Below are 108,224 nucleotides of genomic sequence, written 5' to 3'. Positions count from 1 at the left end.
CCAAGGTTGATTGTCATCCAGGTGAGACAGCTCTTCTGAGTTCCTTTTTCCAGCAATCAAGAGCAGCATGATAGGATAAGACCCTGTGACTTCACAGCTCTGCTACTTGGCTCCTGACCCTCCTTCCCTTCCACACCATCTTCAAGGATTCAAGTTCTCGCTGACTTGCTTCTGTTCAGGGTGGAGGCAAACCTAGGGTTAGCACCTCCTCCTCCCTGATGATAATGATGCAGGAGGATGCTGCAGAGCAGATGCAGGAGGTCTATTAAGGCAGCCTGTCAAAGGTAGCTGGACCTCCCATGACCCACAAGGGGAAAGGAGGCCTACAGAAGGGAAGGGACCTGCACAGACTCGCCCAGATGGAGGACAGAAAATTCCAGATCTCTCAGCTTCACCACCACTTCCCTCAGCTGCCTCCTGCCCTACTCAGCATTTCAAATGGCAATCACTCATTTCACCTGGCACCCGATGACCCATGCTGTAGGTTCTTTCATGTACCCATAGACAGCTGCAGAGACTGGGGCTCAGAATACTCAGCCTTCAGGGGCAGAGCCTGGCCTACATTAAATTCCAAACTACTGGCTCAAACACTAAACATGCCCAAGTCACTTCAGAATAACATACTCAAACAAGGCTATTCTCAGCAAGGTGCTATTAAATATTAACCTTTGAAAAGTAACTAGTATATTGCTCTGTCACCATGCTATCCACAGGGTGAGCAGAAGCAGGGTTTGGTATGTCTAGGAGACAGGATATAAAGTACCTATGGGCCCCACCATTCCTCAGTGCTGGCTCTCCAGTGGGGGTGTTCCTCTGGCTGAACTAGCTATGCAGCTAACAGTAGGAAAATATCTCTTCACCATTTTCAGATCTGAACACCACTCTGCCACCACAGATTGAGAAGCTGCTCATGTGTGCGGATGTGGATCTGGCTGGTGTGCTTGGCACAGTGTTAGACACAGTGGCCAACTTGGACGTGCTGTCTCTGTTAGACCTCTCTTCCGCCCTCAACATCCTTGGCGACAGTGGTCTTGGTAGTGTCCTGGGCAAGGGGAGCAACAGCAAGTCCTCAAAGTCACCACTGTCTTCGCTCTCAAAAGCCACTGATGCAGTCAGCAACCTGCTACCCTTGGCCCAAGGGGCCCTGGGCGGCCTACTACCCAACACTGTGGAGAAGGATCCTGCAAAAAAAGCTGACCAGGACTCTTCTCTTCTCTCAAATCTCCCCCTGCCCCTGGGTGGTGTGCTCAACACAGTGGGCGAGCTCACAGAATCCACCGATGGCGTACTCAAGAGTGTGGTGCCAAGTGGCATCAGTGATACACTCTCAGGCGTGCTGGGAAATATTAACGTGAAAGACCTCTTGATAGGGTAAGTGCTTCCTTGACCCTAAGGTATGGCACAAGAGAAAAGTGATGTTTGGGGATTCTGAAGCTCAACCTCCTACAAACCCATGGAGACAGCCATATCTTCCCAAAGCAATATTCCAGCTCTGTGTTTTGGGGGGTGGAGGTATGGGGAGGGAATATGAACAAGATTTCTTGAGCTTAAGGAACTGGGTGGCTAACAGGACTGGGCCATCCGGAGGATGGGTGGGTTGGTAGGTTGTTAGTTGGCAGCTTCAAAGGCATTTCTCCTGCTGCTCAGGCTGATTCCTTGTCAGGACTGACCCTGGATGCTGATGTTTTGCAGGTTAGAGGTTCAAAAAGCAACTGTGGAGAGCATGATGTTGACCATGGCTGATGATGAGATCCTTGTTCAAGCTGCGACTACCGCCTTCATAGGTGGAAAAGGGTGAGCCTGTCTCCAAATCAGTCAACTATACAAACCTGCAACCCTATGCCTGCTTTTGTTCTTAATGCAGATTTTGGTTACAAAGGTGTTTGCTCTGTAATATCTTCTGAGTTGCCCTGGACCAGACCCTTAATATCCAATGTCCAAGAGCTGGGCAGGGACAACACAGAGGAAGGCAGGATGTCTGAGGGTGGGGCAAATTAGGCAGCAAATTAGCCCCTCTCCTCCAGCCCAGAGGGCCAAGCTGGGATAATGACCCCATGGAACCCCATCTTCAAAGAGTGTAAACAAAGCCGGAAATCCAAATTCCTTGTAAAACATGCACATTTATACAGATGGCCAATGTAAAGAGAAACCACAGAGGGCACCTCTTACTGACCGCACTGGGTTCATGAGAAGTGTAGCTTCCAAACCATCTGCACTCTCCAGAGAGAAGCAGCCCACTCTCACAAACACTGTCCTAGGCAGTTGGGGGAGACAGAGATGGTTGATTGCTTCTCCAGAAGCTAACAATGGAAACATGCATGCATGCTCAAGTCCATTCATCCACCTAACATGCAGTACTCTGTACCAGACCTCATGCTGGGCACAGAGGGAGCAACTAAAAGTGGGCCCTGTCCTCGGGGAGAGTCCACATGTGGGAGAGGAACACGGTCACAGGACAGGCCCAGGGCACACAGAAAGGCAGGAGAAGGGCAGGAACCCCCCGGGAGAAGAGGACTCTTGGACTAACCCTCGGCACTGATACTTCTCACTGACCGAGCTCCATCCAGGCACCTAACTGAGGCACTCTCAACTTCCAAAGCCTCTTGACAACCTCATCAAGAAAGCAGCCCTGTCTCAAGACTGGGAAACCAGCTGAGACCCACAAACTGGTTATGAACCTTGCTCAGTGCCACACAGCTGAAATGTGGCAGTAACAACACTTAAATCCTGGCATTCTGCCCCCACAGCCCATGTCTGTGACCAACACAATGCGCAGTGGTAGGAAGAGCCATTCACCTTCTTCAGAGCATGTGACGGTAATAAGAGCAGGTGTGGCAAATGGTGGGTTTTTCTTACGCTGTCACTCACACCACAGACAGCTGGGGTGCTGGGCACAAAAGTGAACCTGTAATGAGCATCCAGTTACAAGTAGCCTTAGTGCCTCCAGAAAGAAAAAAAGAAAAAAAGACTTCCTGATGTTTGGTCAGGAGAGGGATTTTCCAATGACTACGGAATGCCAGCCTCTGAGTCCTTTCTACAGGGGATGTTCAACCATGGGTCATGCTCATTAGAAAGCACCAAACTTTTCCTGTCTCCAATAACCTGGACAAATTCATGAGGCTGACTCCCAAAATGACTATCACTTCGGCTAAGCAACCTCTTGCCGCCAGGTCTGGTTTCATCTCTATCTTGTTCTCCACAGCCTGTTAGGACCTGTAATCAGCATACTGGGATTTCAAATAAGTGGCGATGTGACTCTGAAAATTGGTGTTTCCACAAACAACACCCAATGTGTCAGCTTCCAAGTCCAGGACAAGGTCATCAAGGCTACGAAAGTGTGCCTTCAGTTGGTGAGGACGTACGTGAGACCATTTTCATCATTTTTTGGATCAATAGGCCTGTGTGCCAGAATGTTTTTTATGTTAAATCTACCTAGAGCTTCATTATGGGGATGCACTATAATTTATTTAACCAGTTCCTTATCAAATAATGGGGTTTTTTTTAATTATTAACTTTTATACCCAATACTATTATAATTAGTAAAGTCCCAGAAAAACCTACTCATCAAAGTGCACAGTATCTGATGGATAATTTCTCCTTTTATTCAATACTTTTTAAAAAAAATTATTCAGAGCCATAGCCGGTTTGACTCAGTGATAGAGCGTCGGTCTGCGGACTGAAGGGTCCCAGGTTCGATTCCGGTCGAGGGCATGTACATTGGTTGCGGGCACGTCCCTGGAAGGGGGTGTGCAGGAGGCAGCTGATCAGTGGCTCTCTCTCATTGATGTTTCTAACTCTCTATCTCTCTCCCTTCCTCTCTGTAAAAAATCAATAAAATATATATATATTTTTTAATTATTCAGAGAGGTAGGGAAAGGAAAAGAGAGAGAGAAACATCAGTGATGAGAGAGAATCATTGACCATCTGCCTCCTGCAGGCCCCACACTGGGGATGAAGCCCACCACCGGGGCATGTACCCTGACCAGGAATCAAACTGTGACCTCCTGGTTCATAGGTGGACACTCAATTATTGACCCATGCTGGCAAACTGAAGGGTAATTTCATCCATGTGAAACACTGGGTCAAATGTCCAGCTTTGATGATTTTCCCAGCTATCCTCACTTCTCCCTTCATGACTATAACTGAAAGTGAGAGGGCTCAGGTAGTTGCAAATTGTAAGCAGCAGGACATCACTGCAGCTGTATCATCAATAGATGAGTTCTCTCCAATGTCGGACAAAATCCAGAAATGCAAACTCACACAGCTCTCCCCATGTCTCTTCCCAGGGTCACAGATATTGTGCCTCTCCCTCTTCCTCTGCCCTTGGATGATGTCATTTCTCAACTGCTGACAGTTGCCTTGAAGGAGAAGGTGAGTCACAGGAAAGGGGCGGGCACCACCACAAAGGTCTGTGTCATGTGTGGGGAGACAGGAAGAAGCCTTTCCTCAGACATGGCCTGCTGCCGGGAGAGACGTGGGAAGGACACATCGGCCTTCAGGAGTCCAGGGGCTAGGAGATGCAACATTCCCTCTGACCCCAGCAGCAGGATAGGACAATGCCTCAAGCTGGTGGGATAGGGGGAGAGGATGGGTTCTGCCAAAAAGAAGGCCAGGAAACAGAAGAGGGAGAAGGGAAGTAGAAGAGGAAAGAGGAGAAGAGGAGCTGGGTGTGGAGGTGGGTGGGACTGCTGCATGTCCTCGCAAAGCTAACTGGTGGTTAATTCACAGACCAAAGAATCAACATCATGTGACATTGATCTCAGTGATTTCAGCGAATGCAACAACTGTGAGTACAAACACCTAACTTCCGGGGGGCTGCCCAGGTCAATGCAGGAAGATGGCCAAGCCCCATAGGAATCCCATTGGGTGACAGACAGGAGATGGGGCTGTGAGCTGCAACACTGGGTACCTCCAAGCACCCAACCAACTCCTCAGCACGCTCAGGGCACACAATGTGGCAGCGTACCTGCTTCTCCAAATTACTGAGTCTCGTTATCAGGCCATAAAGAACAAAAAGCCCCCTTGAGGCTGGGTGGTAGCTCCCAAGCCTAGATTGTTTTTGCAAAGTGCACATATGCATGAAGTCTGAACAAGCAGCAGTCCTAGGCCCTCACACCAGGGAGGCTGAGAGGCAGAAATTCCTCTTAATATCCCTTTACATATCTAAGGTATGGGATAATGGGACTTTGTCAGGCAGCTGCCATCAAGACAGCCAATGTAGGAAATTGGTGATACTTGTCATGTCGCGAGGTAGACAAAGCATGGGACCTGGGCAGCAAGCCTTTTCCTCCCCCCAGAGGTTTCAGCACAGCAGGGGCAGGGCTGGGTCCTCATGTCACCTTCCTCCCTGCAGCTTCCTCCTAGACTCATGAGAAGAAGCCAGACTGGCACCAGCTTTCTCTGTGGGACTGAAGGGAAGGATGGTGTCACCCTGGTCTCCCATCTGGAGGGCAGAGCCAGGCAGAGAACCCAGGGCCCCACACCCGTTAGGGGTCTGTCGGGTCCCTCTAGGTTCTCTCTTCTCTCCTGCAGCTACCGGCTTGTTCGAGTACCAAGTTAAAAGTTTCCAGCTATCTGAAGAAGGTCTTTCAACCCTCTACTGTGTAAGTGCTGTTTGCTCTTAAGATAAATTCTGCAAGAAAGCTGGAAACATCCTTGATCTCACAAATACACTCCAATAACATGACAAGCCAGCCTTCACCCCCTCTCAGATCCCAGACCTTGACCATGGGGTGAATCTCCAGGCTTCCACCACAACACCTGAGCATCTGCCATGGGGGTCAGCCATGTTGCCCTTCCATTTAAGTCCAATGTACAATGCCTGACAGGCATTCCACCTATGCAACCATTTGTTGACCAGTAGGATGTGGCAAGCACAGGTCCAGACACTCAATAGAAAATATGCAAGAAAAGAAAAAGGGCCAACTCACCCCATCCACCCATCTCAACCACCTGGGAACACAAAACAGGTCACACAGAGTACTGAAGGAGGGCAGGTTTTGTGACCCACTTAGCTCCACTTCTGGGAATTCATCTGTACAAGCACCCTAAGTGCATATATATTTAAGGACAAATAAATATAAATATTAACGATGAAAAAAAAGGATAAAAAACTAGAAAGGAACAAAAAGAAAGTAATTGAGCCTAATATGAGATCATTTGAAATTTTTAATGATTCACAGAAATACTTAAGAAACTGTTAATTTTTTAAGTAAAATGAAAATGATATTAAGTATGCCAACAACAGAATCTCTTTTCCCTTCTTCATACTTCTCTGAACTTTTCAAATTTCCTGCCATGTGGAATTTGAATTTTATAAGCAGAGGGGGAAATGCATATGAAATGTAACTATTCAATGGAGGCCAGAATATCTATTAAAAGGTTTTATAAACAAGATGGGCCTTGAGCTTAAGAAGGAGCCATTCCAAGCTGGGAGAACATGTAAAAAAAAAAAAAAAGGTAGGAACTATCAACACTTAGATGGGGGAATTTATCTGAAAAAAGGGGGACTTGTGGCTTCTGTTGAAAAGTCAGAGGTCTGGGGGCCTGAGCCACACGGTATGAGGGATAATCAGCTGAAGAAAAGCAATGGTTCCTTGTTTCAAAGGAGGTCCTGTCTCCAGTCTCCACAAACCCCACAGCTCCCAGGTCCCACAGCACAGGCTGGGAGGTCTGCTGCTCTTTGTCCTCATGCTCATCCATTGCAGTGCTCACATGGGGCCACCTCACTCCTCAACATCCCAGCTGGGCCTCCAAAGGCAGAGAAATTGATGTTAGCCTCACATGATGGCATGGTGATTTTCTGTTGTTTTCTCTCTAGGCCTCCTTCAACAGTGAAGTCCTTCTGCCTGGAAGCCCCCTTTCTCCAAATCCTAAAAATGCCAACATTTCCATAACCATGTCTAACACAATGCTCAGGGAAATCGTCACCCTCAGTGCCAAGCAGAGCCCCACCCAGGTAAGCGTCATCCACACGGCCCCTGGCACCACTCTCCTCTTTGCTTAAGCCTAGTCTATCAACCTCTAAGCCTGAGAAGATAGAAATGGCTTCTGGGACATTCTTTGAGAGACAAATATGAGGAAATGGAAATACACATTTTCCTTTTGGATCGTCTAAGTGGATCCGATTTACATCAAGGAAAGCAGGGAGCAAGGGCACTGGAGGACAAATGCTTTCTGAGTACATTCTATGTGCCAGGTACACTGCCAGTTGTCTTTACATAATTAATGACACTTCATCCTCACAACACATCTGGGAAATAGTGATCCTTATTCTCATTTAGCAGATGACCAGAGTGAGTGAAGTAACTTACCAACAGTTACAGCATGAGCAAGGGAGTGGGTTTATCCCCTCCTGTGAGGTATTCAATTGCTCTCAGTGGTAGAAGGAATAGTAGTAGTCATTAGTTAAAACAAAACCTAGAGGCCTGTGCATGGATTCATGCAACAGTGGGGTCCCTCGGCAGGGCCTGCGGGGATCCGGCCCAAACCTACAGTCCAATGCAACCGGCTGCTCCTGCCTGCCACTCCCACTCATCCCGACCCTGACGCAGTCAGTCCTGATCAGGAGAGGCTTGCACCACCACAGCAGTGCTCAGCAGTTGTGAGCCCTGTGTCTGGTGCCCATCAGTCAGCTGAGAGGCGCTGACTGTGGGAGTGCATTGACCAACAGGGGGCAGCTATTGCATTGAGGGTCTGCCCCCTGGTGGTCAGTGCGCATCATAACGACCAGTTGACTGGTTGTTCAGTTGTTAGGTTGCTTAGGCTTTTTTTTTTTAATATATTTTATTGATTTTTTTTGCCCCCCTCCCTCCCTCCCACACATCCCCTCAATCCCCAGAGTTTTGTGTCCATTGGTTGTACTTATATGCATGTATAAAAGTCCTTCGGTTGATCTATTATCTCCCCCAGATCTTCCTCCCCTCCCCGCTGAAATTTGACAGTCTACTTGTTGATACACTGTCTCTATATCTATCTTTTGGTTCATCAGTTTATAATGTTCTTTATCATCCACAAATGAGTGAGGTCATGTGGTGTTTCTCTTTCATTGATTGGCTTATTTCACTCAGCATGATGTTCTCCAATTCCATCCAGGTTGCTGCAAATGATGAGAATTCCTTCTTTTTTATGGCAGCATAGTATTCCATTGTGTAGATCACATGTGTCAAACACAAGGCCCGCGGGCCAAATCCGTCCCGCCAGGCCTTGCAATGTGGCCCACACCGCGCTGTCATCACTGCACTCCGCTGCGTTTCCATCACAATGACAGTTTATGACTGTTCAGTAAACCATTCGGACTGCGATTTAGGCTGGATTTTAGATTTTGGCCCCTTCTCTGATTGAGTTCGACACCCCTAGTGTAGATGTACCAAAGTTTTTGGATCCAATCATCTGCTGACGGGCACCTAGGCTGTTTCCAAATTCTGGCTATTGTAGATTGTGCTGCTATGAACATAGTGGTGCATATATCCTTTCTGATTGGTGTTTCTAGTTTCTTGGGATATATTCCTAGAAGTGGGATTACTGGGTCAAATGGGAGTTCCATTTTAAGTTTTTTGAGGAAACTCCACACTGTTCTCCACAGTGGTTGCACCAGTCTGCATTCCCACCAGCAGTGCACGAGGGTTCCTTTTTCTCCGCAACCTCGCCAACACTTGTTGTTTGTTGACTTGTTGATGTTGGAGGCTTTTATATATATAGATAATAATCACTGAGTACTGTCTATGTGCTTTAGGCTCTGTTTCAAGCAATGTACAATGTATCCTTAACAAAGCCTCCCGAAATAATCAAATACAGAGTTATCTGCCACTAGAGCATAGAAATAAACAGGCTTTAGCCCTTGCCAGTATGCTCAGTGGACAGAGCATCAGCCTGTGAACTAAAGGATCCCAGGTTCGATTCCTGGTCAGGGCTATGCCTGGTTTGCGGGCTCATTCAAGAGGTAGCCCATCAATAATTCTCTCTCATCATTGATGTTTCTCTCTTTCCCTCTCCCTTCCTCTCTGGAATCAATAAAAACATTTTTTTAAAGGAAAAAAACATGCTTTAAATTGAATGAGAAGTAATAGAAAAGTAAAATTTTATCTGTTATATGCACCACTGTGCTTCTGAGAAAGAAAAAGAGATAAATGGCAAGGTCTGAAATTAGGCCCTGTCCTGTGGTTAGATCAGCCATGCCAGCACCTGGCTAGGTGACTAACTCATATTACAGGATCAATAAATATTTGAATAAAGGAACTGAATGAAGCATGGGTGTTTCATAATGCAACATTCTGCGGTCCTTCTTCTTCTCTCCACACTCTAAATGATGACTTCTTTACAACAGATGAATAACCTGAATGCATACATCACCAAAATAATCTATAGCAGCCTGCCAGACAACCAAGTCCGAGCCATCTACTGGGTCGATGTGGATAAGGATGGTGAGAGCTTTGCCCAAGGGCAAACGGTGAGTGCTGAGTAGTAACAAATCAGGATCCCACCACAAAGAGTGTTTGATGGGGGGTGGGGGGGGAACACACGGTTACCACCATAACCCTGAGGGCCTGGGTGACCCTAAGACAAGGGGCATCAACCAGGGTGGTGGGCTCAGCCACCAGGGGAGGATAAACAGGTTGTCTCCACTCTAGTTCTGACCTGTGGCCTTGTTGGTCATATTTTCTAAGTATCCTGGTCAAGGCATTATTTTTAACTCGTTTGTTTTATATTAATGCAGAAGATACTCATCTCCTATAAGTGCAAGATTTTAAATGGAAAATTGGTATCAGACATCAAGATTGTAAGGTACTGTCTATTACTGAAAACTCCTCTTGACACTTGTCAGTATAGGAAGCTGTTCAGAACTCTATTCAGATCACATGAGAAGAATAATGGACAAGGTCCTTGGTAAATACTTGGATCATTACAGAGAACTCAGAACAAAGTCTTACCTACATGCTGTATTCACCTTAAATTTGATCTTTCTGTGTTTGAAACTTTGTAAGTTACTTTAATAAGGGACTGATCTAATACTTAAACTCTGTGTTAGAATTAGTTAATATTTTTTATTTGAAAATAATTTTTCCTTGTACTTTGTTTCCTGACAGACTTGAACACAGCACGAACCCCCCTGAGGCTGTAAGTTGATTAGATTTTCAAAATATTTATCTAAGATGCGTGAGAAATTGTTTTAAACCCAGACACTTAGTGACACAGGGACTCTGGAAAGGGAACGGTCACACAGACCAGGTCACAGACGCAGTGTGGAATATGGCTGCGAGCTCCAGCCCAGGCCCTCCCTGGGGAACTCCTAAAGTCAGTCCTAAATCCATTGCCACAGCGCCACATCAGTCAGTCACCCTAGTGAAAACCCAAAATCCGTGCTTTGTTAGTGGGATGGGTCATTCTGTCTTGGGATTGGTCCACTGGAAGAATGAAAAGATTATCTAGATTCTAATCTTTCTTCAGCTCATGGGAATTTCTTAAAAAACATGCCCACCCTCCCACGGCCTCACCTTTCCCATCAGAAGTTTTTCACCATGTCCTCCTGAGCAAGCGCATGGATCACCAGAGGAGAGCTTGGAGGATAGGGAAGTGGGAAGAGTGAGGGTAGCGCCCAGTGACGAGGCTCCAAGCACAGGGGCGGAAACTCACGAACAATTCACCAACCAACCCCATTCTTAACACATTTGACCTTGCACATGTTCATACACAGATTCGTCCAACAAACATTTAGTGAGCGCCACTATGAGCCCAGCTCTAAAAATGCAACTCCCTAACCCCAGGAGTGACCCTCTCATTGAAGTGGAAAGACAGAGACAGATTACGAGAATAAATAAGCCAAATCATTAAGGGACTGATAACCACACATTGGGTGGAAGCACACAATGGGCACTGAGGTGAACAACCTTGTCACTATGTGTGAACTGTCTGTGTCCTATATGTCAGTCCTGAGATAATGGGGGTTGAAGGGTCTGTCAAGAGGCAAACTCTGGGAGTCACAATGCAAAACCCAGAGTTCTTTCATCTCATTGTTAGTGGGGAGGCATGTGCTATGCCAGGCTGTGTGAAGTGAAAGGAACACAGAAGGCCTGGTCTTTGGCCTCATGTAACCACCTACCTGACAGGGACATTTATGCAAATAGCTGAGCATGAAGAATACGGTGGAAGAGAACCAACTGGGAGGCAGACAGTGGGTTCACTGAAAAAATGATGCCTGAACTCAGCTTTGAAGGAGGAGCAGGAGTTTGACACAGACTAAAAGTGTGTGCCAGGTAGAGGAAACAGAATGTAGAAAGGGTAGGCAGCAGGAGCTCATAGGCATGAGGAGGAAGGGAACACAAGGAAGGAAGGTACATGGAGCATCAGCAGGGAGGACCAGGTCAGGGAGGGACTTGGTTAGGACACAAAAGAGGAAGCATTCAGCAGCAACCAATCCTCCCCAGTCCGGACCTCAGTGTTTGTCCTGAGGGCACACAGTTGTACAGCTATGCCTCCCGCAGTGCCTGGAACATAACGAGAGTCCAATACACATTTATTGGGAATTACCTCAGACGTTAAAACCTACCGAAGGGTCTCTGAAAATACCCAAAGAATTAGAGGCCTGAGAGATAGAATGAAACCCATCTCCCTACATAACCTCCCCCAGTAACAGACTTCTTCCACTAGAAAAAAACAAACCACATACACAGAGGCACCCGAGACTGCTTTCCCTGATGTGAGGACTAGCCGGGGGACTGGCAGATTGACTGACAAAAATGTTCCTCCCATCTCTTCCAGATAGACGAGCTAAAAGATGTGATGTCTGCAGTTACGAAGAAATTCATATCTACCATTATGGGTATGTGGAGTTAATAACATGAACACCTAGAAGAGTCAGTGTCACAAGCAATGTACAGGGTGTGAAGCCACATCGTAGAATGTGTTGTGGCAGTGAGCACAGAATCGTCTTATCACCATCTGGATCAAAGAGGACTTCTTTGTTTTTATTTTTATTTATGTTTTATTTCTTTTATCCTCATCCAAGGATATTTATTCTATTTGTTTAAATATATTTTTATTGATTTCAGAGAGGAAGGGACAGGGAAAGAGAGATAAAAATGTCAATGATGAGAGAGAATCATTGATCAGCTGCCTCCTGCACACCCCACACTGGGGATCAAGCCTACAACCCGGGCATGTGCCCTGAGTCGAACCGCGACCTCCTGGTTCATAGGTCGATGCTCAACCACTGAGCCATGCCAACTGGGCTGGGCTTCTTTGTTTTTAGATAGGGACTCCAGCATCTTCAGATGGCAAAACATAAAACCCAAATCAAAATATCTCTTCTACAAGTCCAAATGAAACCCAGCCCACTCGGTGTCTTCTGAAAAACAGCATCATGCCCCTTAGAGGCAAAATGGACCCAGGTCACTAGTCACACAGATACTAGGGCTTAGGAAATTCAAGAGCCTGCAGTCATAACCCTATGAATATGCCACCTACACATATTTATGATGAACTCTAAGGGTGTTCATCATATGCAACTCAAATGGCACCAAAACAGCAGGGCCTAAATCTTCTGGTTTCTTAAGATAGTGAGGGCAGACACACCAGCATATCTCTTGGTATCAATTCTTTGCGCATAGAATGCTCACCAGGTTTCCAGTTACTTCTAGGCTTCTCTGGTCCTTGTGAACTCACCCACACACACAAAAGACTGAGAGACACAATATCTTATTTGAATGACGCTGCTGAATGGGCAGGGGGTGATTTATCCTAGAGCCATACATGGCCCAGAGATCCCTCCAGTTGGCTGTGGATAGGACACAAAGAGGAAGCACTTGTCCTTATTTTTGTCAACTCATGTCATAAAATGCTCCTTCTTCATTTTAGACATTTCCAGTCAATGGAATATTCCGCCAGGAATAGCCTCAAATCTGCTGGACAATGCCAAGGCTGAACTGCTTAAATTGGTAAGAGAGCACAAAATACAAATGTTTTCTTTTGCACTAAAGCCCACTCTATGCTTCAGTCTTCAGAGGCATCACAGGCAGCTCCAAGCTGCCTTAACAGCTCCACCCCACTGCCCATCTGTTTCCCAGGCAGATCCACTACCTACTGCCCCTTTCTTCACCATATAAGCCCTACCATTGAGACACTCCTGTTCCTATAATCAAATATTCTGTCCACTGTTCTCATGCAGACTCATACTTCATTGAATATGCCTCAATCACCTCTTTGGAAACATGTCCACTACATATGCCTGACTCTCAGTCACCTTGTGTCTGCTGGAGCCTCTCATTCTCTGCCACCCTGACACAAATACCCCCCTTTTTCTCACCTATCCTCCCCACACCAGAGGAAATTTAAAGGAAAACTTGCTTCCTAAAAAAAAACAAAAAAAAAAAAAAAAACTGTTAAAAGAATGAGATTTTTATTTAAATTTAACATCAGAAAAATGATGAGGATGGAACAAGGGAAGATATATGAGGGAGTAAAGAAATGTAAAATATCACATCCCCCCCCCAAAAAAAGAACCAAAATAAATAAATAAATTTCCTACCACCCTTATATATTCCATTCTTAATAAACGTGCTTCATGAGTGTAATATCTGACAAAAAAAATAATAATAATAACTTCTTTTATGTTGGCTCAAACCTCAAAGTTGTGCATTCCCACATTTATTTCACCCCCAAAGTCCTATATCTGTGGCCAAATCAATTACTAGCATGGAGAGGGTGGTGAAATCAGCATTTGCCTCAGTGCTGGTGTCCTTTCTCCTGCTCCTACACCCCATTCCTCTGGGCGGCCTGGGACACATCCCTTAGCCTCCCTAAGTCAGCTTTGAGTCAAGGGATTGGATCAGAGATGAGTGCCAGCTGTATTTCAGCTACAAGTGGCAGAAAGCACCACACAAACTGGTGTAACAATAAAATCATCAGTCCTGAACATTCAGAGATGGTACTAGCGTCAGCAGTGGCTCGATTCCGGGCCCAAACGATGACACCAGAATCCATGTCTTGGTTCCACCAGGTCTGGGTGGTCCCCCACCTACCAGGAGCTTCACCATCCAATTCTTTCTGGAACAGCTCAGATGACAATCACCGAGAAATAACCTCCGGGGCTCCCACTGGCCTGACTTGCTCCCTATCCCCATCCTTAGGGCAAGTGCTGTGGTCAGGGAGATGGAGGGCACAGCTGGCACCTGTGCCTGCAGCCAGCTTATATTAACAGTTATAATTAGTTCTTTTATCTCCCCACAGAGAGACCTTCAGGCAGCAAACTAAACCCAGCACGTGGGCTACCAAAGCATTTCCGAAAATGAAAGCACTGTGAAGCTTCTCTTATGGAGTCAAGGACATCCTTGTGATTAAGGAGCCAAGCTGAATAGTGTTCTGAATATGTCAACTACTCTTTGGAACCAGTGTCACCTTAAATTAACACGTGCAAGAAAATCAAGAACAGGGTTTGGGGTATTTTGTAATCATCTCTTTAATAATTATCCTGTTTTCATGCAGAAAATGACTCATTTGTCTTTAATTCTTACAAATAGGAGTTTTATAGTGTGTTCATGATAAGTAAAAGCACTATACATACTAAGGACATAAAGTCAATAATGTGAATGATGAGGCAGCAATGGCCAGGATTAATTTACCTAGGGCACTAAAAGACAATCTTGACCATGATGAAAACTCTTTTTCCCATACCTCTGCCCTCCCCTTTCCAACTCCAAGTGCTTTCTTTTGCCCACTGGCCCACCATGAAAATCACACAGGGGCTGGGATCCAATGTCCCATCATCACATGTTACGCAGAGAAAAGCACAGACCAGATGCTAAACGCTGGATAGAAAGAGCAGGTAACCCTCTGGTGATACCATAAAAACTGTGCTCAGTGTCTTGAGATTAAACTCAGTGAACAAAGCCAGACACAAAAGATCACATATTGTACAGTTTATTTTATAGAGGCCTGGTGCATGAAAATTCGTGCACTCAGGGGGATCCCTCAGCCCAGCATGTGCCTTCTCACAGTCCAGGACTCCTTGGGGGATGTCCACCTGCTGGCTTAGGCCAGCTCTTGAGGAGATTGGGCCTAAGCTGTCAGTCAGACATCCCTCTGGCAGCCCAGGAGGCCTCAGGGGATGTCTGACTAATGAGTTGGGCCTGCTCCCCTGTGCTGCTGCAGAGGCAGGAGAGGCTTCTGCCACCACAGCTGCACTGGCTAGCCATGAGCCAGCTTCTGGCTGAGCGGCACCCCTCCCTGCTTTGGAAGCACACTGAACACCAAGGAGCAGCTCCTGCATTGAGTGTCTGCCCCTGGTGGTCAGTGCAAGTCATAGCAACTGGCCATTCCGGGTCTTTCCGCTGTTAGGGTCAATTTGATTATTACCCTTTTATTATATAGGATATTCAGACCAACTAAATGTACAGAAACAGAATACAAAGTTGTGAATGCCAGAAGAACAGAGATTAGGTAAGGCAGAATAAGGGTTTTATTTAGGAGTAATGGAAATGTTTTGGAACTAGAGGTAGTGGTTCCACAACATTCTCAATCTACTAAATGCCACTAAGTTGTTCCCTTGACAATGGTTACTTTTATGTTGTGTGAATTTCACTTCCATTTTAAAACAAAACACCTTCCCACCTAAATTAGCACACAAAAAAAGTAGACCTAGCACCCATATTGGTTTGTGATATCATTCTTCATAAAAGTAATCAGGGCCAAAACAGATTTGGCTCAATGGATAGAGCGTCAGCCTGTGGACTGAAAGATACATGCCCTTGACCTCGATTACGGTCAAGGGCATGTACCTTGGTTGCAGGCACATTTCAGTAGGGGGTGTGCAAGAGGTAGCTGATTGATGTTTCTCTCTCATTGATGTTTCTAACTCTATTCCTCTCTCTTTCTCTCTGTAAAAATTCAATAAAATATAAAATAAAATAAAATGTAATCAGGGCTCTTGGGGAAAATGCTAATTCTAGGATTGGAGAGGAAATAGGAAGATGGCCCTACAGCTTCTTCTACTCACAGAAAGTAGCTGGTTCTGCTTTGCTAAGGATTTTTTCCCTGATACTGCCTGTTTCCTCTGGCCCCTCAAAGAATATTCTGAATTCAGGGCTCAATGTTTCAGAGAAGGAAGGGTTCCTCAGAAAATGGACCAAAAGCCTGAGTTTTCCAAGTCCAGGCCCTGAGAGGATAAGGTATAGAAAGACACACAGAAAATCTACACGCACAGGAGAGATTCCCTAATTGAGAGAGGGAGGAAACAGGGAAGAGAAGTTTTGGATTTCCTAAGAAAATAAAGGACTACAAAGCCCAGAGATATTTGAGGCCTTGAGTACAGAGGAAATGGGCAAAGGAAAGCAGCCAGACCACCAAGAAAAAAGCTGGGTCCAGGTGGGTGACTTTGAGAAGCTGCACCTCACAGCTGCAACTCAGAGGTTCCTTGGCCCTACAAAGTGTGGCAGGCAGCAGTGCCACCAAGGGAGAGCCTGAAGCTTCCCTCCCACCAACATTCCAGTCCCATGTGCCTGCGCAGGCAGGGCAGTGAGCAGAGAAGGGCAGGGAACCAGAGAGCTTTGCATTCTGATGAAAACAGCTCCGTAATTGCCAAGCGTGAGGACAGAATGTGGAAAGGTTCTAAGATAGGAACAAGGTAGGTGTAAGGAAAATACTAAAAAGAGAGCCAGTGCAACTACTAGTACAGAAATTAGCAAGAAGGGTTGAGGAAGAAGGACACAGAGGAAGGCAGGAGTCATACCACACAGAGCCTCCGTAGCCAGGGCTAAAGATAAATGTGTTATTACTGTGGATCACTGACAAGTGTAAGCAAGAGAGTGATATGATCTCAATTCTGTCATGCATTTTAGGAGAGAAGAGATTGAGCCAGAGCTACAAAGCAACAAACCCTCACGGGGGAGGGTGGGCAGGCGGATAACAATGTCTGTTTCAACATGAGAATTCAGGGGATCCATCCCTGAGGTGTCCAAACGGATCACCCACAGGAGCCCATATCCCCACCCAATCCTACATAATAAAAGAGTAATACGTAAATTAGCCATGACTCCGCGACAAAAAATGGCGGCACCCATAGCAGATGCTGGCGGCATTGCCCAGGCAACGGGAGCCCAGTGTCTGCTCCTTGGCCGCGGAGGGAGGAGAGGGGTCTCTGGCCAGAGGACTGGGAGCAGGACATGAGCTCGCATCGAGAGCTCAGCGTCCAAGCCACAGCTGTGCTGCGGGAGAGAAAGAGCCTGTGGGGCCACGAGCGCAGCGTCTGCACCGCAGCCAGCCATGCAGCAGGAGGGAAGAGGCCTGTGGGGCCACGAGCGCAGCGTCTGCACCGCAGCCAGCCATGCAGCAGGAGGGAAGGAGCCTGTGGGGCCACGAGCCCAGTGTGCAGGCCTCAGCTGTGCGGCCAGAGGGAAGGAGTCTGTGTGGCCGTGGGCCCAGAGTCCATGCCCCAGCTTGCCATGCAGCAGGAGGGAAGAGGCCTGTGGGGCTGCCAAGCTCAGCATCCCAGTGGCAGGGGAGGAACCAGAAAGAGGGATCTTTCCAGTTCCTGATGCTGACAGAGCCCTATGGGTGCCAAGGTCCTCCACCTGCAGCTCAGCAGCCCCAGTCGCAGTCTGGAAGCCCCCTGCCAGCAGTCCAGACAGGACCAGTGTGGTGCCGCAGTGGGGTGGGAGGGTGTCCGGCAGGCACACTACAGACATCAAATCACTACTGCCGAGGCCACCCCTACACACACACACACACTCACAAGTACTATGGTCCAAGGGAGCGACTCCTGAGGCAAGGCTCCCATGGCAGCTGATGCGTAGCTGGGCAAGGAAGCCGGACCTGAAAGCCCAAGCCTCTGAGTACCCAAGCTGCAGGGCGTCGTGGGCCGGGGCCCTGAGGAGGCCCCAGGACAAGCATCTTCCCAGAGGCTGTGTGGAAGGAGGGGAGGAACCTCTGGCTAGAGGCCAGGTGAGGGATGCTGGCGTCTTTGCAGGCCAAGACCAGGCTGAGGGACACCTCCCCCACCCACCCTGCCCCCGCACCCCCATGCATGAATTTTATGCATCGGGCCTCTAGTGCATTCTGAAAAGGGGTGGAGGCAGGAGGAAGGAGGCCTGAAACTCCCTGACTCAGGTATGACTGTCACTTTGCATACTCAGAGCTGCTGTCTTACCTGATTCTCATAAACCCCATGTAGAAGAAGCAAGCAAGTGACACACAGAGAAACTGAGGCTCGGAGAAGTAGGCCCATTCATTAGTTCATTCATTCACTTGTTCAACATTTACTGCACTCTGGGTGGACACAGGATAGACACACCCCAGCCCTTGAGAATCTCTTGGACAAGAAAGAAGAAGACAACTGGCATGTCCTAGACCAAGGTTCTGGTTTCAGGCACATCTGGACTAGAACACCCAGCTCTGTCACTTTTGCAGGTGAGCAGCTTAAGTGCTCTCAGCCATAGTCTCTTCATCCCTAAAAGGAAATATGGGTGATTGCGTGAGGCTATTTATGCTACTGACCATGATGATGGGTTTTGTAAGAGTGAAAAGCGTTTTCTGGGGGCTCATTAATAGGGGTTTGGTAGTTGTAACCACAACATTAAGACTCAGGTTTCATGGGGTGGCGGGGGTGGGGAGGTGGGGGGCGAACAATGGTAGGATATATACACATATAATACCTTAATTTAAAAAATAGGGGGGGGGAGGAAGACTCAGGTTTCAGTGTGGCTTCCATGACATGACCTTTCTCTGCATCTCAGGCAAAGCAGTTTCTCCTCCAGGTGAAACTCAAGGTGCCTGATTCAATAGGCAAATGCCACTAAGGTGCCACCTGCAGTCATATATGGAGCCAACTTGTTGCATTTGCAGAAAACGATGCCAACTAGCAGCAATGTGTAGCCAGTGAATGGCAAACCGACAGGAGGTGCTCAGAGAAAAAGCAGCAAAAAGCAAGTTCCCACCAGCCACATCCACCTCTGGGAATGAATGAAAAGCACCTGTTGGCCCACACATACTCCACTTGGACTTCCAAAGCAGAATCCACGGACCCAACACTGAATGTGGACATCAGTGGGGAATTTGGGTAAAAAAGGAACAAAGCCTAAACACAGGCATCTGCAAACATGTCTTAAAGTAAATTCTTGGCCTTTCCAAACCTCTTAAACATTTATGACATACACAGGTGTAGTAGAATGTATCAAACTCTATCCCCAACTGAAAATATAAACTTCAGAGTGAGGTTAAAATGGCTCTATACTGCCCTAGCTGATTTGGCTCAGTGGATAGAGAGTCGGCCTGCAGACTGAAGGGTCCCGGGTTCAATTCTGGTCAAGGAAACATAGCTGGGTTGTGGGCTCAATCCCCAGTGGGGTGAGTGCAGGAGGCAGCCAATCAATGATTCTCTTTCATCATTTCATCATGTTTCTATCTCTCTCTCCCTCTCTCTTTCTCTCTGAAATTAATTTTTTTTAAATGTCTCTTTACCTGCCTTCATCCTGATAAAAGCTTTGGAACAGATCCATTTGGGGAGTAAAGAAACATAAACAAACTACCTGTGTTTTCTTATTGTAAACAAGGTGTAATAGTTGCCAAAACTTGGGTACATCATATTGATAGAGAAATTATATAAATTCTGAGAGAAAGGTGGAAAACAATTGAAAATACCTGATCCAATGGTAAGTAATGAAAATGATGATGACAGTAAATTATGGAATACTCACATATGCCAAACATTATGCTAATTGCCTAACATAATCGTCATGACAGCTCTATGATAGGTACAATATTATCTATACTTTATGGATGACTAAGCCAGAGAAAATTATTAGATAATGTCCCAAGGCCGAACACTAAGCCAAGATTCACACACATGTCTGTCTGGCCCCAAACCCTGTGCACAGAAACTCTGCCTTCCCCAAAACACCATTTCATCACCTTTAATTAAACACAAGGCTCATTAAAAATCTCATGAGAGCCCTAGCTGGTTTGGCTCAGTAGCCTGCAGACTGAAGGGTCCCGGGTACGATTTCAGTCAAGGGCACATGCCTGGGTTGCAGGCTCGGTCCTCAATAGTGGGGGGGAGGCGTGCAAGAGGCAGTCGATCAACGACTCTCTCATCATTTATGTTTCCGGCTCTCTCTCCCTCTCCCTTCCTTTCTGAAATCAATAAAAATATATATTTTTTAAATCTCAAGAGATATATGTACCCTTAGAAATAAAAATTAACCCAACTTTTACACAAAACTCCAGAAAATTTGGGAACACAGATTTATTTGCTGCTAGAAGCCCTGTGAACTCCCAAAACCAACAAAGATCTGAGATTGATTACACCAGAGAAGGAAACCAAGGCAGGAGTGCTGGAAAGACTGCTGAGGGACCTAGAGAGTCACAGACAAGCATATGCACAAACTAAGTACATATGTGTATACACATGTGTGCATTTCACTAAAAACACTCAAGGAAAGGTCAAAACTCTGATGCCTCTGTCACAGGACACCCCTGGCTCAGCTGGGCCTATGGTGGCACCTTCAGCCAGAGGCAATTAAGAACTGGTATCTGCATTATCACCAGCAGCTGTGATCCAGCCAAGCCTGGGCCAGCCTCGAAAGGACCCTCCCTTTCAAGAGTCAGCAGGTCAAATCACTTAGCACTTAGGGTTTGACAGCAAGGGAGCCCTAGTACTCAGCCTGCTAAGCCACCTTCAGAGCAGCCGCTCAGGTGGGACCCACCTGAGCGGCTGCTCTGAAGGTGGCTCCTGGATTAGCAGAAGTCAAGGGCTGCCCCACCTCCTGGGCTGAGGAGAGAGAAAGACAAAGAACCAGGAAGCCCCAAGGGGCCTTCAAAGGCTGCATCCCGGATGTGTCCCTCCCCATGTCTGGAGAAGGGTTCATTCCTTGGGTCCAGAGAAACCATTAGCAAAACCAACGGCCACACCCACTAGTGGGTGTCACGAATTTCAACTAAAGGATCACTCACTTTCTCTCAAATGTCCAAGAAAAATAAGATCCAGGACAGTTGGGTTTTATCCTCCTTATCATCATGTGTAAAACCCATGGTCTTAGTCTCTGGGAAAAGGTCAACTATTGTTTGTTCTATGCATCTGACATTTCAGCAAATCCCAAAATGGGGCCTTTGGCAACCAGAACTGCACTTGAGGTCCACAGTTTGAGAACCGCAGTGGGGTTGGCAAGGGCCAGGCAACAAGCTGAGCCTGCTTGAAGGCAGGAACCCAAACCAATGCCCCCACTGCAAGTGAGCAGAAGCAGACATTAGCCACACTCTCTGTCAAAATCATCTCCCTCTCCCACAGCAAGACGGTGGCAGGATGCACAAAATCCTAGGGGCAGGAACTGAGCAGATGGCTGAGAAAAACCTCTGAAATAGAGGAAAGCCTGAGGCCCAGAGAAGGGGCTCTAGAATTTGGGGAGCCATTAAATAAGGAACAGGTGAGAGGAGGCCTCATGTGGAGATTGAGATTTCTAAAATAGCAATGAAAGGACAGCAGACATCTGAAAACATTTCACTCTCATTCCAGAGGCACTCTGGGAAAGGAACGGGGGCTGAGCCATTTATGTAACAGCCATGCTTACAATCCCCAGGCCTGCATTCAGGCCATCGCCCACTTCAGACACTGTGTACTTTCCAATCCGCCTGCATCCATCACTTTATTTCCAAATCTGTGCATGTTTGAATACTTCCTGTCACACGCACCTGATATAAAATAATACTTAACAGGGAGATACCCTGTCCAAAGGGACCCCATGGCCTTTCTCACAGGTCCTCACCCTAGAATTGGCCTCTCAATGCTGAGTGCCTACCATGGACAGGGCACAGCACTGGCACCTTTAGTAAAGGGCCTCAATGAGTTGGCACCTGTTTGTAACCTTACAGACTGCTCTACTCTGCCATTCAACCAGCACCAAATCAGAGATAACAGGCCTTTGAAGATTTAAAATGGGACAGTACTTGGACAGACAAGCCTTCTGAAAAAGATCTAAGCACCATGAACATCTCTGAGAAAGGTACTGACAAATGTCACGACCATTACCAGGTGCTGATCTTGGAAATCAGCCTGTATCACGCCTCCCTTATCAGCACACTTGAATGGCGTCCCTTCATGTCTGATCACTCGCCCTGGAGACGTAGGTCTATAAATGTGGGGTACACCTTTCCGTCTGACAGTCCCAGCAATAGCAGGAGGACAGGCAGCTTCCGGAACAGATCTCCCGCCAACACGGACTCATCGACACTGGGCAAGGTAAGAACTCTAAATCAAGTTCACAAAAGAACGGGTCGAATTTCAGAGGCAGAAACAAACTAGGGCAGTTCATCAGAGGACGATAAACGAGGGGTCTGCATTTAGAATCTCTTCAGCCCCCTCCCTACTGAACCACACAGCACTCTGCTGAGCACAGTAGGTGTCACAATTTCCGGTTATGTAACTGCTTTTAGAAAAGGGGGATTTGTTCTGGGACTCTCCAAGGGCCCCACTAAAGACGATGTCTAACAATATTGCCATCAACTCGGTCACAGGCACAGAATTTTATTACTTTTTCCTCACAGGACACTAATATGTCACCTGAGACAGTAAAGGCTAATTTCACCCAGGTGAGGGTAAAATCAGAAAAATAATGAAAATGTGATGATATTTTTTTCATAACACTAATGTGTTCAATGTGAAGGATTGGCATTGGCTTCTGATTATGTCCTTCCCAATGTTTCTGCAATAGCGATTCTGCTGCTGATGCTGGTAAATGGCAGGCAGATTGAGGTGGACAATGCCCACCTACCCATGGCAAGAACAAAGGTCCCTGAGCCTGATTTTTTAAACTTGTCTGGAGAAAAAAATCCAAACAGAGAGAAACTCCAAAGTCTACTTGCTTCACAGAGGGAAAACGCCCTAAGACACAAGCCTCCATTTTACCCATGATTCTCAGTGACAGCCAGACTTTGAGAATCATGGTAAGGGAGGAATCTGACAACCAGGAAAGGAAGTAATCCCACTGAGGGAGCAGCTGAGCTCAGAGTCAAGGGGGGCTTTCCTGTCTGGGAGGGAACTCAGCTCTCTGCCTCCAGCTGGAAACAGCAGTAATAATATCTGGTGCCTGGACTTGCCGGGAGGATTGCATGAGATGTTGCAGATGTTAGCACAGTCACAAGTACAAACACTGACCAGCACTCAATAAGGATATATGTACAGACACATCCCAACCAGCAGAGGTAGAGTTGAGACTTACGCACTTATACAATCACATCAGCTATGGATGCTCAACCCCAGCAAGAGGAAGAGGCCATGTGACCTGTGGCCAATAGGATCACCCATTGCCCTGCACACAGAAGAGGCCACAGAAGGTGGATTCCCGGGTTGACTCCATCATTCACTCACACAGGGAGCCCGATTTGTGCTGAGTACTAATGCAATAGCATGAACTGGCTCATGCCACCATCAAACCAGACCAGTGCTCTCCTGAAACAGAACAGGCCTCGAAAGACAGAGTAGCCCTTAGATGGTCTCACTCCCAAGGGGATGGCTCTGGCCTCTGCAAACTGAATTAAATTGCCAAGGCAGCCCAAATACCAGAAGGGTGAAGAATGCCAAGCCTGGGAATGGTTGATGGGGTGGCTGAATGATCCTGACTATGATAATTACCAGGGGGCTGGACAATGGGCCTCTTTGGCACCTATACATAGTGGCACCTGTATGCACAGGCCTTCCTTCTCGGGGGTGTGCAGAGGGTTTAAAGCAGCTCATATCATATCATTTATACTCCAAAAAGAGATGGGCACTTGGTGAGCTCACACCAACAAAGACACTGCTATACATTACCTGACCAGAAGCAGGGAGAGAACCTGACCACCACTGGAGAGATAATATTGGTAGCTGAAGCATTCAAAACTCTCCAGTTACCCAGAAGTTGACTCAGACCACTCCAAGGATGTTTGAGTCAAGAGGACTGGCAGGAGGATGTGAGACTGTCCAGGTAAGGCCTTCAGTAAAAGGGCATGGCCTGTACTCAAAGGATGCCGCCAGCCCATAGATAGATTTACGCAAAGGTGATGGAAGTGAGAAAATGTCCTTATCAGGATATTGACTGTCATGTGATAAAACAGTGTTCCTTGAACACACTATGCAGGCCAGAGTACCTGCAATGTGAATGACACTCCCTACATGAGGTAGGATCTTGTGTGTACTTCCAATACAAACCTACTGGCAGCCCTATGGTCCACTGGGAATGTGGTGTCTGAAGAAGCCCTCCTTTGCAGATATCAGCCGCCAAGATGCTCACCCTCCTGGCCCTGGCCATCACACTGGCTGTCCAGGCACAAGCGCTTGACCTGCTGGCCCCACCTCCAGTGCTGGGAGAACTTCCTGTCAAAAGGCTCCTTCCAGTTACCGGACAGTTCCGCAGATCTCTTCCAACTCCAAGTGGTTCTCCCCCTTCAAGACGCCTAGTGGACACTCCCCCTACAAGACGTCTAGCTGACACTCCCCCTACCAGACGCCTAGGGGACACTCCCCCTGAGGTCAAGGACGGCATGTCTAGCAGCAAACTCTATGACTGTAAGTAAAAACTATTTCATCTATACACTTTGATGTTCACATCCCTCACACGTTTCTCATTTCCAAGCACAAAGACTATTCATTCCTTCTTCATAGTGATTCTCAAAGAGGAAGTGGTAGAATCAACTCAGGAGCTTGTCAACAAAACAGCTGCTTGAGCCCTGATTTGTGGCTCATGTGGTTGAAGTGTTGACCCATACACCAAAAGGCTGCGGGTTCGATTCCTGGTCGGGGCGCATACCTAGGTTGCAGGTTCAATCGCCAGTTGGGGCAAGTACAGGAGGCAACCTATCAATCTTTCTCTCTCACTTAGATGTTTCTCCCTCACACTTCCTCTCTCCCTTCTTCACTCTGTAAAAAATCATGGTAGTGTTTTTATTTGTTTGTTTTTTGGTATTTTGTTTGTTTGTTTGTTTTGTGTGTGTGTGTGTGTGTGTGTGTTTAAAAGGAAAAAAAAAAGCATATCCTCAAGTGAGATCCCTCGTTGGGCTCGGGCTGCCTGTCACTGTGTCCAATAACAAAGGCAGGGTTGAATCATATTAGGTGTTTATTAAGAAGGCCAACCAACCAAAAAGACAGGGTGCTTACATCAAACCCTGTCTCCAGCAAGGTGTAGGGGACAGGATTATAAAGGGGAGGGTGCTAGGATGAGGAATGCAGCTACGTGCAGGCCTGGGGGTCTGCAGATGTCAGCTCCTGTAATTAGTCATCAGGAATGAGATGATGTTTTGACTCCTGGTGGGTTGGTCTGACCGTGCTTATTTGTTCTGCTTGCTGGATCCACAGCTGAGTCACCTCCTTAGCTGTTTCACACAGACCTTGACAAGGAAACTTTAAAACGTAACCCATATTCATATATTAAAAAAATGTAACCCCCTATTCACATAAGTATATGCGTTCTAAGATTTAAAATTTCAGAGAGGAAGGGAAAGGGAGGGAGAGAAAGAAATATCAATGATGAGAGAGAATCATTGATCTGCTGCCTCCTGCACACCCCACACTGGGACAGAGCCTACAACCCAAGGCATGTGCCCTGACTGGGAATCGAACCATGACCTTCTGGTCCATAGGTCCAAGCTGAACTACTGAGCCACACCAGCCTGGCTTTTTATAAACTTTTATTTATTGATTTGAGAGAGAGAGATTTGTTGTTCCACTTATTTATATATTCATTGGTTGATTCTTGTATGTACCCTGACACTGAATTGACCCATAACCTGAGGGATCTTCTAACTGAGCTAGCCAATCAGTGCACTACTGGTTTTATAATAAGATCAAAATGATGCTGAGGCTCTTATCTGTAGTCCACACATTGGTTAGGATATGTCAAAGCAAGTTTAGAGAAGGGAGCTCCTGGGTCCAGCAACTTCTCCATTTACCTGTCTTTTATATGACTCCTAACGACACCTGAACATTTCCAGGAAATCTCACAGTTTCTCAACGCTGGGCCCAGAGCTCAGCCCAGACACCTATAGGTGCTTAAAGCATCATCCTGCTTGACAGGAGCCAGAAAATAAGAAACCCAGGCCCACGTCCAAATCCCTTGACCAGATTCGTGCACTGCAAGCTCCCTTCTCAGATGTGGACTTCTGTCTCCCAGCAATTTCCCAGGCCCTGAGGGCAAAGAAAGTCAGGAATTGCAAAACGTGGCAAAGAACTTAGTCCATTTGGGGAATAAGAAGGGAAGAGGGCTCATCGTCAAACAAAGGCCACAGGAAAGTCCTCATGGCTACCCTTAATGGCCCTACAGTCACGGTCACGGTCAACCTTCCAGAATGACAAGACAGGGTGACAGAGAGAAACTCGGCAACTGCCTACTGGCCAGAGCTCACCCATCACTGCTTTCCTCTAAGAACATGTGCCCCACTCTTCTGACCATCCTGCCTTATTATGCAATACTTCACATACACAGAAAAGTTCACACAGTGGTATAAAGGACAGCAATTTACCCATCAAGCAGTATTCAGTGGTGTGATAGTGAATTTCATTGTCAAGCATACAAAAACAGAAAAGATATACACAGCAAATAACTGTAATCAAAATCTACATTCAGAATAAAACCAGACATTGGACTGAAGGCCCCATGACACTTACTGGGCTGCATACTCTTCCAGCCTCCCCTCTTTCCCAACCACAGGAAGCTTCTAGCCTGATGTTTTTCCCTTGTCATTTCTTTATTGTTATGTCAAGTGGCTACTCATTCTGAATCTAAAATTTGCACTACATGTCATAAAGTTTCTCAAAAGGTGGCCTGCTTGCACTGTCTCTCATATGTACGTTTGTGACATGACTTATCTATGAGGAACTTTTGTCCATTTTCCCTGAGACATTCTTCCTGATAAATTCTCCAGGATATATACACCAACTGTGTTTTTGTTCAATTGTGTTCAACTCTAAACAATGCAAATCAGAACACTCTTGTGCGGGTCTTGAAGCTCATACATGCGAAAGATGGAGGTGTGTCCACATCACCCACACTGGCAAAAGCCCTCCAGACTGCAGAGCCCTGGGTATGGGAAGCAGCAGCAAGGCCCCAAAAGCCATGGCCTTGGAGCTTCACAGGGGCAGGTCCTAACAGACTTCTTCCTTCTGCTACTCTATGGGGACAAGAATCTTGTCCCTCAGTCCAATTCACTTTCGTGCTAGGCAGCCAAGGTTGATTGTCATCCAGGTGAGACAGCTCTTCTGAGTTCCTTTCTCCAGCCATCAAGGGCACCACGATAGGATAGGACCCTGTGACTTCACAGCTCTGCTACGTGGCTCTTGACCCTCCTTCCCGTCCACACCGTCTTCTAGGATTTGAGTTCTCTCTGACTTGCTTCTCTCCAGTGTGGAGGCAGATCTGTGGTTAGTGCCTCCTCCACCCCAATGACATTGCTGCAGGTGCTTGCTCTCCATTTGGGAAGGTTCCTTTGACTGAAACAGTTGTGCAGTTAACAGTAGGAATGTGTCTCTTCAACATTTTCAGATCTGAACACCACCCTGCCACCACAGATTGAGAAGCTGCTCATGTGTGCGGATGTGGATCTGGCTGGTGTGCTTGGCACAGTGTTAGAGACAGTGGCCAACCTGGACGTGCTGTCTCTGTTAGACCTCTCTTCCGCCCTCAACATCCTTGGCGACAGTGGTCTTGGTAGTGTCCTGGGCAAGGGGAGCAACAGCAAGTCCTCAAAGTCACCACTGTCTTCGCTCTCAAAAGCCACTGATGCAGTCAGCAACCTGCTACCCTTGGCCCAAGGGGCCCTGGGCGGCCTACTACCCAACACTGTGGAGAAGGATCCTGCAAAAAAAGCTGACCAGGACTCTTCTCTTCTCTCAAATCTCCCCCTGCCCCTGGGTGGTGTGCTCAACACAGTGGGCGAGCTCACAGAATCCACCGATGGCGTACTCAAGAGTGTGGTGCCAAGTGGCATCAGTGATACACTCTCAGGCGTGCTGGGAAATATTAACGTGAAAGACCTCTTGATAGGGTAAGTGCTTCCTTGACCCTAAGGTATGGCACAAGAGAAAAGTGATGTTTGGGGATTCTGAAGCTCAACCTCCTACAAACCCATGGAGACAGCCATATCTTCCCAAAGCAATATTCCAGCTCTGTGTCTTTGGGGGTGGAGGGGTGCGGAGGGAATATGAACAAGATTTCTTGAGCTTAAGGAACTGGGTGGCTAACAGGACTGGGCCATCCGGAGGATGGGTGGGTTGGTAGGTTGTTAGTTGGCAGCTTCAAAGGCATTTCTCCTGCTGCTCAGGCTGATTCCTTGTCAGGACTGACGCTGGATGCTGATGTTTTGCAGGTTAGAGGTTCAAAAAGCAACTGTGGAGAGCATGATGTTGACCATGGCTGATGATGAGATCCTCGCTCAAGCTGCGACTACCACCTTCATAGGTGGAAAAGGGTGAGTCTGTCTCCAAATCAGTCAACTGAGTTGCCCTGGACCAGGCCTTTAATATATAATGTCCAAAGGGCCAGGCAGGGGCAACACAGGAAGGCAGGATGTCTGAGGGTGGGGCAAATTAGGCAGCAAATTAGCCCCTCTCCTCCAGCCCAGAGGGCCAAGCTGGGATAGTGACCCCATGGAACCCCATCTTCAACGAGTGTAAACAAAGCCAGAAATCCAAATTCCTTGTAAAACATGCACATTTATACAGATGGCCAATGTAGAGAGAAACTACTGACCGCACTGGGTTCATGGGAAGTGTAGCTTCCAAACCATCTGCACTCTCCAGAGAGAAGCAGCCCACTCTCACAAACGCTGTCCTAGGCAGTTGGGGGAGACAGAGATGGTTGATTGCTTCTCCAGAAGCTAACAATGGAAACATGCATGCATGCTCAAGTCCATTTATCCACCTAACATGCAGTACTCTGTACCAGACCTCATGCTGGGCACAGAGGGAGCAACTAAAAGTGGGCCCTGTCCTCGGGGAGAGTCCACATGTGGGAGAGTCCACGGTCACAGGACAGGCCCAGGGCACACAGAAAGGCAGGAGAAGGGCAGGAACCCCCCAGGAGAAGAGGACTCTTGGACTAACCCTCGGCACTGATACTTCTCACTGACCAGCACCTAACTGAGGCACTCTCAACTTCCAAAGCCTCTTTACAACCTCATCAAGAAAGCAGCCCTGTCTCAAGATTGGGAAACCAGCTGAGACCCACAAACTGGTTATGAACCTTGCTCAATGCCACACAGCTGAAATGTGGCAGTAACAACACTTAAATCCTGGCATTCTGCCCCCACAGCCCATGTCTGTGACCAACACAATGCGCAGTGGTAGGAAGAGCCATTCACCTTCTTCAGAGCACGTGACGGTAATAAGAGCAGGTGTGGCAAATGGTGGGTTTTTCTTATGCTGTCACTCACACAACAGACAGCTGGGGTGCTGGGCACAAAAGTGAACCTAGTCCTAGAGTGAGCATCCAGTTACAAGTAGCCTTAGTGCCTCCAGAAAGAAAGAAAAAAGACTTCCTGAAGTTTGGTCAGGAGAGGGATTTTCCAATGATTATGGAAAGCCTGCCATGAACCAGATTCTGAGTCCTGTGTACAAGGGATCGTCAACTTTGGGGCATGCTCATTGGAAATCACCAGAATTTTCACTCTCTCCAATAATCTGGACAAATTCATGAGGCTGACTCCCAAAATGCCTATCACTTCGGCTAAGCAACCTCTTGCAGCCAGGTCTCGTTTCACCTGTATCTTTTTTTTTTTTTTTTTATTGTTGAAAGTTATTACAACAATACTTTCCCCTATTAACCTCTTCCAGCCTGCTCCCAACCACCTCCCCACTCTAGCCTCAGGCCCTCGCGCGCGCTACCCCCCCCCCCCAATGTCTGTATCCACAGGTTATGCATATGTGCGGATAAGTTCATTGGTTGATCTCTTCCTACCCACCCCTCACCTGCATCTTGTTCTCCACAGCCTGTTAGGACCTGTAATCAGCATACTGGGATTTCAGATGCATGGGGATGTGACTCTGAAGATTGGTGTTTCCACAAACGCCACCCAATGTGTCAGCCTGCAAGTCCAGGACACGGTCATCAAGACTACAAAAGTGGACCTTCAGTTGGTGGAGATGTACGTGAGACCAACAAGCCTATATGTCAGAATGTCCCCCTGGTACACAGGAGGTTACCCTCATAGATTAGCTCAGCCAGCCCAATGCTTTCAATGAGCAGTAAAAGAGGCCCAGAGAAGAGTCTCTGCTTAAGAACAGACCACTATGTTGAGGAAAGCCATCCCACACTTGGCCTACCTTCTACCTACTAAGCACACATTGTATTTTGTCCCAGTTTTGTTGCATAGCAATGGATTTACCTGGATCAAAATTCAAAAGATACAAAAAGCTATACAGTGAAGTCTCTGCCCACCCATACACACCAGCTGGCTAATGGTACTCCCTGGAAACAACCAATGAATCCAGTCCTTTTTGTTGGCTTTCAGAGATAGTTGCATTGGCAACAAATATGCATGAACATACACACACACTGAAATGGGCAATTATAGATACCTGTCTGCACTCCAATTGTTTCACATAAAGTTTTCTTTTTCATGGAATTAGTTGCATCAGTAAATAGCTTCTTCTTATGTTAAATCTACCATTTATGAATATGCACTATAATTTATTTAACAGTCCCTTATGAAATAGTGGATTTTCTTCCAATTATTACCTTTCTGCCCAACTCTAATTACTAAGGTGCCACACATATCTGCTCATTAAAGTGCACGGTATCTGAAGGATAAATTTCTCCATGTGAAACACTGGGTCAGATGTCTGACTTTGATGATTTCCCCAGGTATCCTCACTTCTCCCTTCATGGCTGTAACTGAAGGTGAAAGGTTTCAGGTGGTTGCAAATTGTAAGCAGCAGGACATCACTGCAGCTGTATCATCAATAGATGAGTTCTCTCCAATGTTGGACAAAATCCAGAAATGCAAACTCACACAGCTCTCCCCGTGTCTCTTCCCAGGGTCACAGATATTGTGCCTCTCCCTCTTCCTCTGCCCTTGGATGATGTCATTTCTCAACTGCTGACAGTTGCCTTGAAGGAGAAGGTGAGTCACAGGAAAGGGGCGGGCACCATCACAAAGGTCTGGGTCATGTGTGGGGAGACAGGAAGAAGCCTTTCCTCAGACATGGCCTGCTGCCGGGAGAGACGTGGGAAAGACACATCGGCCTTCAGGAGTCCAGGGACTAGGGGATGCAACATTCCCTCTGACGCCAACAGCGGGATAGGACAATGCCTCAAGCTGGCGGGATAGGGGGAGAGGATGGGTTCTGCCAAAAAGAAGGCCAGGAAACAGAAGAGGGAGAAGGGAAGTAAAGAGGGAAGATGGAGAAGAGGAGCTGGGTGTGGAGGTGGGTGGGACTGCTGCTTGTTCTCACAAAGCTAACTGGTGGTTAATTCACAGACCAAAGAATCAACATCATGTGACATTGATCTCAGTGATTTCAGCGAATGCAACAACTGTGAGTACAAACACCTAACTTCCGGGGGGCTGCCCAGGTCAATACAGGGAGATAGCCAAGCCCCATAGGAATCCCATTGGGTGACAGACAGGAGATGAGGCTGTGAGCTGCAACACTGGGTACCTCCAAGCACCCAACCAACTCCTCAGCACGCTCAGGGAGATGGAGGGCACAGCTGGCACCGCCTGTGCCTGCAGCCAGCTTATATATTAAAAGTTATAATTAGTTATTTTATCTCCCCACAGAGAGACCTTCAGGCAGCAAACTAAACCCAGCACGTGGGCTACCAAAGCATTTCCGAAAATGAAAGCACTCTGGAGTATCTCTGAAGAAACATGGAGTAAGGGCATCCTTGTGATTAAGGAGCCAAGCTGAACAGTGTTCTGAACATGTCAGCTACTCTTTGGAACTTCACCAGTGCTACCTCGAAGCAACAAGTGCAAGAAAATCAAGAAGATGGTTTTGGGCATTTTATAATCATATCTTTAATAATTATCCTGTTTTCATGCAGAAAATGACTCACTTGTCTTCAATTCCTACAAAAAGGAGTTTTGTAATGTGTTCATGATAAGTAAAAGTACTACACACACTAAAATCAATAATGAGCCCAGCCAGTGTGGCTTAGTGGTCAAGCTAAGATGTTGCCTTTTCAATTCCCACTCTGGGCACATGCCTAGGTTGTAAGCTTATTCACCATTACAGAGTGTGTAAGAGACAGCTGATTGATGTTTTTCTCTCTCTCTCCCCCTCTTCTTTCCTCTCTCTCTCTAAAAAAATAACAACATATTTTTCATCAATAATGTGAATGATGAGGCAGCAAAGGCCAGGATTAATTTATCTAGGGCACTAAGAGACAATCTTGACCAGGATTAATACTTTTCTACCCACACCTGTGCCCTCCCCTCCCCAACTCCAAGTGCTTTCTTTTGCCCATTGGCCCAACATGAAAATCACACAGGGGATTTTCATGTTTCACACAACATGAAAATCCCCCTCATCATATGTTACACAGGAAAAGGCAGAGACTAGATGCTAAAAGATATATGGAACAGAGCAAGTAAGAAGAGCCTAATACCATGAGCAAGGCAGCAAAGGATCTAGGTCCCAGCTCAGCAGCTACAGGCCATACCAAGTGGCTGTTAGAGGAAGACAAGCCAAATAGGAAACCTGTAAATAAAGAAAACTCCAGACAAGTTTACAAGAAAGGTGCTGAGAAACACAACTGTGATCTCTATACCAGGCAGAGACCCTCCGTCCTGCATCCAGTGTCTGCATTAACAATCTGCTCTGGAAACAAAAGAGCAAAAGACACCAAGACTAGAGATGCCAAGCAGGACCAACCACTGAGCTTTCCCCACAAAAAAAAGTCCAAATCACACTATTCCATTCAGCTCTATCTAAACCTTAGGACTTGATTTCTCGCCAGGTCACTACCTCACACAGTCAGTCCTACCTTGGTAAATGGCAGTACAATCCACCCAGCTTTCTTAGCCAGCCACTTGAGAACTGTTCTCCATTCCTCCTCTCCCAAGAACAGATCCTGTCCTGTCAAGCACACCTTTCCCCGTTTTTATTTCTTTCCATCACCATCCTAGTCCAAGTCACCAACATCATTTAGTAGGGCTACTGACCTCCCTGCCCTTGTCACCTACAATCTATCCTCCACCTGGCAGTCAGAGTGCTCTTTATAAAAATGCACATTCCCTACTTGAAAACCTTCCACCAGTGCTCATGAGTCTATGAAAAAATCAGAACCCTCATGCATTGCTGGTGGGAACGTAAAAATGGTTCATCCTCTGTGGAAAACAGAAAAGGTAGAACATGGAGGAATTTTAGGGCAATGAAACTATTCTGTATAATAAAAAAGGACTTTATTACTTTAGAGCAGTTTTAAATTTACAGCAAAATGATTGGAAAGCACAGAGAATCCCCATATACCTCCTGCCCCCACACATGTCCTACATCAGAGTGTACATTTGATGAACCTACCTTGACTCACATTTATCACCCAAAGTCCATAGTTTATGTGAGGGTTCTCTCTTGATATACACTCTGGGTTTTGACAAATGTATAATGACTTACAAGTCATTCTGTATGCTTTCCAGTCTATTTTGCTGTAAACTTAAAACTGCTCTAAAATAATAAAGACCTTTTTTAAAAAGACAAAGGAAAAAGAAGAACTCGAATAAATAAACTACCTTCTACCCTAAGGACTAGAGAAAGAAGAAACAATTAAACCCAAAGCAAGCAGAAGAAATGAAATGTACAGATCAGAGCAGAGACTAATGAATTAGAGAATAGAAAATCAAAAGAATTGATGGAAACAAAAGTTGGTTCCTTGAAACAATCAACAAAATTCACAAAATTTTAGCTAGACTGACAAAGAAGAAGAGAAAACTCAATTTACTAAATCAGAAATTAAAGAGGGGATGTTACTACCAATCTTAGAGAAATACAGGGATTATAAGAGAATACTATGACCAACTGTATGCCAACAAATTAGATGACCTGATTGAAATGAACAAAGTCCTTGAAGCACACAAACTACCAAATCTGACTCAAGAAGAAATGGGAAATATAAGTAGATCTAGAACTAGTAAGGAGATTGAACTAATAATCAATACATTCTATTAACATGGTGTATTACATTGATTGACATTATGCAGCCATTAAAAAATAAGGAATGAGCCAAAATCGGTTTGGCTCAATGGATAGAGCATCGGCTTGGGGACTGAAAGGTCCCGGTTTTGATTCCAGTCAAGGGCATGTACCTTGGTTGCAGGCATATCCCCAGAAGGGAGTGTGCAAGAGGCAGCTGATTGATGACTCTCTCTCTCATCGATGTTTCTCTCTATCTCTCTCCCTTCCTCTCTGTACAAAATCAATAAAATATATTTTTAAAAAATAAATAAAAATTTTAAAAACAATAAGGAATGAGCCCAGCTGGTGTCGCTCAATGGTTAAGCATCAACCTGTGAAGTAGGAGGTCATGGTTCGATTCCCAGTCAGGGACATGCCCAGGTTCGATCCCCAGTGTGGGGTGTGCAGGAAGCAGCTGATCAATGATTCTCCCTCATTATTGATGTTTCTGTCTCTCTCTCTCCCTCAATCCCTCTCTGAAATTGATAAAAATATTTTTTTAAAGGAATGAAATACTGACACATTATGCAACATGGATGAACCTTAAAAGTATTATGCTTAGTGAAAGAAGCCAAACATAGGCCACATATTATATTATTAAATTTATACAAAATGTCCACAATAGGCAAATCCAGAGACAGAAGATATAGTAATGTTTGCCAATGAGGGATGGAAAAATGAAGAGTGACCACTAATATGTATGGGATTTCTTTTGGAGATGAAAAGGTTAAAGAATTAGATAGTGGTGACAGTTGCACAACCTTGTGAATATACTAAAAACCAGTGAATTGTACACTTTAAAATGGTGAAATCAATGCTATGTAAATTGTAATCTCAATAAAAAGGGAGGGAAGGAGTCAGCCAAAGTGGTTATAGTAATATTAGACAATGTAGATTTCAAAGCAAAAGATATTACTAGGGCTGAAACAGGTTTGGCTCAGTGGATGGAGCATCGATCTGCAGACTGAAGGGTCCTAGGTTCGATTCCAGTCAAGGGAATGTACATTGGTTGCAGGTATATCCCAAGGGGGGCGGGGGGGGGTGTGCAGGAGGCAGCTGGTTGATGTTTCTCTCTCATCAACGTTTCTAACTCTCTATCCCTCTCCCTTCCTCTCTGTGGAAAATCAATAAAATATATATTTTTTAAAAAGATATTACTAGGGTTAAAGAGGTCATTTTATAATGACAAAGGAATCAATTAATCAAGGGAACATAAAAATTCTAAATATATTCACCTATTATCAGAGCTTCAGAATACATGATACTCAGAGAATGGCATAACCTTAGTAATAAATGGGCTAAGAATGAGTATCCAAAGCCTACTAATAGGTATTGATGTCTTCCAAAACTCCAAGTGCTGTCAGACCTGAAAGCAAGGAATGAACTGACAGGCTAAAAATGAGGTCCAGAGAGAAATCCTCAGGTAAAATATGAGAATAAAATGAGGAAGTAGCAGGTGAGTCAATGTCATCAAACCAAAATGTTAGAAAGACCTAAAGCAGTTTTCCCATGAAAATGATTCTCTCCACCTTGGCCTCTCCTTCAGTCTCTAATTCCTAGGATTCAGGGGAGAAAACCAGAGGGGTTAGCAGTATCCACAGAGGAAACCGGGATGGGAATCATTTAACACCGGACATTCTAGAGAAAATCCCAGAAACACTTACCAATGAAGAAACGACAATCATGTAGAGAGACAGAGGGACCACTTTAGTTTAGATAAATTTAATGATTATAACGGCTGTTCAGATAGCAGCAAAGGGATGCATTTCTCCATTTGGCATAAAGTTGCTTCACCACTTGCAGCTTGTTTTCAATGCTTCATTACTTCTTTCATTAGTGACCAGTCATATCTCCCTTCCTGGTGGCAAGGACCGCACACATATCACTCAGGTGAGCAATGGGCTGAGGAGTCCTTCAGAGTGGTCCTGCAGAGCACATGTCCTCTCAGTGTCTGAGAGCTGGCGGAGGTAATCTGAAAGAAAATCAGTCAGGAGAAGCAAGGTAACCAAGACTGCAGCACAGGTGTATGATGTGGAGCCTCCGGAAGAGAGACCACCACAAAGGGCCTGATGGAGACGCCAGGCCAGCAGAGACTGTGTGGTTCTCGTATGCCCCCAATCCAGGGAGGAAGAGGTGTTTGATGCAATAGTAATGCATATTACCATTAGTCAGTACCAAACAGCCATTCCTTTTCTTTTGGGAGAAGGCTCCTCCCCAACATCAACCAAGGCTCAGCTATGAGCTGCCCATCACAGACCCTGCCCTCCTAACTCCCAGGATAAACTGTAATCCAAGCTGGACCAGTTAAATCCTTCCTTAGGATATTTAAGGCCAAAATTTGGTGAGAAAGGCTCTTTCATCTCTAATTAAGAGCTAAAAGCACGTGACCCTAAAGGTACCAGTGGTCTCATTTCTCACCATGAGAACAAGTCGGTCCATTAGTAAATATTTATTGAGCATTTAATATGTTCCAGGAATAGTCCTAGGTGCTAGAAATAGTAAGGTGAACAAAAGAGATGTTTTCCCTGACCTCAAAGGAGCTTTGGGGAGGGGGTGGGGGGGAGACGGGGGACGACGACACAGAGAATAATATGTAACAAAACAAACGAGGATGAAACAAACGAGGATGATTTCAGGCTCTGAGACAAGCTATGAAGATAAAATGGACTAATGTAGTCAACAGTGACAAGAGCAAGGCGGAAGGAAAGTTGCTCTAGCACGACAGTGGCCAGAGAAGGCCTCTCAAGGAAATGATGTTTGAGAGAGAATCTGCAAATTTTAGAAAATGAAGCCAGGCAAAGATCAAGGGCCTCCCAAGCAACACAGCATGTACCAAGTCCCTGACGGTAACCTAGGTTGGGAGACAAAAGGGAGGCTACCAAGGCTGGAGGAGAGGGACTAAGAAGAGTGGAGGAATGAGAGGCTGCAAAGGAAGCTAGGACACATCTATACATAAGGCCTTGGACACCTTGCATTTCATGCTGGCTCCAATGAGAAGCCACTGGAGGGCTTAAGCAGAGGAGTAAGCAATCTGATCTAGAAAGATCACACTGCCTTCTGTGCAGCAGACAGACCGGAGGAGGACAAGAATGGAAGCAGGAAATAGGAAGCCTCTGGAATTTTCATGCACGGTTGGTGGAAGTGTAAGACGGTACAGTCATGCCCTGGCTGGTTTAGCTCAGTTGACAGAGCATTGGCCTGTGGACTGAAGGGTCCCAGATTGGATTCCATTCCAGGGCATGTACCTCAGTTGCAGGCTCTTCCCAGGCCCAGGCCCTGGTTGGGGCTTGTGCAGGAGGCAACCAATTAATGTGTTTCTCTCACATCATTATTTCTCTCTGTCTTTCCCTCTTTCCCACTCTCTCTGAAAATCAATGGGAAAATATCCTCAAGTGAATATTTTTTAAAAATGGTAGTCACTTTGGCTGTTTTTTATTATTATTATTATTATTGTTTAAAGTACTACAGATGTCCTCTATTCCCCCTCCATCCCCTCCTTCCACCAGCTCCCACCCCACCCCAGGCCTTCACCACACTATTGTCTTTGTCCAAGGGTTATGCATATATGCATATAAATTCTTTGGTTAATCTCTTCCTGTCTCTCCCTCTCCCCTTGGCTATTTCTATTATACAAGCCCTATAACCCAGCAATTCCAAGCCATATACCCAACAGAAATGAAAATGTCTGTGCACTAAAACATGTGTATAGGAACATCATAGCAATCTACACTAATAAAAGAGAAACATGCAAATTGACCATACTTCTGCAACTCCAATCAGGAGTATGCAAATTTACCCACCGAAGTTGGCAGGTTAATTTGCATACAGGTGCAGAGCAGCCCAGCAGGGCGGGACACCTGCTATAAGGGGGGGACTGTGGGGCAGAGGGAGCTACTGGAGTGGGTAAGTCTTCACTCCCAGCCGCCTGGGAGTAAGACTGTAGGCTCCCGGGCAGCCAGGAGCAAAGACTTGTAGGCTCCCGGGAGGCCGGGAGCGAAGCAAGGGGAAAGAAGGCCTATTCTTGCACAATCTTCATGCAGCGGGCCTCTAGTTCTACTCATAACAGCTCCAAACTGGAAACAACCAAACTGGCCAGCAACAGTATAATGTAGGGGTGTCGAACTCAATCAGAGAAGGGGCCAAAATCTAAAGTCCAGCCTAAATCGCGGGCCGAATGGTTTACTGAACAGTCATAAACTGTCATTGTGATGGAAACGCAGCGGAGTGCAGTGATGACAGCGCGGTGCTGGCCACATTGCAAGGCCTGGCGGGACGGATTTGGCCCGCGGGCCTTGTGTTTGACACATGTGGTATAATGCATAAATAATTTGTGGTATATTTATATAATATGGATAAATACAGGGGTAGGCAAAATTAGGCTTATAGTTGTGAGCACCTAAAACACAGAGTTAATAATGTGGACTCAGGATCTGAGCTGCCTCGGTTTAAATCTCTACATTACCACGTGCTGGTGTGTGACTCTGAGCAAGCTACTTAAATTCTTGGTGCTTCAGAGAACGATCAACCCACTAAAAATCACTTATACTTCCTGGCCTCTCTGCACCCAGAAACTATATGCTACCATGTACTCCAACCTCACCAAATTCCCAGAAAGAGAAGAAAAACAAGAAGGCATTAGAAAGAGTCTAAAATTTAATTCAAGGTGCTCTTCCATTGTTGAGATTGAGAAGAAATTTTTATTTTACTAAAGAATTTCTCCAAAAAAAAAAATTCATTCCCCTGTAATTACCCAACTCAACACCCCATTCACAGGGCAAGCCAAAAGCCCAAAAGGACACCTTACCTTCACCAGCACATAGTCCCCAGGCTGAGCTCTGACTCTGAGCCCTGAGTCAGTGGCATCCTCCATCTCTACATCAGGGAATATCACCTTAAGGTTTCCATCATTCCGGCCGCACAGCTCAGTGGCAGAGCGTTTACTGACCTGCAGAGAGAACAGAGGAGAATGTATGAACCTGTCATAGTCATCAGTTCTTGGAAGGCAGAGAGTACAACTTCTATGTCTCAGACCCCCCAAGGGTTTTACTCAGAGAACATTCCTAAACCAAGGAATCTCTGAAGACTAAGTGTTTACTACTGCCCCACCAACAAGGGCAATACGTGACACATAACAGAAATTCAATAAAGTTTTGCTGACACTATCTTAGTAAGTGATTCAATCAATGAGTCTGATTACAGAACTCATTTCAGCAGGAATGGACCTCAAATGGCCCTGAAACCAAAAATGTATGGGTGATGCTCTTCGCAAACCAACTTTTACTTTACCCACCAGTTTCATAGTAATCACTCAGAATGATCAGGGGTTGTTTGGGCCAGGTTACATGCCCCCAACGAACAGGTAGACTTGAAACCAGTGGAGATCACACATGTAGAAAACAAGGCCAGGAGAATAAACAACCCAGAATGATGGAATCAACTTCTAGACTATACACAAATCTTGTTCTTACAGCCATGAAGAAGTAACAAAAACCAAATTTATCCTCAAGCCTTGAGTAATCAGAAAACTGGACAAAAGATATGAAATAACTTTTTTCAGATTTTGAACAGAGATCACATCAGACTGTGATCCCCAAGAGGAGGAAAGCAAATGAGATGAGCCCTCCAATCACCTCTGTGTTTTGCCAGAAGGCACATGCGATACGCAGTATGCAAAGCCAGGAGGGAGATCTCAAGACAGAGCATGGGGATTTTCTCTGGACTGAAGGATTGGAGTACAGGAAGCCTGCTAACTAGAAACTGTGGGACAAGTTCTAGACAGGAGGGAGATAAGCAGGAAAAAAGCTATGGAAGTGTGCAAAGGGATCCCTCGAGTCTTTGCTGAATATTAACTACTACATGCTCCTCTACAGAGGGAAACTCCATGAAGTCAAGCAAAAGAAAGTTATTGAGAACTCCCAGAGCTCACATGGGCCTGGGAATCATTTGATCTACCTCTAAAGAGTCCTCACTGATTTCTTGGGACATGTAGTACTGACTCCAGAAGAGCCAAAACTTAGTAATGAGGCTGAACCATCCCAATAACAAAAAGGCTTTTCTAACAAAGCTTAAAAACAAGCCTTGAAAGGATCAATGGAATTGTAAGTAACACCACTGCCTATCAGAACAAAGCCAGATGCAAAATCCAGACACTCATAAGTGAACACTGCAATGTCCAACATCTAATCAAAACTCACTAAATATGCACAGGAGCAGAAAAGTGTGACCTACAATCAGCAGAAAAATCACTCAATAGAAGCAGAATGGAGTTCTGGTCAAGATGACAGGGTATATAAACACTGTGCTCGCCTCCTCCCACAACCACATCAAAATTACAGAAAATCATAAAACCACCACCCTTGAGATGAGCTGAATTCCTATAACTAAAGATACAAAGAAGCCACATCAAAACTGGTAAGAGGAGTGGAGATGCAAAACAGACTAGTCCCACACTCGTGTGGCAGTTAAGATTCAGGAGAAAACTATGCTGTACACTAAAAAGTAATATAATATTGAATGTAAATATAATTTTTTTTAAAAAAATTTTTTTGAAGATTCAGGAGGTATGTCTCAGCTGTGGAGGTTCCCCTGAGGAGCAAAGGGCCCAGTCCAACATGGGCTCCCCAGCCCAGAGCACCAGAGCCAGGACAGATCCCTACAACATCAGGCTGTAAAAAGTCAGCAGGGTCTCGACTGGGTGAGACAGAGAACTGCTGCAGACCCAGACATCCTCTTAAAGAGCCCACGCAGAGCCGTTCTCACTCATACTTACCCTAAGCTCCAGGGAAGAGACAGCAGCTCAAAAAGCACCAGGGACATACAGGGAGGAACTGAGTTGTCTAGCTTCAGAGCCAGGACGGAAGGGAAAGCACTCTCCCGGACAGAAGTGCTGGCAGGTACCATGATTCCTTTGTTGAGCCTTCCCCACACACAGCCCACAGGCACAGGCAGAGGAGGGTGCCACGTCTGAGCCTCCATCAAACTGCCTACCCTGGTGATTCATCCCCTGAGACCCCACCCCAACCAACATGTGCTGGAGCAGAATCTCTTTTAGTGGCAGTCCTACACAAGTGGCCCGCTTCAGCCAGTGCTGAGGGCTTTCCTAAAATCTCTCAAAGATCCACAAACTCCAAACAATGGCTGGTCTTGGCATATACACTTTACCTCTTGTTAAGCGGACCCAAGCCTGGCACTAGTGGCAGCCGACCTCAGCTCACAGCTAGCCTCACCCAGGCATTCTTAGACCCAGGGCAGGCAGCTACCAACTGCGTATCACTTTGTAGCTCCTCTGAGGTGGACCCAGGCCAGGCACAGGCAGCAAATGACCTGGGAGGCCTAGACTGAGAGCCCCTCCCAAGAAACCCAGAAACAAAACACATGAGGAGCTAATTGTGTGCTGGCTTCAGACCAGAGCAGCACACAATTAGCTCCACAAACAACACACACAAAGGGTGAACTCAGGAGGCACCAGAGCCCTGCTAATTCCACTCCATGGGGTCAACCCCCTCACTACAGCTCATCTGCTGTGGTCACAGCCAGTCAGACCCACTGATGTGCCGACAGCAATCAAGGCTCAGCTAAAACAGGAGAACATACACAACCCACACAAAAGATACCTCTGGAGCTCCAACCTCCCAGCCAAGGACATCTACACCATTGGACCTCACTGGACACCCACTACATAAGGCCACACTGCCACAATGGAGAGACATAGCCGATGTAACTAACATATAGAAAATCACAGGGAGGGAGCCAACATGAGGACACAAAGGAACATGCCCTAAATGAAAAAAGAGGACAAAACCATGGAAAGAGAACTAAACAAAATGGAAGCAAGCAATCTATTAGATACAGAGTTCAAAACACTGGTTATAAAGATGTTTGATGAACTTAGGGGAAGAATATATGAAATCAGTAAGAACTTGCAAAAATAGATAGAAACCATAAAAAAGAACCAGTCAGAAAAGAAAAAGACAAAAACTGAAATGAGACCCTAGCCAGACAGCTCTGTGTAGTGTTTCCCAAACTTTTGACATATGTGTACCCCTTCTATAATTTTCGTAACACTGAGTACCCTCGTACTCATGAGAACGTAGAATTAGGCGCAGCTAAGCACGGTGCAGTGCATATCCCCACCAAACTCCGGTGCAACACGTACCCCCACCAAACTCTTTCCATACCCCTGTGGGTACGCATACCACAGAATCGGTCGTGGTGGACATTTTGGCCGTAGGAGTGTGGCTATTAACATGGTGACAGAAGACAAGAGGACTCTTCGAGACATTGAGACCTTCTACAACACCTCCATTGAGGAGATGCCCCTCAATGTTGCTGACCTCATCTTAGAGGGGCTGGCCTGCTACCTCATCCCAGCCAGGGTTCTCAGTCCTTGGCAGGCTGAGGAGGAGCAGGAGGGGGGAGGGGAGGGAGCCAAGGGATGGACATCTTGTCAATTTTTTTCTTTTTTCCCCCCTTTGAATAAATGTCACTTTTTGAGGCAAAGAAGGGGGGGAAAAAGAAAGAAAATATATTTTAAAAAGTAGATGAAAAAACATTTTCTCAGACCAATAAAGTATGAGAGGATTCATTACTAAAAGATCTTCAGTACAAGAAATGTTAAAGGAAGTTTTTCAAGACAAAGGAAATGATAGCAAATGCAAACGTGGATGTACACAAGGGATTAAGAAAAGGGGGGTACATATAAAAAAAAATTCTCATTTAAAAAATTTCTTTAGAAAATAATTGTTCAAACAATATAAATATATTTTGGAATATAAAGTAAAAATATATGACAGCAAGAGCACAAAAGATATGGGGAAAGGACAAAAATACATTACTGTAAGGGTCTTATATTATACAGGTTGAGTGATGCCTTGACTGGGGTTAAAACAACTGGTCAAAAATCCAGCCCAGCTGGAATGGCTCAGTGATTGAGCATCAACCCATGTACCAAGAGGGTGCTGGTTCAATTCCCAGTCAGCGTACATGCCTGGGTTTCGGGATCAATCCCTGGTGAGGGGTATGCAAGAGGCAGCCAATAGATGTTCTTTCTCATCAATATTTCTATCTCTCTCTCCCTTTCCCTTCCTCTTTCAAAAAAAAAAAAATCAATAAAAATGTTTAAAATAATCCAAAGAGCACATAATCTGCCCTTAGAAAATCAAGCTCTGACTTCATGTATCCTTAAATATGACTACTAGTACATGTATTCTTACGTGAACAAAGACACAAGAAGGAGTCCGGTTGGTGTGGCTCAGTGTTTCAGCATCAACCTATGAACCAGAAGATGACGGTTCCTTTCCCAGTCAGGGCACATGCCAAGGTTGTGGGCTCAATCTCCAGTGTGGGGAGTGCAGGAGGCAGCTGATCATAATTATTCTATTTCTTCGAGTATAAAAGGAGGTTAATAACAGCACTACCTCCAACGACTGTAGTGAGACTCCATGTGTTGATGACCATTAAGTGTATATTTCATGTAAGTGCAGATGTAAGTGCTCATGGCAAACACCTTTCGAAGTATTAACCATCTCAGTAGCACCATTCATCAGCCACAGCTGGACCGAATCACTGGAAAATCCCTAACCTAAGCCAAATCGATCAGGTTCCCACTCCTAGAAATTTGAATTGGGGCTGAGACAAAACTTTAGTCTGTGAATAGCTAATAACATGAAAATGCAAGAATTACATGCCAAAACCGGTTTGGCTCAGTGGATAGAGCGTCGGTCTGCGGACTGAAAGGTCCCGGGTTCGATTCTGGTCAAGGGCATGTACAGTGGTTGTGGGTACATCCCCAGTGGGGGTTGTGCAAAAGGCAGTTGGTTGATGTTTCTCTCATCATCGATGTTTCTAACTCTCTATCCCTCTCTCTTTCTCTCTGTAAAAAATCAATAAAATATTTTTTTTAAAAGAATTACAGGACTGCTCTATTCTGCCACACAAAAAGAAGCAGGAAAAGCAGATCTAAGGAGAAAAGAAAGTCTGAGCCTCAAGAGCTTCCCAGGCTAGATAGAGTCCCTTCCAGACACATGACAGTATTCCTGCCCTTGGTCTCCATAAAGTTTTGTACAAAAACAAAAACAAAAAAACCTCTTTTTAGCTTAGCCTGAATGACTTGAACAAATTTCTCACTGTTACTCACTACCAGAGTCCTAACAAACACAAACACCAGGCATTGGTGGCCTTGATGCTGCCATATCCTGAGGGTTGGAGCAGGAGTCTCCTTTCCCAAAGCAGAACTCAGAAAAGGTCACGGAAAGGGCCCTCTCTCTTTTCCCTCCTCTCCACTGGCTGCAGCATGCAGCTTCACAAATGGTCAGGTTCCCAAACTCACCCCTTATCCCATCTGTTTAGTGCTCTCCCTAAATGATGGCAAGGTCCCCAAGCTTGACCACAGAAGCCTACAGAAACCACAAACTTCCTGACATTCAGTACATTTTTAAGAAAGGATTAAAGACAGACAGTAATTTTGATTCTAAAAATACACATATGATACAGCTTCCAGAAAGATGGAGCACACATACTTTTCTCTAATGCTTTCACTTAGTACAAAACCATCCTTCAGAAATGGAGAGATCAAGACATTCTAAGATAAATGAAAACACAGGGAATTGGCTGCCTGAGTGTCTGAAGGAAATTCTCTAAGCCAGAGGTCACCAACCTTTTGGACCTCACAGGACACCAGTGGCCCGAGGACCATCAGTTGGTGACTGCTACATACAGAAAGGAAACAATAAAAGAGATTATTAACTTACTTAATCCTCAAAACAACTTGAGTTGGTACTAATGTTATCCCCATTTCACAAATGAAGAAACCAAGGACCTTTCCCAAGGTCACATAGTTATTAAATGAGAGAAGAGTAACTTAAGTGCTTGCTCTCTTCTTTAGGCTGTTGATTAAGTCTCTATAACCTAAACCCTAACCCAGGAATCAGATCCCAAAGTGTACACTCATATTCACACAAGGAGTCTCACCTGGTACATCAGGAAGGAAAAAAGAACATCTAATTGAGGGGTGGGGATAGTAAGATATGTACACAGATAATAATTTAATAATTTAAAAATTAAAAAAAAGAAATTTGGGAAATTAAAAAAAAAAAAGAACATCTACACAGAAAACTACCGAAAAACACCTAGGCCTATTAAATGAATTCAGCAAGGTCATAGGACACAGATAAACATACAAAACTCAATTATGTCTATATTATAGCAATGAACATACGGACACCTGAAATTAAAAACAACAGCCAATTACAATACCTTAAAAAAACAAAACAGGGAATATGTAGATGTACATCTAACAAAACATATACAGGATCTGTATACTTGACAACTATAAAAACTGTTAAAAGGAATCAAAGAAAATCTAAACAAAAGGGAGTCATACTGATACTGGATACAAAAAACAAAAGGTATGTAGATACATATGGTCTCACCCCCTCCACCAGCACCAGCTGGGTACAACCCACAGAGGTCTTGTTGGCTTTCGTGGCTTCTTCTCGGAAGACAGTGATAAGTTCCTCCAAACGCCTTAATTTTACCTCTTCCAGGACATCATCCTTCAGCCTGTGATATGCCCGGGTCTTCTATGAAAACAATTTTAAAGTGCAAGGTCACCAAGGAGCTATAGAATCCACAGCGGGAGACCATGTTCATTCCACCTGCAAGTTACAGACATGTATACAGGAAACCCAGGCCATGGCCTGAGGGTTCTCTAGTTCTGAGAGCCTTCTAAGAGAAAAAGGTAGTTATGCAGTGGAATCACTGTTTTTGTAAGGCCTACATTTTAAATTTAGCACATAAAAATTACAGACTCAAAACTATTTTCAACATTTTTATAGAATGTCCTAAGAATAAATATTATATTTGTACGTATTCCAAGTTACTTAGTCACATGGTAATAAAGTCACAAGATGCAAAGCAGCCTATAGCAAAACAAATTATTATTTACAGCTGAAATTGGTTTGGCTCAGTGGTAGAGCATTGGTCTGCGGACTGAAAGGTCCCGGATTCAATTCCGGTCAGGGGCATGTACATTGGTTGCGGGCACATCCCCGGTAGGGGGTGTGCAGGAGGCAGCTGGTTGATGTTTCTCTCTCATTGTTTCTGACTCTCTATCTCTCTCCCTTCCTCTCTGTAAAAAATCAATAAAATATATTTTTTTTAAAAACAGCAGAAACCGGTTTGGCTCAGCCGTAGAGCTTCGGTCTGCGGACTGAAAGGTCCCAGGTTCGATTCCGGACAAGGGCATGTACATTGGTTGTAAACACATCCCCAGTAGGGGGTGTGCAAGAGGCAGCTGATAGATGTTTCTCTCTCATCAATGTTTCTATAATAGCTCTCTATCTTTCTCCCTTCCTCTCTGTAAGAAAATCAATAAAATATATTTAAAAATAAAATAAATAAATAATTTTTTAAAAAAACAAATTATTATTTACACAATGGGATATTACACAGCTATTAAAAAATAGTAAGATAATTTTATATATACTGATATGATTGCTCTCCAAAATATACTTTTTTAAAGATTCTTTAAATTGATTTTTAGAGAAAAAGGAAAGGAAGAGGGAGGGAGAGAGGAAGAGAGAGAGAGAGAGAGAGAGAGAGAGAGAGAGAGAGAGAGAGAGAGAGAGAGAGAGACAACGATGTGAGATAGAAACATCAATCAGTTGCCTCCTGTATGCGCCCAAAGTAGGGATCAAGCCCACAACCCAGGCCTATGCCCTGACCAGGAATCAAACTGGCAACCTTTTGGTGCACAGGATGACTCCCAACCGAGTCACACCAGTCAGGGCCCCAAAATATACTCTTAACAGAAATAAACAAGGTACAAATGAACTTTGGGGTACAAAAAAATTCATATAAATATGTTTTAAATACATGAACTATCTCTAGAAGTTTGCAGAAGAAAGTGCTAAGAGCAGTTGCCTTCAGGGAAGGAACTAAAAAACTAGGCAACCTGGGAAGAAGGAAGAATTTCTCACTACATATGATTTTGACCTTTTGAATTTTATACAATGAGCATATATTACCTAATTTTAAAAAAAAAGAAAAGAAAAGAAAATTCATCCTTGGCCAGCCAGTGTGGCTCAATTTGTTGGGCATCATCCCAGGCACCAAAGGTTGCCAGTTCAATTCTAGTCAGGGAACATACAGTGGTTGCGGACTTGATGACCAGTTGGGGGTGTGCAGTAGATGGATGTTTCTCTCTCTCCCTCTTCTTTCCTCTCTCTAAAAATCAATAAACTATTCTTAAAAAAAAAAAAAAAAGAAAGAAAGAAAGAAAAGAAAATGTATCCTTGAAAAGCCTTTACATCATCCAACACCATGGTATGCATGCATTTTTACACACACACACACACACACACACACACACACACAGATCATAACAGTCCTAACTGGTTTGGCTCAGTGGATAGAGCATCAGCCTGCAGACTAACGGGTCCCAGGTATGATTCAGGTTAAGGGCACATGCCTGGGTTGCAGGCTTGATCCCCAGTAGGGGACGAGCAGGCGGTGGCCAATCAATGATTCTCTCTCATCATTGATGTTTCTATCTCTCTTTCCCTCTCCCTTCCTCTCTGAAATCAATAAAGATATATTTTTTTTTAAACCATAATACAGTTGGAGAGCCAATGAGCTAAACAAAAGTATGGAATAAGAGAAAAATAGATACACCAAAGTCAATCAAATCAATCTGCCTTTGAGAGAACTACAAAATCCAGAAAAATATGGAGAATAGGTAGAGAATCCTACAATGTAATTCTCTTACAGGGCTTACTAGATTCTGTCTCATTAACAACTTAACTCTATTATAGACTTTCTTAAGTGCTTTATACATATCATCTTATTTAATCCTCAAAACAACTTGCGTTGGTACTAATGTTATCCCCATTTCACAAATGAAGAAACCAAGGACCTTTCCCAAGGTCACATAGTTATTAAATGAGAGAAGAGTAACTTAAGTGCTTGCTCTCTTCTTTAGGCTGTTGATTAAGTCTCTATAACCTAAACCCTAACCCAGGAATTATATCCCAAATTGTACACTCATATTCAATGCCAATGCCCATAGAATATGCTTCCATAACACACTGAAAACCCATTTCCCAAATCTAACATTATAAAGAATTCCTATGGCATGTTTGTGATTTTCATAGAAAATAAGCAACAGCTCCTTTGAAGCTTCATCCCTGAAATAATTCTGTAAGACATGAATATACACACCAGCCACTGCCTACAGAACATGAGACAGTGGGCTTTTAAATAAATGAGTTAGCTTGACTGATGGCAGCTGAGTTGACAGTGACTAAGGTCACAGGCTCATTCATTCATCAGCCAGCTTTCCTGAGCCCATGGCGACAGAGGCTCCTCAAACTCCAGCCCAAACACAAGGCAAGTTACCCCCAATGTGACTGTGGGGATAAGAAATAACATAGGCAGCCAAAACCAGTTTGGCTCAGTGGATAGAGCATCGGCCGGCGGACTGAAAGGTCCCGGGTTCGATTCCGATCAAGGGCATGTACCTTGGTTGCGGGCACATCCCCAGTGGAGGGTGTGCAAGAGGCAGCTTATTGATGATTCTCTCTCATCGATGTTTCTAACTCTCTATCTCTCTCCCTTCCTCTCTGTACAATATAAATAAAATATATATTTTAAAAAAAAAGAAAGAAAGAAATAACATAGGCAATTCATCCCTACCACCAAGAAAAAGGCAGCATACCAGGACAGTAGTTACTCCCCCATCCCAGAGCTCACCTGCCTCATGCTGTAGGCAAAGAGGAAGCCCATGTTGTACTGAACTTCCCGAAGCAAAGACACTGTCTGAAGGTGATCTTCCTCTGTCTCCCCACAAAAGCCAGCAATGAAATCACTGCTGAGGCTCACGCCTGCGACACACAACAAAGGACAAAGGACAGCTGCTTACTTTCAAGAGAGGCTTTTGGAACTTGTAAGCTACAGAGGAGGGATAGCAATTGTAAGGGCTTTCCTGGAGCTGTTTAGTCCACTTGCAAGTGTAATTAGGTCAACGGGAGCGAGAAGGGAGTGGGCCTGGCTATCTACAGTGTCCCCGAGCCAGAGCCTGGCTTCTCAGGCTACGTTCCCCTCAGCACTAGAAAAGGTAGTTTCACTTCAGCTGAAACCGGTTTGGCTCAATGGATACAGCGTCAGCTTGGGGACTGAAAGGTCCCGGGTTCGATTCCGGTCAAGGGCATGTACCTTGGTTGCAGGCATATCCCCAGTAGGGGGTATGCAAGAGGCAGCTGATCAATGACTCTCTCTCATCGATGTTTCTAACTCTCTATTCCTCTCTCTTCCTCTCTGTACAAAATCAATAAAATATATATTTTTTTTTTAAAAAGAAAGAAAAGGTAGTTTCACTTCAAATGTGGGATTAAGAGCACAGTAGGAGTCCACATTTTCAAATTGGTCCTGCTTTATAAAAACATTGCAGTGCCCCATACAAATACACTTTTGAAGTTAGTTTAACACAATGTTCATTTAAAATAGTAACAATGACTACTATTTACTGAATACTTACTAAGGGCTACACATTCCTATCTACTAGTATTTAACTTAACCTATTTAACTATCCCAAAAATCCAATGAGGTGAGTAGTATTAACTGCATTTTATAGATGAGAAAGCTGCAGCCCAGAGAACTTCCACATTATCCTGTCCCATCAAAATGAAAGTATTTATGCAAAATACAAGTTACAATCATTAGAAATTTGGACAAAATGTCCACATTATCAACCAAATCTAAAGTAAAAGATTACAGAGTAATTTTATTAGAAGAAAAAAAGATAAAGATAAATAGGAAAGGAATAATTTCTAAGTACACATTTTTTAAAAAATATATTTTATTGATTTTTTACACAGAGAAAGGGAGAGGGACAGAGAGCCAGAAACATCGATGAGAGAGAAACATCGACCAGCTGCCTCCTGCACACCCCCAACCGGGGATGTGCCCACAACCAATGCACATGCCCTTGACCGGAATTGAACCTGGGACCCTTCAGTCTGCAGACCGATGCTCTACCACTGAGCCAAACCGGTTTCGGCTAAGTACACATTTTTAAAGATATCAATTGTCCCCAAAACAGAACTAATTCAGACCATATATAACTTTGCCAACTAACAAGAAAAAAACAAGGTCTCTCCCATATGCTCAGAAACACAAAAACTATAGAAAATGAATCTCTTTAGCCTTGAGGTCATAAACTGATCCACATCTCTGAGTATTTCTAGCAAGACCAAAACATTAAAAATCAGAAAGAAATAAGAGAGAGAAAGAGCCCTAGCTGGTGTGACTCAGTTGGTTGGAGCATTATCCCATACACCAAAAGGTCGTGGGTTTGATTTCTGGTCAGGGCACATACCTGGGTTGCAGGTTCGGTCCCCAGTTGGTGTGCATATAAGAGACAACCAATTGATGTTTCTCTCTTATATCAATCTTTCTCTTTCTCTCTCTCCCGCTTCTTTTAAGAAAGAGAGAGAGAGAGAAAAAGAGAGAGAGAGAGAGCGAGAGAGAGACATTAAGAGAAGCAAAATAAGTGTAAAAGGTGTCGCAGGTACTGCCACAGGTGTTGCCTGTATCTGATCTGATTGAGACTGTGGTCACTGTAATGTGCTCAGTAGAATACATTTTTTAAATGTACCTGGAATAGACTCTCTGATGTGATGAATTAACTCCACATAAGCTTCTCTTGAATAGCTGCAATAAAGAACAAAAAGAATCTTCTTTAAATTAATGTTATTAAAAGATAACACTATGAATTACCACATGTAATCACTTCTCACCCACACAGGACAGGACAATCAGTTAAACTATCCAAAAGACCTTATGATCCAAAACTTTACTGTAACCTAATTTAGGGCCTATGAATGTTTAGTTCAAGAACATAAATTATTTTAAATAGCCGTCTGCATTTAACTAATAATGAAGATAGATTAAACATTTCAAAGGACCTAGATGATTTTATATGCCCTCTGGTTCCAAGATTATGGCCAGAGGGATATCAAGGTCACCAAGAACAATTTGGAGGTTGTAAAGGACTTAACAGTGTTGTCAAAGGAGGTTGTCAAAGACTGAACTCAAATCTGCCTGAGAATTCTGACTTTTGCAGGGGGTAAGGGGGCGGGGGGAGTGAAAGGGCCAAATAAATAAATAAATCTCTAAAAATCTTTGCCAATGTCAAAAACACTAGTTCCATACAGCTTGCCATCTGTCACATTCTCCTTTCAGCCTTTTGTCTGCAACATTTATTATTCCCAAAGTAAGTGAACACATCGAGCTATACTAAATTCCAAGACCTAAAAAACTTCAATGTTAAAATCTCAGTGTGCCACATGGTAGGTGCTTAATAAATAATAAAAAATAAAAACATGCTAAGCAAATGAAATGAGTAATCCAGTCCTTAGTCTATACATTCTTAGTGAACAACAGCAAATTACAGTGTCCCTGGGTCTATTCATAGAACAAATATTTATTGAGCAGTTACTATGTGCTGCACTATGCTAGAATTTTAGACACTGTTTGCTCCTAAAGGAGATACTGAAAAGTCTGTACCCCCTCCGCATGGCTTCCAATACACGGCTACTTCCACTCTGGGCTGGCAGGTGGATCTGTTTACAGATGTTGTCTCTCTCATGAATCAGCTGCAGAACCTGGTCAAACAGAACACAGTAAAGGTCATCAAAGTCTCACCAAAGAATCTTACAGAAAGGAATACCATCCCCTCTGTCCTTTGCCAAAGTTAATTTTCAAGTAATTAAGAGGCTAATTAACAGAACTTATGAATTACCCAAATGCTTTGCTTTTGCTCAAACCAGGTTGTGTCTGTTCCAGACACAAATGCTTCGGATACTGATAGCAGTTTGGCACAGTTAACTGCCAACACTTGCCTCATCAGGAAAATCCTTGGGGTGGGGAGAAGTAAAACGAATCCGCATCTCAGGGTCTATTCTGGAGACCTGATCCAGAAGGTGAGCAAAACGAAGGCCCCCTTGCTTGGTTTTATAGTTGGTGGAGAAGCCACGGCTGAGGTTGGTGGACACGGCATTGTTGAACTGCACCTCTGAATTGTCCCGATAACTATTAACATTCTGACCAAGTAGTGTCACTTCTTTCAGCCCCTGAAAAGCGGGAAATAAGTATTTTGGGAGCAATTTAAAATAGTTTGATAGCTTCATGCCATTAAAATTCGCTGTGTCATAATGTTAACTTTAAAAAACAGGATACACTAAAAGCAATGTGGATCCTGGATTGGATCCTGAAAAAGAAAAATGACATTAGTGGGGAAAGTGGCAAAATCAGGAAAAAAGTCTAAAGTTAGTTGGTTAATAGTAATGTACCATATTTGGTACATTTTAGTTTTGACAAATGTACCAAAGTTAAATAAGATGTTAACATTTAGAGGTAACTCTACCTTTGCAACTTTTGTATAAATTTAAAGTTATTCCAAAACTTTATTTTAAAAAGTTTATTAAAACAAAGCAGGATATAACACTAAGTAAAATGCACACACATATAAAAAGGCATAACAATCAAATACAAAGAGTTACAGGACAATTAAGAAAATCTGAGTATGAGTGGGCTAGGATTAAGATGATACTTAGCAATTTTGTTAATCTCATTAGAAGAATTAATGGTAATAAAAATTTCCTTATTTTTTAGAGATGTATTAACTTAAGAATGAAATATTATTCTACTCTTTGAAATACTTTATCAACAACAACAAAAATAGGCAAGGCAATTATGGCAAAATGTAACCATTACTGCATTTAAGTGAGCCCTGGCCAGGTGACTGTTTGTTGGAGCCTCATCCCATGCATCGAAAGGCTGTGGGTTTGGCCAGGGCTCACTTAAATACCTAGGTTTCAGGTTCAATCCCCGTTCGGGTGGCAAACAGGAGGCAAATGATCTGTTTCTCTCTCACATTGATGTTTTTCTCTCTTTCTCCCCTTCCTCTCTCCCTAAAATCAATGAGAACATATTCTCAGGTGAGGAATTTTTTTTAATAAAATTACATTTAAAAATTTAAGTGACGGTTAGCTAGGGAAAGGGGTCATGACAGTATTCTCTCTTTCCTGTGTATTTAATTTTTTTTCAGATAAAAAGATAATAAAGAGGCTTAAAAAAAGGCTGCTTACTTAAATGCCTTTCAATCAATAACCATTGTTTGAATGAATAAACAACATTCTGTTAAAGGGAAATATTCTATTCTCTTTGTAACTGTAATCTAAAAAATCTAAATGAAAGAAACATCTTTTAAAAAGTTACTCTAGGCCTGGACGGTTTGGTTCAGTGGTTAGAGCAACAGCCCAAGGACCAAGGGGTCTTGGGTTCGATTCTCGGTCAAGAGCACATGTCTCAGTTACAGGTTTGATCCCCTGCCAGGGCATGTCAGGGAGACAACCAATTGATGTCTCTCTCTCTCCCTCTCTCCCCATCATCCCTTTCACTCTCTCTCTAAAAATAAATAAATAAATAAATAAATAAATAAATAAATAAATAAGAAAAATATCCTCAGGTGTGAATTAAAAAAAACAACACTCGTCGAAACCAGTTTGGCTCAGCGGATAGAGCGTCAGACTGCGGACTGAAGGGTCCCAGGTTCAATTCTGGTCAAGGGCACATACATTGGTTTCGGGCACATCCCCAATTGGGGGTGTGCAGGAGGCAGTTGATCGATGTTTCTGGCTCTCTATCCCTCTCCCTTCCTCTCTGTAAAAAAATCAATAAAATATATTTTTTTAAAAACACTCTATAAGTAAAATAAATAAGTGATCAACAGATCCTTTAAAACATAACGCAGAATTCATGGTTTTCCACAAGTTAGTGAGCTTTGAGTTCACTAAGTTCACTTTAATGTTAAGTCCCTTTTGTTATATGCTAATACCTTAGAAAGGCTAGGGAGGCCGAAACCGGTTTGGCTCAGTGGATAGAGCGTCGGCTTGGGGACTGAAGGGTCCTGGGTTCGATTCCGGTCAAGGGCATGTGCCTTGGTTGCTGGCACATCCCCGGTAGGGGGTGTGCAAGAGGCAGCTGATCGATGACTCTCTTTCATCGATGTTTCTAACTCTCTATCTCTCTCCCTTCCTCTCTGTACAAAAATCAATAAAATATATTTAAAAAAAAAAAAATAAAGGCTAGGGAGTTTTTGTCATCACCTCAGTTTACTTAAACAGAATTTCGCTATCTTGAGAGAGTGAGTTTGGTAGTGTGGAGTAGATGGGAGAGGAGAGGAAGGAGACAACTTCAGACCAGGAAGCACTTGTAGAGGTAGTGTATGGGGAACACCTTACAGTACCTGTGTGAGCAGTCAGAGAACAAACCACGAAAACTGAGAATTTGGGGAAGGGGGGAAAAAAAGAGAACACTGCCAGAGAGTAAGAAAGAAGGCAAACTGCTGACTTAGAACTGAAGGAGGGGCTAGCCTCCCTTGTCCTGAACCAACCAAGTCGGGAAACAGAGGCTCTCCAGCAGAAGAAAAACTCCACTTCCCACCTACCGTCCTATTCTGCACAGCTGGGAGGCGTGGGCCTAGGGCTGAGGAGGGACCTCTTCAAGGGCTGAGGGATCAGCTCCCAACAGGAGGAAGGAAGTGGGATCTTCCATCTAGCCTCTGACCTGATTCACTAGCCTCATCTATTCTCTGCAAGCTGGCCCAGTGGTAAAATGAACAAAAGATATGGGAGGTTTCCATAGGATAGACAAATCAAAAAATCATTCTGTAAAAAATTAATATGTGCCAGGTAGTTTAAAAACATCTAAACTACCGCCGAAACCGGTTTGGCTCAATGGATAGAGCGTCGGCTTGGGGACTGAAGGGACCTGGGTTCGATTCCGGTGAAGGGCATGTACCTTTGTTGCGGGCATATCCCCAGTGGGGGGTGTGCAAGAGGCAGATGATCGATGACTCTCTCTCATCGATGTTTCTACCTCTCTATCTCTCTCCCTTCCTCTCTGTACAAAAACAATAAAATATATTAAAAAAAGAAAGAAAAAAAAAACATCTAAACTACCATATCCTTCCAGTAGCAATCCTTCCAATAATCTGGCAAGAAAGGTATTATTTTATTCTTTTTCAGAGATGGGGAAACTGTTTCAAAGAAGGTAGTTAAATGACCAGTGCCTGGGCACCAAGCCAGAGAACGGTGGAGTCAGAATTCATACTTAATCATCTGATTCTAAACTCATGCTCTCATACTCTCTCCAGTCTTTTATGTTGACTCCTAAGAAAATTGACAGTGGATCTGCCTATAATTTGTGGCATCAAACCAAAGATGCACACCCATGTATTCTCTCTGGCCAGGTACGGCTTTAAACTTGTACAGCTTAAAAATAGCACAGGCTGGGAAACTAGAAAGTTGTCCTCATCCTTCCATACACACACTCTCAGGAAGGAAGTCTGGAGAACTTTTCACCTGCTCGGAAAGCTTCCTCACTTCCTCTAGAATGGAGGCGACAGGCCGGCTCCTCTCCCGGCCTCGTGTGAAGGGAACAATGCAGTAGCTGCACATGTTGTCACAGCCTCTCATGATAGACCTGGCGGGGAAGGAACAGAACTTAGTAACAGCAGCAGAATGCCTTGGTCCAACCCAAGGAGCAGGTCATAATTTCCTTGGTTATTATCCTTTGGCTCTAAATTCTCTTGACAATGTACTCACACTGGACCAATATGAGATCTAAGAAAAACTAAGGCAGACATTTTTTTATCTTTAAAAACTATTCTTTAGCCGAAACCAGTTTGGCTCAGTGGATAGAGTGTCGGTCTGCAGACTGAAGGGTCCCAGGTTCGATTCCGGTCAAAGGCATGTACCTTGGTTGTGGGCACATCCCCGATAGGGGGTGTGCAGGAGGCAGCTGATGGATGTTCTTCTCTCATCGATGTTTCTAACTATCTCTCTCCCTTCCTCTCTGTAAAAAAAAAAAAAAAATCAATAAAATATATTTTAAAAAATAAAACCTGTTCTTTAACCCCAGGATATAAACCAAACCATAACTGGCGGATATAGTGATTACCCTGAGGGACCAATGGTGAAGGAATGGGTGAAGACATACCACATTTGGGCTTGCCACTGTTTATATTTATGTTTATATTGTTTGAACTTTCCACTTCTAGACCAGAAAAATAAATAAATACTATAAAGTGTATATAAGGAGCAGAGACATTGGGTTGAAAACACAGAGGTCTGCAGCCCCGGCCAGGTAGCTCAGTTGGTTGGACCATCATCCCGTACAACAAAAGGTTGCAGGTTCAATCCCCAGTCAGGGCGAGTGTGGGAAGCAGCCAATCAATGTTTCTCTCCTCTCTCTCAAAAAAAAAAATAAATAAATAAAAATAAATAAATAAATAAATAAATAAAAACATATCCTTGGGTGAGGATTAAAAATAAAATAAAACACAGGGGTCTGCATTTCTCACATTCCTGGTCCAAATGCTAGGTATCTAAGTTAAGTCATTTTCTTTCATTTGCATCCTGTATAATGAAAGCCTCAATTGATTGTAAGGAAATAATTAGTAGTATGTATCAAAGATGTTCATTGAAGAATTGTTAAATAAATGTTAGTGATTATTTTTATTAAGCATTCTAACAATGGAGTATTGTTTAGCCATTAAAATGAAAATGGTTTGCCAAAACCTGTTTGGCTCGGTTGATGGAGCTTCGGCCTGCGGACTGAGGGGTCCTGGGTTTGGTTCCAGTCAACGGCATGTACCTCAGTTGTGGGCACATGCCCAGTGGGAGGTGTGCAGGAGGCGGCTGGTCGATGATTCTCTCTTATCAATGTTTCTAGCTCTCTATCCCTCTCCCTTTTTCTCTGTGAAGAATAAAATATTTTTTTTTTAATGAAAATGGTTGGTAAACTTTTTCTGCAAAAAAGTATTTAGTAAATATTTTAGGCTTTGCAGACCATACAATCTCTGCCACATACTCAATTCTGCTGTTACAGTGGTGAAAGCAGCCGCACACCAAATGGGCACAGCTGTTATTTCAATAAAACTTTATTTATTAAACAGGTTGTAAGTCAATTTGCCAATCTCTGTTAGAGAAAATATGACATGAGAAATGTTCACCACTTTAAATAACAAAAGGTTATAAAACCACCCGGCAGGCATGGCTCAGTGTTTGAGCATAGACCTAACCAGGTGGCCACGATTCGATTCCCCGTCAGGGCATATGCCTGGGTTTTGGGTTTGATCCCCAGTGTGGGGCATGCAGGAAGCAGCCAATCAATGATTCTTTCTAATCATTGATGTTTCTCTCTCTCCCTCTTCTTTCCTCTCTGAAATCAATAAAAATATATTTTTTTAAGTTATAAAACCAATTATACAAAGAGCCATTTTTTTTTATGAACAAACACATAAGCAAAGCATATACACATAAGCACAAAGGACAAGAGAGCAATGATATACATTAAAATGATAATAGTGTTTATCATTAGGTAGTAGAGGTAGTAATTCTTACTTTCTTCTTTATGTTTTTCTCTTTTCCACATTTTCTTCAACAAATATATACTATTTTGTCAATTACTCTTTTTAACTTTAAAGATCAGAAAAGAGAAAAAAAATCAGGAAAGCCTATGTGATAAAATAAAGTATAGAAGGGAGGATAGGAAAGACCTCATTTTATGTATATGAATACATATTTGAAAAACACTTCTCACTGTATCTGGTTTGACTCAGTTGATAGTCAGCCTGCAGACTGAAGGGTCCTGGGTAAGATTCTGGTCAGCAGCACCTACTGGTTTCAGCTTGATCTCCACCCCTGGTTGCGCAATATGAAGGAGGCAACCAATCGATGTGTCTCTCTCCCTCCTTTCCACTCTCTAAAAAAATCAATGCAAAAATATCCTCAGATGAAAATTAAAAATTTAAAAAAAAAAACACTTCTCAAAGAATTATACAAGAAACTACTAGCATGCCACCTCTGCAATGTGGTCTAGGAGACGGGGAGATGAAAGGTAAGAGGAAATACTATACATCATTTTCTGTCTTTTATACTGTGTATGTGCATTACATTTTTTTTTTAAGTTTTCATTCATTTTTTTAGACAGAGAAAGGGAGAGGGAGAGAGAGAAACAATGATTGGCTGCCTACTGCACACCTCCTACTGGGAATCAAGCTTGCAACCTGGGCATGTGCCCTGACCGGAAATTGAACCAGCGACCTCTTAGTGCATGGGATGACACTCAACCAATTGGGTCACACCATCCAGAGCTTAAGTTTTTTTTAATGTAATAACATTAACATGTTATTTCTATTTTTTATCCTCACCCAAGGATATTTTCCCATTGATTTTTTTTTTTTTTAGAAAGAATGGAAGAGAGAGGGAACAATAGAGAGAAACATCGATGTGACAGAAACACACTGATTGATTGCTTCTTGCACAAACCCCAATCAGGTCCTGTGCCAGAGAGGAGCCTGCAACCAAGGTACATGATCTTGACAGGAATCAAACCTGGGACCCTTTGGTCCACAAGGCGATGCTCTATTCACTGAGCCAAACTGGCTAGGACAACATGTTATTTTTAAAGTGAGAAAGAAGCCAAAACCGGTTTGGCTCAGTGGATAGAGCATCGGCCTGCGGACTGAAAGGTCCCGGGTTCGATTCCAGTCAAGGGCATGTACCTTGGTTGCGGGCACATCCCTGGTAGGGGGTGTGCAAGCGGCAGCTGCTCGATGGCCCTCTCTCATCGATGTTTCTAACTCTCTATCCCTCTCTCTTCCTCTTTGTAAAAAATCAATAAAATATAAAATAAATAAATAAAGTGAGAAAGAAGTGTACTCGTATCTTGGTCAATGACTCACACAAAAGCAGAAGTAGCACTGGGGCTCGTCTGGACTGGCATGACATCAGCATAGGTCTCATCCAGAGAAAGCAGCACATTGGCGGCTTGCTGGCCTGACTCAGCAACAGTCAGCAGCCGAGGAAGGTCCCGATAGGCATCTGGGCCAGCCAAAATATCCACCATTTTCTCCCTATTGAGGATCTCCTCCTTCAGTCTCTCAGCCATGCAACCTGGGAGGGAAAAGAAATAAGCCACCTGTTCCCAAATTCACTGGGTCTCCTGGCTTCTCACTACACATTATCTCCAGCTGGATTAGAGGCCAGGGCACAGACATTAAGTACAAGAGTTGCATGAGGTATATAAGATTTCTTCACACACTGGGAATCTGGCCTCTAAGAGAAACCCTAGTACATAAAGCCACATGGAGCCCAAGTCTCAAAACCCACAAAATCTGCAAATTGCCGGATACCTAGAATCCCAATCTTCAGAGGTCCTCGGGAGCGGAGCCGTTTTGTCTTCAGGGCTTTAAGCTGATGCAAACGATTCCAGATGGTTTGTTCAGCCTTCTCCCTACAGAGACCAAGAGGTAGACTTAAGTCTGCAAATACCGTAAACTACATAGAAATCTAAAAGAGGAGGACAATGGGAATAAAATAAAAACCTTCAACACTTTAAATTAGGGGTGTCGAACTCAATCAGAGAAGGGGCCAAAATCTAAAATCCAGCCTAAATCGCGGGCCGAATGGTTTACTGAACAGTCATAAACTGTCATTGTGACGGAAACGCAGCGGAGTGCAGTGATGACAGCGCGGTGCGGGCCACATTGCAAGGCCTGGCGGGACGGATCTGGCCCGCGGGCCTTGTGTTTGACACGTGTGCACTAAGGGCTAAGGATATCCAACTGCCAGCTGAGGCCCGTTCCCCGAGGGGCACAGGTCTAAACCATCAGTCAGACATCTCCCAAGGGCTCCCGGACTGCAAGAGGGAGCAGGCCAGGCTGAGGGACTCCCCTTATCCCTCCAGAGTGCATGAATTTTGTGCACCCGGCCTCTCTTTATTATAAGATATATTCACTCTATAGGGAAAGAACAAATTCCCACCTGATAGAGCAAGTGACAAGGAGGATCACATCAGCCTGAGGAAAGAGCAAGAGGAAAAAAGAAAATTATGAAATTGGCCTTGTAGAATCACTGCCCACGACCTTTTTTTTTTTTTTTTTTTTTTGCTTATAAATTTTTATGCAAAATATACTTTTAAAGAAATGTAAAAATCTGAGTACTTCATCATCAGTGAAAATGAACTCCCATTAACAGATACCCAGTTTCTGTATTTGTTGATAAAAAAGGTTTGGAATTAGATAATGGTCATGGTTATACAACATGGTGAATATTATTAATGGTACTGCATTATACATTTAAAAATAGTTCATGTATGCAAAAGTCAATTCACTACATTATACACCTGAAACTATTCTAATACTGCATGCCAACTATACTTTAAATATTTTAAATGTTATCTTTTTTAAAAAAAAAAGAAAAAAAGAAAATGAACTAGTAATGCCATGATAACAGAGCTTATTAAGAAACCAAAATCTGCCGAAGCCGGTTTGGCTCAGTGGTAGAGCGTCGGTCTGCAGACTGAAAGGTCCCGGGTTCGATTCCGGTCAAGGGCATGTACATTGGTTGCGGGCACATCCCAGTACGGGGTGTGAGGGAGGCAGCTGGTCGATATTTCTCTCTCATCGACGTTTCTAACTCTCTATCCCTCTCCCTTCCTCTCTGTAAAAAATCAATAAAATATATTTTTTTTAAAAAGAAACCAAAATCTGCCCTACCCAGTTTGGCTCCATGGATAGAGCATCAGCCTGCGGACACAAGGGTCCCAGGTTTGATTTTGTTCAAGGGCAGAGGCCAGGGTTGCGGGCTCGATCCCAGCCAATCAATGATTCCCTCTCATCATTGATGTTTTTATCTCTCTCTTCCTCTCCCTTCCTCTCTGAAATCAATAAAAAAAAATTTTTTTTAAAGCCAAAATCTAGCAACTTCCAAAATGTTAGGTTAAAGATTTAACTGAAATCCATATGTTTTGACATGGTATTAGATCTCATTTTCCACATATTAGACAAATATCTTTTATTGTGGAAATACATTACATTTACCATTTTAACCAGTTTTAAGTGTACAGTTCAGTAGCATTAAATACATCCACCTTGTTATGCAATTATTGCCATCAACCTTCCAGAACTAAAACTCCATACTTATTACACACTATTCCCAGCCCTGCCCCTGCAGTCTATTTTTAACTTAGTTCCTTGCTTGAAAGTGAGCATCACCATAAAATTTTAAAAAATAATGAAACAAATGTAGACCTTAGTCCCATTCTACATACTTTACTCAAAAGAACTCACTCTCACCAGGCCATACCCTGTTCCTGAAACTGCATCTACAAATTGGCACAAATGTAGAGTTTAGCATAGATCCAGGAAACAGGGAAACAGGCAATACGTGTACCTCTTGGAGATTACTGGTCCGCAGGTAGCCACTCTTCTGTAAGATGGACCAGGCTATCTCTGTGTCATTCACATTCATCTGGCAGCCATAGGTCTCAAGGTAGACTGCAATGAGAGGGAGAGTCCATGGTAGGCAGACAAAAAGTGATCATATGTCTCAAAAGTCTCCTTCCCAAATGTCCCAGAAATATTTGACACAACTGGTTATCCATTAAGTTCTCTGTTGCCTCAATTCTAAGACACCATTAATTACCAGATGTATCACCAAATTAATGACAGCTTTTCAGAACAAAAGAAATATTACATTATATACACACATCAAATATAAGCCATGTCACTTAAAATATGGGGAAAACATGCACCTAAGCATCAGGAAATCTACCTATATATATAAAAGCCTAAGTAACCATTCAACCGGTAGCTATGACGCGCACTGACCACCAGGGAGCAGACGCTCAACACACAGGCATGGAAACATGGAACAGACTGATGAATCTCAGAGGGAAGGGGGGAGGGTAGGAAGAGATTAACCAAAGATCTTATATGAGGCCCGGTTCACGGATTCATGCACTGGTGGAGTCCCTTAGCCTGGCCTGCTGGGATCAGGCCGAAACCAGCAATCTGACATCCCCCAAGGGGCCCCAGATTGTGAGAGGACACAGGCCAGGCCAAGGGACCCCACCAGTGCATGGGGGCCTCTAGTATAGCTATAAAAAAATCAATAAGAAAAGCAGGGATTAGCTGTCAGCACTGATTATCAACCTAGAAGAAAAACACATTGAAATCCACATGTAGCCCTGGCCAGGTAGCTCACTTGATTAGAGCATCATCCCAATATATCGTGGTCAAGAATCAAGCAATGAATGCATAAATAAGTGGAACAACAATAACCAGATGTCTGACAAACAGAGATGATAGATAGACAGATAGATGTAGATAGATAGATAGATAGATGGATAGATAGTTAGATAAATAGATAGATAGATGTAGATGATAGATAGATGACACAAATTTTTATACTAATGTCCAACTATAGGTGACAAATTGAGAAACATCATGGTATAGAACAAATGTGATATTTTGTACCAATGTTTTAAAATTTAATTATAAATAATGTAGTTTGGGAGAAAATGTTCAATGAAAACAAATTAAAAATAATTTTCACCTTATGATTGCAACGAAATATTTAAGAATTATAAAGGGAAATAGTTTTTTGAAACAGAGCAAGGGGTGAAAGGTCTGATTATCCCTTAGTTTCTCTTCAAACTTTTTAAAAGTATTTATCTGATTGTATAATGTTTCTAAGGAAACCTCTGCCTAAATATAAAGAGTGAATTTCTACAGCACCAATTGTGAAAGCTGCCTTATAACTTAAGAAATCTAAAAATTAGAACAGAAAGTACAGGATTTCCAAAGGTAACCAAAGAGAGGACTACCCAGGACTCTATGCCCCAGTTGTGTGCACCAACACTGTAAGTTCCATCATATTAATGTTACGAGGTGGAGTTTAATGATTCCCTAACTTAGCAAGCCTTCCCACACTGTTAAACTTCAAGGCCAGGTATGTATTGGGTCGGCAGCTAAGTAATTGCGGGTTTCACACATATATGGCTTCAGTTGAATTTTTAGGTTTGCAGACGTAGTACATATGTAAAACACATTTTGTTATTTGATAGTTGGCTATTCAGCTGTTAATCAGTAAAAAAAGTTTTTTGATCTGTTTTGTAGTTTTCGTTTGGCATTCGTTGAAAAATGGAAAATCAAAAGGAACATTTTCGTCATATTTTGCTTTTTTATTTCCCCAAAGGGAAAAACGCATCACAAGCTCATAAAAAGTTATGTGCTGTTTATGGTGACGAAGCCTTAAAAGAACGGCAGTGTCAAAATTGGTTTGCCAAATTTCGTTCTGGTGATTTTTCACTCAAAGATGAAAAACGCTCTGGTCGTCCAGTTGAAGTTGATGACGCCCTAATCAAAGCAATAATCAATTCGGACTGTCACAGTACAACACGTGAGATTGCAGAGAAGCTTCATGTATCACATACATGCATTGAAAATCACTTAAAACAACTTGGCTATGTTCAAAAACTCGATACATGGGCTCCTCACGAACTGAAAGAATCACTCACAGTTAACGCAACGCATTAGCAGCTGCGATTTGCTAAAGAAACGTAATGAAAATGACCCATTTTTAAAACGACTGATAACTGGCGATGAAAAATGGGTTATTTACAACAATATCAAGCGGAAAAGATCGTGGAACAGGCCAGGTGAACCAACTCAAACAACATCAAAAGCTGATATTCATCAAAAGAAGGTTTTGTTATCAGTTTGGTGGGATTACAAAGGAATTGTCTACTTTGAACTCTTACCACCCAACCGAACGATCAATTCTGATGTCTACATTGAACAACTAACGAAATTAAACAATGCAGTTGAAGAAAAGCGGCCCGAATTGACAAATCGAAAAGGTGTTGTATTCCATCATGACAATGCAAGGCCACACACATCTTTGGTCACTCGGCAAAAATTAATGGAGCTTGGTTGGGATGTTTTGCCACATCCACCGTATAGTCCTGACCTTGCACCATCTGATTACTTTTTGTTTTGATCTTTACAAAACTCCTTGAATGGTAAAAATTTCAATAATGATGATGATGTCAAATCGTACCTGATTCAGTTTTTTGCTAATAAAAACCAGAAGTTTTTTGAACGTGGGATTATGATGCTGCCTGAAAGATGGCAAAAGGTCATTGATCAAAATGGGCAATACATTACAGAATAAAGTTATTTAGTTCCATGAAAAAATTGTCTTTGATTTTCTTTTTAAAATCCGCAATTACTTAGTTGCCTACCCAATAATAAAGAACTGTTAAGAATCAGGCCATGGATGCTGGAAAAGAGCAACGCAGAAAGCCCAAAGAGAGACAAAAAATAAAACCAACCTTTTCTCTGCCTTCCTAAAAGTTCATCCACTGTGAGATATGGGGGTGGGTCCTCCACGTCTGCAGAAGCCGGCTTCTCTTGAGGAGCTGAAGCACTTCTTAAAAAATGCTGAAACGAAGGTCCAGTAGCCAGCCTGGAGCTGAAATCCTTCCGCGCTCCATCCTCCTGCCGCCCCTCTGGACTGGGACATGCGGTGCCGGAGAAACTGCTGTGTGCCCTGCAGGTCCGGGGCAGCAGCCAGGACACAGAGGCCAAGGGCCCCCACCCCAGACACCTCTGTGCGTGGAGGATGCACTGTAAATGATGCATGGCACTAAAACAACTCAAAGTCTGCAAAAAAATAACAGACATCATCATTTATTGAACACAATGCACAGGGCACTACTCTAAGTACCTCAAGTAGCTAACACCTTAAACAATAGTATCCCTATTTTTACAGGTGAACACTGAGGCAGCTTGCTCAAAATCACACAGAGGAGTGCGAGAGATGAGATGCAAATCCAGGCGGTGTATTTTCAGAACAAAGGGGTGGGAGAAATGAGATGAAAAGCCCTGACAAAATAAAGTAGCACCTTGCACAGGAACAACTCCAAAGGCTTTAAGCATATTTACTCATTAAATCTTCACAGCAATCCTAAGCAACACAGTCGGTTAGCACTGTTCCTGCCTAAAGTACTAGCAGCATATACAGCAGGAGCAGTGCTAACCTACTTTCAAGTGTCAGAGAACAGCAGACTTTTAGTGTGAGCCTTGAAGTCACCAATTTCTGCCCCTTACTGTGTGACCTTGGGCAAGTCAAATTCCTGCCTCTGAACTGTAAAAGAATAAAAGTAGTACCTACCTCCCAGAGGTGATGTGAGCATTAAAGGAGGTTTTTAAAAACCCAGCTTGGCATACGGCAAGTGTTCAGTAACCACATCTGCAGCCCACATCCCCTCTCGTGGTGGGTATAGAGCCGTGGTCGGCAAACTGCGGCTCTGTGGCTCTTCCACAAAATACCCCAGCCTGGGCGAGTCTGTTTTGAAGAAGTGGCATTAGAATAGGTTTAAGTTTTTAAAAATTGGCTCTCAAAAGAAATTTCAATTGTTGTACTGTTGATATTTGGCTCTGTTGACTAATGAGTTTGCCGACCACTGCTCTGGGTGCTTCCATTTCTTCGCGTGTGAAATAGGGGTAACAGAACTACCTCTATGTCTGTTGCAAGGATCAAATGTGGTACTACACATACCATGTTTGCATGGCACAATAAGGGGCTCAGAAATTAATTGGTAGTCGGCAAAAAAAAAAACACGGGACAACAGCCTCGTCTCAGTATATATAAACATAAACAATAAAGCATCCCAAACATTTTATTGGGTGGTTACAATGCGGTGCCAAGCGTGGCCCATTGATCACCGTATTCAATCGTCACCGCAACTCTGCGAGGCAGGTTCTAGTATCATCCCCACGTCACAGGTGACAGAGCTAAGGCTCAGGGTGAAGAAGGGTGACCTGCCTAAGGTCACAACGAGTAGGCAGCGGTACTGGGGTGTGAAGCCCGACAGTCTGACACCAGGGTCTGCACCGGGACCAGCAAGCCATGCTCTCCGCGAACACCGCGCATTTCGGAGCCCCCGCACCCCTCCTGCCACCGCGCGGGGCCGCAGCGCACCTTCCCCCAGCGCCGCTCACCTCCCGCACCTGGGCGCCCGGTTCCCGGAGAAAGTTCTCACTTGACAGCTGCCGGCGCACGCGCGACTTCCGTTCCGACGCGACTTCCGTCCGGGTGGTTCCAACGGAAGTGCTTCCTCCGAAAGGTCCGGGTGGGTCCAGGCTCCTCGCTTTGAAAAACCTCCCCAACTCGCTCGGTGAACCTTACGATCCCCAGTAGCGGGCATGCGGCCACTGAGCGCTCGAAATGTGGTGAATGCGAGTTAAATGGGCTCTAAATGTCGAACAAATAATGCAAAACGTCTCCTCTTTTTGTAGATATGTATGTTTTTATTGATTTCAGAGAGACGAAGGGAGAGAAACATCACTGATGGGAGAGAATCGTTAATGGGCTGCTCCCAGCAAGCCCCCCAACTGAGGATCTAGCCCCCAACCCCGCCTGTGCCCGAAGGGGAAATCAACCGTGACCTACTGATTCAACCAGAGCAATACCTGCCAGCCTCTTTTTGCTTTTTAATGTGGCTACTGGGAGTTTTTAAAACACATAGGTGGCTCACATTCTATTCCGGTTGCACAACGCTGCCCTATAGGTTAAAGAATTCCGGATTCACGTCTCCAGTCTGCACCCCAGCTGGAGTTACAGATCCATACATAGTTCAGCTATCTAAGTGGTACCTGTCTAATGACCATCTTTAATGCAGAACTCTTCATTTTCACGCACACATCCTTACCTAAAACATGTTCCTGCCCAATCTGACCATCTCAGTGAATGACCCAAGCATCCTCCCAGTTGCACTAGATCTATTAGTGACTATGAGAAACTGAAGAGTCATTTTGTTTCCTTTCCCTCAATCCGTAATTAAGTCCTCCCATCAGCTCTAACTCAAAAATGTCTCAAATCTGTCCACTTCCCATTTTTCTATTCTGCCCTTGCTCTTGTTTCCTACAGACTATTTCTCACACAGACCCTAAGAGGGTTTATTTGTTTGTTTTGTTAACTCAGATCATATCACTCCTAGACTGAAAACTCAAGGTGGCTTGCAAAAAAAGTCAGGTTTCCTCTTGTGTCCTAGGAACTGCATGGTCTGGCCTCTGTTTACTTTTACTTCTCCAACCAATTCTTACTACTTCTAGCATGTTCTGTCTAGTTGACTAAACTGCAGCTACATAATTTTATTTTATTCCTTCAATATCCCAAGTACATGTTTATCTCAGAGCCTTTGTACTTACTATGCTCTTTCTGGAATGTTCTCCTGAAATGTTTAATGGCTGTCTCCTTCTCATCTTTCATGTTTCAACTTAAATATCATTTATTCAGAGAGGGCTTCTCTAACAACCCCATATACACTGTTCCTGTCACTATCACATCATTTTCTTCACAATACTTATCAATATGCAAAATAAGCGTTTGGGGTTTTTTGTTTTTGTTTTTGTTGTTTTTTTTGGGGGGAGGGTGTTTGTTTTTTAGTTGTTTGCCTAATTCCCAGACTTTTAGCTCCTTGAGAGCAGGAACACATTCTGTCTTGTTCACTGTAGTATCCTCAGGCTGTAGCCCAGAGTCTAGTTCAATGAAGGGCTTAATAAATATTTGTTGAATAAATAAATGATTGTTTTATGTCTTCACCTGGGTTCCCCCGAAGCAGACCCTAAGACACAGATTTGAATGCATGTAGGTGATCTCAGGAAACACTGCTGGAGTAGTCAGGGAATGAGACAGAGTAAGGGAGGCAGCCAAAGCCAATCTGATGCCAAAGCACTATTCTTACTAATTCAAGAGTCAGACTGGTTGGGTTCCCATTGAGACTCTGATACTTACCATTATAGCTATGGCCAAGTTAGTTATCCCTACTGACTGACTCCCAGTTTCATTGCCTAAAAAGTGGCTGCTGTGTGGAGAATACACTGCATTGGGAGTGGGAGTGGGAACAAATCAGGAGAGCATTTAGGGAGCTGAGCAGTTGTCCAGAGTGTGGAGTCCTGGACCAGTGTGGTGGCTGGGTGCCATGAGGATGATGGAAACAAACCTGGATTTCAGGAATTTGAGCATACTGCAAAACTTTTACATGAGGTGGGGCGGGCACTGGATGGAGAGCCCACAAAGGGAGAAAATTGGAGACATCTGTAATATTGTCGACAATAAAATAAATATATTTTTAAAGTTTACACTGTGTTCTTAGATGGTTGCTGGGTGCCAATTCGATCAAATATACAAAAGGCAAACACAGGCCAAAAATTGTATTATGGTCCTTGTTTTTTTACTGTGGTTCTCCAGATAATTTAAGATGTGATCGAGTTGTTCGGTGGAATTATCAGCACCATGAAAGTTTAAAATTTCAGAATTTCTCCTGAAAAACTCTTACACTCTGGAGACAAGTCCCTGGACACCCTGGGATCTAAAGTTTCCCAGTGGAGAAATATTCAGGTTTACTGTCAAATTTTGTACTGCACAGGAGAGATGTCCTGTCCTAATCTGGTCGGGGGAACCCCATTATGGTGGCAGCACCTGCATCCCTAGTAGAAGTTATGTTGAGCGGATTAGCCTCCCACCCACCACAGAGAGGGAAGAAAACATTTCTTCTTCTTCCCTGGTGAACCCCAAGCATAGAGCCTGTCCCCCCTTCCAGGTATAGCAATCCCCATATTTTTACCATGGTTCTTCCCTCTTTATTCTCAGTCTTGTCTTTTTAAAATCACAGAAGAGAGGAATTCTAGAACAGAAAAAAGCCACTTTTAGAGCTTCCAATGCAGAACTCAGGGAGGATTTGAACCCAGGTCTCCTGGCCTCTTAGAACTGTGCTCTTTCAAATCTGGACCTTCTGCTAGCAGTCTCATGGGAAGGTGACACCTTCTCCCTTTGTGGCCAGAGCAGGAGGCAGCTGGTCAGAGGATGCTAGAACTACTCTTTACCAGCTCTAATTACCCCTGGGGCAAATATAGCAGCATGAGGGGTGTTCTTTGGTGCCTATTATGCTGTCTCCCCACACACACACACACACACACTACACACACCATTCCCAACATCTCTGTTATCTTTCCCCCAACACATACTAACCCATATGGGGGCAAGGGGCCATTGCCCACCATCACTCACCACATTCCAACCACAAGGGTCCACTTTCAGTAGCCATGTTGTGGAGGTGTTGTGCCTTGAGCAAAGAAGGTGATGAAAAACAAATCCTTCACCAGAGGTTTGGGAATGCCATGTTCCATCCCACCTTGGGATCTGTCACCTGGAATACTATCACCCCTTCCACTTGACTAACTCCTACAAGATGATGATCGTTCTAATTGCTACTGGGCAATTACTCCTCCCCCCTGCTGTTAGGCTTGGCCACATGACTTGTTTTGGCCAATGAAGTAAGAGTAGATATAATGCAGACAGTGACAGAGGATGTAAATGTGCTTATGCAATGTGCTTGTCTTTGAACTTGCCATGAGAAGAGCCTGCCCTGAGAGCTAATGCCCTTCATCCTGTGCTCCAAAAGGAATGAACATAAAATAGGCCTAAAACCAACCGACAGCCTGGACCAAAACCACCCAGCCAAACCCAGCTCCTAAGAGTCAAACTGCAGTCAGTCAATGTGCAGTCTCAAAAGCATGAAAGCAAATGCCTGTTGCCATGGCCACTGAGATTGGGTTGTTTCTTCCACAGCATTATTGCAGTAGTAGCTGATCTTTAACATGCTCCTTCAGAATGACATCAGCTTCAGGTCTCCTGAAAACTACTCTCACCTCCAAGCAGGTCAGATCCCCACTGGCCTCTCTGCTAGCTCCATGCGTCTGCCCAATCACATTTGATTCTGAGAGCTTCTGCTGACTTACTTTCCCCTGCACATGGGAACGTGTCAGTCTGGCTACCAGAAAGGCAGCTCCTGGCTCCAAGGACAAGAACAAAGTAGGTGAGCACTAGATGTTTCTTGAATGAAGAGTGGATTAATAGTCCGACGGTTGTGGGTCAGTGGTTGAGTGAGAGGTCACCAGTTCAATTTCTGGTTAGGGCACATGCCCGGGTTTCAGGCTTGATCCCCAATATGGGGCATGCAGGAGACAGACAATCAATGTTTCTATCTCTCTATCCCTTTCCCTTCCCCTCTCTCTCTAAAATCAATAAAAACATTTTTTATTGATTTTCTACAGAGAGGAAGGTAGAGGGATAGAGAGTTAGAAACATCGATGAGAGAGAGAGACATTGATCAGCTGCCTCCTGCACACCTCCCACCGGGGATGTGCCTGCAACCAAGGTACATGCCCTTGACCGGAATCGAACCCGGGACCCTTCAGTCCCCAAGCCGACACTCTATCCACTGAGCCAAACCGGTTTTGGCAATAAAAACATTTTTTAAAAAGATTGATAGGCAGCCGAGACCAGTTTGGCTCAATGGATAGAGCGTCGGCTTGGGGACTGAAGGGTCCCGGGTTTGACTCCGGTCAAGGGCATGTACCTTGGTTGTGGGCATATCCCCAGTAGGGGGTGTGCAAGAGGCAGCTGATGGATGACTCTCATCGATGTTTCTATAACTCTCTATCTCTCTTCCTTCCTCTCTGAACAAAATCAATAAAAAAAAATAAATTTAAAAAAATAAAAGGAGAAATCTCAAAAAAAAAAAAAAAAAAAGGTCGATAGGCAGGTGGGAGGATGATGGGCAAGGCTGGAGTATCTCTGCTTACCTGCATTTCCCCAGGTTCCTAGAATCAGCTCTGTTTCTGGCTTGTTATATGACTTAATGTGGGCCTTGGTTTCCTTTTGTAGAGGTTTGACAAGAACTACTTATCGTAATACAATAGCCTCTAGACATAAGTGACTATTGAGCACTTGATATGCAGCTAGTGTGAATGAGGAACTGAATTTAAGTAAATTTTAATATAAAAACTGATAAGAATGAATTAGACATGTGAATCTACTTTTTTAAACTGTAAATTTTATGAAATCTAAATACAAATTAAGTATTTCCTATGAGAATTTGGCATCAGAGATGTGTGTGCCCTAGCCAGTTTGACTCAGTGGATAGAGCATTGGCCTGCAGACCGAAGGACCCCAGGTTTGATTCCAGTTAAGGGCATGTACCTCGGTTGCAGGGTCTTCTCGGCCTGGGCCCTGGTCAGGTCTCGTGTAGGAGTCAACTAATCGATGTGCTTCTCTCATATCGATATTTCTCTCTGTCTTTCCCTCTCTTTTTTACTCTTTCTAAAAATCAATGGGAAAATATCCTGGGGCGAGGATTAAATAAATAAATAAATAAATGTATAAGTGTAAAATATACACCAGATTTCAAAGACTTAATATGAGGGGAAATCGTAAAACACTTCATTAATAAATTTTTACATTATGCATTGAAGTGATAATATTTTAGACTTATTGGGTTAAATTAAATATATTGTTACATTTATTTTCATCTATTTTTTTACTTTTTCTAGTACTAGAAAATTTGCAATTAGATGTATGGCTTACAATTACGTTTTTAATGGATTGTGCAGGGCCAGAAAGTCTAAGGTGAACAAGGGTTTGAAGTCAAAAAGATCTACATTGAAAACTCAAGCTCAGACATGTCATAGCTGTATGACTTTGGGCAAGTCTCTCCCGCCATCTGAGTCCCAGTTTCCTTGCTTGTCAAATAGAGATCGCTGTTCCTACCACAAAGATGTGTGATGAGGATCTGGGGAGGAAATATATGTGCATTGTCTGGCAGATAGCAGCTACTTTTTAAATGTAAGCCTTCATTGCTGTTGTCTCTGTGATTTTCTGGACAATGCAAGCAAGTAGGTTGTTAAAAACATGGCAAACTCATATCCAGCCAGCACAGTACAGCTTCCAAAGAATGTTCCACTAAGCAGTTCCAAGTGTCCTCCCTCCTTCAGGAAAGGGGCCTGTGACTCTCTATGATGATGTTGAAATAGGTCCACAAAGTTACTGACATTCTTTTCTTCAAGTGGTGGAAACTAGCCTGGCCGTAGCTTATCGTCCAGGATAAAGCATCGTCCCAATCCCAGGTCAAGGCATATACAAGAATTAACTAATGTATGCATGAATAAGTGGAACAACAAATCAATGTTTCTCTCTCTCTCCCTCCCTCCAGCCCACCCGCCCTCTTCTCTCTTCTCTCTCTTTCAAACCAATCAATTAAAGGGTGGAAATGAATTCTCCTCCCCTTGAGTGTGGGCTGGACTTACTGACTCACTGCTAATGAATAGACTAAGCAAAAGTGACATTTAAGACTGGATCATAAGAGGCACTGTGGATTCCTCTTGGCTCTCCCTTCTGTGTCACTCACGCTGGTGGAAGCCAGCTGTCATGAGCATATATTTAAGCAGCCCTATGATTAGGTTCATTGGAGAGGAACTGGAGTTTCCTGCCAGCAGCAATGAGTGAGCAATATCGGAAACAGACCCTGTAGCCCGTCAAGCCTGCAGATAAGGGTAGCCCAGGCAACATCATGACTAACTTCATGGTAGAACCTGAGACAAGAACAGCCCAGCTTAGCCCCACTCAAATGCCTAATCTAAAGAACTTAAAAGATAATAAATGTTTATTGATTTAAGCGCTAAATTGGGAGGCGGGGGGGGGGGGGGGAGCGCCGAGGAGGGAGGGGGGAGACAAGTACACTTTCTTTGACCCTGTGGTTAAAGGCCTGCTTTACTCCAAGAAAGGGGCCCCAGGCTTGGGTCTGGTCCTTCTTGGGAGTTTTGGGGCCACCATAGGACCCAAAGATCAAGGCACAAACCACAGACACTGTTTGCTCACAGGTTGTTTATTTGTCCAAGAATAAGGAGGAAAGAGAAGATGAAGGGGGAAACCACATGCTCCAAGGTGGTGGAGCCGAGGGTAGAAACGAACACAAAGGCTCCTCTACTCTTGCCTCAAACTCCAGGGAACTCCAGCTGCAGACGGGGCCTCTGGGGGTGGCTCTGGGGCCTCCAGGAGGCTTGGCAGTTGCTGGCTGGGGTCAGGATCCCCACAGGGGCAGTCCCAGGCTTGGAATGGCTTCTGTGTACACAAAATATCTCTCTGCAAAGGCACTGGTGGGGAGAGGGGGCAGGGAAACTACCCCATCACTGCAGGATCCACTGTCCTGAATCTGAGTCCCAGTCGCCAAGACTATCCCAGCCTCCTCAGGGGCTGGGTCTCTGCACCCTCGTTCCTTTCCTCTCCTTCCCCTCAGCCCAGTGTTGAGCAGGCAGTCCGTGGAGGGCCAGGTCAGGCCATGGGGTGGACACCCCCTCCTTGGGGCTAGTGCCTCTGGCCACCTCTAGGCCAAGAGCCCCAGGCGGGTGACTTTGGCCGAGAGGAAGGAGTGGATGATGAAGACCATGGTTTTGGGGCACGAATGCAGGTCCAGCTGCTGCAGGATGGATGGAGAGAAGGGTCAGGAACTCCGTCTAGCCTGGCCTCCAGGAGACCATAGCCCCCTCCCCCTCCACTCACAATCTCTCCTTCAGCACCCCCGAAGTCCAGGAACAGGAGGCTGGCACCATCGTCCGAGGACATCTGCAGCTTCTCAAAGGGCTGCTGGAGCAGCACGGCCTGGGCCGCGCCCGGCTCCGCCGCCACCAGGGTGAAGCCCTTGTCGATGTGCACAGAGAGGTTGCAGGGACGGCCGTTCCAGGTGCAGGCTGCAGGGAGGGCACATGGGCACGGGGAGGGTGTGTGGAGTGGGCAAAGCTGGCCATCAGAGACCACAAGCCTCCCTCCAACCCCGACTGGCAGCTCCAAAAGTGGGGCTTGGATACCACCAGGGATGGGAGGCTCACTACTTGTCATGCCATCTGTATGCCCAACCCACACAGGGACATCCCTACCCTAAAATAAGGAAGGTGGGTCCTAGCCAGTTTGGCTCAGTGGACAGAGCATTGGCCTGTGGACAGAAAGGTCCTAGGTTCGATTCCAATAAAGGGCACATGCCTAGGTTGCAGGCTCGACCCCCCAGTGGGGGCATGCAGGAGGCAGCTAATCAATGATTCTCTCATCATTGATGTTTCTCTCTCTCTCCCTCTCTGATGAAAGGAAGGAAATGGAGAGAAGGAGGGAGGGAGGAGCGGGGAGGCCCACAGAAAAATTATACCCCACTTCTAGTCCCACTTTCTGTAGCACCAAAAGTGGGAAGGGGAGTTTAAGCTCTGCATGGACAGGAGGCTCACTAAAAAGGCAGCAGACCCACCAACATAGCCCTTGAGACCTCAGAAACCTATAGAATTGTCCAGTTAAATGTGAATTTCAGGTACACAATAGATAATTTGGACATTCTTATACTTAAAAAAATATATTTGTTTATCTATAATTCAAACTTAAGTGTGTATCCTGTATTTTATTCTGGTAACCCTATTCCAAATACCATCTCTCAAGTTCTCATCAGCAGAATGGCAAAGCCTTGGGCAAGAAAAACCTGGGGGGGAGACATTTAAGGGAGGGAAGTCTCAACTACCAACCAGGGCACCTGCATGACCAAAACAGAGAACCCTCAAAGACCCTGAACCCTATGTTCTTCTCCCCGGCAAGCACCCTAAAGAAAGAAGCTTGAGCCCTGGCCAGTGTGCTAAGTGGTTAGAGCATTGGCCCCACACACCAAAGGTTCCATACCCAGCCCCCGTCAGGGCAGGTTCGAAAGGCAACCAATCCACATGTCTCTCTCACACCAATTTCTCTCTCTCTTTCCCTCTTAACTCCCCCCAGCCCTCCCTCCCCCTGCCACCTCCCACGGTCCACTCTCTAAAAAAATCAATGGAAGAAATACCCTCTGGTGAGGGTTAATAAACAACAACACAAAACAAAAAAAAGAAGCGAGCTTGAGTATCTTCGGGGACAAGAGACTCATTACCAAAGTGGCCCTCTCAGACCAGCCTACCCACCTGTGGACACCTCCTGCACACCCTCGGCGGCCCGGTGACAGCCATCCACTAGCTGGCGGGTCCAGACAGCCAGCTCCTGTGGCGACTCCACGCTGAACAGGCGAGTGTCCACACCATGGCGGGTGCCCGTGCGCAGGGCGAAGGAGAGCTCCGCATCGTAGGGCACCGAGCCCTTGGAGGGGCCCGAGTGCACCAGCCTGGGGTGCAGGGTGGGGAGGGCGGAGGGCTAAGCGTGAGGCCTCAGGCAGCAGGGACATAGTTCTTGGCCGAGGGGCAAGTCCTGGGAAAGCACCCTGTGACTCCTTCACCACCCTAATGGGGGACAGGACTTCCAGACCAGCACTGATTGGCTTACAGGAGATCAGCTTCGGCCACCCTCCTCTTTGTTCTCTCAGCTCCGGCTACACCAGTGTCTTCAAACACACCAAACACACTCCTGCCTCAGCACCTTTACACACGCAGCTCCCACTGCCGAGTACATTCTTCCCTGTTTATCTACATGGTTCATCCCTCACGTCCTTCATACCTTTACTCAACTGTCATCTCCTCGGAGAAGCCCTCCCTGACCTCCCTATAGAACACAGTACCCTGCCCCTCACGAGCCTTACTACGTATTTCTTCTTTGTTTCCATTGGCTTTTTGTTGTCCTTTTCACTAGAATATCCTCTAGGGTACAAATTTTTAACTGATTTGTTCACCACTATGTTTCCAGCCACTAAAACAATGCCTGTCATATAGTAAACATCTGTGGCCTGAATTAATGAGTCACTGGTGAGGTCAGCAATCCATGACCTGTTTATCCCTGGTACACAGCGGGTTCTGACTCATGGGCCAGAGCCAAGCCCAGGGTGACAAGGGCCCAAAACCTATCTGACTCCCACTTGCTGTGTAATCTTGAGCAGCTCACGGCCCCTCTCTGGGGAACAGACTGCAAGAGTTCTGGGCTGTGGCCCTCTTTGCTCCTCACTCTATACCCTCGCTCTTGTAGCTTCAAATTCCCCTTGGAGCTTCTAGTGATACCTAGTCCCCCACGTTCCAGCCCTGAGCTACAGACCCACGAGTCCCCAAGCTTCCTACCCAAGGTTCCTACCCATTCCCCACACACTCTGGACGCAACTCAGCCTCTTGCTCCACTCCCTTCCCTTTATTTTCCTACCCCCAGTCCTACTGTCTGCTCAGACACAAGCTCCCAGCCTCCCCTTCATCTGAACACCTCCCTCACCCTCCCCATCTGGCACGTACTAAGCAGGGTTAATTTTACCATCCATGTGTTTTTCAATGCAAATGCGGCCTTTCTTCTCCATCTGCTGCCTCTACTCACTAGCTCTCCTGCAGGACTGCAATAGCCTTCCAGCTCTCATCCCGCCTCTCAGGTGCATTTTCCACCTGACAGCCACAGTGTCACCTCACTCCCAGGCTAAAACTCCTCAACTCTGCCACCACTCCGATGACAAAGCTAACATTTCTTACTGGCAACAGAGGCTCTGCAAAATCAGGCCCTGCCAACTCTCGGTCTCATTTCTCTCCATTTCCTGCGTAGATGCTACACACCGGTTATATATAGCACACCCATAACTCCATGAACACGCTAGAGCCCTTATGCTTCTGTGCATTTGACTATGTTGTTCTCTAGAAGATGCTCTTCCCCTCTCTTCAACAGCAAATGTCTTCTCGTCTGTCAAAATCCAGCTCAAATGTCACCTCCTGCCTGAAGCCTTCCCCAACCAGGCCAGGTAATTCCGTAACTCTGCATTGTAAAGGCTGTTCCCCACCAGACCTGGTGCTTCCTGAGGGCATAAACTATTGGGGTCAGCTCCCTGTCCCCCCAAACCATGCAGCACAGGGTTGGGCAGAGTAGGTGTCAATGAATGAGTGACTTGAGGGATTTCACATCCTTCTCTTTTAAGCCCCCATTCTACAGATGAGGAAATCAAGGCCCAGACAGGGCAGAGGCTAACTTCAGACCACTGGGGGAATACCTCAGGGCAAAACAGGGCTAAAGTCCCCAACTTCTGAGGCCCATCTAAAGCATCATCCCCACAAACTCTGGGCGAGATACTCTCCTGCCTGCCTGTGGGTACCTGGTGGTGATGAGTGGGGCAGTCCGGGCTGGCCGGCTCAGGGCCTCACGGGTCTGGGGGAGACAGCTGTAGAGGAGCAGCTCCTTTTCAGTCAGCAGGGCCAAGGTGGGTGCTGTGCCCCCATTGGGCAGCTGCAGAAGACAAGGCACAGTGAAGAAGGGCAGGGAGGGGAGAGGTCAAAGGGCCAAGGGGGGGGGGGACAATGGGAATGGGGTCAGCTCCAGGGGAGGTGCCCAGCAGAAACCTGCTCAGTCAGCCAGCCGATCTGCTTGATGTCCTGGCTCCCAGCTGTGCTGGTAGCTGCCAGCAGTGCCTGCAGCTCATCCTTGACCCAGGGCATTAGAGCGTTGATTTGGGCTTGGATGGCAGCTACCCACGACCGTGCACTGGCCTCCTCCATGGCCCTCAGGAAGAGGGTGTCTTGACCATCTGCCGAACAGATCTCCAGATACCTGTAGGCACAAATGAGGTGGAGGGGGGAGTCTGTCCACTCCTGCAGCTCACTAACCCTGAGATCTGGCCCGAGAAACCCCACCTACCACCAAACCAGAAGAAACCACAGGGGTGTCCATGAGAGAATTAGAGCAACACTTGCTGCTGGGGATCCAGCCTTGTCACCTTGTAAATTTGTAACAGACTGTGTTCCTGTTATTGAGGCCTCATGGGGTCTAATGACGAGAGACCATTAGACACACACACATAGGCATAAACACACAAATGCACATACTCAAAGCACATATGATAGGGGCCAAAATTATCACTGTGTGAGGATTCATTATCTTGCCCTTTCTTCCCTGGTTTCTAAGGAGGACTGTCTTGCTGAGTCAGCTCCTAGGTTCTCCTTTATGGTACAGGACCAAAATGATGCACTAATTAGGCCAACATAAAAAGAGTTAGAGTAATGAAGTAGGGAAAAGGGAAGGAGATGAAAAGCCATGCAGGCAAGTGTTGGGGAAGGTTTTCAGGGAGGTACCCAGAGGAATAGTAACAGGGAGAGGATTTCTAAATGTTTTGTGGGACATTAAAGATTCACTCCCCTTTGGCCTCTCTGTAACAGATGAGGTGGGACATTAACAAAATTATGGCTCTCACAACACCCATTCCAACCCCCTTTACCTTTGCCTTCCTCTACTGCAGAGCTAGAAAGCAAAATACTTTAATTCCCAGATCCACTTATAACCAATAAGATATAGATAGAAGTCCCTTCCTGAATGAAAGGCAACACTTAGTCTCCAAAGATGGCCACGAACTAATCTATCCCTCCCTGTACACACAGTCTAAACTTCTCTCATTAAGAGGTGAAGTTTACTTCTCCTCTTCTTGACCTTATAACTGGTTTAACAAATAAAATGTGGCGAGAATGACATTTTGGCATAATCCTAAGCCACCATGAAATCCAACTACCCTGAGAGGGAGAACAAGCTAGCCACCTGAAAAGGCCATACAGAAAGAGGAATGCTCCGCCAGCCCCTCGCTGTTCCAACCATCCAGCCGAGGCAGCAGACATGCGAGTAAAACAGCCATCTTGGGCTTCTAGCCCCAGCAGATACTACATAAAGCAGAAGAATTTGCCAGGTGAGCCAACCAGAGTTGTGAGAAATCATAAACCATTATCTTCTAAGACACTAAAAATCTAAGATGCTTTGTTTATACAGCAATAGAAAAAAATATCAGGAGAAAAAATCCTTTCCCTTTGCCTTCATCCGGTCAAGAATATGGACATCTGCTTGGAGCTGCAGCCACCATCTTGCCTCAAAGAAGAAGAAAACCCTCAATAAAGATGATAGGAGAGCCCAGCTATTGTGGCTCAGTGGTTGAGCATTTGACCCAGTAAGCAAGAGGTCACAGTTTGATACTCGGACAGGGCACATGCCTGGGTTGCAGGCTCAGTCCCTGGTTGGGGACAAGCAGGAGGCAGCCAATAGACAATGTTTCTCTCTCATCAATGTTTCTATCTCTCTACCCCTCTTCCTTTCTCTCTCTCTAAAAATCAATTTTAAAAATTTTTTTTAGTCGAAACCAGTTTGGCTCAGTGGATAGAGCATCAGTCTGAGGACTGAAAGGTCCCAGGTTCGATTCCAGTCAAGGGCATGGACATTGGTTGCAGGCACATCCCCGGTAGGGGCTGGGCAGGAGGCAGCTGGTCGATGTTTCTCTCTCATCGACATTTCTAGCTCTCTATCCCTCTTCCTTCCTATCTGTGGAAAATCAATAAAAAAATTTTTTTAATTTTTTTTAAATATGACAGAAAAAAACTGAAAGCCTGAACCCTGAGGGCATTCTTGAGCAGTGATAGAACCTAAATAAATAGCTGACCCTTTATTTTCAAAATATGTGAAAAAATAATCCTCTCATTTATTTAAGCCATTACTTGTTAGGATTTCTGATATTTGCAGCCCAATGTAACCCTAAGTAAAAGTAAAATATTATTCATTATATTTTAGTTAACAGATCGTGTTCCTTTGACTGGGATATAGTGTTTATATGAAATCCCAGTTATATTCAAGTTACACATGTAGTTACATATGCACACACATGGTCAAGTACATATGCATACATACATATACACATATGATTGTTAACATAAATACATGCACAAATCTACACCGATATCCTTGCAAATCTCTCATATACACACACATAGAAATACATGCACATGCATAGAAATACATGTACACACATGCTTCAGGTGATGTTCGAGATGGGCTGGAAACCACGATTAACCTAAGATCCTATGGGTCTCAGAAAGGACTAATAGCCCTCACCTTCACCTAATACAAAAGTCCCACTGGTGGAATACGTTAGTGACCTGTGAATTACCACTTCTTGCCTCATGGGGGCAGGGTAGGGCTGCGTCATCAAATAGGGTCAGGAGATTTGGATGCCAATATTGGGTATTTGACTGACATTGAACCTTGGCTGTAACTAGGACCCACAGTACCTTTTTTGTCACTCTCAATATATGCACCACCCTCAACACCACATACCCCACTTGATCAATATACACTCCATTCAACCACCACCACCACTCAGGCACCCATAGCTTCTAAAGCAGAGAGAGCTACCTGGAAAGAGGCAAGTTCTATCTCTTCCTGGTTGTGTGATTAACCTTGGGCAGTTTACTTCCTCTCTCTGTCCTTATCTATAAAATGGGGTGAAATAATAGGACTTTGTTCATAGGACTGCTATGAAAGCTAAATAAATGTGTGTGTGGTAAACACAATAATGTTGGCTGGTGTCAATCTTATCAATGAACTGTTAAGGGCTGCTCAGATGTGAAGGATGATAAGCTTCTATGGTCCTGAAACAAGTATCACCAGACATCTCCGAATCTCCACAGAGTCGGTAGAGACTTGAGAGGATCGCTGAGTCTGACAACCTTCTTTCACAATGGGAAATCTAAAGGTCAGTGAGGAAAAGGGACTAGTTCAACAGAACCAGGACTGGAATCCCACTCGGGGCTCTCAATATTCAAAGTTCCTCCTTAGATGTGAACTTCCCAGAGGAAGAAGAGAAAAGCAAGCACACCCTCATCCCCATAACTTCATTCTTGCATCCATTCCACAAACATTTCTTAAGCACCTACCAAGTTCAGGCAATCGTATCTTTCCTTTGGCCCCACCACCTAACAACAAAGGGCATGATTGTCTGAGGTGCCCCCCACTCCAGGCTTACCTGGGCTCTGGGTCACTGGGGGTACACCTTCTTGAGACATATGCCATCTTCAAGGACATGTGTTTGGCACCGTTGAAGTCTCGGGGTGGGGGGCCAGGGGAGGAAGGCTGCCGCTGAAGGGGCGAGGCAGGAGGCGAGTCCCAGCCAACCGAGGTCCCGCTGGCAGAGTTCTTGAAATATGGTGAGACCTCCTTCATGTACTTGACTGGTCAGGGGACAGGTCAGCAGTTACCACTGTGACATGGGCTCCCACGCAGCACACATCACAATTTTCACTAATTCATTAAGAATTCAATTTATGACTAATGTCACTATCCTCCTCTGGGCTAAAGTCTCTGACTTTATGGTAGAAAATACTAGATGCATTCCAACATCTATTCTCTCATTTTCCCCGGTTTATAGACACATGGCCACCTGGAAGAAAGGCTACATTTCCCAGCCTCCCTTGCAGCTACATGTCACCATGTGACTAAGTTCTAACCACGTAAGTAGGAGTGTTTGGATCTTTGGGATGACTGCTTAAAGGGAACAGACAGTCGTGGCCTATTTGGCTCAGTGGATAGAGCATCGACCTGCAGACTAAAGGGTCCCAGGTTCGATTCTGGTCAAGGGCATGTGCCTTGGTTGCGGACACATCCCCAGTAGGGGGTGTGCAGCAAGCAGCTGATGAATGTTTCTCTCTCATCCATGTTTCTAGCTCTCTATCCCTCTCCCTTCCTCTATGTAAAAAACAATAAAAATACATTTTTAAAAAATAAAAATAAAAAAATAAAGGGAACAGACAACAGCTACAGCAAGACAGTAAAAGAGCACCAAGAGGGGAGTTAGGAGATGTTACTGCTCTGCCACTATCCCACTGTCTGCCTCTTTCTCTCTTCAGTCTTTTCATCTGCAGAAGAGAGGAGTTGAATGAGATAGTCGTGTGGTAGAGGCTGTTAACTGTCTTCTGGTAGAGTGATAGCCTCTTAGCTTCAGACTTCATTTTCCAGTCTTCCTTGCAGCTATATAGGTGCTCATGGGATCAAGTCTGGCTGATAAGGCCAGAGCAGAAGGGGTGTGTGTAACAATCAAGTTCTGTCTATTAAAGAAAGGGGCAGATCCTTTCACCCTCTTTTTCCCCAACAGGGTTAAGTTGGCTAGAACAAAGAGTGGTGGAACATTATATTAACTATGAGTACATGAGCCACACGCTAAGGAAGGCTGACACTTTAAAGATGTCATGTCTTACTTGGATGTTACTAAGAAAGCAAGGAGCTTCTAGCATAGTTAAGCCATAGTATGTTATGGGTCTCTTATTGTAGCAGCATAACACTCACCGTAACCAATACAGGTGCCTAAGGGCCCTCTTAGCTCTGAACAATCATCACTGAGTATAGTGGACATCTTAGAGCAGTGGTTGGCAAACTCATTAGTCAACAGAACCAAGTATCAACAGTACAACAATTGAAATTTCTTTTGAGAGCCAAATTCTTTAAACTTAAACTTCTTCTAACGCCACTTCTTCAAAATAGACTTGCCCAGGCTGTGGTATTTCGTGGAAGACCATATTCAAGGGACCAAAGAGCCGCATGTAGCTCTCAAGCTGCAGTTTGCCGACCATGGCCTTAGAGAATAGCATTGTCCAACAGAGCTCTCTGTGATTGACTGTTCTCTCTCTCTCTCTCTCTCTCTCTCTCTCTCTCTCTATATATATATATATATATATATATATGTGTGTGTGTGTGTGTGTGTGTGTGTGTGTGTGTGTGTATATATATATATATATATATATATATATATATATATACACACATGGTCCAGTACAGTAGCACTAAGCCACATGTGATTATTAAACATTTGAAATGTGGCTAGTACAGATGAGGAATTGCATTTTTTATTTTATGAGTCAGTTAAGGACCCCACCTCCACAGTGTTCTCAGCCTAATGGGAGCTCCACACAGACACAAGGAAGTGGGCTTTTTATTTAATTTTAATTAATTTAAAATTAAATTCAAAAAGTCATATGCAGCAAATGATGACCCTATTAGTACATCTTTGTATTGCTAGAAGAGCAGCCTACTTCTCTGCCCAACTGACCCATAAAGTCATGTTCTGACATGTGACCCTGCTTTCCTGGCTATGCTAGCTGGACCATGGGTGAACACCTAGCCCACTCTAGGCTACCCAATGGAGACTGGTGTCTTGAACAAATTTGCTATGGGAGTCAAACACCTTCTGCTGTGGGGACAAAGAAGAGGGGAAAGCTGGTTTGCAGAGATGTCAAATTAGTGGAGATGCACATCAAGAAACGAGGGAAACACCTGCTAATGTTCCAGTTTCTAATGCTCGTCCATCAGAAAGTCAGGCTGCCATGTCAGCAGAAGTTATGACATTTGCAACCAAAAGAGCCTTCGTGATCAGCCTTGACCAATTTGGCTCAATGGATAGAGTGGCGACCTGCGACTCAAGGGTCCCAGGTTCGATTCCGGTAAAGGGCATGTACCTTGGTTGAGCGCACATCTCCAGTGGGGGTGCGGAGAGGGGGTGCGGGAGGCAGCTGATTGATGTTTCTCTATCATTAATGTTTCTAACTCTCTCTCCCTCTCCCTTCCTCTATGAAAAAAATCAATCCTATATAATAAAAGGTTAATATGCAAATCAACCAAATGGCAGAATGACTGGTTGCTATCATGTGCATTGACCACCAGGGGACAGACAATCAATACAGGAGCTGCCCTCTGGTGGTCAGTGTGCTCCCACAGGGGAGCTCTGCTCAGCCCGAAGCTGGGCTCATAGCTGGCGAGCGCAGCGGCAGTGGCAGGAGCCTGTCCCGCCAACGCAGAGGTGCTAAGGATGTCTGACTGACATCGTAGGCCCACTCCCCTCGGGATCCAGGACTGTGAGAGGGCACAGGCCAGGCTGAGGGAACTCAACATCATCATTATAGCAATGACTTACCCCAGAACTGAATGTTGGGTTATGTCTCAAGGGACAATGAAGGTGGGACACATCACAGCCTATATGACATTCAAGCCATCCCCCTGCTCTTTTCTCCTTGCCAACAGAACCCTGAGCCCCACAGGCTGGGCTTCTCCCAAACCCAAGGGGAAATCTTGATTGGCCAAAGCTAATCATGATTGTTCCATCCCTCTTGTTTGTGATTGGTTAGAAAGGGACAGATTATACAATTCTGGCCAATTGAGAGGGATGAAGGAAAGTATACTCCCTTCCTTCCTATTCTCTTGCTAGAAGGGGAATTGGTCCTAGAGCAATGATAATTACTTTTTTACTACAAGGGTTGAGGTCCACACACCGAGAGTGGGGAGTCCTTAGATTAATCACCCTGAAGCCAAGCTACCTTTAGGGATAGAGTGAATAAAACACATTTTATTCAATGTTTAAAATCCTTTGGATCGGGTTCCTATGATTTGCAGACAAAATCATCTTAAATCATATAGCCTTCCCCTTCCCTTCCTCCCCCCAGGGTACATCTGATCTCTCTGCTATAACTAGCCATGTCCCTACCCTACTCAAAGCCCTGCTCTGGCTTCCTTGTATCCTTTATCCAACATCAAGGCTCTCCAGGACCTGGGCCCTGCCTACTTCTCTGGCTTTTCCTCCTGCCAAATCCCTAATCTCACCCTCTAATTCAGTGGTTCTCAACCTTCCTAATGCCGTGACCCTTTAATACAGTTCCTCATGCTGTGGTGACCCCCAACCATGAAATTATTTTTGTTGCTACTTCATAACTGTAATTTTGCTACTGTTATGAATCGTAATGTAAATATCTGTGTTTTCTGATGGTCTTAGGCGACCCTACTAGCGGTTCTCAACCTCTGGGCTATCGCGACCCACAGGTTGAGAACCGCTTCTGTAGAGCCTAGGCATATTGACCTCCTTAGAGTTCTCAGAAGCTGTACTAGCTTCCAGACTCCCACATCTTTGAAAATGCAGTTACCTCTGCACAGAATGCTCTTAATACACTGTTTGGAGATGGATACTCTTGGACTTGAATTCCACCTCCAGTACTGTCTAACTGTGTGACCATGGACACTTCTCTGAACCTCACTCTGCAAGTCAGTAAAAGATGAACGAGCCCTGGCCGGTGTGGGTCAGCTCGTTAGAGCATCATCCCATACACCAAAAGTATGGGTTTGATTCCAGTCAGGGCATATACCCAGATGGGGGTTCAATCCCTGGTCAGTGCACATATGGAAGGCAACTGATCAATGTTTCACTCACATTGTTTCTCTCTCTCTAAAAATTAATTTAAAACATAGCCAGTGTTGCTCAGTGGTTGAGCATCAAACCATGAACCAAGAGGTCATGGTTCAATTTCTAGTCATGACATATGCCCAGGTTGTTAGCTTGATCCCCAGTGTGGAACATGCAAGAGGCGGCCAATTGATGGTTCTCTCTCATCATTGATGTTTCTATCTCTCTCTCTTCTTTTCCCTTCCTCTCTGACATCAATAAAAATCTATTTTATAAATAAATAAATAAATAAATAAATAAATAAATAAATAAAAATTAAAATTTTAAAATGTCCTCAGGTAAGGATTAATAATAATAATAATAATAATAATAATAATATAAGAGGGATGACATTGTCTACCTTAGAGAAATGTTAGAATTAAGAGAGATTATGTAAAACATGTGGCACAAGTTAAGGACTCAAGAAATATGTTTCTTAGTTGTTAGCCACCTCTGCCCACACTTCTTACAACACTATCATTATTTTGTGCATTGGGGTTGTCTCTCCCACCAAAATGGAACTCCCAGAGGACAGAAACTGGGCTTGGTTCAAACCCAGAGTCAGTTTCCATGAATGCCAAGACAGGGCACATTTGTTCACCAGGAGGAAGAAGATGCCACACTCCAAGCGGTCCTTGCTCAGCTCAAACTCACTCCTCTAGGTAGCCTTCCCAGATGCCCACACTGGTTCCACCTCAGCCATCGCTTCTGCAGTCCCCTAGAATCCACTCTCCTATGTCTGTGTGGAGGTCTGCCCCCCACCAGGATGGAAGCATTGTGAGGGTAGGGACCTCATCTGGCTCATCTCTGTGTCCCCAGAATGCAGCAGGGATCTCCTATCCTATGTGCTCCTCAAATGAACATTTGTCAACTCTGAAGCCAGAAAATCTGCTAGAGTCCCTGCTCACCCACCCAGGCCGTTCCAGATCTGGGTCCTCCCTCTCCTTTCCCACAAGAACATGCTATAAATGGACAGCATACCAGCTGGCACTCAATACAGGGCTTGGATTTCACAAACCAATGGGGGTGGGGTCATTGGGGCCCTGGAGTGTGACCATAAATAGCCCAGCTCTGAGTCTTCCTCTCTGCTCTGATTTCTACCTGAGTCACTCAGCAAGCAGGGCAGGTTGCCTAAAGGCGATGGCCTGGAAAGCTGAGGACACGACCATGGATGGCCCTGTGGCCAGCATTCTTGAGACTCCAGGGATAGACACAGCTGGTATCCACACCCACCCCAGCCAAGATCCTGGCCCAGAAGCCCAATAAGCAGTGACACATGGGCCTTTCCTCTTCAAGGAAGCTGTGATAGATATAAACACTGCCCATTCCCGCGGCCCCAAGTCCCTGTTCTCCCAAGGGGAGAAGCCAGGGCCCCACGGACCCAGGCTTCTCTAAAAACACAAGGAATAGCCAAAACCAGTTTTGCTCAATGGATAGAGCGTCGGCCTGCGGACTGAAGGGTCCCGGGTTCGATTCCAGTCAAGGGCATGTAGCTTGGCTGCGGGTACATCCCCAGTAGGGGGTGTGCAAGAGGCAGCTGGTCAATGTTTCTCTCTCATCGATGTTTCTAGCTCTCTATCCCTCTTCCTTCCTCTCTGTAAAAATCAATAAAAATATATTTAAAAACACAAGGAACAGACAAGGCAGGACCATTTGTCTGGCCCATGGAGCGAAGAAAAGGAGATACATCTGCATTTGATCTTAGCCAAAAGGCTGAGAAGAGAGAGGGGGTGCATCTGTTTGGGCTCAATACAGTATGCCCAGTATTTATCCCAGTGCTCAATAAATGTTTGGGACTGAATACCGTGGCACTGAGTCTTGGCTGAAGCCTGTTCTCTAAGTTCAAGCTGTTCCTTATCTGTTCAGTACGTGACTTACTAGCCCTCACCTGAAATTACATGATCTGTCTGTTTGTTTACTAGTTAATGGCCTTTCTCCTCCAACTGAAATGTCAGTCTTTTGAGGGCAGAGACCTGTTTTCTTGTTCATTAGGATATCCCCAGCGTCTAGAATAGTACCATCATATACCGGGTAATCAGTAAATAAGAAATTTGTTTAATGAATTAATATTGACAGCCTGAAGAGACATCAAATAGGCTTGGGTTTTACTTCCTTGCTCTGTGACCTCGGACAGCTGACTTGCCTTTTGTAAGCCTCTGTTTTCCCATCTTTATAATGGGAGCAAAATATATCTACTTCCAGAGTATTGATATTCAGCACCTGAAAGGCACTTTGCCCCGCCTGATGGAATAGAACTTCAATAAGTAATATAGTTATTATTTCTGCTGCTGTTCTCAGTGTAACAGTATAAGGGGATGAGCACACAATGCAGTTACAGACAGACAAAGATTTTAATCCAGGACCTGTCACTCGCTCTCTGGCCTTGGCAAGTCCCAAGGCCTCTCTGAGCCTAATTTTCTCTGCCTGAATAACGGGCACTTGATACACGAGCTCTCTGAGTAAAGCACTATAAAGGCTCAAGTCAGGGCTGCCCACATGCCACCCAGGATGGTATGGTGTGGACGTGAGGTTCCAACAGGCTCTGGAAGGGATGACCTTTAAAGTCCTGCTGGCCTAGCAAGGCTGGACTATAAATAGTCCCTGGCCCCGGCAGGCCCTGAAGCAGGACTGGACAACAGAGCCTAGGTTGCCACACTCTGAGCAAAAGAATCTCACCTCACCACACTCTTAGGCAGCACAAGGGGCACTATCTATCACGGTCCTAAAGGCATGGGAATGCTTTGATCTAATAATATCCTCTGCAGGAGCCCTGCCTCAGATAAATGCTCATAAGTGCACAGAGGGGGTCACAGCACAATTGTCTTTGGTTCAAGAAACTAGTGACAACTTGAATGTCCATGGGTAGAGGCTGCAAAATACAAGATAGGAGTTTCCTGACTCAGTCTTTCTTTTTAACTTTATATTTTTTAATTTAGTTTTAGAAAGAGAGAGGAAGAGAGAGGGAGAGAGAACCATCAATGTAAGAGCAAAGCATCGACAGGATGCCTCTTGCACCAAGCCCACAACCCAGTCATGTGCCCTGACCAGGAATTGAGTCGACAACCTATCGGTGCACAGAATGATGCCCAACCAACTGAGCTCCGGCCAGGGCTCCTAATTCAGTTTTATTCTTGGCTATAGTCATGGAACACAGACAGGAATCAGAAAATATTGGTTAAATCAATGTACAAATATCAATAATACTAGAGGCCCAGTACATGAAACTTGTGCAAGGGGTGGAGGGGTACAGGAGTTGAGGGGTAGTCCCTCAGCCCAGCCTGTACCCTCAGGGGATGTCTGACTGCTGGTTTGCGAGAGGCAACAGGTAGGGTGCTTACCAGCTGGCCCCGCCCCTGATCACTGCTGCTGGTTGCCTCCCTCTCAGGAGGCCATAGCGACCTGTCGACCTGTCGTTCCACCACTGGTTGTTCAGAAGTTTGGTCGATTTGCATATTAGGTTTTTATTATATAGGATAATATTGTGCAATCATTATAAACAATGAAACAAAACTCTAGCTGGTTTGGCTCAATGGATAGAACATCAACCTGTGGACTGAAGGTTCCCAGGTTCAATTTCAGTCAAGGGCACATGTCCAGATTGCAGGCTCAATCCCCAGTAGAAGGCATGCAAGAGGCAGCCAATCAATGATTCTTTCTTATCATTGATTTCCTATCTCTCTCTCCCTCTTCTTTCCTCTCTGAAATCAATAAAAACATATTTTAAAAAATACAAAAAAATACAACCGGTTTGGCTCAGCAGCTAGAGTGTTGGCCTGAAGACTAAAAGGTCCTAGGTTCGATTCTGGTCAAGGGCATGTATCTTGGTTGTGGGCACATCTCCAGTAGGAGGTGTGCAGGAGGCAGCTAATCAATGTTTCTCTCTCATCAATGTTCCTAACTCTTCCTCTCTGTAAAAAATCAATAAAATATATATATATTTTAATACAAGTAAATACTAAAATTCTAGTTTTCTAGAACTTCTAAAAAACAAACAAAAAAAAGAATGAAACATAGCTACATGTGCTGAGTTGGAAATATGTCCTCAATTTGTTATGTGATAAAAACAAATGTGGAAATTTTCTGGAAGAATGTGAAAATATCAACTGTGGTTATCTCTATGAAAAGACAATTGCTTTATACTCACTCTCTTAGGTTTTTTCAATTGGCATATATTACTTTCTATATTTTTTTGAAAGTCTACTTTTAAAAATATATGTATGGCCCTAGCTGGTTTGGCTCAGTGGATAGAGCATTGGCCGGTGAACTGAAGATCCCGGGTTCAATTCTGGTAAAGGGCATATAGCTCGGTTGTTGGCTCAATCCCAGGCCCTGGTCAAGTGCACATGAGAGGCAACCAATCAATGTATCTCTCTCACATTGATTGCAGCCAATCAATGATCTGTCTGTCAATCTCTCCCTCTCCCTTCCACTCTTTCTAAAAATCAATGGAAAAATATCCTAAAGTGAGGATTAACAAAAAAAATATATGTATATACCACCATATTCAAAATAATCTAAGCCAGGATACTGGGATGAGACCCTCATCAACCCGTCCAGAAGCAAAGAGTCCTGGGATCTTAAAAAGAAGTACTTATTGAGCACTTACTATGCACCAAGCACCAACCTCAACTCTCACAAACACATATTCATCTAATTGCACCATTTCAAGAAATGGATCTATGTCCTTATTTAACAGTTGAGTAAATTGAATAAACTGAGTCTCAGGGGTTAAATGACTTGCAGTGCAGTATAAATATTTAAGAACATGGGTTCTTGCATCTGACATATCTGAGCTCAAACTCTACCTCGGCTACTGCGTGGCCTTGGGCAAGTAGCTTCACTTCTCTGAGTTTCATTGTTCTCACCCGCACAATGGAATAAATAATGTACCTAATTCACCAGGGTGGTTTTGAGGAATCAATAAGATAACATATGGAAGACACTTAGCACAGTGTCTAATACACTATGGGTATTCCATGAACAGCAGACACTACATCATTATCATTATTATTTCCTCTACCACCATCAGCAGCCAGACTCACACAGCTAATCAAAGCCAGAACCCCCCTCCAGAGCCCCACAGGAATTTTAATCAAGACCCAGGGAACAGGCCATGGCTACATTAAGCCAAATCTTGTCTGTGGGGAGTCACATGGCCTAAAACTGTGTGGGTGTGGTGTGGTGTGTGGTGAGTGTAGCCAAATAATCTTCCCTTGAAAACAATGATTAGAACAACAGGTCTTTGTGGCCATGGGAGGTCTAAATAGGAGCTACATTTATGACTCTGTTCCCAGGACAAAGAGTCCCACAGGCACTTCAGGAGCATGGCATCACTTAGCTAAGCCAACTCGGGTGACCTCAAATTAGCTGCAATGGTTAATAACATCCCACTTTTAAAAACATATTTTTATTGATTTCAGAGAGGAAGGGACAGGGAGAGAGGGATAGAAACATCAATGATGGGAGAATCATTGATTGGCTGCCTTCTGCATGCCTCCCACTGGGGATGGAACCCACAACCAGGCATGTGCCCTAGTCTGGAATTGAAACCGGGACCCTTCAGTCTGCAGGCCGATGCTTTATCCACTGAGCCAAATCAGCTAGGGCAACATCCCACTTTTTTAAAATATATATTTTTTTATTGATTTTTTTTTTTTTTATAGAGAGGAAGGAAGAGGGATAGAGAGCTAGAAACATCGATGAGAGAGAAACATCAACCAGCTGCCTCCTGGGGCATGTACAATGGAGGTGTGCAAGCAACCATTGCACCTGCCTTTGACTGAAATCTAACCTGGGACCCTTCAGTCCACAGACCGACGCTCTATCCACTGACCCAAACTGGTTTTGGCCCACTTTTTTAAAAATATATATATTTTATTAATTTTTTTACAGAGCAGAAGGGAAAGAGATAGAGAGTTAGAAACATCGATGAGAGAGAAACATTGATCAGCTGCCTCCTGCACACCTCCTCCTACTGGGGATGTGCCTGCAACCAGGGTACATGCCCTTGACCGGAATCACACCTGGGACCTTTCAGTCCGCAGACCAACACTCTAGCCACTGAGCCAAACCTGTTAGGGCAACATCCCACTTTTGATGGTGGTGATGCGCTGAGCCAAATTCAATCATGACACCTGGCAGTGTCCATCTCTCAGGGAAGAAGTTGGCAGGGGCCTAGACCTGGAGTTAGCAGAACTAACTCATCACAAAAATCCTCTATTACCCAGTGTCACCCCGATAAATTCAATGAAAAGGAAAGAAAATAAATTCTCAGGAGTCAGTCAAGCCCAGCTTGAGCCTTGAAGCCCAGCTTGTCTTGAGCCCCACCTGGCACATTTAGGAAAGTAAACTGCAATTGACAAGGTTAAAGATAAAGTAGAAGAGGTCTGAGATGTACCCTAGTGATCGTTCCCCAAACACTCTCCAAGATCTAATGCGTGCTGGGCCCCGCGCCAGGCCTCGGGCTCTGAGGCAAACTACACATGACTCCTGCCCTCAGAGGGGGGAGGAATTGTTTTACTACAATAATCTGCTGATGATGCCGAAACCGGTTTGGCTCAGTGGTAGAGCGTCGGTCTGCGGACTGAAAGGTCCCGGGTTCGATTCCGGTCAAGGGCATGTACGTTGGCTGTGGGCACATCCCCAAGTAGGGGATGTGCAGGAGGCGGCTGGTTGATGTTTCTCTCTCATCGACATTTCTGGCTCTCTATCTCTCTCCCTTCCTCTCTGTAAAAAATCAATAAAATATATTTTTTTAAAAAAACAATAGTCTGCTGATGTGATGATAATATAGGCTGACTTTTATTGAATGCTTACCATGTGGAAGACATTGTGCTATGTGCTTCAAGCGCATTGTCTCATCCTTATGAACAGCAAATAAAATGAATAAGAATATATTGTGGGCACTGGCCTCAGCATGTTACACACACTTTACATGTATTATTTTTTAATCTTGCAAACAACAATACAAGGTAGGTATTATTCAAGGCTGAGGCAATGGTGGCCTCTGCAACCAAACTGACCTTGGTTTCAATTCTGAGTCTGCCAATTTATTGGTTGGGTGACTTGAAGAAAGTTATTTATTCTCAACAAAACTTGGTGACTTTGACTGTAACAGGGATTATAGAAATTCCTATTACAGTATGTGCCTTTTAGATACATGTTACTCTATTTCTGTGTCTTTATTTTTAAAGGAGACTTTTTCAAAAATATATTTTTATTGATTTCAGAGAGGAAAGGAGAGGGAGAGAGAGAGACAGAAACATCAATGATGAGAATGAATCATTGATTGGTTGCCCCCTACTGGAGATTGAGCCCAAAACTCAGAATCGAACCTGGGACCCTTCAGTTCCACAGGCCAATGCTCTATCCACTGAGCCAAATCAGCTAGGGCTATTCCTGTATCTTTTAAAAGCCTGATCTTTATGTGGAATGCACTTCCCCTTTGTACAAAGTACCAAAATTGACTTCATTAATTTACACTGACCTTTAGTATTACATTTTAATGCATCGCAAGCTCACTGTTGACTCTGTCTTGCCAGCCACACTGGAGGTGGAGGGAGGGGAGGCATTCGGCTGTTCCTCTTTTCCCACAGACTTAGTCTCCAAGGACCCAGGTTGGCCCTAGCTCCAGATCTGTGCACACAATGGGCCTCTCCAAGTAGCAGGCAGAAGTGTGTTGGCTGCCAGCTTGGGCCCAGACTGGTCACAAACACATCCCTGCGACTGAGAGCAGGTTCAAGACATCTGTGCAAGCCCCTGACCTCCCAGAGGAAAAGGTACAGAAGGTAGACTAGGGTTGCTGATGCTCAGCTGAGCCCCTTACTTAGGCCAAAGAAGTAGGGATATGGCTGGCACCCAGAGTTTGTCAGTGACATCTGTCCTTCTAGGACACATGTGTCAAACACAAGGCCCGCGGGCCAAATCCGTCCCGCCAGGCCTTGCAATGTGGCCCGCACCGCGCTGTCATCACTGCCCTTCGCTGCGTTTCCATCACAATGACAGTTTATGGCTGTTCAGTAAACCATTCAGCCCGCGATTTAGGCTGGATTTTAGATTTTGGCCCCTTCTCTGATTGAGTTCGACACCCCTATTCTAGGATATTCTCAGGAAGCTCTGTGCCTACCAAGACCCAGGCCTCAGGAAAGATGCCCAGCTTCCCTGTCAACTTCTCACCCAAAGAATAGGCCACCTACCTGGCTGGTGTGCCTCAGTGGTTGAGCATCAACCTATGAACCACAAAGTCAAGGTTCAATTCCGGGTCAGGGCGCATGACAAGGTTGATCCCCATTCTGGGCATGCAGGAGGCAGCAGATCAATTATTCTCTCCCATCATTGATGTTTCTATCTCTCTTTCCTTCTCCCTTTCTTTCTGAAATCAGTAATTTTTTTTTTTAAGACACAAAGGACAGGCCACCCTTCCATGGCCCCTCGAAGGTAGCTTATGAGTGAGATAAGGGCAGGGAAGTTCTGAACAATGTGACCGGTGGCTGGGTTCTAGCGGAGAACCTAGGCCCACAGAGGCTCTCAAGAGCACTGGCTCCAGACTCAGACCACTGCCCAATTTTCACCTTCTCCACAGATTCCTCCAAATCTCAAGGACCAGCCACAACCCAGCATCTTAGCTCCCTCACATCCTCCAAGCTTCTCAGTTCACCCGTGCAACTCAAAGATTTTGACCCCAGTCCCCACTCTCACCCCTTTACTGCTTTGGTTGAAATGACCTCCTTCCATAAGCTTGCTGGGCCAGGAAAGCAACTCAAAAGAGACTTTGACTAAGAAAAAGCTGGGGGAAATTAACAAAGAAGGCCACAACCTCCAAATTCTTTTTATGCAAGCCTGCTTAAATCAAACCACCACCTTCTCCCTTCTGCTCATGGCCTCGCCTCCCGGTTGCCATACTGCATTTATTTGTGCCTCCCTCCGAACCAGAGTGATGCTGCTAGAGCTCAGAGCTGACCCTGTGAGCCCTGCCGAACACCTTGCAATGGCTCTTCCTCTCTCTCCAGAGAAAGTCCAGTTCCTTTAGTCTGGCTCTGCAGGATCTGTCAGTCTGGTTAGCCTCTTTTTTTCACTTCCTTCCTCATGCCATAGATTCAGATAAAGCTGAATTGTTAGAGTCAAGTCATTTTACCCCTCTATGGTTTTGCTCATACAGTTCGCCTGCCTGGAACACCTTCCTCCACCCCGTACTCGCCTCTGCTTATTGCTCATTAACTGGCAGCATCCCCCTCTCCAGGAATCTTTCCTGGCAACCCACAGAGAAGAAACCACTTCCTCCTCCCATCCCTGGGCAGACCCTATCTCAGCGTGTGTGACATGTCAGGGACCTGGTAGGTTTGCTCCACTGTCTCCCCAATAAGTTCCTTCAAAACCACTGAGCAAGCAGAGCAGCATAAACGGAGGGGAGAAAAAGAGAAAGCAAAAGAGGGCTCTCATCCAAAAGGCAGAAATAAGAAATGACTGTTATGTCGATAAATCTGACACCTTGGATGAAAAGGACAAATTCCTTGAAAGACAAAAACTACCAATGCTCATCAAGAAAAAAAAAAGAAAAAAAAAGTAGATCCTCTAAATAATCCTATTAACAACATTAAAAGCTGAGTTAAAAACCTTTCTATAAAGGTGGCTTCCCTGGAGAATGCTACTAAACATTTGAAAAAATAATATCAATTCTATAAAAATGCAGAAGGGGAGTTACTAACATTTATAAAGTGCCTACTATGTGCCAAATTCTATACTGGGCAACAGAGAGGCCAAGCTTGCCGGGCCAGTATGGCTCAATGGTTGAGTGTCGACCTATGAATCAGGTCACAGTTTGATTCCCGGATTGGGGCACATGCCTGGATTTGGGGCTCGATTCCTGGTGGGGGGTGTGCAGGAGGCAGCTGATTGATGGTTCTCTCTCATCATTAATGTTTCTGTATCTCTCCCTCTCCCTTCCTCTCTGATAACAATTTAAAAAAAAATTATATATATATATATATATAGATATATATATAGATATATATATATATATATAGATAGATAGATAGATATATATATATATATATATATATATATATATATGTTTTTTGTTTTTTGTTTTTTGTTTTTTTTTAAGAGAGAGGCCAAGCTCCACCTGGAGACCTGAAGCAGGATTTGCCAAGGAAAGATCTTGCCCTATAAAAGTCTCAGAGAACATAGCACTAGAGACCCTCAATCCTGGGATGGCACACAGGTTACTTCTCTTCCTTGCCATATCCATGGTAGACCTTATTAATCAATTCCAGCTCCTTTCTGATTTTTAAACAGTTTATGTAGAAGAGGCAGTGCTTATGTTTTATCTCTCCTTCCAGATGGTGAGCTCCTTCAGGAGAAGCCTGGGTCTAGTTCAGTTTCTAACTCAATGTTCTGCAACCAGGTGCACAGTAGGTCTCTGCAAATGTTTCTTGTCTTAGTGAAGAAGGAATAGAGTAAGTGAGTTAGATGGAAGGTTTGGATATTACTAGTACCTCCTAAACCAGGAGATGCTTCAAGCATCTAACACTCAGAGATGCTACCTTTCAGAATGATCCACACTGAGAACCCAAATAGAGACATTCTCAACCTAAAGATGAGGGGCTGAGAGGGACCTCCGTGTGGATTAGAAATGTGTCTATAGTAGAAATTTTGCCATCTATAGGCTAGACTTTCAAACAGCAAAAACTAAAAGAGCTTTTCAAGTCAACCAAAATATGACAGTGTGATAAATTTCAACTGTTTCAAATTGCATTAGAGGTTAGTAATAAGACATCTGGGAGAAAAAGAATCTTATAGCCATATCATTAATGTAACTTTGCTGTTAAAATATGATTGATGTACTTAAGCTTTTAGGGACCAACACTGCAGCGTCAGCTTTTTAAAAATATACACTGTAGGCGCGCGCTCTCCCTCCCAGGAGCACTTCGGCGCCTTTCCCTTCCTTCTCTCCTTCCCCCACAGGCATGCATCGCCTAAACTCGAAGGGTCCCCACAGACCTGCAACCAGGGGAGCAGTGGGCTAGCCCCCAGAACCTGTCCCCAGGGCCCCCTTTTCTCTGACTCTCCAGTGAGCTGACAGAAGCCCCGCCTTTGCTCACTGCTTTCCCTTAAAGTTTCTAGAGAAGGAAGCAGCCCCACCTGGTCTTTCTCCTGTTGCTTCTTCTGTCCCAGGCTCTTCCTTGTTTCACTGCCCCCAGCTTTACTAAACTTACTCTCTGAATAAATAAATACACTGTATATGTTAAAAGTGCACCAAAAACTAAAAATAAAAACTGCACCAGTAGCATTTAAATAGATACACCTAAAATATAAAAATCAAACCAAACTAAGAGAGCCCCGGCCCATGTGGCTTGGTTGGTTGGCATGTCATCCAATGAACCAAAAGGTGGCAGGTTCGATTCCGGTAATGGCACACACCCAGGTTGTGTGTCAATCCCAGGTCGGGGCAAGTGCAAAAGGCAGTTCTCTCACAACAATATTTCTCTCTCTCTCTCTCTCTCTCTCTTCTCTTCTCTTCTCTTCTCTTCTTTTTCTTTTCCTCTAGCTCTAAAAAAAATCAATTAAAAATATTAAAAATAAAAACTGAGAGAGAACAAGAATGCCAAATATCACCCAGAGACCCAACGCTGTTTATTTCTGTGGCCTCTTAGAGACCCATTTGGAAAGACAAAGGCAACGTGTCAGGATCTGGGCTGGGGCTCAGCTCAGCATGGCATTCTCCATCAGCCCCCGCCACCTCCCTGTGCCTGTTCTGGGCCATGAGCCAGACACATTCCTCAGGCCCCCACGACTTCCGGAAACTGCAGACTGGAGTTTGAGGAAAGGGCTGAGCAAAGCAGAAATCTCTTGAGAGAAATGGCAAAAGAAAGATATGCAACAACCACAGCAAGAGGCCTGTAACGGCCAATGGGGAAATGGAGGCCTGGAGAAGGCAAAGGTCTCATCCAAGACCACACAGTGAGGGGATAGCGGAGAGGAACCACCCACAAAACAAACAAAAACGAAAAACACCTCCTTTCTGAGCCTTGTCTTCTCCCAAATGAGAACGGGCCTCAGGGTGTTAGGGGCCCTGAGTGCTGGGGGAACTGGAACTTAAGAGCTCTCTCGGTTCCTCAGGAAAGAGTCTTAGCAGTCCCATCTACAGTCTCATCTTCTCTCTTCCCCTGAGTCACTCATTGAGTGACAACCCGGCCATGGGCCTTTTGTCCTATTCACTCAACCCAGCAAGGCAGAGATTACAGACCTGATTTACAGATGAGGAAACTACAGTGCGGGGACTTACCCAAGGCCACAGAGATAGGGAGTGGAAAAGAGGAAACGAAAACCAGGTCTGTCTGCCTCTGCGCTGGCTCTCCCACCATACCACGCAGTCTCAAGGCAGGTCCCCAGGTCCAGTTTCTGTTTTCAATCCTGCCCACTTCCCAAACGCCCCTGCTCGAGGCCTGGAGGCAGTAGGGATGAGCTGAACACCCTCAGCTCCCCAGTGCTTACCCTCCAGCACCACCTCTTTGCCGGTCTTCTTCAGAACCTGCACCGCCTCATCATGAGTGGCCGAGGAGAGGTCTTCCCCATTCACGGACAGGATGGCATCCCCAACAAAGAGGGCCTCTGTCTGGTCAGCTGCCAAGCCTTTGAAGATCTTGGAAATGAGAATAGGCATCTTGTTCTCCCGGCCCCCTGCACAGACACAGAAAGGGGGAGACACTGAGGCAGACACTCCAACCCTTGGGAATCACATGGAGGCAAAATTATTTTTGAAGGCCTCCGCAGTGTCCGGCCCAGTGCTGGGAAAGGGGAGATGGGAGGATAAAGAGAATTTCAGCAAAGAATCTTAGAAGTTTGGGACATTAATAATACTAATAGTCAACCAAAGCACTTGTATGCATGGATATTAGCATAATCAATGGGCACTGGGGCGGTGAGGGCTTGTCCATTTGGGAATGGTGGGGGGGGGGGGGTGTTAATTGGGGGAAAAGGAGACATATGTAAAACTTAAGATAATTTTTTAAAAACATATAAATAAATAATAATAAGTCATTTTTTAAGGTTCAAAATGTTTTGCTTATAAAGACTGAAATGATTACATGCAAATTTGAACAGCTAGATTGTACAAGAAATTCTTTGAAAATTCCTTTTTTGCTGTCTTCTGAGAGTTGGATTCCATTATACATGCTTTGTTTTTTCTTTAGACCTGGAAAAGATATGCAGTCGTTCAACAAGTGATTTATTCTTCCCTTTTCCAAGATTAGAAATCCTATGATCCCGTAGACCACATGTGTCAAACACAAGGCCCGCGGGCCAAATCCGTCCCGCCAGGCCTTGCAATGTGGCCCACACCGCGCTGTCATCACTGCACTCCGCTGCGTTTCCATCACAATGACAGTTTATGACTGTTCAGTAAACCATTCGGCCCACGATTTAGGCTGGATTTTAGATTTTGGCCCCTTCTCTGATTGAGTTCGACACCCCTACCGTAGACAGTTCCTTCTAGAACAAACTTTCCTCTTCTCCCCAGTGGGTCCACCTCTACAGGCTCTGGGACTAGGACAGGAGTGAACACAGGTGAATGTTTCCTCACTGAGAAAGTCCTTTTCTAAATTCTTAATGTTACAGTTCGGTCACTGGATCTTTTGGTCCAATGCTTTGGGTATTCACCAGTGTTTGAGTAATTTACAAGGGAATTCAGTAATTTTTCCTTAAATACATATTTTGGGTTTTAAGCAATTTTCCCACAGTGAGGGAAACCCATTGGTACCCCCTAATTTGGCATTATGATGGGATTAGCTATTGCCATGGCTCTAAATTTTACAATCCAGGATCTAGATGTAGGCCTTAAAAACCTAGAGGTTTCAAAAGCCTAGATAAATAACTAAATAAATAGTTAATACACTTTTCTGAATTGCTTTGTTGCTAAATTCTTGAACATTCTTTTAAAATAAAATTTTTAAAAAAGTGCTGAAACTGGTTTGGCTAAGTGGATAGAGCGTTGGCCTGCAGACTGAAAGGTCCCGGGTTCGATTCCGGTCAAGAACATGTACCTTGGTTGCAGGCACATCCCTAGTAGGGGGTGTGCAAGAGGCAGCTGATTCTCTCTCATCGGTGTTTCTAACTCTCTATCCCTCTCTCTTCCTCTCCATAAAAAAATCAATAAAATATATTTTTAAAATAAAATAAAGTAATAATAGTTACTGTTAGTTCCAAGTACCAAGTAGCAAAATGTTGTCAATCGTGTTTCATTGCATCTTCACAACACCCCAATCACACAGACATGCTCAGGTTCCCATGAGGAAAACTGAAGTGTGAAGAGAAGCCCCTTGCCCATGGTTGCCCAGTTAGTAAGTGGCAAAGCCAGTTTGTATTTGAATGTATTGTAGGTGTCCCAGCTTCAGAAGCAATACTATTAACTCTGTGGCAGACTGCATGTAGGACCCTCAGATATCACACCACGGGTCCATCCCTGAAAGACTGAAGATGAACTAGTGGCATAGAGAGGGGGCGGTCATTATTCAAAGGTCACAAAATAAATGTGTGGCAACCGTAGAACTGGAAGTGTCTCCTGACCCTCATGCAGACCTAACAGTTTGCTTATTGTTGTGCACAGAGCTTGAGGCCAAGGAAAGGAAAAGGTTTCTATTTATATCTGCCCTGCTTGGCCTGAAACTGGGAACCTCAGTGCAATGTGGAACTGTGGTCATTCCTGGCTGCTGGGGCTGGACTGACCATAGAAGGGAAGTCATCATGGTAACAGGAGTGCAGTCTACATACGTGAAGAATTAAATGGAGCTGGTACTTCCCCTGATGCCTCCGAAAGTACCTTCACGACCACCTGGAAGTATGGTGCTAGGGTATAACTTTATGTGACCTTGGAAAGTCCCTGCTTCTCTCCTAGTCTATCTACAAAGTGTAACTCTATATGAACGCTAAGTTCCTTCCTGCTTTGACACATTAAGTGTACAACTTCTGGATTGATCTGTTTTAACCCCAGGCTAGAGTTTGGGGCTAAGATGGATGCCCACTCCCTGGGTTATCATTTTTCTCTTGTTGGGGTCACTACATGGGGATTTGCCCTTCCATGGGAAAGAATCAACTCCCCGGGCACTGTCTAGTGGCCTGATAATTAAGGTTCAAATCCCAGCTCTGCCACTCACTGACTGTGGAATCCTGGGGAAATTGTTCCTTTTCTGAATCTCAGTTTCTTACCTGCAAAATATTGACTATGCTCCCTACATTTTACCACTTGTTGCCAGGATGAAGTGGACCGTGAGCCTAGAGTGCCGTAGCACTTAGCACACTGTGGTAGCTGAGCCACCACCATCCCTACCCTCTCGCTCAGGCCAAAGGGTCTGGAAGCACTGGAACAGACCCAGCACAAGGAAGAGGGAACGGAGCACATCCAGAATGATAGTAGAGTTGGCCTGAGACCCTGAAAAGTAATTGTGTAGGAACTGTGAACCCAATAGCTGGGGATGTGCAGGGATTTTAAGCACTACTTTTCGTTGCTTTGGGAATCTCTCCTGGCCTCCATTTTCCCTCTCATAGCAGCAATAATTAACCAAGCACCTACTATGTGCTGGCAGGGTGAATGCTCTCGGCTCCTGTGACATAGAAACATCACACCTATATTTTTAGCTTCACTATGTAGTTGAGGAAACTGAAGTTCAAAGATGGGAAGTGATTTGAATTCACACAGTTGTTCCTGGACTCAAAAACAGTCTGGTTGCAACCTAAAAAAAAGCTGTCAGGTATAGCTGGTGTGGCTCAGTGGTTGAGCATCAACCTATGAATCAGTTCACGGTTTGATTCCCAGTCAGGGCACATGCCCAGGTTGTGGGCTCAATCCCCAGTGTGGGGCATGCAGGAGGCAGCGGATCAATGATTCTCTCATCATTGATGTTTCTCTCTCTCTCTCTCTCTCTCTCTCTCTCTCTCTCTCTCTCTCTCTCTCTCTCCTTTCATCTCTGAAATCAATAAAAATATTTTTTTATAAAAAGTTGTCAATATTGGCCGGGACGGGTTTGGCTCAATGGATAGAGCGTCGGCTTGGGGACTGAAGGGCCCCGGGTTCGATTCCGGTCAAGGGCATGTACCTTGGTTGCGGGCATATCCCCAGTAGAGGGTGTGCAAGAGGCAGCTGATCGATGACTCTCTCTCATTGATGTTTCGAACTCTCTATCTCTCTCCCTTCCACTCTGTACAAAAATCAATAAAATATATATTTTTTTAAAAAGTTGTCAATATTGGAAGCTGAGAGCTCCCAGAGAGGAAGGAGTAACGAGTCTAGGTCCACCCCTCTCAGTCCTGTGCAAGGAGGAGTTAGTAAGATCAGGAAACTCAAACCCACCTCTTAGCCTAGGTACACAGCCTTACTAGGTCCTCATATTTCTGTGTGTCTTTTCCTGCCCCCTGACTGTGAGCCCAGCAGGTGCCTAGTCTCCAACTGACCCCTGTGCTTTGAACTGCAGGTCTTACCCGTAGCCCCCACCTTGTTTGTGTCTCAGGGACTTCCTCCTCCCTGCCCTAGGAACCTCCCAGTCCCAGGCCTCAATCCCTTTTCTGCATCCATCCTCTGCTTTCCCGGGGCCCATCTTGTCCTTGATGTCCATGCAACCCCTGGATGGTAACTGCTCTCAGATCTTTACACCTCCACACAGCACTCCCCACCCACGTGTCCTTGGGCGTCCCCCACCCCTTCCACACCTGTGCCTTTCGACTGGAGACATCGGACTCCCGAAACCCTCTCCGACGACCTTGGTGCCCGGGCTCCCTCTGCCCCCTCGAACCCTCTTACCCCCAGACAGGAATCCTCCAACTCCACGCCCCCGGTGCGCTGCCAGCCCCCCAGGACCCCTCCGCCCCCAGCGCCCCCTCGCCCACCTTTGATGCTGATGCCCAGCCCGCCGGCGTCGGCCTTGCGCACGGTCACCCGGCGCCGCTGGAGCAGCAGCGCCTCGGGAAGCTGCGGGGCGGCCGCGCCGGGCTCCGCGGCGCCGTTGAGCTGCGCGGGCTGCGCCTCCCGCGGGGCGCCGGGCTCGCCGCCGTCGGCGGGGCTCACGGTCAGCGAGTCCTCCGCCAGGCTGAGCAGCACCCTCTGCCAGCGCTCACCGCCGGCGCCCGAGCCCGCCCCGGTGCGCAGGTCCAGCAGCCCGGTGCGCGGGGCGCGCCTGCCGGACGCCATCTTCCAGCCCCCGGGCCGCCGCGATCGCCCGGCCCCGCGATGCCCGGCCCGCTCCCGCCGAGCGCCCAGGGCAGAGGGCAGCCGGCCCCGCCGGGCCAGCCGCCACCAGCCCAGCCCGGACCGCTGGGGGCGGAGCCTCCGGGGGCGGGGCCCTGTGGGCGGGGCTAGCGGAGGGCGGGCCAGGACCAGAAGATTGTAAAGCGTGCGGACCCCATGGAGGTTAAAAGGGCTTCTGAGCCGAAACCGGTTTGGTTCAGTGGATAGAGCGTCGGCCTGCGGATTGAAGGGTCCCGGGTTCGATTCCGGTCAAGGGCATGGACCTTGGTTGCCGGCACATCCCCAGTAGGGGGTGTGCAAGAGGTAACTGGTCGAAGATTCTCTCTCATCGATGCCTCTCACTATCTGTTCCTCTCTTCCTCTCTGTAAAAAATCAATAAAATATATTTTTTTAAAGCGAGGGTGGGGGATGGGGGGGCGTCTCACTGGCATGGAGCCAGTGAGGCGTGAGAGATCGGCGGGGCCATAAGGGGGCGGGAGGCCTTCGTGTTGGGAGCGGAGCTCTAGGATCCTGTGGAGGAGACACGGTTATAGGTCCAGGACCATAGCTCACGTACGTAGAAACAAGAAAAAGACACAGGAATCCTGGTGTGAAGCTTTGGGATGCTGTAGCAGAGCTGCGCTTGTAGGGCACTGGCCTCCAGGCTCAGGGTTGGATTGATGAGCTAGGAACCGAGCTGCGAGTTCTGTTCTAGGGCAGCAGATTTGGGAGGAACTGGTTTCCCACGCTGCTGGTCTGGAGCTTTGGTCGGTGGGCGTGGTTTGGTGTGGGCGTGGCGTGTGGCGGCCACGCCTGCTGGAATGAGAGCTCGGCTGGTTCCGTTTAAGGTTCAGGGGGATACAGTCCCCCCACGTCCGAGGGAGTTCAGAAGATTAACTCCCTGTTCTGTTCACAGGCGAAGACAGATAAGCCTGAAGTCCCACACTGAGAGACCTGTGAGACCTGTCTGGATAAGAATCCAAAACTAGTCCCGGTGTGAGGGGAGACGGCTGGAACGTGGGCTATTGGGTATGGATGTCCGGAGACCTGGCTTAGGATCCCTGCTCAGACATTGTTAGTTCCATGTCCACCTTGGTCTCATCACTTCAATTCTCTAAGCCTCGGTTTCCTCATCTGTGAAATGGAAGTCATAATAATGTCTATTTTCACAGGGATGTGTCAGGATTAAATCTATGTGAAGACGTGTTGAATCTCAGAGGGAAGGCAGGGGTGTGGGTGGGTGGGTGTGGAGAGATTAACCAGGGGAACGTGTTTGCATATATGCATAGCCCATGGACACAGACATAGTGTGGTGAAGGCCTGGGAAAGGTGAGGGTGAATGGAGGGTCAATGGGGAAAATTGTAATCTTTTAACATCTGTAATACTTTTAACAATAAAGATAAAATTTTTAAAAAGAAAACTATCAATCCTATAGAATCAATATCATTTTCATTTATTGAATGCTCACTACTGGCCAAGCCCACGTCAATATTTTTCATGTGTAATCTCATCTTTACAGTAGCCTCACAGAATAGCTATGAATACCCCGACATACAAAAGGGGAAATCTGGACTGAGAAGCTCTAATTGGCCCAGGTCACACATTTGTGAGTGGGAGCAAAGCTGGGATTCAAACTCATGCCTATCTGACACCAGTCCCTGGAGACTGACCCACTCTGCTTGACAGCTGCCAAATATGAAGTGAAGCGTATCAGAAAAATCTCACCATGTCTGCACACCTGCCCGGGTTGTGGGCTTGGTCCCTGGTGGGGGGCATGAGGGAGGTGGCTGATCGATGATTCTCTGTCATCACTGATGTCTCTATCTTTGTCTCCCTCTCCCTTCCTCTCTGAAATTAATAAAAACATATTTGAAAAAACATGAAGTATAATTATTGTGGAACACAAGCATCAGTCAAATAGTTTTATAGTTATAAGTGTCAAAATAGGAGAGACACAAGTAAAAAATAAAATGAATCCAGGGCCCAGTGTGTGTTGCTCAGTGGTTGAACATCGACCTATGAACCAGGAGGTCACTGTTAGAATCCTGGTCAGGGCACATGCAGGCTCAATTCCCAGTGTGGAGCATGCAGGAGGCAGCTGATCAATGATTCTCTCTCTCATCATTGTCTCTCCCTCTCCCTTCCACTCTGAAATCAATCAAAATATATTTTAAAAATAAAATAAATAAAATGAACACAGGGTCTGGCATACACATGATATTCAACAACTATATGAAAGAGAGAGAGAAGGATGGAAGCATGTAGGAAGGAAATATAGCATTACTTATGCATTGATGTTTTAAACGTATGATGGTGCTTAAAGATTGTAGAGCAGCTTAAGAAAAATGGGGTGAGCACTTGTGATAAATGAGAATTACAATCTGCTTGGTTTTTGGAACTTCGGGAGGGAGGAGGGATCGGGCAGGACAAGGGGCCAGGGGGAGGTTAGTGCTCTTTCCCAGGACCAAAGCCTGGAGCCAGATCTTTAAAAGTCCCCCCACGTACTGCCCTGCTTAAAAAAGACTTAACGAGCCAAACTTGGTGAGAAAGAGCCCTAATACAGAGTTTCTCCCCTAGGGGACTATTTTCTGTGATTGTAATGTGAAGAGAGGGATGAGAGGTGTGATGTGAGCAGAATGAAAGGAGGCTAGCAGAGAAGGATGTAGAGTCAAAGAAAACAGTGTTAGGTGTGTGTGTGTGTGTGTGTGTGTGTGTGTGTGTGTGTGTGTGTGGTGTGTATGTGCAAGATCACATGATATGGGCGGTGCCAATCAGCTGTGTCCCTCTCGGCCCACCCACAGGAACACTGTAGCTGGAAAAATGCTCTTCTTCTCCCTCCACTCTGGTCAGCTGATGCCACCCCTCTGTGGCTCAGAAATTGTCCTCCCAGACACATACACACACAGGCCTGGCTTCCCACCAACCTCAGGGCAGAGCTTCCAGAGGAAACCAGTTCACTACCAAGGGACAGGAGAGTGGGGAGGAAAGGAAGAAGGGAGGGGACTTTACAGCTCACCGGTTTTGAATTCCCCACCGAAGGTCCTGCAGGCTCAAGCCTTTGGACCAGGAGTCCAGGAGAGGACTCTGGTCAGACAGCGAGGCCTCTATGCACAAGCTCCAAGGCAGGGAGCAGAGATTCTTTACTCTCCTGGCCTTCTAGACCCTAAGATGGCAGCAATAATGAAAGTTAACAGGACTAACTGCTTGGATCATCTCAGTTAACCTTCCAGACAGTCCCAGAGCCCAGCTGATGTGGCTCAGTGACTGAGTGTCCACCTACGAACCAGGAGATCGGGGCATATGCCCAGGTTTTGGGGCTTGATCTCCAATAGGGGGCGTGCAGGAGGCAGCCAATCAATGATTCTCTTTCATCATTGATGTTTCTATTTCTCCATCTCCCTTCCTCTCTGAAATCAATTTAAAAAATTCTTTTTTAAAAAAGTCTTCAGAAGTAGATCCTGTTATTGTCTCCACTAAGCAGATGAGGAAACTGGGGCTCAGATACATGATGTAATAAGCCCAAGCAATCTGGCACCAGAGGTCACTGGGACACCATACTGCACTCCAGGTGAGGTTTGGATCTCAGTGGAGGTTGGGAGGCTTCCCAAGTCTAAAACTCCATGGTGTCCTGAGGGATGGAAACTAAACCAGGTGCTTCTCTAATATGTCACCTTTAAACCTTCATTGCAGCCTTGTAAGGCAGGCACTCAAATCTCCATTTTGCAGATGAAAAAAAACAAGGTCAGAGAGAAAACGTGACATCCTAGGTCAGACAGGCAATAAACGACAGAACCCGAATATGAAACAGGTTATTTCTGATTTCTTAGCTTTAGCCCCTTCTACTGGGCTGCTCAAGATCCTAGTCAAAATCAGACTCTCAGAATGTCAGAGAATTCAAGTTGTACGCTTGTGAAAGTCAGAGAAAAGCAATGCTAGTATCATACAATATTGGTGTTTAAGAGGGGACCCACCGAATGTCCCTAAGTCTAATTGCCTTACCCCAAGCGAGAAGGCCCTTTTGAGCACCTCCAAGAGCTTTCCCTCTAGCCTGAGCTTGGATGCCTCCAGTTACAAGGAGCTCACCTCTCCACAAGGCACTTGTTAAGAGAGTCATCGATCAGCTGCCTCTTGCACACCCCCTACTGGAGATATGCCCGCAACCAAGGTACATGCCCTTGACCGGAATCGAACCCGGGGCCCTTCAGTCCCCAAGCCGATGCTCTATCCACTGAGCCAAACCAGTCTTGGTCCAATCCAGCATTTGATGAAGGAGGAACCAGAGGCCCTAGAGGGTTTCCCTACCCCTGTAACCCTAGCCCACTATTAGTCACTTGAAAAAGATATTTGTCAATGAGCTGGAAACAGCCTGATGCTGGAGCCATGTAGATTCAGCATCCTAGCACCACATCTGATAGATGGCAGCAGAGGGCAGCAGAGAGTCAGGGCTGCGGGGCCCTAGGTAACTGGCCATCCAGCATCCATAGAAGAAAGATGGGAGTCTAGAATGGTGTGGCAAGTGGGGATCCTTAAACTTGCCACTTCTGAAGCACTTTCTTCCCTTCCTTAAATGAGGATTACACATCCATTTCAGAGGTGGGATTATTATTATGGTTACCATTATTATACCAGCTACCATTTACTGAGCCCATCCCATCTCAGCACCTGCACCCCCTAGTCACAGACCCAGCCAATGAAAAGAGAACCAGTTTTGGGGTCAGGCAGATTTGGCCTCCAATCCTGGCTCTTCCATTGACTCAAGTAACTCACTTCCCCTTTCTAAGTCTCACTTTCCACATATATGAGAGGGGGGTAATAAAACAAAAGCCTGGAGGACTCTGAAAGAATTTTTAAAATTATATTTATTGGAGTAATCCGGCCAGAGTGGCTAAGTGGTTGAGTGCTGACCTATGAACCAGGGAATGATGGTTCCATTCCCAGTCAGGGCACATGCCCAGGTTGCAGGCTCGATCCTCAAGTAGGGGGTGTGCAGGAGGCAGCCTATCAATGATCCTCTCTCATCAATGATGTTTCTATCTCTCTCTCCCTCTCCCTTACTCTCTGAAATCAATAAGTATATATTTTAAAATGTTTATTGTGGTAACATTGGTTAATAACATTATAAATTTCAGGTGTATAACTTTATACTATGACCTAAGAAAATTAAAGGGCCCCAACCCCCCCACCCCCCCCCACACACACACACACACAGAGCCAAAGTTGGGAGTTCTACACATTACCCCAACCCCCTAACCTTAACTGATTCCAGGAGGAATCACAAGTTGTGGAGGGAGCACCCCTGGGCCCAGAGCTCACCTACCCTCATGTTGCATTCAGAACAATCCTTGATTCATTTCTTCCCAGAGATGTTTCACGCACGCTCTTCTCTGCTCTGAAATCCCCTCAAAAGCATTTATCAATAATTTTTCCAAATCACAGTAATTATCTCATTACTTTGATATTAATAGATTTCACCTGTCGTCAAGGAGCCACCTGAAAAGTTCCCAGACCCTCTGTGTGGGGAGGGACTCCTGGAGTCAGCTTTGCATGAAAGCTGGCCTGGCAGCAACCCTGCAGTTCATTCACCCCAGCTCACTTCCCTACCACCCGCCTTCCCTCACTCATGCTCTTGCCCATGTCAGAGACAAGCCTGACTCCTGAGAAAGGTAGAAATCAAACCGAACAGTCTCCAGAGGACTAGAGTCATACAGCAAAATACACAGTAGAGGCAGCACCTAGAAGGGGATCTAGGGTTGCTGGTCACCCAGGGACTTCCCCTCAGCTACACGTCCAGACAGATCTGACTTGGAGACACTACAAAGCTTAGCTAGAGGAGGAACGTCACAGATGACAGGTGTTAGGGGTATCCAGGGCCCACCTCCAAAAACTCCTTGGCTGACCTTCCCCAAACTCCTCCTCTTACCTCCCAATAATAACTAATATTTATTGAGTATGGTCCATAACCATTTTGGGGGGGATAACTTACTTAATCCTCATAGTATTATTGTTATTGGACCTATTTTACAGGTAATTTTTTTTTTAATTTAGTGATTGATTTCAGAGAAAGAAAAAGGAGGAGTGAAAGAAACTTCAATTTATGCATTCATTGGTTGCTTCTTGTATGTGCCTTGACCGGGGGTTGAACACACAACCTTGGCATATAAGG

At 45.1% G+C, this 108,224-nt stretch overlaps 3 protein-coding genes, 1 long non-coding RNA gene and 1 other non-coding gene across 9 annotated transcripts; 2 read left to right on the top strand and 3 right to left on the bottom strand.

Annotated features, from left to right (window-relative positions):
• The first annotated feature begins 4,259 nt into the window (after nt 1–4,259).
• LOC123651508 lies at nt 4,260–14,277 on the top strand. The gene is made up of 3 exons (XR_006740282.1): nt 4,260–4,371; nt 4,729–4,786; nt 14,224–14,277. It is a non-coding gene; the product is annotated as an uncharacterized LOC123651508 (long non-coding RNA).
• A 14,044-nt stretch (nt 14,278–28,321) lies between these two features.
• LOC123651511 (vomeromodulin-like) lies at nt 28,322–31,782 on the top strand. The gene is made up of 5 exons (XM_045574461.1): nt 28,322–28,416; nt 29,935–30,090; nt 30,984–31,068; nt 31,426–31,483; nt 31,729–31,782. Coding segments are annotated over exons 1-5 (372 nt in total). The 5' UTR covers nt 28,322–28,345; the 3' UTR covers nt 31,731–31,782.
• A 3,556-nt stretch (nt 31,783–35,338) lies between these two features.
• Nucleotides 35,339–66,140, bottom strand: CDK5RAP1 (CDK5 regulatory subunit associated protein 1). 5 transcript variants are annotated; one of them, XM_045574430.1, is made up of 15 exons: nt 66,039–66,055; nt 65,209–65,382; nt 64,367–64,697; nt 61,423–61,526; nt 60,013–60,047; nt 59,382–59,482; nt 58,932–59,142; nt 55,546–55,666; nt 52,021–52,251; nt 51,686–51,783; nt 50,775–50,830; nt 48,872–49,002; nt 45,553–45,702; nt 38,928–39,068; nt 35,339–36,095 (listed from the first exon to the last, which is right to left on the bottom strand). In XM_045574430.1, exons 3-15 carry the CDS (start codon nt 64,674–64,676, stop codon nt 36,006–36,008), a joined length of 1,779 nt encoding a protein of 592 aa, XP_045430386.1. In that variant the 5' UTR covers nt 64,677–64,697; nt 65,209–65,382; nt 66,039–66,055; the 3' UTR covers nt 35,339–36,005. The 5 variants fall into 5 exon arrangements, with proteins under 5 accessions (XP_045430386.1, XP_036274718.1, XP_045430388.1 ...); XM_036418825.2 differs by lacking the exon at nt 65,209–65,382 and having other exon boundaries at nt 66,039–66,140; XM_045574432.1 differs by lacking the exon at nt 65,209–65,382 and having other exon boundaries at nt 66,048–66,068.
• A 6,609-nt stretch (nt 66,141–72,749) lies between these two features.
• Nucleotides 72,750–102,160, bottom strand: SNTA1 (syntrophin alpha 1). The gene is made up of 8 exons (XM_036418953.2): nt 101,723–102,160; nt 97,340–97,525; nt 80,615–80,819; nt 77,184–77,391; nt 76,940–77,070; nt 74,859–75,055; nt 73,438–73,625; nt 72,750–73,354 (listed from the first exon to the last, which is right to left on the bottom strand). The coding sequence occupies exons 1-8, from the start codon at nt 102,021–102,023 to the stop codon at nt 73,262–73,264; spliced, it is 1,509 nt and encodes a 502-aa protein (XP_036274846.1). The 5' UTR covers nt 102,024–102,160; the 3' UTR covers nt 72,750–73,261.
• On the bottom strand, nt 98,317–98,431 carry LOC118708530. The gene has a single exon (XR_004984606.1). It is a non-coding gene; the product is annotated as a small nucleolar RNA SNORD22 (small nucleolar RNA).
• Nucleotides 102,161–108,224: the final 6,064 nt, after the last annotated feature.

The sequence above is a fragment of the Pipistrellus kuhlii genome, unplaced genomic scaffold (genome assembly GCF_014108245.1).
Source record: "Pipistrellus kuhlii isolate mPipKuh1 unplaced genomic scaffold, mPipKuh1.p scaffold_m20_p_6, whole genome shotgun sequence".
NCBI classification, from domain to species: Eukaryota; Metazoa; Chordata; class Mammalia; order Chiroptera; family Vespertilionidae; genus Pipistrellus; species Pipistrellus kuhlii.
This window is presented reverse-complemented; position numbering and strand designations above follow the sequence as displayed.

Coding starts and splice junctions, on each gene's coding strand:
- LOC123651511 (XM_045574461.1), top strand. CDS start 28,346: ATGATGTTGACCATGGCTGATGATGAGATCCTCGCTCAAGCTGCGACT. Junction 28,417..29,934: donor ACCTTCATAGGTGGAAAAGG/GTGAGTCTGTCT, acceptor TGTTCTCCACAG/CCTGTTAGGACCTGTAATCA. Junction 30,091..30,983: donor GACCTTCAGTTGGTGGAGAT/GTACGTGAGACC, acceptor GTCTCTTCCCAG/GGTCACAGATATTGTGCCTC.
- SNTA1 (XM_036418953.2), bottom strand. CDS start 102,023: ATGGCGTCCGGCAGGCGCGCCCCGCGCACCGGGCTGCTGGACCTGCGC. Junction 73,626..74,858: donor TGTGCAGGAGGTGTCCACAG/GTGGGTAGGCTG, acceptor CCCTCCCTGCAG/CCTGCACCTGGAACGGCCGT. Junction 73,355..73,437: donor GGGGTGCTGAAGGAGAGATT/GTGAGTGGAGGG, acceptor TCCATCCTGCAG/CAGCTGGACCTGCATTCGTG.
- CDK5RAP1 (XM_036418825.2), bottom strand. CDS start 64,676: ATGCATCATTTACAGTGCATCCTCCACGCACAGAGGTGTCTGGGGTGG. Junction 55,667..58,931: donor AGTGCTACTTCTGCTTTTGT/GTGAGTCATTGA, acceptor CTTCCCCGCCAG/GTCTATCATGAGAGGCTGTG. Junction 39,069..45,552: donor AGCTGGTGCTGGTGGAGGGG/GTGAGACCATAT, acceptor TTCTCTCTGCAG/GTCAGTAAACGCTCTGCCAC.